Raw genomic sequence first — 144,179 nt, forward strand, 5'->3', positions numbered from 1 at the left:
CATCATATAGATTTGGCCTTTGACAGTGGGTGTTATCAACAAACTTGAATATGGAATCTGGAATTGGAGCTGTGCTTAGCAACACAGTCATACGCGTAAAACAATTAGAGCAGGAAGCTAAGCACACAACCTTGTGGGGCATCTGTGCCAATGAAGATCATGAAGTCAGTCTGAACTGACTGGGATCTGCAAGTGAGAAAATCAATAATCCAATTGTACAAGGAGGGATTAAGGCCAACATCTTGAAGCTTATTGATTAGTTTGAGGTGATGGTAGTATTGAATGTCGAACTGTAGTCAATGAAAAGTATCCTGATGTATGCATCTTTGCTGTCCAGATGAACAGGTGGGAAGAGAAGATGGCGGTGCAACACAACTCGCAGCAGTCACTCCGGTGGTGATGTCTGTTATTTGTCAAGTAGGGTGCCATGCACAATCCTGATTTGATGGAGATGGATGTGAGAGCACGGAGGAACATCTGGTGAAAACTTCTGAAATGACTGCTTCGCTGCTGCTGCTACGGTGTGGTCCAGAATCTCCAGAGGAGAAGGCTCCGTGTCCTCGGCTTTGCTTGTTGCTCGGCGGCTGGGGCAGGGTCGAAGCTCTCGGCAGAGGATGGTGCTCGGAGAGGCTGTGTTGGAGGGATGGTCGGAGGCTCGAAGTTTTCGGACGGACTCGGAGTCCGCTGCGGTCGGGTGCTTCCAATAGTGCTTCCAATAGTGCTGCATCAGAAAGTTGGCGGCGCTTGGAGGTTCATGACGGGGAGAATTCCTCCCTTCTGCCGCCTGAGTGAGCTGATGAGTCTGTTGTGACTTTGAGATTTTTTTTTACCGTGCCCATGGTCTGCTCTTTATCAAATTGTGGTATTGTTTTGCACTGTTGTAACTATACGTTATAATTATGTGGTTTTGTCAGTTTTAGTCTTGATTTGTCCTGTATTTTCTTTTGATATCATTCTGGAGGAATGCTGTATCATTTTTTAATGCATGCATTTCTAAATGACAATAAACGAGGACTGAGTGTCCTCATAATCTAATCTAATCCAGGGTTGAGTGAAGAATCAATGAGGTGATATCTGTGTGGGCCTTTTGCTGCAGTAGACAAATTGGATTAGATCCAAGTCGCTTCTCAGGTAAGAGTTGATATGTTTTAAACCCAACTTCTCAAAACATTTCATCGTCGTGGATGTAAATGCCACTGGACAATAGTCATTGAGGCAGATCACCATGCTCTTCTTAGGCACCGGTATAATTGAAGCCTGCTTGAGCAAGTGGGTACCTCAGACTGTTGAAATGAGATGTTAAGGATCCAATGAACACTCCAGCCAGTTAATCAGCACAAGTCTTTAGTACTTGGCCAGATACCCCAGTTGGACAAGCTGCTTTTCGTGCATTCACTTCTTGAAGGCTGCAGATACACCTCCTGAAGGCTACTCAGAGACTGAAATCACAGGGTCACCAGGTGCTGCGGTCCCTCCACGTTTTATACTTAATACTTTATTGTTGCCAAACAATTGGTACTAGAATGTACAATCATCACAGCGATATTTGATTCTGCGCTTCCCACTCCCTGGAATACAAATCGATAGTAAATATTAAAAATTTAAATTATAAATCATAAATAGAAAATAGAAAATGGAAAGTAAGGCAGTGCAAAAAACTGAGAGGCAGGTCTGGATATTTGGAGGGTACGGCCCAGATCCGGGTCAGGATCCATTCAGCAGTCTTCAGGCTCCTGAGCCTTCTCCCGGAGGGAAGAGGGACAAAAAGTGTGTTGGCTGGGTGGGTCATGTCCTTGATTATCCTGGCAGCACTGCTCCAACAGCGTGCAGTGTAAAGTGAGTCCAAGGACGGAAGATTGGTCTGTGTGATGTGCTGCGCCGTGTTCATGATCTTCTGCAGCTTCTTCCAGTCTTGGACAGGACACTTCCATACCAGGTTGTGATGCACCCTGGAAGAATGCTTTCTACGGTGCATCTATAAAAATTAGTGAGGATCTTAGGGGACAGGACAAATTTCTTTAGTTTTCTCAGGAATTAAAGGCACTGGTGGGCCTTCTTGGCAGTGGACTCTGCTTGGTTGGTCCAAGTCAGATCATATGTGATATTGACCCCGAGGAACTTAAAGCTTTTGACCTGTTCCATTTGCACAATGTAAATTGGGTCGTGCGGTCCACTACTCCTTCTGAAGTCAACAACCAATTCCATTGTCTTGCTGACGTTGAGGGATAGGTTATTGTCTTCGCACCATGCCACCAGGTTCTTAATTTCCTCTCTGTACTCAAATTTATCATTACCCGAAATACGGCCTACATTTGTTGTGTCATCAGCAAACTTATATATTGAGTTCAATGGAAACTTGGCTACACAATTATGGGTGTACAGTGAGTACAGCAGGGAGCTGAGTACACAGCCTCGTGGGGCACCGGTGCTCAGAGTGATTGTAGAGGAGAGCTTGTCCGCTATTTTTACAGCTTGGGTCCTGTCTGTGAGGAAGTTGAAGATCCAGCTGCAGATCTGAGTGCTCAGGCCCAGGTTCCAGAGCTTAGAAATCAGTTTATTTGGCATGATGGTATTAAAGACAGAGCTGTCGTCAATGAAAAGGAGCCTTACGTATGCGTCTTTATTCGACAGGTGTTCTAAGGAGGAATGTAGGGCCAGAGAGATGGCATTTGTCGTTGACCTGTTGCTCCAGTAGGTGAATTGCAAAGCGTCGAGGTTGACTGGTAGGCTGTGGTTGATGTGTGCCATAACCAATCGCTCAAAGCACTTCATAGCAATTGATGTCAGAGCCACAGGTCGATAGTCATTCAGGCATGCCACCTTGCTCTTGCTTTTGATGGTCAAAGAGAGCACAGAAGGCACTGAGCTCATTTGGAAAGCAAAACCCTGTTTTTGCCTATGTCGCTTGATTTAACTTTATAGGAGGTGATAGTATTCAAGTCCTGCCACAACTGTCCAGAATCCTTCATTGATTCAAGTTTAGTCCAGAATTGCAACTTTGCCTGGAACAGTCTGGGTGGAAAAACTAAGAATTTGGGTGATAGCTATAATTCATGTTTTTGAATTTTGAAGGAAAACCTACAACTTTGAACTTAATTGTTTAGAAAGAATGTAGCTTCTAACAGTGGGAACAGTGGCTAAAATTATTGAAGTTGGATGGATCATTTTTTCTCCACGCAGGCACATGCATGATGCATGCATGTTCATACAAGCTTAAAGGCACACACAGCAAATGCATGCAGCACACACATACACACACACACACACACACACACACACACCCATGTACACACATGCATGAACATTTATTGTCATAAGTCCACTCATACAAATACTCACATGCAGACATACAAATATGTATAAAGGTACACATATGCATTCACATATACAAATGCACTCTTAAAAACATTCACACACACTGACACGCACACGCACGTAGTTGACAACAAGGTTCTGCAATGAGAGCAAAACTAATCATTGTCTTAAACTTCAGTAGCATTATAAGTCCAAACATCTCATTTAACGTCTGGAGTACTGTTTTAGTCATATCAATAGCACACCTCAAAAGTGGGGCAGATTCTGGAAATTCTTCATCTACAATGATTCAGTGAGCCGTGGGATGCAGCAAAAGTGCTGGATACATTCTTAACAGCAGAAGCTTCACTCCATCCTGGGAAAAAAGCAATCTTTTGAAATGTACTAGATTTAATATTAATAACGTTATTTATAGAGCATTTTTCATACAGATGGTGCAGTTGAAAGTGCTTTACAATGGGATAAAAGTACAAACATGAAAATAGCATTAAAAATAAAAATGAACATGAAAATAAATGACAAAAAGATGTTAGTTAGAAGCAAGGTTAAATAATATGTCACAAACAAAAAAAAAATCTGCGGATGCCGGAAATCCAAGCAACACACACAAAATGCTGGAGGAACTCAGCAGGCCAGGCAGCATCTATGGAAAAGAGAAAACATTCGATGTTTCAGGTCAACACCATTCATCAGGACTAGAAAAAAAGATGAGAGGTCAGGGAAAGAAGTTGTGGGGAGGGGAGGATAAAATACAAGGTAGTAGGCAATAGGTGAAATTGAGAGAAGGGAAGAGGTCAAAATATGTTTATAAATAGACCTTGAGCTAGTGTTTAAAACTGTCAACAGAGTCTGCATCCCTTATAGTTTTTAGTATTGGATCCCACAGTTTAGGAGTATAGTTCAAAAAAAGTTGAACGATGAATTATCTTTTGAGGGAGATAAATTTAAGAGATTGGTGGAAGAAGACCTGAGAGCTTGAGCAGGATTATAAAATGAAAATGATTCTGTGATGTGCTCTGATCCCAGACCATGAATAGCTTTAAAAATAAATAAGAGAACTTTATAATCAATTCTTAAAAATACAGGAAGCCAATGCAGAATAGCTAGTATAGGAGTGAAATGTTTCCTCATCCCAGGTTTGGTTAAAAGTCTAGTAGCAGCATTCTGATTGAATGCTGTTTTACTGGCTTTGGAAGGCCAGTAAAAAGTGCATTGCAGTAATTTAGTCCATTCAATATAAAGACCTGAATAAGTTTTTCAGCATCATTACGTGACAGATGAGATCTCCAAATTTTGGTTTATTTTTCACGTGTATATTGAAGCGTACAGTGAAATGTGTTGTTTGAGTGAAGGATGTGTTGAGGGCAGCCCACAAGTGTCACCACACACTCCAGTACCGACATAACATGTCCACAAATCTCTAGGACAGGACTCCAGACCCCAGTCCCCGGCCTCCAGTTTTCCAATTTCCAGTTTCCAGTTATTGAGCCACCTTTCAATTGTTTCTTTATTCTTTCATGGGAAACTCTCATCACAGGTTTTACTGCCTACCTTTAACAGAGTGGCTTATCAGGTCATTTCAGAGGGCAAATAAGAGTCAACCACGTTGCAGTGTGCCTGGATTCATGTATTGGTAAGGCGGCAGATGTCCTTTACAGAAGAAAAGTTGTGTTTCTGTGACAACTTCACAGTTACAATATTACTGGTTTTCTAACTCCTGATTTATTTCACGATTTAAAATTAAGTTGCACTGCCATGTTGGTTAGGTTAAAACTCACATCTCTCGGCCCGTGTTCTGGGCTTCTGAGCATATCCAGTAACAAATCAAACATCTAACTTGGAACCACGTTGGCCTGGAATTTGGTGTAATGGAGGTAATAATGGTAAGAACTAAGCTGGAGATTTGAATTCCCTGTTCTTCCATGGAAAATTTACAACATTTGCTGCTTCAAATATGGTAATAATCATAGTCATAGTCATAGTCATACTTTATTGTTCCCGGTGGAAATTGGTTTTCGTTACAGTTGCACCACAAATAATAAATAGTAATAAAACCATAAATAGTTAAATAGTAATATGTAAATTATGCCAGTAAATTATGAAATAAATCCAGGACCAGCCTATTGGTTCAGGGTGTCTGACCCTCCAAGGGAGGAGTTGTAAAGTTTGATGGCCACAGGCAGGAATGACTTCCTATGACGCTCTGTGTTGCATCTTGGTGGAATGAGTCTCTGGCTGAATGTACTCCTGTGCCCACCCAGTACATTATGTAGTGGATGGGAGACATTGTCCAAGATGGCATGCAACTTAGTCAGCATCCTCTTTTCAGACACCACCATGACAGAGTCCAGTTCCATCCCCACAACATCACTGGCCTTACGAATGAGTTTGTTGATTCTGCTGGTGTCTGCTACCCTCAGCCTGCTGCCCCAGCACACAACAGCAAACATGATAGCACTAGCCACCACAGACTCGTAGAACATCCTCAGCATCATCCGGCAGATGATAAAGGACCCCAGTCTCCTCAGGAAATAGAGACGGCTCTGATCCTTCTTGTAGATGAATCAGAAACAATTTAGGTTATATCTGACTTATTTTCAAGAATGGACATTCACAAACAGGGACTGAAGTCATCTCCGGGGGATGGGGAAAGGTAGGAAAGCTGGCAGTCAGAGTTAGTTCAGTGATTTAGTAAACGACCGAGGGTGCATTGGGGTATTACTGGAGAAATGGCTGGCAAACAAGATTTAGCTGGGGAGGCGGGTAATCTAGAATCAGATAATTGGCTGGGGAAGGTTGAGGAGAGCATGTCACCAATCAGATAAATGACTCTGAAGAGGTGGGTATGGCGATAATGACTTCCATTGGATGTTTTAGGGGATTAGTGGTGGAAAGAATACAGGCAAGGCCAATCAGGGCTTTAGAGAGGAAACTGATAGCTTTGGGTTTCAGAGCCTAGAATGATAGGAGGATGGGAGTACTAGGGTGCTGAGTGAGCTGTGCAAGTTTCAATGGGGCTGGGACTGAAGGTTCAAAGGAAGATAGTGTAATCCTAGCCTAGCGTTCATGACAAATATCTGGCTGCTTTGTAAAGCAGAGTCATGATCTATTCTGGGACTTAATTTCCTGCTTGAATTGGACCTTGAACAGAAACATATAACCTCACAATCCTATGCAATCCTCTGCAATCTATTTTTGATAAAAGCCTAACGCACAGCAAAAATTCACCACACTGCACAATGCAATGTCCAGGCCATTATTTCCTTTCAATCTGTTCTCCCAGAGTTTGTGAAAATTTTATCTTTATATTTTGGAATCTCAAATCACAAAATGCAGTTTAGCGGTTCAGGAGGAGTAGGAAATTACAAACGTTACGCCACTCTTCAAGAAGAAGGGAAATTATAGACCAGTCAGTTATTCTGCCTTCAGTGGTTGGGAATATGTCAGAGTCCATTATTAAGGATAGGGTTTTGGGATACTAGGAGGTACCTGACAAAACAGGCCAAAGTCAGCCTGGTTTCCTTAAGGGGAAATCTTGCCTGACAAATCTGTTGGAATACTTTGAGGAAATGACAGGCAAGGATAGGCAAAGGATAGTCAGTGGATGTTGTTTACTTGGATTTTCAGAAGCCCTTTGACAAGGTGCCATTCGGGAGGCTGCTTAACAAGATAAGAGCCCACGGACAGAAGACGACAACAAAGAGGTGGTCGCTGGACTTAACTTGAATCAGTGAAGGACGCTCAACAGCTGTGGCTATTACTTCTTACAAAATGAAACTAAGCAATGTAGGTGACAACAAGGCTTCACTCCCAGATGAGCTCATTGCCTTCTATGCTTGCTTTGACTGTCAAAGCCAGGAGGAAACATCATGAATTCCCACAGCCTCTGGTTACACAGTGATTTCAGTCTCTGAGGCCGACGTGAGTGCATCCTTCAGGCGGGTGAATCCACAGAAAGCATCAGGTCCAGATGGGGTGTCTGGCCAAGAACTAAAAACCTGTGCTGATCAACTATCTAAAGTATTCACTGAGATGTTTAACCTCTCTTTGGCAGTCTAATGAGCCCACTTGTTTCAAGTAGACTTCAATTATACCAGTGACTAAGAACGTGACTATCATCCAGCCTCAATGACTATCATCCAGCAGCACTTACTTCCACTGTGATGAAGTGCCTTGGAAGGCTGGTGATGAAGTATATAAATTCTTGCCTGAGAAGCAACATAGATCCATTCCAATTTGCCCACTAGCACAACATGTCCATGGCAAATGCACTTTCACTGGCTTGTCACTCAACATGGATCATCAGGACAGCAAAGGTGCATACATCAGGATGTTCTTTATCGACTACAGTTCTGAATTCAATACTACCATCCCCTAAAAAATAATTAATAAGCTTCAGTATCTCCCTGTGCAATTGGATCCTCAATTTCTTCGTTTGCAGACTCTAGTGAGCTTGGATTGGCAATAACACCTCCTCCACAATCTTCAGCAGCACAGGTGCCCCACAAGGCTGTATGCTTAGCCCCCTGCTCTACTCGCTTTATACTTAAGTCTGTGAGGCTATGCACAGCTCCAATGCCATTTGTTAGTTTGCTGACAAAACCACTGTCAATGGCCATATCAAAGGCAGTAACAAATCAGCATATAGGAGGGAGATTGAAAGGCTGGCGGAGGGCTGCCACAGCAACAACCTCTCACACAACGTCAGCAAGACCAAGGAGCTGATTATTGACTTCAGGAGGAGGAAGCCAGAGGTCCATGAACAGGTACTCGTCAGAGGAGCAGGGGTGTAGTGGTGCGTTTTAAAATTTCTTAGTGTTATCAATTCAGAGGGTCTGTCCTGGGCCCAGCACGTAAGTGTGATTATGAATAAGGCACAGCAGTACCTTTACTTACTTAGAAGTTTGCGAAGATTCGGTGTGACATTTATTATTTATTCAGCAATACATTATGGAGTAGGCCCTTCCGGCCCATCAAGCCACACCACACTAGCAAACCCACAGTACTGATTTTAATCTAACCTAATACCTGGACAATTTACCATGATCAATTAACCTACTGGATACACAACAATAGCAAACCCACAGGCACTGATTTTAATCTAACCTAATAACGAGACAATTTACAATGATCAATAACCTACTGGGTACACCACACTAGCAAACCCACAGGCACTGATTTTAATCTAACCTAATAACGGGACAATTTACAATGATCAATAACCTACTGGGTACGCCACACTAGCAAACCCACAGCACTGATTTTAATCTACCCTAATACCCGGACAATTTACCATGATCAATTAACCTACTGGGTACGCCACACTAGCAAACCCACAGTACTGATTTTAATCTAATCTAATACCGGGACAATTTACCATGATCAATTAACCTACCAGGTACATCTTTGCACCGTTTGAGGAAACCTGAGCACCCAGGGAAACCCATGCGTTTCAGAGGGAAAATTCACAGAGATTCCTTACAGAACGGTGCCAGAATTGAACTCTGAGCTCTGGAACACACCAAGGTGTAACAATATTCCCATCTTATTTATAGGAGAACCAGGTAGCAGCCTAAGGGGTGATTCACAGGGCACCCTAGTAATATTACAGGATAAGACCAGATCTGATGTGTTAGCAAACACACTTGACAGCATGGGACCCACTCTTTGGAGAACTAAATCCCTGACAAACTTCTATAGATGTGTTATAGAGAGCACGTATATTGATTGGTTGCATCACCAAAGCCCTCGAACAGAAAATCCTACAAAAAGTAGTGGATACAGCCCAGTCCATCATGAGTAAAGTCCTCCCGACTCTTGAGTACCTCTACATGGAGCACTGTCGCAGAAAAGCAGCATCCATCATCAAGGACCTCCCATCACCCTGGCCAAGCTCTCTTCTTCCAGGTGCCATCAGGAAGAAGGTGCAGGACCCTCAGGACCCACACTATCTGGAACAGTTATTACCCCTCAACCATCAGGCTCTTGATTCAGTGTGGATACCTTCACTAGCCCTGTCATCAAACTGTCCACACAAGTTCACTTTCAAGAAACCTTCATCATGTTCTCGATATTTATTTACTAGTTTTTCTTTCGTATCTGCATAGTTTGTCTCTTGCACGTTGGTTGATTGTCTGTCCTGTGGGATGGACAAGACTTTCATTAGTTCTATTATGTTTCTTGAATTTTATAAGTATGGCCACAAAAAAATTAATCTCACGGTTCTACATGGTGACATATATATAATGTCCTGGTTCATATTTTTACTGTTATGCTATATGTATTTCATTTAGCAGTTCTGTAAGAGCAGTCTGTTCTGTTTTCAGTTTGGGTTCTTGTTAAGATAAGAGATGAGGAGAAATGTGTGCCATCTAGTTAGGATGGTCGAATTAAGGGGGTGTTTTTTCTTGTGAAGATCACCAAGATTGGGATTGGAGCTTTTGTTTGAGAGAAGATGAAGAGGGAAGACGCAGGAGAGATCAATTGAGGATCAGAGAATATGGAGAAACTTCGAGCTCCAACTTGTGCACATTTGACTGTTTCATTGAAATGGGCCCTTTTTCTCGTTTTTTTGTTCCTTTCTCTACTGATCCTTTAGTCAAATTAAGATTCATAAATATAATCTTTTAATCGCATGTGATGTACCATCTGTTATTTTGTGGCACTAATTTGTAACGGTAGCAAATTACACAGCATCCACACAAACGGAGGTTTGGGTTGGGAGAGTGCCTCAACCTCATGAGTTTGGCAGGGCTGGAGTTGTCTTCCCTAGACTTACGCAGCCAAGGAAACCGGTGGGGGGGTGGATTTCATATATGAACTTTGATAATAACTTTGAACTTTAGTAAATACAGGAAAGATGCTAACATGAATAAAAGGAGGCAAAAATAGAAATAAAGGGAGGCTTTTCTGGTTAACTGTCTGTGACTAGTGGTGTTCCACAGGGTTCAATGTTGGGACCACTGCTTTTCATGTTATATGTCAATGATTTAGATGACAGAATTGGTGGCTGTGAGGCCAATTTTGTGGCTGATACGCAGATAGTTGGAGGGGCCATTAGTGTTGAGAAAATGGGGAGTCTGCAGATGGACTTAGGTTGAAAGAATGGACAAAGAAGTGACAATGAGTTATAGTGCAGGGAAGTTTATAGTCATGCACTTTTGTAGAAGGAATAAGTGTGTCGACTATTTTCTAAAAAGGGAGAAAAATCAAAAATCAGAAGTGCAAAGGAACTTGGGAGTTGTTGTGTAGGATTCCTTCAAGGATAACTTGCAGTTTGAGTTGCTGGTATGTAAGGGAAATGGAATGTCAGCATTAATTTCAAGAGGACTAGAATATAAGAGCAAGAATATAATGTTGAGGCTTTACAAGGCATTGGTCAGACTATATAGAGTATTGTGAGCAGTTTTGGGTCCCTTATCTAAGAAAATATGTATTGGCATTTGGAGAGGATCCAGAGGAGGTTCACAAGAATGATTCTGGGAATGGAAGGTTAGACTATTGATAAATACATATGTATGAGGAGCATTTGATGGCTCTGGATCTGTACTTGCTGGACTTTAGAACAGTGGTCCCCAACCATTGGGCTGCAGACTGGTACCGGGCTGCCAAGCATGTGCTACTGGGCCGCAAGGAAACGATATGATTTGGTGATATGAGTCAGCTGCACCTTTCCTCATTCACTGTCACGCCCACCATTGAACTTGAACGCATGCGAGGTCATTACGCACGCGAGGTCATCACGCATGCGAGGTCATCAGTGACCCAAGACGCAAATGACCCAAGACATGCAAAGGAATGGGTCCATGACCCATTTGTGGATGTCCCCGGTGAATCATCCATGTCAGCGTGGGAAGAAGATCAACTCCTCGAGCTTGCAAATGACGATGGGCTGAAAAGTATGTTTGTCATAACATCTCTGCCAGCATTCTGGATCAAAGTCAAGGCTGAATATCCTGAGATAGCCATGAAAGCACTTAAAACGTTGCTTCCATTTCCAAAATCATATTTCTGCGAAGCGGAGTTTTCTGCAATGAATGCAACGAAAACTAAATTGTGGAATAGACTGGACATAAGGAACCCCCTTCGAGTATCACTGTCTCCTATCACCCCTTGATGGGGCCGTCTTGTTGCAGGAAAACAAGCCCAGGGCTCCCACTGATTCAGCGATATTGGTGTGTAGCAATGATTTTATATGTTCATACGAGGAAAATATGTGCTGTGTGTTTAATATCCAAATGTTACTTAAAATGTTATGATGCTATTGACTTATAAGTGACTTATAATTCAGTGGGCCCCAACCTCCGGGCCGTGGACCAATACATCACTGCGAAGAACACAGCGGTACAGCGGTGGCTGGAACGCACCCAGCACATCTTTAAGAAAAAAGCTGAAATAAACAAGCTAATTAATTAGGTACCGCCTGGCACATAGTTAATTAGCTTGTTTATTTCAGCTTTAGTCGCCTCTGATCTGGGCCGACATTTACGTGCTGGGCGGCACCTGATTAGTTAGCTTGTTTATTTGGGTTTTTTTGTTAAAGATGTGCTGGGTGCATTCCGACTACCGCTGCACCACTGCATTCTTCATGGCGATGTATCGGTCCGCGGCCCGGAGGTTGGGAACCACTGTTATAATTAACTTATCACTATATTCATGCGAGGAAAATATACGCTGTGTGTTTAGTATTAAATTTGTTAGATAAACCCTTTTAGAAACGAAATTGAGTGTATTAGCCACTTATAAGTGACTTAGAAACATAGAAACATAGCAAATAAGTGTAGGAGAAGGCCTTTCGGCCCTTCGAGCCTGCACCGCCATTCATTACGATCATGGCTGATCATCCAACTCAGAACCCTATACTTGCCTTCTCTCCATACCCCCTGATCCCTTTAGCCACAAGGGCCATATCTAACTCCCTCTTAAATATAGCCAATGAACTGGCCTCAACTGTTTCCCGTGGCAGAGAATTCCACAGATTCACCACTCTCTGTGTGAAGAAGTTTTTCCTCATCTCGGTCCTAAAAGGTTTCCCCTTTATCCTCAAACTGTGACCTCTCGTTATGGACTTCCCCAACATTGGGAACAATCTTTCCGCATCTAGCCTGTCCAATCACTTTAGAATTTTATACGTTTCAATCAGATCCCCCCTCAATCTTCTAAATTCCAACGAGTATAAACCTAGTTCATCCAGTCTTTCATCATATGAAAGTCCTGCCATCCCAGGAATCAATCTGGTGAACCTTCTTTGTACTCCCTCTATGGCAAGGATGTCTTTCCTCAGATTAGGGGACCAAAACTGCACACAATACTCCAGGTGTGGTCTCACCAAGGCCTTGTACAACTGCAGTAGAACCTCCCTGCTTCTGTATTCGAATCCTCTTGCTATGAATGCCAGCATACCATTCGCCTTTTTCACCGCCTGCTGTACCTGCATGCCAACTTTCAATGACTGGTGTACAATGACACCCAGGTCTCGTTGCACCTCCCCTTGTACAAATCGGCCACCATTCAGATAATAATCTGTTTTCCTGTTCTTGCCACCAAAGTGGATAACCTCACATTTATCCACGTTAAATTGCATCTGCCATGAATTTGCCCACTCATCTAACCTATCCAAGTCACTCTGCTTCCTCTTAGCATCCTCCTCAGAGCTAACACTGCCACCCAGCTTCGTGTCATCCGCAAACTTGGGATGCTGCATTTAATTCCCTCGCCTGAGTCATTAATGTATATTGTAAACAACTGAGGTCCCAGCACTGAGCCTTGCGGTACCCCACTAGTCACTGCCTGCCATTCTGAAAAGGTCCCGTTTATTCCCACTCTTTGCCTCCTGTCTGCCAACCAATTCTCTATCCACATCAATACCATACCCCCAATACTGTGTGCTTTAAGTTTGCACACTAATCTCCTGTGTGGGACCTTGTCAAAAGCCTTTTGAAAATCCAAATATACCACATCCACTGGGTCTCCCCTATCCACTCTACTAGTTACATCCTCAAAAAATTCTATGAGATTCGTCAGACATGATTTTCCTTTCACAAATCCATGCTGGCTTTGTCCGATGATTTCACTGCTTTCCAAATGTGCTGTTATCACATCTTTGATAACTGACTCTAGCATTTTCTCCACCACCGATGTTAGGCTAACCGGTCTATAATTCCCCAGTTTCTCTCTCCCTCTTTTTTTAAAAAGCGGGGTTACATTAGCCACCCTCCAATCCTCAGGAACTAGTCCAGAATGTAAAGAGTTTTGAAAAATTATCACTAATGCATCCACTATTTCTTGGGCTACTTCCTTAAGCCCTGGGATGCAGACCATCTGGCCCTGGGGATTTATCTGCCTTCAATCCCTTCAATTTACCTAACGCCACTTCCCTACTAACATGTATTTCCCTCAGTTCCTCCATCTCACTAGACCCTCGGTCCCCTACTATTTCCAGAAGATTATTTATGTCCTCCTTAGTGAAGACAGAACCAAAGTAGTTATTCAATTGGTCACCCATGTCTTTGTTCCCCATGATCAATTCACCTGTTTCTGACTGTAAGGGACTTACATTTGTCTTAACCAAACTTTTTCTTTTCCATATCAATAAAAGCTTTAAAAGTCAATTTATCACCTATATTCCAGTAGTGATTACCACACCCCCCGGTCAGATGGTCTGCAAGAATATTGTCAATATTAAACCGGTCCATGATGCAAAAAAGGTTGGGGACCATTGTTTTAGAAGAATGAGGGGGGATCTCATTGAAACCTATCAAATATTGAAAGGTCTGGATAGAATGAACGTGTGGAGGAGTTTTCCTACACTGGGTGAGTCCAGGACCAGAGGGCACAGCCTAAGTGAAGAGGGTATCCATTTAGAACAGTGATGAGGAGCAATTATTCAGCCAGAGGGGAGTGAATTTGTGGAATTCATCACTACCGGCAACTCAGGGGGCCAAGTCATTGAGGTTGACAGGTTCTTGATTAGTCAGGAATCAAAGGTTACAGTTAGAAGGCAGGAGAATGGTGTTGAGAAGGATAATAAATCAGCCATGACAGAATGGTGGAGCAAACTCAATGGGCTGAATGGCTGAATTCCGCACCTATGTCTTGTGGTTTTAAGGCTATATGATGTAACTTACTAATATTTACTGAATTTAGATGCATACTCAAATTGAAGCATTCAAGCAGGCAGCTTCAAATTTCCAAATTGTCAGATCAATATCGTCCTAAAGACAATGCAAAAGATTTGCAGCTTCTGGCAAAATAAGTACCCTTCCATATGTCATTTTCCACTGTTGCTCACTGAAAATTAAATTGCTTGATCCACTAAAATTAAAGACATTTGTCATCATCCAATATAAGACATCAGCATAATGCAACAGCCACAAGGTTCTTAAATTCACAATCCAATTCTATGGTTTCTGTAAACATCACTAAATCGTGGAGCATCACAAATTAAACTTATGATAGATGAGGTTATTTGGAAATAATTGCATTATTTTCTTATCTCAGTGACCAATTAAAATGTTTTTGAATTGTTTACAGTTTAGTTTTATAGATGTAATTTTTAATACAGTTAGGTGAAACACAGTCCACCTTCTGTCAGTCCATCGTATCTTCCCCCAGTAAACAGAAGACACCAGAACTAATACATCAGTGTAGTGCCAACAATCCATGACAAATTGCAGGGCTTTGTGTTGCAATCTGATTATTAGTCAATGAATACACAAATAAAAGTTCCTTCTCTCTCACAACTCCGTGTATTACACTGTTGAATTGTGAGTTCTGACTTTTACTTAATGTTTGAATATTTTAGTCTGTGCCGGTACAATATTAAGTGAAAAAGGATAATTTTAAATAAACCCAATGGTTTCAAAGTGCAGTTTACCTTTAGTGAGCCCATCAGATTTTTCTCTAGAGCTGTACACTGGTGCAGTGCACTGAGCTAGAGGAACTCAGCAGGTTAGACAGGACTGTAGGAATAAAGAGCCAACATTTCAGGCCGAGACCTTCATCAGGGCTCTGATCAGGTGACCTTTATCAGATCCTGATGAAAGGTCTCAGCCTGAAGTGTCAGCTCTTTTTCCCTTCTCCTTGTATGCTGCCTGACCTGTTGTGTTACTCTGGATTTCCAGCATCTGAAGAATCTCTTGTGTTTGCAATACGCTGAGGCTGAGTTGACTTTCAGTATGTAGTCTTGTGTTTCTATTGTTCAAAACCCCTCAGGCACTGCTTTTGATAGTTCAATAGCTCATAGATTTAATGCATAGAAAGGAGCTCATTTTCACTGAAATTGACAGAGGGATTTTGCTCACATCAGTGGGTGCTAAAATCCCGGCCAGCTCCAGTCAAATGAGGATCTAAGACATTTGGAGAGTTCGAAGGCATGCATGCCCTTTCTCCAGTCCGATAGATCGACAGTAGAAGGTTAACTCAGGCCTCAGCATCCGATGAAGCAGTGGCGGCCTTTGTGGTAGATTGATAAATACAGTGAATATGGCATTTTGGAGACATGGAAACATAGAAACATAGAAAACCTACAGCACAATACAGGCCCTTCGGCCCACAAAACTGTGCCGAACATGTCCCTACCTTAGAACTACCTAGGCTTTACCCATAGCCCTCTACTTTTCTAAGCTCCATGTAGCCATCCAGGAGTCTCTTAAAAGACCCTATCATTTCCACCTCCACTGCTGCTGCTGGCAGCCCATTCCACACACTCACCACTCTCTGCGTAAAAAACTTATCTCTGACATTTCCTCTGTACCTGCTTCCAAGCACCTTAGAACTATGCCCTCTCGTGCTAGCCATTTCACCCCTGGGGAAAAGCCTCTGACTATGCACACGATCAATGCCTCTCATTATCCAGTACACCTGTATCAGGTCACCATTCATCCTCCGTCGCTGCAAGGAAAAAAGGCCAAGTTCACTCAACCTTTTCTCATAAGGCATGCTCCCCAATCCAGGCAACATCCTCGTAAATCTCCTCTGCACCCTTTCTATGGTTTCCACATCATTCCTGTAGTGAGATTAGATTAGATTCAACTTTATTGTCATTGTGCCGAGTACAGATACAAAGCCAATGAAATGCAGTTATCATCTAACCAGAAATGCAAAGAATAGTGTTATTTACAAAATAACTACGAATAAAATGTAAGTGCTACAGCACACAAATATAAAAGTACTGAGACAGTACAATATGGATGAAATATTGCTTAGCACTGTGATGTGAGGTTCAGCAGGGTCACAGCCTCAGGGAAGAAGCTCCTACTCTGCCTGCTGGTGCGGGAACAGAGGCTCCTGTATCACCTACCAGATGGGAGGAGAGTAAAAAGTCCATGGTTAGGGTGAGATGCATCCTTGATAATTCTTTTCACCTGCCCAGGCAGTGTTTATGGTAGATGCTCTCAATGGTGGGCAATTGGGTGCTGTTAATCCGCTGGGCAGTTTTTGCCACACGCTGGAGTGCTTTGCAGTCTGATATGGGACAATTTCCAAACCACACTGAGATGCAGTTGGTATGAGAGGCGACCAGAATTGAGCACAATACTCCAAGTGGGATCTGACCAGGGTCCTATATAGCTGCAATATTACCTCTCGGCTCTTAAACTCAATCCCACAATTGCTGAAGGCCAATGCACCATATGACTTCTTAACCACAGTCAACCTGCGTAGCAGCTTTGAGTGTCCTATGGACTCAGACACCAAGATCCCTCTGATCTTCCACACTGCCAAGAGTCTGACCATTAATGCTATATTCTGCCATTATATTTGACGTACCAAAATGAACCACCTCACACTTATCTGAGTTGAAATCCATCTACTACTTCTCAGCTCAGTTTTGCACCCTATCAATGTCCCATTGTAACCTCTGACAGCCCACCACACTATCCACAACACCCCCAACCTTTGTGTCATCAGCAAATTTACTAACCCATCCCTCCACTTCTTCATCCAGGTCATTTATAAAAATCACAAAGAGTAGGGGTCCCAGAACAGATCCCTGAGGCACAACACTGGTCACCAACCTCCTTGCAGAAAATGACCCGTCTACAACCACTCTTTGCCTTCTGTGGGCAAGCCAGTTCTGGATCCACAAAGCAATGTCCCCTTTGATCCCATGCCTCCTTACTTTCTCAATAAGCCTTGTATGGGGTACCTTGTCAAATACCTTGCTAAAATCCATATACACTACATTTGTGGCTCTAGCTTTGTCAATGTGTTTAGTCACATCCTCAAAAATTTCGATAAGGCTCATAAGGCACTATGTGCCTTTCACAAAGCTATGCCGACTATTCCTAATCATATTATGCTTCTCCAAATGTTCATAAATCCTGCCTCTCAGGATCTTCTCCATCAACTTTCCAACCACTGGAGTAAGACTCACTGGCCTATAATTTCCTGGGCTATCTCTACTCCCTTTCTTAAATCAGGGAAGAACATCTGTAACCCTCCAATCCTCTGGAATCTTTCCTGTCCTCATTGATGATACAAAGATCATCGCCAGAGGCTCAGCAATCTCCTCCCTCGCTTCCCACAGTAGCCTGGGGTACATCTCGTCCAGTCCCGGTGACTTATCTAACTTAATGCTTTCCAAAAGCTCCAGCACATCCTGTTCCTTAATATCTGCATGCTCAAGCTTTTCAGTCCACTGCAAGTTATCCCTACAATCACCAAGGTCCTTTTCCGTAGTGAATACTGAAGCAAAATATTCATTAAGTACCTCCGCTATTTCCATCAGTTCCATACACACTTTTCCACTGTCACACTTAATTGGTCCTGTTCTCTCACGTCTTATCCTCTTGCTCTTCACATACTTGTAGAAGGCCTTGGGGTTTCCTTAATCCTGTCTGCCAAGGCCTTCTCATGGTCCCTTCTGGCTCTCCTAATTTCATTCTTAAGCTCCTTCCTGCTAGCATTATAACCTTCGAGATTCTTATCATTACCTTTTGTGTAATTGCACAGTTTGTGTAATCTAAAATGAATGTCCACAGTCAGTTTGTGTTGACAGAAACATCTCTAACTCCATCACATTGAACACTGGTGACCCACCTTTCCCAGCCTGCGGCTGACACACCGCTCGATCTAATTGAAATGAAATCATCAAGTTAATCGATGACACGACGGTGGTTGACCTCATCAACAGCAATGGCGAGATGGCATGCAGAGAAAAGGTAGAGTGGCTGGTGGAATGGTGCGAGCACAACAACTTGAATCTCAACGTGGACAAGGCCAAAGGGATGATTATGGATTTTAGTAAGGTGCAGGCTGGCAGCTCCTCACTGCATATAAATGGATCTTCCATGGAGAGAGTTAGGAGCACTATTTCTGGGAGTGCATTTAACAGATTATCTCACCTGGCCCATCAACACCACTTCCTTAGTCAAGAGAGCACTGCAGCATCTTGACTTCATGAGGAGACTGAGGCAAGCGACACTCCAACCACCCCCCACTCCCCACCACCCCCCTCCCCTCCTCCCTGGCGACCAACCCCATTCTCACTAACTTTTACAGGAGACCAGCTGCGTCACCGTCTGGTATGGAAATTGCAAGACGTCAGTCCACAGGTCGCTACAAAGGACTGAGCAGACTGCTGAGGGAACCACTGGGGTCTCTCCTCCACCCATCAGAGATATTTATTCAGAGCGCTGCACGTGCAGGGCACTTAGCATTGTTGATGATCCCTCCCATCCATCCATCCAACAACCTCTTTGACCCCCTCCCCCCCCCCACCCCAGCCATCAGGCAAGAGTTACCACAGCATTTAGACAAGAAATGCTCAGATGGGAAACAGCTCCTTTCCCCCAGGCTGTAAGACTACTGAACTCCCTGCCACCACCCAGGTCTCATCACGTAAGAGGTGCCAGTGGTGTTATACCGTTTACTTTATAACTTGTGTTGTAAATGCACCTTTTTATTTGTAATTTGTTAATTTGTTAATTATACATACTGTGTTGTGCACCTTGGTCTGGAGGAATGTTGTTTCTTTTGGTGGTATAACATGTGTATGGTTGAATGACAATAAACTGAAACTGAACTTGTTGTCCTCATATACATTCAGCCTGGTTGTGAGGGTCACATTACAGAAAAAGGAAGCCTAGCATCTGGAATTGTGTGGTACTTTGGTGATTCAAGGCAAAGTAAGTGAAGTAATTCTGAAGCACGTACCTGAAGGACAACCAGATATGTTTCCTATAAAGCTAATTGTCAGAAATATTATCTGGTGGCCTGGAGTAATCAAGAACTTGCAAGACACACTCATGTCATGGAAACAATAACACAACAATCCACCAATAGTTCTTCTCAATTGCTGATCCTGACAAACAATGTTTAGGCCACACATATACTTTTCAGATCCACTTACAGGAAGAATGTTCATGATTGTAGCAGCTACACATTCTAAGTAAATGGCAGTTGTTCAAATTCTGTATTTCACAACTGAGGATGATCTTTGCTACAATTGATTGCTTACAGTGAACAATGAAAAGCAAATTCACCAGCGCTCGCACTTGCCCAGTTTCTCGGAAGAAATGCAGTATCTTCCTGCTCAGCTCCACAACTCTGATGGGCTGCCTACAACAGCGCTGACTGTAAAAGATGGTCTAAAAAGGTACGGGGAGCTGGCACTGCATATTTGTTATTTCATCATTGAAATATGATAGACAACACTGCCAGACAGACATACTTACAGGAAGACGTGTCAGAGCAAACTTGGTTTTGTAAAGCCTGTATTTTTCAGGCACACAAAGTACATAGAACATCATAGCAGCAGAACTTAAGATCATGTTTGGAATTAGATGTGTTTTTTTTATTTAGTCAGTCACAAAATATAAATATCACTGTAAACACTAGCATTTATATGAGTTTTATTGACCTGAATGGAGGAAGCGGTTAGAAACTTGAAAGACTAAGGGGTCGAGGTCTGAGCTGCCTCCTCAGTTCAGAGACAATAAAAGAAGGCAGTTAAGACCTCAGCCCACTCGTATATTGAGGTCATAACTGCCTCCACAGATCAGGAGCAATAAAACCTGGATAAATGCTGGTATTTCCAGTGATAGAACAGAGGCCTAATTTATTCAGTGTCTTCTGATGAAAGGTACACAGCACCCCAACAACTATTCTAGATAATTTTTATCATGGCCTTTGTTGAACGTCTGCCATTATCAATATTCTGTGAATACTGTGCAAGTAATTGTGGCTTCTACATAAATTTTCACATAGCATCACTGAGTCACGAAGCACTACAGCACAGAAACAGATGCTTTTACCCATCCACACTGTGCCAAACCTTTACTCTGCTTGGCCACGTCAACCGCCACCTGGACAATTGCCCTTCCTACCCCTCCCATCCATGTACCTCTGCAAACGTCTCTTAAATTTTACAATCAAAGTGACATCCACCACTTCTGTTGGATACTCATTCCACATTTGTACCACCCTCTGTTACCCAGAAGATCCCCCTCAGGTTCCCCTTAAATATTACACCTTTCACCTTAAACTATAACCTCTTGTTCTAGTTTCACCCAACCTCAGTGGAAAAAGCCTGCTTGCATTTACTCTAACTATACTCCTTACAATTTTGTGTACCTCTATCAAATCTCCCCTCGTTCTCCTACACTCCAGGGAATGAAGTGCCAACCCATTGAAACTTTCTCTATAAGCCGGATCCTCAAGTTCCGATCACATCTTTGTTAATTTTCTTTATACTGCACTCTTTAAACTATTAAAACTAACATATTAAACTACTAAAATATAAGTATTTTACTCACTATTTGAAAACACCATAATAATATATCCAAAGTTGAAGTTCTCTTTCACCTATTGAAACACTAAGAACCAGAATGTTTAATTAGAAGGTCAATAATTTATGTGTGTACAAATATTTCAAATACTTTTCCTCATTTATTCATCAACAGTTCTAAGAGATCATGTGCTACTGTGGTGTCAGAATTGGTATTTCTTGAACATCAAGAAATCTTTTGTTGTCTTGTAGAATAAATTAAACTGAAGTGATATTTGCTAATTAGGGAATAACATTTAGACAATAATGCACTTGTACCAACATTCCCTTTAAATTCCAATTGTCAACTTCTGACCTATATCAATAAGTTGACAAGATTTTTTTAAGCTCGGCAACTGTAAAAGTTAATTTTCATTTACAGAGTTTTCTTTTTTTAAAAGTATCACTTGCATTATTTCATTTTCTAGAGCATTCAGGATGTATAATGACAAGCAAGCACAGAAAGTAAATCTAATTTCATATATTTAATGATGAATATCTCACTGGAATATTATTTTAATGAAGCTTTTGGAGTGGCATATTTCCCAATTGAATTGCACTTGTGTAACTGTCCCACACATGAAAGTTAACCTGGAAATGGGTGTACTTTTTAATTATAAAACTGCTAATTGTGGAAAAAAAATGACAGAATCAAAGTCTTTATTAACCTTACAAAATTGATATAGAGTAACCAGTGGGATTAGGGTTTTAATTTGCAGTCGCTAAATTGCTGACTTTTTTACCACGTGCTTTTTTTTTGCCACACTGAAATTTGTAACGTTTAATAACAACAAACTGCACACTTTAGCAAGGATCCTTATGTTATCCATCAAACTCAAAACATCTGCAAGGATTGCTGCAGTAATTTTCTATTATAGAGAAAAACAAATTTGGCAATGCATTTCCCTGTTTTGCTTCAGGGTATTGTCTTTGCAAGGCATCAGGATGTATAATATTCTGCAAGTGTCAAGTATTAATTAGAATTCATTCTTTTTTGACCAACTTAAACCTACACTATTCACAGTCAAATCTGCTTTGCTTTCCAAGCACGTTAAAGCCATGTCACTTGAGACCTCTAATTACACCACCATCTGTCTGCCTTATTCTACCCTTCAGTTCATAAAAGCAAGCTGCAATGCCAAATGTTTTGATCTGTCTCAAGTCAATTGAAGAACAATCCTTACACACAAACATTATGAATAGGGATAATAAAACAAACTTTACTGTGTTCTGTGATTGTATACATGAATGGAAATGACTGCAAATAGCTTGTGGAAGTAAGACAATGAGGACTAAGAGCAGGAGTAAACTATTCTGTTCAGTCTGCTCCTCCACTTAATAGGATCACAGTTTATAGGATAATCCATCTTGGCCATTTTCTTGCTCTTTTCCTGTAACCTTAATTGTGTTACTGACTGGATATCTGTATCTGCTTTATATATATATAATATAAACACATATACACGGAAATAGACCCCACAGCTCTCACCGGCAATCCTCTGATAGAAGACATCCAAAGTTTAAAGTACATTTATTATCAAAGAATGTATAAATTATACATCTTTGACATTTGATTGCTTACAGGCAGCCACAAAGCAAGAAACCCAAAGAACCCAATTGAAATGAAATAAGGACTAACACCCTATGCACAGTGAAAAGGGCTAAAAACACAAATCATGCAAACAATAGAAGTAAACAAAAACATCCCAAACCAAAGTAAGTCCTTAGGTCCGAACCCCGGAGCAGCCTAAAGTAGGCCCAAGCCTGGGTATCAATCCATCATATTAGCAGGCATGGAGCACATCAGCTGGGGAGCAGTCTTCATCGCCTCAGTGTCCTGGAGAGAGGAGTGAATATCATGGAAGAGTAAGCAAAACTTGGTTCTCAACTATGATCCTGACACCCTATCTTTCCAGTAAATCGTTTAAATTGTCCAAACAGCGTATCATACCTCATACTAGGGCCTGGGCACTGCTGTAGTGAAAGGCTCCGGGCCTGAAACGTGCCGCTCAGGAACTCGCTCCAGCCCAGGTTTTGCTGCTCTTGATTTCTCCAAATAGGCTCAGCACCCAAAGCGATCCAACCTCACACCCAGGCCAGTTGTACAGGCATCCGAACTCCCCTGCCTCAACTTCTCCTCTTTTAATGGCTCACTCCATCTGCGTTGACTGTCCAATGCAGCAGCATGGTTCATCCCTCGAATTCTCTTTGCCTTCTTTATCCTTCTTTATCTTAATCATGAATGGGCACCTTTTATTCCGAAACTACGTTCTCCCTGATGTGGAACTGTAACATCAAGACTCCAAGGTTAGCTGTAATATAATGAACAAAATGTGATTCTCAATGAAGTAGCATTGGAAATCCAAGTAATAAATATGAATTCCATGCAGATTGGAGAATGGGAAATTTAAAAGCATTTTACGGTGCTAATTTAGGTTACATTCATTGACACAAAATGTTGCATGATAAAGATAATACAGCATCTGCCAACATTTTTAAAAATAGGTTTGCAGCAGATTAGCTGCTAAAATCAGCCATGCCATTTGACACAACTATTTCGACACCAAACTGTCAAAGAGTTTACTATTGTGTGTATAAACCTCATTGACATAACTGAAGTTGATGGCTCAATTTTATTGCAGTTATTGAATAGCCCTGAGGTAAAGGAGTAGATTATAGCACATTACTTTGGACACAAGGTACAGGGTGCACATCAAAAATACCTTTATTACTTTCTGTAGGATCTTTCCTTACAACTCAGTGGACAGTGATCCATTGAGCTCCTTTCTGTCACAGATTCTAATCCCTTCATATGAGTTATGCTCCAACAGCATCTTCCAGACCTAGAATCTCAATTATACCGTATATTAAAAATCTTCAGATTTGAAAGGAACTATTTCAGTACAACATCTAAATACATCACTGTATAATTACATCATCTAAACAAAAATAACATTTCTAATGTCTAACCCATTTCTTGGAGTCAAGAAAGATTACACAGTTGTGATTATGCAAACCAATTTCAGCAGAAACTTAAGCCACAACTTATTCCTAAACTTAAAGGGCAAATTTCATTCTGGTTGCCAGTTTCATCTCCCAAGAGGAACTCCCCCTAATGAGATTCAGTTCAAAATGATTTTAGTTCCTAACTTCCATCATAGGTCCAGCACTTTAAGATGTCGAAATAAATAAATCTCCAATAAATTTCAGAACTCCTAATGGGACCATACAGCTGATCAAACTTGTGAAAGTTCACCCTAGAACTTCACCCCACTACACTTTAACTGTACCATTGTACTTTGTGTGCACTTTAATTATTTATCAACTTGTTTTCAAAATTATTACTGAATCACTTTCTATCACCCTTATATGCAACAAACCCCAGATCATAGCCACTTGTTATTCTGAAGTCCTTATCTCACCTCTGGCTCTTTTGAAAATTACTTTATATCTTTCTCCTCTGGATACCATCCCATCTGCCCTTGAAAATTAACTTCTGTTTTCTTTCCAAATAGAAGCATTTAGAATTTTGAATGCCTCAATGTTTTAAGAGTAAATAAAATTAAAAATTTCTCCTAAGTTTGAAGATTTTAAGCAACTTTATTACCAAATAAACTCTTCTCGGGCTTCCAGCTCGGTACAAATATCAATTTTAACCAACGTTTCAATGACAAACTCTGCCATCTTCTTGACTTTGTACAATGGATAAAAATGAACCTATTATGCCAAAAAAAGAGATTATTTTCATTTGAAAACCCTAAGTCTTTTGATGTTATATTATGAGTTAGTGGCATTCCTCTAAGATTGTCACAATAACAACTCCATTGATCAGGCACATTATAACATTGGTAATGTTAAACAGGTAAATTTTACCAGATTATTCGATATTACTTTATACTTTATACAAACGTTTATACTTTATTGTCGCCAAACAATTGATACTAGAACGTACAATCATCACAGCGATATTTGATTCTGCATTTTCTGCTCCCTGGATAACAAATACTAAATATTAAAAATATTAAAACTAGTAAATACTAAATATTTAAATTATTAATCATAAATAGAAAATTGAAAAATGGAAAGTAAAGTAGTGCAAAAAAAACCAAGAGGCAGGTCTGGATATTTGGAGGGTACGGCCCTGATCCGGGTCAGGATCCGTTCAGCAGTCTTATTACAGTTGGAAAGAAGCTGTTCCCAAATCTGGCCATACGAGTCTTCAAGCTCCTGAGCCTTCTCCCGGAGGGAAGAGGGACAAAAAGTGTTTTGGTTGGGTGGGTTGTGTCCTTGATTATCCTGGCAGCACTGCTATTATTATTATAATATTATTATAATTATTATATTATTAAAATAATTATAATTATAATATTATTATACTATTATTTCTCCACTAATACCTTTTAAAGGGAGGGTGTGAACCAGATCCCAGTGAGTTACTGGGAAATGAAGGAATTAGGGCTCAGTAAACCAAATTCTGAATGATTTGGATTTCTGAGCAATCGAATAGTGGTTATTGGAGTTTTACTATATTTCAAATCTCTGCTCCTTTTCCATATCCATATGAGACCTCGAACAGGACAAACATGGCATGACAATTTTTATGGGAAGGGCAGCGTTATTCCCTCATCCTCATGCCCATCACTTTTTAAATTCTTTTGACACTGACTTGCACCAGAAATAATGTACAGGGGTTAGCATGTCCTAAAGACGTAAGAGGAAGCTAGAGCACCCAGGAGAAACGCATGCAATCACAGTGAATACATACAAATTCCATGCAGACTGCACCCAAGACCTAGGACTAAACTGGGGTCACGGGATCTGTGAGGTAAAAGCACCAATTGGCTTAACTTGGCCTTTCATTGCCATCATTGTTGCTTTCTGCTATAGACCCGTTGAGCCAATCCTAACAGCAGAAGGCAATGTGGAGAGGGGTTTCCATCTTGGTGAACAGTCCCTTGGAACTCAGCATAAAGTTCTGTCTCTACATCGTGAAGCAAAAATCCATATGAACCAAATAGCTAATATGTTTATTAATAGGCTTGGGGAATATGGAATATAGTATAGAGAATATAGTATTCTCCAATGGTATTGGAGAAATAATTACTCCAATGACATTAGGGAATATATGTCAAAAATGGCACATAGTTATTTTGCAAACAAAAAGAATCTGCAGATGCTGGAAATCCAAGCAACACACACAAAATGCTGAAGGAGCTCAACAAGCCAGGAAGCAACTAGAAAAAGAGTACAGTCAACATTTTGGGCTGAGACCCTTTGGCATGGCCTTTCAGCGAGTATCCTGCCAAACAGTCTTTTCCATAGATGTTACCTGGCCTGTTGAGCTCCTCCAGCATTTTGTGCTGCATAGTTATTTTGGTTTATCTGTCAATAGATGGAAAAGATATATCCCATTCAACCATATATTTAGCAACAAAAGCACCATTTCCGAGGTATGAGCCTATAACTATACATCTAGTAAACTTATAAATAAGAGTACATTTTACTGAAACACGATTCTCAATTGAAGTAATTTGATATAGAGAATATTGATAAATATGTTGAATTGATGGTAGACAAAATCCTTCATACATGGCTTCCTAATCTGTGGAATGCAACCTGAGCCAAGAAACTTCAGAGCATCCATCACAGCTGAGTGAGGAGGGAGAGAGTGGAAGACTGCCCAGAACGATAGAGACCATAGATGAATGTATGATTGAAGTCAAGGCACGGATTGGGATTGATGGAGAAAAAAATTGCTGGAAATGTTCTGTCAATATTCCACCAGAGGTAGTGACAGTGACGAATACTATTACGACATTTAAAAAACATTCAGATGGGTGCGTGGATAAGAAAAGTTCAGAGAAATATGGGATTAATGCAGGTAAATAGGACTGGCTGACTTGGAAGATTTGGACTGAAGAGCTTGTATTCCTTCCTGTATAACTCAATATCTTTATTTTCACACAGCATAATTGGGACAAATTTAGAGTAGTAGTTTCACTGAACTGAACTCTGGTTCTGGAAGGAGATGGTGTGGTCAACGTGTCACAGAAGATGGAAAGGTCGAAAGCACGAGGAGAGTTAATATCCCATGGTCGGAATGAAAAAGAAAACATTGTGACTTTTTCTCGGATTAATTAGATATTATGTCAGAAACAATATTCTAATGGAGGAGATCCTTGTGGAACTGCAAGAAAGATAGCAATGGCGATAAAAATTAACATTAGATTATGAAGACACACAGTCATCTTTTATTGTCATTTAGTAATGCATGTATTAAGAAATGATACAATATTTCCTCTGGTGTGATATCACAAAACACAGGACAGACCAGGACTGAAAAAAACTTACAAAAGCACATAATTATAACATATAGTTACAACAGTGCAACAATACTATAACTTGATGAAGAAGTCCATGAGCACAGTAAAAGTTCAAAGTCTCTCAAATGTCCCACATCTCACGCAGACGGGAGAAGAAAGAAAAACTCTCCCTGCCATACCCAACCACAGTCCGACTCTGAGTCATCCGAAAACTTCGAGCTCTCTCCGACACCGAGTGCTGAGCGCCATCCCTATCCGAACGATTCGACCTCCATCTCGGTCGCCAACAGCAGGCAAAGCCGGAGATTTTGAGGGCTTCCCTCTGAAAGATTCCCGACCGCGCAGTAATGACAGCAGTGAACGAGCGTTTCAGAAATGTTTCCAGATGTTCCTCTGTGCTTTCACATTCACCTCCATCAATTCGGAATTGTCCACGGCCCCTAATTAATGGATACAATATCATTTTTCACCGGAGGCCCGCGCATGCTTGGCGCTCTGTTTCTCTCTCCTCCCGCCGTGGACAACAAATATCCTTATTTAAAGGATATTTGATGTTTGGCAAGAGGAGGCTTGACTTTTGAAGAGATAGTCAAGTAGTCCATTTTAAAAGGCTTGATTATAGAAACGTAGTATCTGGAAAGTCAATCAGAATAGAAGCTAAGAAAGGGTCAATGGTGTAATGGGAAAGATGTCAAAGAAGCCATAAGCAACCTGCATACAAGTCGTATCGATAACTATATTATTAGAATATAACATCAGTTCATAAAATAAAGAAGCAGGAGTATGACAGTTGGCACTTTGCACCTGTTCCACCATTCATCGTTCATGGCCAAGTTGCTTCATTTCTATCTAGCACTTACATTAGTAAAATCATTGTAGTAAAATTGCTTTTTGAAATCAACTTGGAGACAACAAGATAACCAAAATGTATGTTAAATGAAAATACCAAATTATTATAATATCCTCACCTTTAGTGGTATAGGCTATGCTCACCCAGTAAGACCATTTGTCACTTGGAGAATGGTATTTTCTACATGGAGCTGGATAAATTCATCCATTTTAAAAATTCAGTCTCAGTCAGTTGAGCATTAGATCTTAAGATCACACTAAATAATTACACTTCTGGGTTTTGTACCTGCAAGACACACAGAAATTGATCGGTGCTCCTTGTGATACAATTATAGCTGTATTTCAGAGGACAATCTGCCATTAAATATAAGACTATAAGACCATAAGACATGGGAGCAGAACTAGGCTGTTTGGGCAGTATGAAATGTCCAGTTAAGATGTTGGACTGGAGCAAGACCAGAATCTAAATCCTGGAGACAGAGCTAATTGTAGCATAGAGTTGGAAGGACATACTTCATCCCAGGAACAGAAGGAAGAAATGTACTGGTCTCACCAAGGATGTCTAGTTGGAGGTAGCCAAGAGGGTGAGAGGCAGCAGGGCTATTGTCAGTGATGGAAGCAACAGCTGGATGTATTAACCAGGTCAGGAAAAGTCAGGACGCTTGGTCAGGACCATCAGCCAGGGCCAGATGGTCTGCATCCTAGAGTGCTTAAGGAAGTAGCCCAAGAAATAGTGGATGCATTAGTGATAATTTTTCAAAACTCGTTAGATTCTGGACTAGTTCCTGAGGATTGGAGGGTGGCTAATGTAACCCCACTTTTTAAAAAAGGAGGGAGAGAGAAACCGAGGAATTATAGACCAGTGAGCCTAACGTCGGTGGTGGGGAAACTGCTGGAGTCAGTTATCAAAGATGTGATAACAGCACATTTGGAAAGCGGTGAAATCATCGGACAAAGTCAGCATGGATTTGTGAAAGGAAAATCATGTCTGACGAATCTCATAGAATTTTTTGAGGATGTAACTAGTAGAGTGGATAGGGGACAACCAGTGGATGTGGTATATTTGGATTTTCAAAAGGCTTTTGACAAGGTCCCACACAGGAGATTAGTGTGCAAACTTAAAGCACACGGTATTGGGGGTAAGGTATTGATGTGGATAGAGAATTGGTTAGCAGACAGGAAGCAAAGAGTGGAAATAAACGGGACCTTTTCAGAATGGCAGGCGGTGACTAGTGGGGTACCGCAAGGCTCAGTGCTGGGACCCCAGTTGTTTACAATATATATTAATGACTTGGATGAGGGAATTAAATGCAGCATCTCCAAGTTCGCGGATGACACGAAGCTGGGTGGCAGTGTTAGCTGTGAGGAGGATGCTAAGAGGATGCAGAGTGACTTGGATAGGTTGGGTGAGTGGGCAAATTCATGGCAGACGCAATTTAATTTGGATAAATGTAAGTTATCCACTTTGGTGGCAAAAATAGGAAACCAGATTATTATCTGAATGGTGGCCGATTAGGAAAAGGGGAGGTGCAACGAGACCTGGGTGTCATTATACACCAGTCATTAAAAGTGGGCATGCAGGTACGGCAGGCGGTGAAAAAGGCGAATGGTATGCTGGCACTTATAGCGAGAGGATTCGAGTACAGGAGCAAGGAGGTACTACTGCAGTTGTACAAGGCCTTGGTGAGACCACACCTGGAGTATTGTGTGCAGTTTTGGTCCCCTAATCTGAGGAAAGACATCCTTGCCATAGAGGGAGTACAAAGAAGGTTCACCAGATTGATTCCTGGGATGGCAGGACTTTCATATGAAGAAAGACTGGATGAACTGGGCTTGTACTCGTTGGAATTTAGAAGATTGAGGGGGCATCTGATTAAAACATATAAAATCCTAAAGGGATTGGACAGGCTAGATGCAGGAAGATTGTTCCCGATGTTGGGGAAGTCCAGAACAAGGGGTCACAGTTTGAGGATAAAGGGGAAGCCTTTTAGGACCGAGATTAGGAAAAACTTCTTCACACAGAGAGTGGTGAATCTGTGGAATTCTCTGCCACAGGAAACAGTTGAGGCCAGTTCATTGGCTATATTTAAGAGGGAGTTAGATATGGCCCTTGTGGCTACAGGGATCAGGGGGTATGGAGGGAAGGCTGGGGCGGGGTTCTGAGATGGATGATCAGCCATGATCATAATAAATGGCGGTGCAGGCTCGAAGGGCCAAATGGCCTACTCCTGCACCTATTTTCTATATTTCTGTGATCACGAGCTTTAAAATAGATCATTCTCACATCTTCACCTAATATTACCAAACTCCTCATGCCCTTCCTCATGCAACACGTCACCATCAGGATCTAAGCACAGAAAGATTGCCAGGGAATCTGCTAGCAGTTCATTGCCGGATATAATGGATTCATACTGTTGATCAGATTGCCAGTTGATTGCACCATGTGCCTGAAGTAATTTAACCAAGGAGATGGATCTAATTGTCCCTCTATTCTGTGTTTTGACATCCTGGGCAAATTCACATAATTAGAAACTTTGACAGACAAGCCAAGAGTGACTAGTCTTATGAATTTAAAACTGTTTGGCCTTCAGACAAGGCACAGACTAGTTCTTCCTTTTATGGGCTTCAGGTCTCTGGTACTGACTGACATCACAAACTGTGCTGGGTAGCAGCCTTTGTCTATAAATTGAATGAAGCAGAGATGCTTCCTAAGACAGCCTTTCTCCTCCAACCTGACTCTCTCCCTCCTAAGCACCCTTACCACTACTTGTGCAACTTCTTCTTTATTTCTATTCAAATGCAGCTCTCTCATGCTTACAACTCTCCTGTGCAACTCTAATGCATGAAAATATCTTTGATGCAACTTGTCTTCTGCATTTTTCTTATACATATTGTGAACCCATTACACTGCCATTAGTTCTTTGAACTTGTTCCAATCCAAATTAATCAGAGTTAATACAAACATTTTAATAACATATTTCATAATCCATAAACCATAAGACCATTAGATATACGAGCAGAATTAGGTATTTGGCCCATCCTGGCCTTATAACTCACTGATTGTCGAAGTAGAACAGTAGGGCAGGAACAGGTCCTTCATCCCACAGAATGCTGAATTAAACTGATTCTCTTCTGTCTCTCTGTGATTCATGCCCCTATTCTCTGCATATCCATGTGTTAACAGTCACTTAAATGCCACTACTCTTTCTGCTTCCCCCACTCCTCTCAGCAATCAGGTACCTGCTCCACTGTGTGTAAAAAAATAGCTTGCCCTGCATATCTCCTTTAAACTTTTCCCTTCTCACTTTAAAGGCATGTCAACTGGCTCTTGACATATCTACCCTAAAGATTCTTTAGTCCACCCTATTCTTTAGACCAGCCAGCCTACCCCTACCCTACCTATGTCTCTCATAATCTTATAAGTTTCAAACGGGTCTCCAAACAGCTTCCGATGCTCCAGGAAAAACAACCCAAGTTTGTCCAACTTCCCCTTGTAGCTAATACACTCCAGTCCAGGCAACATCTTGGTAAACCTATTCAATACTCTTTCCAAAGCCTCTGGGTCCCTCCTGGAATGGGCCAACGAGTATTGTGCACATATGGCCCACTATCTTTACACTTTCATGGAGAGTTTGCAAATATCTGTAATCGTATCTGTAATTACTTCAGATACTGCCGATACCACCCAGATCCAGGGAGATCTAGATTCATTCCTGGCCTGAGTTACTATCTGTATGCAATTTGCATATTTCCATTTTGTCCACATGAAATACTCCCTCGTTGAATCTGAAGAATCAATGCACTGGTACTGGTTAATTGGTTATTGTATATTTCCCCTGGTGTAGGTAAGTGGCAGAAAAATCAGGGGAGAGTTGATGGACAGGTGATAAAATAGGTCATAAGGAAATATTGTGGGATGAATGGAATTATTGGAAGTATTCTTTGCTGGCACAGATGGAAAGGGCCAGATCGCCTCCTTCTATGTCATAAGGGAAGTTGGGAGTATAAGGTGCTTCCTCAGTGAATTAACTGCAATTTAAATATTATCCCCTCTTTCTGGCCTGCATTCTACACCATCAAATCTTTTTCACTATTTTAATCATTTTAATCTTTAACCATGAACTTTCTAAATGAAGGAAATCTGAGTCAAGCACATGCACAACTTATCCATTCATGCAATCAATGATTAATTTCCAATCTTTGATGCCGTACTAAAGTTTAGACAAACTAATCTCAGGAAATAAATGAGCACTGCATTTTGTTATGCATAAAATGCAAAATACGCCTGTACTCATTTAGCACCGCTAATGAATCAAACTACAAAAGCATAATAAGTAACTAGATAATAAATAATTATTTGACAGAAGTGACCAGAATCTATTCCATACCATTTGTCTATCTCAATAGAGGTGTTTGTTATTCAGAATGATCGTCCAACAAAGGTAACATTTGTGGAGAGAGAAAACAGAGAAAGCATTTCAACTTAGCAATCGGATATATTAATACTTTTCCTTTCTTCAAAGAAGCTGCATTACCTGTTAGTTTGTCCAACATTTTCTGTTTTGATTTCAGATTTACAGCACCATTTAAATCCCTTTACAACAATCAAGCTTTTGTTTTTTGGTCCAATGACAGACACAAGGATTTATTTAAAACTCCCTGTTACAATGTTAGTGTACAGTATTTTGGTATATTAGAATATTTAACAGAGTTTGCCAAGTGAATGGATATCAAATCAATCTTGAAAAATTGTGGCTATATTTCAGTACCAATTAGAACAATGACGTTGGGAAACCTGAGAGCAAGATGCAGTATTTTTTAACTAAAGTATGAATTGATGATGGAACTACATAGCAACATAAAGTTACAAGTAAAGCAAATCCCTGGATTTCAATGTGCAGTGAGGGGAGGAAGAATGGACGAGAAAGTGAGGAGATGGAAAGAAGAGAGGGAGGGTATCAATAATGTGTACTACATGAAGCATACTGTTTTTTTTAACTTAAACCACAGCTAATGATAAAAGCTGCAATCAGCTTTACCCTATGATGAGGTCAGACACTAATGACTTTGTGTTATTATTACATCAAAGCAAATGTTTGTTGCTAATGTACTTGATACAAAATGACAAGAATACAGAGTAAGAATATTGTTATAATTGTCATAACTTGTTATAATGTGAAATAATTAAAAGTGGTGTTTGATTAAATGGCAGCTCTCAACTAATGTAAAAGTGACTTTGTAGTCTTGAAATCTGTGCATATTAATGAAGAAAAAAAATCATATTGCATACTATTTCATGCTGTAAGAGGTCTGCAGCATGATAACAGCTTGAACCGTGTAGAATCTGACCCATTTTTATAGTAGGTATGCAATCCATGTCAGCACTAGCCAGTTCAGAAAGATTCACCTGCAAACTTCAAGGAAAATATCAACATGAAATTCATAAACTGCAGATTTTGAATCCTGATGAAAAGTCTCAACCTGAAATGCCAGCTGTCCATTTACCTCCATAGATGCTGCCTGGCCCATCAAACTCCTCCAATATTTGATGTATTACTACAGGTTTAATTTTTTGGCTGCTGGATCTTTCCCAACCCTCAGACAAAATTTACTTAATCTGGAAAACAAACATGTGAAAATACAGCTGAACATTCAACTTGCAGGCAATATCTGATCCAAAAATCTCATTGTGTAATGATTCAGAAAAAAAGCATCATTACTCCATTGCACATTGCCAATTTTATAATTACTGCCAAGGTTGATAGAAATGTTTAGAGCAAGAGCCTCGGCCCAATATCCAGAACAATAATTTGTGGACACAATAAATACAAAGGTGGGTGCTGCCAAATTTCTAAACGATTAAATGAGAAAAGCATATCACAAACTATTTATAAAGCCCTGACCATGAAAGTGGAAGATGAACAATCCTTCTTCCAGAATGATGATTTTCAGCAAAGAAATAATTTAAAGATAAACATTCTCTTCTTAATTTAAACTTCATCTTTTACAGAAGGAAAGATATTCTTTCCTTCCATGTCAGAAAAAAGATGAATGAAACTCCAACTTCTGAATCTATTATGTGGCTACTCTAAAAATCAATAGGACTGCCGTAATTACAAAAGAATGTATTATACAATCTGATTTAGAAATATCAATTTGAGAAAAATAATGAAGAATCGTTTATTTGAAATAAGATCAAGGAAATCAATTAAATGGGTAATATAAGATTCAGAGGAAGGAAGATTAAAAGGTTTGTAATTTTTTTTCACTGAGGGCTCCTGTGTCAGAACATTAGGATAGTGCTTTTGTCATTATGACAAAATCCAAACTACTGAACTTATTGTAACTGCACCACCATTGTCTAGCTGTCAGGAATGTTTAATGAAGATCATTTTAGTAATTTTCACATGTATGCATACTTATACTGGAAAATGTGAAAGTGAAGATTTCTCATCACATCACTAGGAGAGTTATTCACAGTACAACTTTTTTTTAATTTATTCACTTATGGGATGTGGGCATCGCCATCTAAGCCAGCATTTATTGCCCATCCCTAGTTGCCCTTGAGAAGGTGGTGATGAGCTGCCTCTTGGACTGCAGCAGTGCCTGAGGTGTAGGTACACCTACAGTGCTGTTAGGAGGGAATTCCACGATATTGACCCAGTGACAATGAAGGAACTGCGATATGCTTCCAAGTCAGGACGGTGAGTGACTTGGAGGGGGATTTCCAAGTGGTGGTGTTCCCAGGCATCTGCTGTTCTGGTCCGTCTAGATGGTAGTGGTCGTGGGTCTGGAAGGTGCTGCCTTTGGAACTTTGGTGAGTTGTTGCAGTGCATCTTGACTACATTCTACAGGTCTCCCACACTAAAGCTGAAAATTTAGCTTGTTGTTCCTTCACTGGATTATAGGGAGAAGAGCAAGAATAAGATAATTAACTTTGGTTTTATTTAACCAAGTGAAATGTATTTAACTGGTTTTAATCTTTTTCTGTTTCTGAATGTTATAACATTATTTTTAAAACATATTTAATTATCTAATAACTGTGTGGCTTCAAGAACAATTTCCAGCTGATCAGCAAAAATGGGAGGACAGCATTAGTGTGAAGTGAAGAGTATATTCTTTAATTTAATTATCAAATGTGAATTTTGCAGATAAGTCAGCATTTACAGGTCAACCCTAAATGCCATGAGAGGTAATGGGAACATATGGAAGCTAGAGAAAGAGAGGTAAGGACTGGTGGTTGGTTACTGCAACGTATTTGTCCGGACAGCCACTGTCTTGTTAATGAAAACAGAGTCTTGTCATCTTCAGAAGGTTTCGGATGACTGTGCCATAGTTGGATGCATCTGCAGGGGAGATGAGGCTGAGTACAGGCCTACGGTAGGAAACTTTTTCACATGGTGTGAGCAGAATTATCTGCAGCTTAATGTGAAAAAGACTAAGGAGCTGGTGGTAGACCTGAGGAGAGCTAAGGTACCGGTGACCCCTGTTTCCATCCAGGGGGGTCAGTGTGGACACGGTGGAGGATTACAAATACCTGGGGATATGAATTGACAATAAACTGGACTGGTCAAAGAGTACTGAGGCTGTCTACAAGAAGGGTCAGAGCCGTCTCTATTTCCTGAGGAGACTAAGGTCCTTTAACATCTGCCAGACAATGCTGAGGATGTTCTACGAGTCTGTGGTGGCTAGTGCTATCATGTTTCCTGTTGTGTGCTGAGGCAGCAGGCTGAGGGTAGCAGACACCAACAGAATCAACAAAATCATTCGTAAGGCCAGCGATGTTGTGGGGATGGAACTGTACTCTCTGATTTGGTGTCTGAAAAGAGGATGCTGTCTAAGTTGCATGCCATTTTGGTCAATGGCTCCCATCCACTACATAATGTACTGGGTGGGCACAGGAGTACATTCAGCCAGAGACTCATTCCTCCGAGATGCAGCACAGAGTGTCATAGGAAGTCATTCCTGCCTGTGGCCATCAAACTTTACAACTCCTCCCTTGGAGGGTCAGACACCCTGAGCCGATAGGCTGGTCCTGGATTTATTTCATAATTTACTGGCATAACTTACATAATACTATTTAACTATTTATGGTTCTATTACTATTTATTATTTATGGTGCAACCGTAACGAAAACCAATTTCCCCCGGGATCAATAAAGTATGACCATGACTATGACTATGACTATTCCCCAAGTACCATGCTACAAGGATTTCTAAAATTTAGATGCATTAACAATCAAAAACTGACAACATACCTCTAAGGTAGAATGTTGTGTGACCCAAATTTATAGTTGGATGTTATTAATTAGTGGGAGAGTTTCGGGTTTGGCAGGTACAATGGAGAATTTGCAGCTGTTTAGTGACTAGACGGTACACATTGCCTCAGTCTTTGGTGACTTGAGCTTTCCTTGCTCCATCAGCTCAAGTGTCAGTATTGTCCAGGCCCTGCTGCATGCAGTCACTGAATATTTCAATGGGTCAGACTCCCTAATCAGGTTGCAAAGCAGTGCCCCCTGAGTAGTTAGGGAGGAGAATCCTCCTAAAAGATCTTTGCTGTTCCTCCTCTTTCTCTTCCTTCACATTGTCTTCCTTCTTCTCCACAGTGGAAAAGGACTGAGACTGCTTAATTCTACATGTGGTGGATGCAGGAAGCGAACATGAACTGGGACACCCTTTCTAGATACTAATTATCTCAGGCAATGGAAGTGCTGCTTAAGCACCCTGATGACTCGTTGCATTGTACTGCATGTGGCAACATGTTAGTTTAAGATAGTGTTCTCTCCTTGTACAAAGAGGCTGACAGGAATCTGGAGACTGGTGATAATAGATAGTCCTTGCTCACTAAGCAAAACACAATAATCCAGCTTGATGGCTGAAAGAGAGAGAGCGGAGTGACTGGCACAGGATTCTGGAGTAGGTGACTTACTGGATGTCAGACATGTTTAACATGTGGTCACACCAGTCAAACAATGAAATGTGTAAACATTTGTAGGTGAGAAATATTTCTGCACGATGATGTAGACCCTTTGTCATTATGAAGAATAGGAAATGACACACTGTGTGATGGAGAATGATGCACTGTTGGTGAAACCTTACCCTAGCTGAATGCTGCCATCTGCTCTCTACTATGGAGGGGTCAATGGCCTCACCTCTCCTTGAGTATTCTCCCTAAAACAAAGGTACACTCCATTCTTATGCACTCAGCTGATGTTGCCAGCACAAGCTGGGAGATCATCCACATGGAAAACACAGAAATGCACATCGTCACACTCTCTCATGGCAGATAATGACTTTGGGAATGGTTGTTTAAGTATACATTGAAGAGGTGGGAGAATTTTATTTCTAAGTTTTTTTTCCCCCAGTCAATCCTATGCCTGAGCAGCCACCAACAAGGCTGCAAGTCACCAACGAATCCTTAAGGCTGAAAGTGTTTTTTTTTCTGCAGGCTTCCCTCGGTGCGTGAATAACACATGGACTGTCACAGCATTGACAGCTCAGACTCCATCTCCACATGCTTGATAAATGCTGACCACTGACCAGTTCACTGATCGCATGTAATTGGAGTAAAGCTGACAAATCACTTCAGAAGTCCCTCGTTCTGAGTACCTTTGTTTACTGCTGGAAAACTGAATGGAAGTCAGTCAGATCCACCATCAACAGCACTGAGCCTAAAATATTCTAAAAAACTGTCTTTGGGATGAGGATATTTATGTCATTAACTCTCTAGCCAACAAAGCTTACCAATATGCAGAAGATTACTATAAATACAACAAAATTGAATCAGACAATATAAGAACCTTCTATGATGCGTTCATGTGTTTAACATCTGCACTAGAGATGAGGCAGGAGAACGTGGAAACCTTATTGTGATTCATCATTGATTTGTGAAAACATTCTATCTAGATTTCCAGTTAATTTCCCAAAAGAGCAAAGGTTTGTCTTATTCATGAGACAATTGTGATGGATTGTGATTGACCCAGAAGATGGTATTTATCGTTGAGTAGGAAAAATTGTAAACAGCAGTGATTTCCATTAGTAGTCATATGCCTGAAAGATGACAAAATGCCAAGTTCTTGATTTACTAAAGTGATAGAACATGCAGACCCACAACATCACTCCGATTTAATATTTGTTTTACATTTTAAATGCAAGTGCATTGTCACTTTCATTACCTCTCTCAGCATTTGTAAGATGTTGGATAGTTCATTAATGTTTATTTTTCTACTTTCATTCTCCGCTCAGTGAAGCAGGTTAAAGAAAGCTGTATAATAACTGTGGAATTATACTTGAGAAAAGAGCTCTGAGGCACTCAAACGCTAAAATGTCACGCAGTCTGTGCAAAGTAAGTTCATATTTGTGCTAGAGCAACAAATCAAAATATCTACTACTAAGATATCAAATTGTTGTTGCTCCTTTCCATATGGAATATCGGATGGCAACCTTGCCAGTTCTTTAGCATTTCAAAGTTCAAACTTCAAAGATCAAATTACATTTTATTATCAACGTATGTATAAATTATACAACTCTATGATTTGTCTGCTTACAGACTAAACAAGAAACCCCAAAAGAACCCAATTTGAAAAAAAAGACCAATACCCAATTTGCAGAGAAAAAAAAAGCAAATCGAATCATGCAAACAATAAAGCAAGCTTTAGGAATCAGAACGAAATTGAGTCCATAAACCCAAAACCGGCTGAAGTAGGTCCATAATCTCAGTTTCAGTCCATCACATAGAGGCAAATCATCAAAAAGCTCGCAGACACTAAGCCCAGACCAGCCAGAGCACGACGCAGCCTCAGCTTCAGTGCTGAGGACAGCGGAGTAAAACAACAAAGGGCAGAACCAACTCGACCCTCATCTCCGGTCCCGACACTTGCCTTTTCCGTCCACCTGGCCCAACATTTAAATTGTCGGCATTTAAATTATCTTGTCTGTTTTCTTTTACAGGACTGCATTGCTAGCTGAATGCTCAGCCCAGCACGGGTAGGAAGAGTGCAAGGAGCTGGCCGGATTCGAACCCAGGATCTCTCATCTTGAAGGCAGGTTTGGATGCCACTACACCACCGGCTGGCTATAAGATACTAAATAAGCACAATCAACTTAATAACGTGCCATTCTGAGAGTCATGGAAAATTATCTATAAATAGCTTTAATCTCCAATGAGTTCTTGTCAGATGTAAATGCTTAATTTAAATTTCAAAGCAACCCACCCAGGTTTAGACTACATGGCAAAGTAACAAGCGATCAACTCATACCTAGGTGATGAATTGATTATTTAAGTGAAGCTTGAGTCCTTCTGTCTATTTCTCTTTGCTGATTCCATGGCCTGATGGGATTAATCAGTTTTAGGGATAACTGACAGCTTAAGGGCAGGGAGGGGTGAGGACAAATTTGAGAAAGGACAGAAGTGTTTATCCCTCTACTCTTGTTTCTATGGCTTGTCACCTCTCCACCACTCTAACCACCCAGAGAACTCCTGACCTGAGCTTGGTCAGCAAATCCTCCCTCTAATAAGAAGGGTTGAAAAGGTGCTTGTTTGGCCCACTCCAGAGTACGTTTTGTCCGTATCGAAGTCAGATATGTCAATCTGGCTGATTTAGAGTCATAGGATCAAAGAGCACAGAAGCCAGCACTTTGGCCAACCATCACCCATTTATAGTAAGCCCATATTATTCTCTCTACATTCTCATCAACTACACAGATTCTACCTCTCACCTACAAATTACAACGGAAGATAGAAATGGCACATCAAAAGAGCAATGTTACAATAGTGATGGGGGATTCCAATATGCAGATAGATTGAGAAAATCAGGTTGGTGCCAGATCCTAAATGAGAGAATTTGTAGAATGCCTACGAGATGGCTTTTTAGAGTAGCTTGTGGTTGACCCCACGAGGAGATCAGCTATTCCCGATTGGGTGTTGTGTAATGAACTGGATTTGATTAGGGAGCTTATGGAAAAGGAACACTTAGGAGACAGTGATCATAGAATTCACCCTGTAATTTGAGAGGTAGAAGCTAAAGGCAGATATATCAGTATTTCATTGGAGTAAAGGGAACTATAAAGGCATAAGAGGGGAGCCGGCCAAAGTTGATTGAAAGGGGACACTAGCAGGGATGACAGAACAACAGCAATGTTCTGGAAGGAATTCAGAAGGCAAAGGATGAATAATTCTCAAAGAAGAATTACTCTAAAGGCAGGATGATGCAGCCGTGACTGACAAGGGAAGTCAAAGCCAACATAAAAGTAAAAGAGACAGCATATAAAAGAGCAAAAAATAGTGGAAAGTTAGAGGATTGGGACACTTTTAAATATCAACAGAAAGCAACTAAAAAAGATCGTAAGGGGGAAAAAGATGAAATATGAAGGTACATTTAAGGCAGAGGTTGATAGGTTCTACATTAGTGAGGGTGTGAAACATTAGGGGGGAAGGCAGAAGAATCAGGTTGCAATTGAAATGCATCAGCTATGATGGAATGGCAGAGCAGGCTCAGTGGGTCGAATGGCCTAATTCTGCTCCTCTCTCATATGGTCTTATGGCCTTACACACTCAGCGCAATGTACAGTAACCAATTAACTTATCAACTGACAAGTCCTTGGGATGTGGTGGAAAACCGGAGACCCAGAGCAAACCTAATAACATTAGACAACATATAAACCCCACCCAGACAACACTGGAGCTCACGGTTGAACCTGCATTGCTGTAAGTATGAAGCAGCAGCATTATTAGTTATGCTGCTATGCAGCCACTTACGATTGGGTTTCATATAAAAAATATGCACTAGTCTTCTTCGAAAACAATCTCAAACAATATCAGGATCCAATGGCCTTGGAATTACATAATATACTCTCCCAATGTCATCAATTAGGCCTGCCACTACAAATTAACTAAAAAAGCACTGAATAACTTTTAATAAAATCCACATTACAAATGCATGCTCCAAAAGTTCAAGCAGTTGGAAAAGATTTCTTTATGGAATTAGAAATAAATTTCCAGGGGAATACAATCTCAGAGACTTTCTGGCTTGATAAAAATTGAACTTTGATAGCATAATTAAAATTTTGTAAAGTATTAATGACATTAAAAGCAATGGGCAGACTGAAGAATGATCAATGATCTCATGTATTCCATTTAAAATGTCTGAGCTTTGGTGTTTGAACATTATTTGGCAACTAGCCCAGAACAGCATTGTTTGATAAATCTGCTGTATTAGCATATTCATTAATCCTTTGGTGTCAGTGTTGTTAGGCAGTAAAGAAATTGAGTGAGCTGATGCTTGGGAGCCAACAGACAAAATTAGAATTACCATCACCACACAAAATTCAAAGGATGGTTTATATTTAGACCATGTCTGAATATCTGACAATATTTGTTCCAAGTTTATTAAGTTTGTATCTTGATTAGGAGTTTCAAAATAAGTTACTCACCAAAATTTACAATTTGGTAGCAATGTTCTTAATAAATAGTCACAAAATATCTCTCAAATTCAGTTAATAAATATTGAGGCACTCTGGGGTCCTGGGGGGGAGGGGCTGTGGTTGACAGCCCGCCCCAGCATTCCTAATGACCAGCACTATTTATTGTTCTTGTGTTGAAAGGCTTTCGTGGGATTAAGGTGGGATGTATAAATTCACTTACTTGGGTTATACAGTTATTTGCATGTGTGTTTGTGGGTTACGCTGCTATAAATGGGGTGTGTAATAATCACCTCTCCTGTCTGTATGTGACTGAATGGGTTCCCTCTCCAGCTCACGGCACCTGGTCTGTTATTGTCCTCGTCGCAATAAAACCGGAAGCTGAGCTAAACAACCTTCTTTCGTCTGGCATCTCGGACCAAATACTCGCCACATTGGTGTCAGAAGTGGGATTAGAAATTGACGGTGAGATTGAAGAGCTACGACATTGGATGAGGTGCCTTAAAACCCGGGGAATAAGTCAAGGGACAGAGCAGTATGCCTCCCTGGGCTTAGCTCTCCAAGTCAGGATGCTGACCCGAAGGGAAGGCCTGGGAACCAAGTATTGTGTGTTCCCAGGGAACTCCGATGGTGTGATCATTCCCTGGATGGGGAACATGGCAGAGAGCATCACCCGCCTCCCTTGCAGCCCGCACTGGAGAACCCAAGACACTGCAGCCATGGAAGGACGGGCAACATGGTAGATACCACCGAAGCCACCGGAGCAAGAGGAAGACCAACCTGCCTCAGCAATTCACACCACAAAGTCCAGCCTGAAGCCCCCCAAATACAATGATGCCAGCTGCCTAGAGCCTTACCTGGCACAAGTCAAACGCAGCATGGCACAATGGCTGGAGCTTCTTGCCCTGGCACTGGAGGGGGATGCCCTGCAGGCCCTCCTCGACTTAAACCCAGCTAAGCAGTGTGACTACAGGGCTCTCGTAGCAGTGCTGGAGAGGTATTTCGAGCAGAGTTAATTGGAGAAAGCAATGAGGGAAGAACTGGGCAGCAGATGGTGCCATGTAGGAGAAAGCCTGGGGCATTTGTGGCAGAACTCAGCCACTGTGCTTGGCATGGCCAACCCCACTTCCCTCCCGCAGCCCAGGCAGAGCTTGCCCTCCACAGCGTTGTAAAGGCACTGACGTTGGAGCACCTTTGGCAGTATGTTCTCCTGACATCGCTGGCAGAGGAGGAGAAGGCAGAAGCAATTTTAGGCCCCCCAAGGCATTCCAGCGTTGCCCCGCACACCACGAGCCCAGGTTTGTGTCACCGAGGCAGAGGAGGAAACTGTCGAGGAGGAGCCCATGAGGAAGGTCCAACCAGAGTCGTACTGGCCCCGCCAATGCCATAGTACGATCACTGCTGCCGGTGGGGCGAGGCAGGCCATGTGGGCCAGGTGTGCCCTGCAGTACCAGCAAGGCACTGCCCAGTGCTGTCATTGGGAAACGCCAAGTGGGCGACGTTGCCCAAGATCTCCAGCAGAATCCCTCAATAGTTGCATCTCTAGATGGGCCGTTTGGGTGAAATACAAAGCTTACACGTGAACTGCATGGTGGAAGGCATCAGTCACTGTCCATTGGTAGACACGGGGTCAACCATCACCATCATATGTCCGGGCATCCTCCCCAACATGGGCCAGCCATTCCCACCTGGGTGGACAATGACAGCGGTCCAGCTGGCGATGGTTACTGGTGACTGCGTGGCAAAACGAGGGAAGCGGGAGCTGCACATCACAGTGGGGAAAAACACAGTGGAGCACGAGATGTGGCTGCCCGACATCTGGGAGTCCTGTATCATTGGGCTGTACTTGCTGTCCCATTGGAGGGGCGGGGGGAGTCCAGTGTGGATGTGCCAGGGGAAACGCTGTACCTCGGCGCTGAAGCCACGGCTCTCTGGCAAGGTAGCTCCAGGAAGTGGGCCGAGCTGGCGCATCAACAACCACCACTGGTCTCACAGTGGCCTGTGGCAGTGCAGCACACCCTGCAGCTGCCCGATACGACACAGTGGAAGCAGAGGCAAGTGGCGGTGACAGCTGAGCAGCATGTAGATGAGGGATCTTGCACTGGCCCAGGTAAGGGGATGACTGAGCGATATCTGCACTCTGGATCCAGAGACCAAGACCCTATGTTGTCAAAGAGGATCATTGGAGGTGTGTGATTGGTGCTGTTCCAACATTGGCTATTTTCTGATGACGGCAGTCATCTCCTCCAGCTGGTGATCCCCCAGGTGCTGCAGTCAGTGCTTGGGCTGGAGGGGGTTGGCCATTTTGGGGCCACAAAGACATTGGGCAAGCTGCAGCAAAGCTTCTGTTGGGCTAGGTACTGGCAGGACGTGGAGCTGTTCATGCACTGCTGCGACACTTGCAGGTCCCAGAAGGGGCCGGGCTGCCAGTCTAAGGTGCCAATGCAGCAGTAGCTGGTGGGGGCACCAGTATGGGTATACTGCCCGACCCAGAAGAAGGGACTAATCCCCAAGCTGGGATGCCACTGGAATGGGCTGGGAGAGGTGCTCAACCGCATCACTGATGTGCGATTGCCTGAGCGGCGGAAGGCAGTCGTGCTGCATTGGGACCAGCTGGTACCGTATCAGCCATTTGCCACCACCAACCCAGCGAAGCTGAAGGAAGGAAGCCCTACCTCTTGCCTCACCAAACAAGGTATCTCCTGGTGGACTCCAGAAACCAACCCCCACCCCCACAGTGCCCCAGGTGGCAGCATAGAACACCAGCAGGTCTTTTAGACTTTGTTGTGGACTCTGGTGTTGCCGGGGATGGCTGACTCCTTGGGTGGGGGCAGTATGGCACTCTCTGGGGGCGGGGTACGTGGTTGACTCCAACATTCCTAATGACCAGAACTATTTATTGTTCTTACGTTAAAACGTTTTTGTGGGATTATGGTGGAATGTTCAAGTTCAGTTAATGTTGCATTTTAGCTTGGGTTATACAGTTGTTCACGTGTGTTTGTGGGTCACCCTTGTGTGCAATAATTAGGTTTGCCAACTTCCTCACTCCCAAATAAGGGAGAAAAGTAGCAGTCAAATACAGGACGCTTGTGTTTACCCCGAGAAAGACTACCATGACCATGAAGCCTTGTGCGGGCACCTGTGTGTGCATGCGTGTACGTGCCGATTTTTTTTCTACAAATTGGTTTTGGCTTAATCTTCCGGATTCTGTCTGAGTGAAACTACACTGTACATACATTATTTCTACTATATATAGGCTGTGTATTTATCATATCATTCCTGCTTTTACTATATGTTAGTGTTATTTTAGGTTTTACGTGTTATTTGGTATGATTTGGCAGCTTATTTTTTGGGTCTAGGAACGCTCAAAAATTTTTCCCATGTAAGTTAATGGTAATTGCTTCTTCGCTTTATGCCACTTAGGCTTACGAATGATTTCATAGGAACGCTCTACCTTAGCTGGGGAAATACGGGACAAGGGCGGTCCCATATGGGACAAACCTATTTAGCCCAATATACGGGATGTCCCGGCTAATACAGGACAGTTGGCAACCCTAGTAATAATCACCTCCACCGACTGTATGTGACTGAGTGGGTTCTCTCCCAGGGTCACATCGACCAGTCTGTTTTTGTGCTTGTCATGATAAAACCAGCAAATGAGCTAAGCGAACTCCTCTTGTCTGTCAACAAAACTATTGATACATTTTTGACTGAAGTTAGCTGATTTTATCGAGAAGTCATGTTACGTGTTTTGCTCTATTACAAGTCAAATGCTCTTCCGCTAGTTGCCACTGAGCTTCTAAAATTAGATTTTTAGTTAGTTCAACCCAGACAGAATTATAGAAAGGTGACTCCGCAGGGGAGTTCATCCGTGCTAGACGCTTGGGCTCGTGTAGCTCAGCTGCACAGGAGGGGAGGGGGAGCGGCAGAACAAGAGTGATCAGGGATTTAACAGTTAACAAGTTTTTTTCCCCGTGGTTTTAGTTGTGACTTCAGCAAGTTATAGAGCGTCCATGGTGCCAGGTTCAGAATGCTACTGAACAGTTACAGAGCATACAATAGTCAAGGAGGAAGATGTCAATCATAAGGTGTGAACCTATTACAATAATAATGACATAGGTAGAAAAGAGGTCTTGCGAGCAGATTCTGGGGAAGTAAGAAAAATATTAAAAAATCAGGGACTCCATCGAATCAATCTCAGGATTACCCCCGGTACTGCATGCTAACAAGTATTGAAGTAGGAGGAGAGAATGGAACAGTAATGTAGAGTTAGTGCAATCATTTTACAGCAGCAGTGATCGCTGATCACGGTTCAGATTGCCCCCCACCCCCACTACGTGTACAGAGTTTGTGCATTCTCCCTGTGACCGAGTGGGTTTCCTCCCACATTCTAGAGACATGTGGTTAAGGTTAGTAAGCTAGGGGCATGCTATGTTGGTGCTGAAACCATGGTGACACTTGATAGCTGCCCCCAGCACAATCCTCATTGACTTGACACATTTCACTATGTGTTTCGATGTTTCAATGTATATGTGACAAATAGAGCTAATCTGAATGGCTACAGAGTTAGTACAGAAGAGTGGACTTTCAATTTTGGAGGCAGTTAGTCTGTTTCTGGGGCACATGAAATATGAACAAATCAAAGGAAAATTCTGCTCAGCAAGACTGGGGTGATATACTCATTGGGATTGCAAACATGAGAAAATCTGCAGATGCTGCAAGTCCAAAGCAACACACACACAAAATGCTGGAGGAACTCAGCAGGCCAGGTAGCATCTTTGGAAAGGAATAAACAGTCGATGTTTCAGGCCGAGTCCTGACGAAGGATCTCGGCCCGCAACACCGACTGTTTATTCTTTTCCATAGATTCTACCTGGCCTGCTGTGTTCCTCCAATATTTAGATTAGATTATGAAGACATGTAGTCCCCTTTTATTGTCATTTAGTAATGCATGCATTAGGAAATGATACATTATTTTCTCCGGTGTGAGATCACAAAACACAGGACAAACCAAGACTGAAAAAACTGACAAAACCACATAATTATACATATAGTTACAAACAGTGTAATAATACCATAACTTGATGAAGAAAGTGTGATACTCGCTAGGATGTTTGCTGGGTGTTTTGGAGAGTGGCAAACCTAGATTGCTGCGGAGACACTGAGGAAAAGGGAGTTTTCAGCAAGAAGAGAAACAAGATGGAGTGAAGATTGACGAAGCAAATAACCAGCAGAAACAAGACAAGCAGCAAATGGGGTTAAAATACAGGGAAATGTTAAAAGGGCAAAATGAAAAGTCCAAAATGTAAATCCATGCAGCATTCACAACATGAGAGATGAATAAGTGACATAACTAAAGTAAATGCATATGATCTCATTGTCAGTATAGACATTTGATGATCAGAGCTGGGGAGGGAGTGTTTAAAAGTGTTCAACATTTAGAAAGGATAGACAAAAAAAGAATAAAAGGAGGTGGTGCAGAGTGATTAATAATGGATGAGATCCGTGAAAGAGTGAGACATTATCTCGGCTCAACAGGCCATCTTGTTGAATTAGAATCAATTTGGCTGGAGCTAAGATGTAGCAAAGGGCAGTTATTTTTAGGCCAACAAAATAATTATCATATTATTGGGGTTGGCTTTAATCAAAGTAACACAGTAATTACAGCAAATCTTAATTCACATAAATCCATGGAATGCAGAATGAGCCAGCTTTCCACATAAAGATGTTGAAGAACCAACTTGCGTAAAGGTCATTGTAAGCCTCATAATGTGTAAGGAGAAAGGATTCACTGATAATCTTGTGGTTAAAGGGACTTTCAGGGAAGAGTGATCATGATACGATAGAATTTCACACTGAGATTGAAAGTGATGAAAGATGGAAAAGGGTGGCTGTAGGGATTTATTTTCCTGGGATGAAGGGTCTAGACACAGTCTGAGACGAGGAGAAATTTATTCACCCAGAGGATCTATGGAATTCTCTGTCACAGACTGCTGCGGAGGCATGAACATTGAGTTCATTCAAAATTGACCTTGGTCATTTTCTGGACATTAATGGAATCAAAGGATATATCTATAAAGCCTAGATAGAAGATAAGCCACAATGTTGACGAGAACCTGCTGACCCTCTACTATGCCTGATTCTGATGTTCTGATAAACAGCTCTTACACATTTTCCCACCAGCTGCAATGTGGTTGTAGAAAGCTGCTGAGTTTGATACTGACTGCTGAAAGTGGATTAGAACACATCTCATGTGAGGAGGAGTTGAAAAGGCTGGAGCTTTACTCTTTAGAGCGAAGGAGGATGAGAGGTGACTTGATGGAGGTGCATTAGGCATAGATAGAGTGGACAGCCAGCACTTTTTTCCCAGGGCAGCTGGCACCGGCTAATATGAGAGAGCATACTTCTGAGGTGAGTGGAGGCAGGTTTTGGGGAGATGTCAGTGGTAGTTTGTTTATTTTTTACACACAGAATGGTGGGTACCTGGGGGTGGAGGTACAGCAAGATAGATTAGGGACTAATAAAGACTCTTAGATAGGCACATGGATGATAGAAAAATGGAGAGCTATGTGGGAGGGAAGGGTTAGTTCAATCTTAGCGTAGGTTAAAAGGTCGGCACAACATTGTGGACTGAAGACCCTGCTCTGTGCTGTAACGTTCTATGTTCTATGAGTTATAGTGGAGGTGAGTGCAGGTGGCTTTCCCGTCATCCATCAGAAACCATGGTCCACGAACCCCAAAAAGAAACAGCAGGAGCCTAGGCTGGCTGACAGGAATTAAGAGTACTGGAGCAGTGGCAATAGTGAAATCACCTTAAGAGGACAGCTAACAAGTCACATTCACCTGGCTACCAGCTTCTTAAGGCAACAGACGAGTCATGGCTCTGGAGTGAGAATGGAGCTAAAGTTCCCACTCTCATTCACTTTGGCTTTCAATTTTTGAGCAACATATGGCTCACTGCAGAGCTCTATGGCTTTGAATATCCATTCCCTTCTACAGATGCTGCCAGGCTCATTAATTTCTTCCAGTACCTTGATGCAAAACAAATGAACTGCTGACGGAACTGCACACACGATGCTAGGAAAAAGTCAATGAGTCAGGAAGCATCTGTGGAGGGAAATGGATATTCAACATTTAAGGTTGAAACACTTCATCTGGACTCAGCTATGGAGAGCTATGGTCTTTCAGGTCGAGACCTTTATCTGGATGACCATTTGATGCTGCACTACCCATTTGGTTCCTCCAGCATGACTTTCTCATGCTGTCATTGTACCTGTGTCCGCCACTTCCACTGGCAGCTCAATCCCTACACTCACCATCCTCTGTGTGAAAAATTTGCCTTTCAGGTCCCCTTCAGGCCTATTCACTCTCACCTTAAATCTATGTGCTGTAGTTTTAGGCTCCCCTACCCTGGGGACAAATTGTGGCTATTTACCTTATGTATGTCCTTCATGAATTTATATACCCCTTTATAAGGTCGGCCCTCAGCCTCCAACATTCCAAGGGAAAAAACATCAAAGTTTTCCAGTCTCACCTTATAAATCAAACCCTCCAGTACCAATAGCATCCCTATGAAATGTTCTGCACCCTTTCTAGCTTAATGACATTGTTCCTAGAGCTGGGTATCCAGTACTCCAATTATGGTCACTCCAGGTTTAATGATATTGTCACTGAAGTTGGTCATGCACTTGGGTCTATGAAACTTCCTGCAGTGCTTATAATAAGAGATCCACTCCTGCCACTCGTTGCATGTGATGTCCAACATCTACCACTTAGCAAAAGCTTTGACGATCTCTTTGCTTGCAGTGGGAAGCCAACTATTTGCCTTTTCATCACCTCATTTAACCAAGTCTGCCATCCCTGTTTTCTATTTTGGTGAGGAAGACCTATCCACTCTTGCATTGTCCAGTCATAACTTCTACCATCCTCCTAAAGCAATGAAATGACCTCCACTACAGATAGCAGACAATGAGTATTTTTTTATTTAGAAAAGCTCTCCAAAAATCTGATTAGTGCTAATTGTCCATAGAATTGATCATCATGAGATGCAGGCACAGATTCTGAGTGTGGCCTGCATCATTTCAAAGGCACATCACAACCCTGGCACAAGTTATCTGAAGCAACACAAACAAGATGCTGGAGGAACATAACAGGTCAGTTCAGGCAGCATCCATGGAAATGAATAAACAGTCAACGTTTTGGGCTGAGACCCTTCTTCAGGACTGGAAATGAAAGGGGAAGACTCCAGAATGAAAAGGTAGCGGTGGGGGAGGTTAGCTAGAAGATGATAGGTGAAGCCAGGTGGGTAGGAAAGGTAAAGGGCTGGAGAGGAAAGAATCTGATAGGAGAGCAGAGTGGACCATAGGAGAAAGGAAAGGAGAAGGGGCTGCAGGGGGAGGTGACAGGTGAGTGAGAAGATGTTAGAGACCAGAGTAGGGAATAGAGGCAGAAGGGAGGGGAAGGGAATTTTTTTACCTGAAGGAGAAATTGATATTCATGCCATCAGGTTGGAGGCTTTCCAGATGGATCATAAGATGTTGCTCCTCCACCCTGAGGGTGACCTCATCTAGGCACACATGACCATGGCCTGACATATCGGAATGGGAACGGGAGTCAGGATTAAAATGTTTGGCCACCGGGAACCACTTTTGGTGGAAGGAGTGGAGGCGCTCAATGAAGCAGGCCCCCAATTTACGACGCATCTCACCAATGTAGAGGAGTACACAATAGAAGATCCCTGCAGACTCCTCGCGGTGAAACGTTAACTAACCCGGAATGACTTGTTTGGGCCCCAGTGGAGGTGAGGGAGAAGGTGAATGGGAAGGAGTAGCACACTGGCCACTTGCAGGGAAGGAGGTTAGTGGGGAGGGATGAACAGACCAGAGAATCCTGGAGGGAGTGATCCCTGTAGAAAACAGAGAGGGGTGGGTAGGTTTGGTGGTAGGATCCCTTTAGAGATAGCAGAAGTTGCGGCGAATGACGTGTGGGATGGTAGGTAAGGACAAGAGAAACTCTATCACTGTTAAGGCGGTGGGACGATGAGGTGAGCACGGATGTTTGGCTAATGGAGGAGATGCAGGTGAGAGCAGCATCAATGCAGGAGGAAGGGAATCCCTGTCCTTCCAAGAAGGAGGACATCAAGAAAAATCTCATCATGAGAACAGATGCAGTGGGGACAAACGAACTGAGAAAAGGGAATAGTATTTTTATAGGAGACAGGGTGGGAAGAGGTGTAGTCAATATAACCATGGGAATCGGTAGGTTTATAAAAGATATCAGTCGACAGTTTGTCTCAAGGAATGGAGACACAGAGATCAAGAAAGGGGAGGATGGTGTCAGAAATGGCCAAGTTCTCTGAGTTATCTTATTTATTTTGCAGGATTTTTTTAACCTCAAGCATTACTTGAAACTTATTATCTACTTCTCAGGTTAATTTAAAAATATTCAGCAGTGAGACCATCTAATTCCTAGTTTGTGCGATTTGCTGCTTTCAATGGTCTTAAAGAGCTGAATTAACATGATTTGATAATATCACGGACACAATCCTTTGGCTTCATCTGAACACACAAAATTGCACTTCTCTTGTAGTGCAATCAGAACTCATTAATCCTTCCAAGCCATTTGCAATGATTTCTGCACTGGTATTACTTTAGCTAAAATTAACAATAGAATCCAGTGGCAAGAAAAAAAGATTACTAAAGTTTATTAAGATTCATTCTAGCTGTTGAGAAAATTAATTCCATCCAATGGACCATTACAGTAGGAGATGACTCTCGTGAAGCTCAGTTTAAATGCAGCATTTCACAATGCCATTTTTTCTTAGTTTTTGATGATTTACAAATTAAGTACAGTTTTGTTTCTTAATGGATAACTACACTCACAACAACTCTGAAGTGATTCTATAACATGCAGACATATTTTCAAGGACTCTTTACAACTCATGTTCTTAGTATTTTTTTTGTATTTATTGGCACCAATTATCATCTTTTGTACATTGGTTGTTTGTCAGTCTTCGTTTAGTTTTTTTTGTAAATTCTATTGTATTTCTTTATTTCCTGGAACTGCCTGCAAGAGAATTAATTTCACCGAGAAGTATTTGTAATGTGTGTGTGCTTTGAAAATATTTATAATTTACTTTGAATTTGGCTTTAAAAGGGACAGTAAGATAAAATCATCCCCGGTTAAGAGACACCTCAAGACAAAGTGGCATAGAGGCTAAAAATGTGTAAACACAAAACGAAAATAGTGTTTTAAGAACTTACTGCAAAATTCTGAAACAAAATATTACTACATTAAAGAAATAATTAATTGATATACCTGTAGTGGGCATAACATAAAAGTGAAACTTAGAAAGAGGACTGTAACTATCTAAGATGCCGAAATACCTATAACAATGCAATGGATAAATGTAGTATTAATATTTGCTCAAAATTTAAAATTTATTTATGTTTTAAATTTATAAATACAGCATGGTAACAGGCCCTTCTAGCTCAACAAACTCGTACCACACAAATACATCCATGTGACTGATTAACCTACTAACCAGCATGTCTTTGGAATGTGAGAGGAAACCAGAGGACCCGGAGGAAACCCACATGATCACGGGGAGAATGTACAAACTCCTTACAGTGAGTGGTGGAATTTAACCTGGGTTGCTGGCACTGTAGTAGCATTATGCTAGCTGCTACACTACTGCACCGCTCCAATTAAACATTCATATCTAGATAAAGATTACAAAGCAATAATGAAAACCTTGCTTCATTGATTTTGATAGTAAAAACACCATCTGATTGATAGATCACTGCATATGAAGACACTTGAGAAAGCTTGCAGAAAAATTGAGTAGAAGATCAACAGCAGGGCAATAATATTAACACCAGTATAAAAATAGAGCACTTCTTATGGGAGAAATGCAGTTAACTTTCCCTCAGTTCTAAGATGCAGAGCATGCTGGGGGTATACAGAACAGTACATATGTCTGTAGTAGGTTGGAGACCAAGACTGTGCAGTTAACATAACCATCCTTGGTTATATCTAATCATCTGATCACAGACAGTTAGTGAGGGAAAAGCAAATATCATGCTAGAATTATGAAATGCAGGGTATTACACAGTAGTTTCTGAAAATCAGAAACAAAAGAGAATGCTGAAAATACTCAGTGAATCAGATAACATCTGTGGAGAAAGAAAAATCAAATCAATGCCACACATGAATGAGCTGACATCAGAACTGGCCAACTTTCGCACAAACAAGACATTGGGATCCCTGGAATTGTGGAATTCAATATTGACTACAATGTACTCTGAATTGAAATAACAAATGGTGCTGTCTCTTGAGCTCACATTGGGCAACACTGTAACAGTGCAGGAGACTAAAGGCAGAAAGATTAGAGTGGGAAAAGACTGGAGAATTAGAATGACAGTTTTGAACTCCAGTGAACTTTCTGAGCTCAAAGATAGCAGTTCAAGTAAATAGGCATAATGCTCCTGTTACATACAATTAGAATATAGTGAAGAACTCTAGCAAACACACTTTAGGAAAATATATCATCTATTGAAGGAATGTTTTTTTCTACAACTTTTCTTCAAAATCATACTCCAATTCCAGGAGTTAAAATGCTAAACGTGCTGCACTTCTCTAGAATTTACAGGAAGGTAGGTTAAAGTGACATATTTGAAATTTTCAGGATATCACGGGTAACTATTAATAGGCTCAGGGAGAAACTATTGCTACCGTTTGAGAATTCTAGTACTGTGAGGAATGAACCAAATATCAAGCATACCAGGAGTGAAGATAACAAAACCTACAGTATATATATAGGATGGTAGAAATGTAGAATTTTCTTCTTAAAGAATAAAACACACTAAGATAATTCAAAATGATAAACTGGAATTTCATAGATTTAACCAAAATTATTTAATAAAAGTGAGCGAACATCATGCTCTCCTGGAGAATAGCCACAGATCCACCATGATCTCATTGAAAGCTGGAAGAAACCTGAGGTACAAAGTTCAAATTTATTATCAAAGTACATATATGTCACCATATACTACCCTGAGGTTCATTTTCTTTTGGGCATTCTCAATAAATACAAAGAAATACAATAAAAACTATGGAAAAACTGCATACAAAGACAAACAAACAGCCTATACGCAAAAGACAACAAATAAGTACAAATACAAAAAGAAAGTGAAAATCATAATAATAGATAAATAAGTAATAAGTGAAATTGAGAACAGGATTGTAGTCCTTCAAAGTGGGATCAGTCCTGGAAAGCATCATAGATTGTGGTATCAGGGTGAGTGAGCTTATCCACTTTTGTTCAGGAGCCTTATGGTTGAGGGATACATAACTGAAACTGGTGTTATGGGGTGTGAGGCTCCTGTACCTCCTTCCTGAGGTCAACAGTGAGAAGCGAGCATAGCCTGGATGGTGGGCATCATTAATGATGGATGCCACCATCTTGCGGCAGCGTCCATTGTAAATGTGGTCAATGGTGGGGAGGGCTGGGCCTGTGAAAGACTGGGCTGAGTTCACTACCTTTTCCATCCAAAGGTATTGGAGTTTCCGTACCAGGCTGTGACGCAGCCAGTTAGTATACTGTCAATTGTGCAACTATACAAGTCCATCAAAGATTTAGTTGACATGCCAAAACTTCACAATCTTTCAAGATGTACAATTGAAGCCTGCTTGAGACAGGTGGGTACCTCAGACTAGCGAAGGCCTCCATGTTAGGTCAATCAAAGCGAGCATAAAGACATAGAGCTCATCTGGGAGTGAAACCTTTCGCCACATATGGTCCTTGATATTACTCCATAGGAGGTAATAGCTTCAATCCCTGTCACACCTGTAAAACAAATTCCAAATTTGGTCCAGAATTGGCAACTCACAAGTGAGGTGGCTTTCTGGAGGTCATACCTGGACTTCTTGTACTTTCCTTGGTGGCTAGACCCGAATGCTGCCAATCTCACCCTCAGCAGATTGCAAATCTCTTGCTTGATCCAAGGCTTCTGGTTGGGGAAGACTCTGAATTTTTTTGTGGGGACACGGTCGTCCATGAGTGTCTTTATAAAGTCTGTGACAGATCATCTGATGAGTCCTTAAACAAGGCATAGTCCACTGACCTGAAGCAATCCCATAGCCACTCTTCTGTCCCTTGCAACCACCTCTTTGTTGCCCTTACCTCTGATGCCTTTCTCTTTAGCCTCTACCTGCATGCCAGTAGAAGAACAGCCAGATGATTAGACTTCCTGAAATGAAGTCTAGGGATGGAACGGTAGGCATTTCTTATGGTAGAATAGCAGAGGCCAAGTGTATTGATGCCCCTAGTCCTACAGATGATATGATGATAATCGGGCAGAGAATTCTTCAAGCAAGCCTAATTGAAGTCCCCACCAATTTTGTGAAAAGTGTTGGGATAGGCTGTTTTTTGTTTTCTAACTGCGGCATTCATACATCAAGTGCTTGCTTAACATCTACCTTTGGTGGTGTGTAAACTGTGGTTGGAATCACGACGGAGAACTCTCCCTGTAAATAGAATGGACAACCCTTAATCATCAAATATCCAGGTCGAGAGAACAGAGTGTGACAAGAACTCTATAAAAAAGCACCATGAAAATTTTATCATTAAATACAAACCCCCAACTTTTGCCCTCCCCAAATGTTCTGCAGATTGATCCATCTGGTAGATCAAGAACCCCTTGGGCATGACTATTGTAACTGGCGTGCTTTGAATGAGCCATGTCTCAGTGAAACAGAGAATGCAGCAATCCCTCATTTCCCTCCAATACAGCAATCTTTCCCTTAAGTCCTCTATCCTGTTCTCCAAGATACTGGATAGAGGAAATTTTCCAGTCTGACATTTTAGTTTGGTTTGAACTCCTCCTGCTGACCTCTCTTCCAGCTGAACTTTGTTCATTTAAAGGTGCCACAAAAATCTCTATGTCCTTCAGGGGATCTTAAAATTGCTATTTTATTTAGACAGTTCAAAAGTATGTTCCCTCTGTTCAACTCAATGGGAATAGAGGTATCCATCGGAAGAAGTGTCTTGGCCTGAAACATCAGCTGTTTGAGCAATATTTAGATGATCATTTTGTACTTATTCGAACATGAAATATTATTGATATTTTCAAAAGGTTTGAAGGGATAACCAGCAGCATACTTCAATAAAACTAATTCTCCTCAACCTATAATCTGACCACAACCAAATACCATATTTACAGTTTAACAGGCTCACTGATGGAGAAATTTCTGGGAGGATGATATTGGAATATTTCACCAAGAATAATTCACAGAACTGGTAAATTATCAATTTAAATAATATGCATAAATGATGCATTCAGACTGGAATCACACACAAAATGCAGGAGGAACTCAACAGGCCAGGCAGGATCTACAGAAAAGAGTACAGTCAATGTTTTGGGCTGAGACACTTCAGCAGAAATGTGTTCCTGTAAAATTCCTCAAATTTTCAGTTGGAGCTGCTGAATAAGTTGTGATACATGTTAGTAAAAGAAGCAATTGGAAGCACAAAATACACAGCATATAAAACATCAGTATAATAGCATACAGAATATTACATAAATGTTCAAAATTTGTCCTTAGATAAAAACACTAAACTGTGTATTCCATTCCAAAATTCAGTTCCAATACAACTGAAAGAGAGGATATCAATCTCCCACTCCACATTGTATGTTTACCACAAAGCACTGCGGAGAAATGTCTCCCTTAGCTGAGAACTGTGGGATATCTGGCCATGTAAGTTGTTTGAACAATTGCAGTTAATTAAAATGTTGCCAAAGTATAGTCTTAAGAGTCATTTTCAAGAATCTCGATTTAAAATTTCTGTCTGCTTTTGTGGCAAAGACAGCTGCTTCCTAAATTGCTGTCAGTGAAATAATAAGAATAAATAGAGTCCATTTGGATAAACATCATTTTAAGCATTGGTGCCATCCTGTAGATTTTGACATATGTTCATTCCATCTGTCAGTTGCTGCTTTAATGAAGATTTTTTAAATTATTTAAGGTATTTTATTGCCTTTGCCAGCAGCTATGATTTTGATGACAATAGTGATTACATTATTTTGAGCAGAAAGAGGATAGCTCATTGATTTCATATGACTATTTTCTAAAAGGAAAGAAAATCCAGGAATCGGAGATGCAGATGGACCTGAGAGTCTTTGTGCAGTACATCCTGAAGGCTAACTTGCATGTTGAATCGGTGGTGAGGAAGGTAAATGCCATGTTAGCATCCATTTTAAGAAGTCTAAAATACAAGAGGAAGGATGTGATGCTGAGGCTTTATAAGGCACTGGTGAGGCCTCACCTTGAGCATTATTAACAGTTTTGGGCCGCTCATCTTAGAAAAGATGTGCTGGCATTGGAGAGAGTCCAGAGGAGGTTCACGAGGATGATTCCAGGAATGAAAGGGTTACCATACAAGGAACATTTGATGGCTCTGGGTCTATACTCATTGGAATTCATGGGGGGAATCTCATTGAAACCTTTTGAATGTTGAAAGACATAGACAGAGTAGATGTGGAAAGCATGTTTCCCATGGTGGGAGAGTCTAGCACAAGAGGGCACAGCCTCAATAGAGGGGCACCCTTTCAAAACAGAGATGCCGAGAAATTTCTTTAGCCAAAAGGTGGTGAATTTGTAGAATTTGTTGCCATATGCAGCTGTGGAGATCAGGTCATTGGGTGCATTTAAGGCAAAGATTGATAGTTTCTTGATTGGACATGACATCAAAGGTTACGGGGGAAGGCCAGGAACTGGAGTTGAGGAGGAGATTTTAAAAAAGGATCAGCCATGATTGAATGGCGGAGCAGACTCAATGGGCCAGATGCTGCTATGTCTAATTCTGCTCCTGTCTTATAGACTTATGGACTTGAGCATCAATCATAGATCTATCACAAACATGAGGAAATCTGCAGATGCTGGAATTTCAAGCAGCACACATAAAAGTTGCTGGTGAGCGCAGCAGGCTTTACAAAGGGTCTCGGCCCAAAACGTCGACTGTACCTCTTCCTAGAGATGCTGCCTGGCCTGCTGCGTTCACCAACAACTCTTATGTGTGTTGATAGATCTATCACAACTGTGCCATTGCTCACACCATCACTTTTGGCCAATCTGAACTGCTAAAACTGTAATGCTTTCAAACTACAGCAACATAACACCTTTGTAAGTTGCATTATATTATTGCAACATGACCAATAAATGCATGCATATGAAAGCATGTTACCATTGTAATGAAGATTTATTTTTAAAAAGAAAAAAACCTCCATTGGAATGTTATAGGACACTGAGCGTTACAGCACAGCACAGGCATCTTGGCCTACCATGCTGTGCCGAACTTTTAACCTAGATCTATCTAATGTAGGTGATCTAAAATACTGTGTCTGGACATAAATCTAATACTTGTTTGTGCAGACATATTAGAAATGTGTGCAGCTCTCTCAAAATGCTGGAGGAGTTCAGCAGGCCAGGCAGCATCTATGGAAAAGAGATGCCTTGCAGGCCGAGACCCTTCATCGGGACTGGTATCCTCCTTTTTCTCTGTTTTCTTTGCTGCAGATTCAGACTGTAGCTCCGCAAATCCTTGCACAACACAATGCAGAATGAGGTCATGGGCCTATCAGGCCCACAGAACAATGCCTTCAACAGCCCAGTAACTCAATTCTTCTTACCTGCCAATCAACTTCCCTTTCAATTGACTGTTTACTCTTTTCCATAGATGCTGCCTGGCCTGTTGAGTTCCTCCAGCATTTTGTGTGTGTTGTTTGGGATTCCAGCATCTGCAGATTTTCCCTTGTTTGTGAAATGGGTTATCGGGTGAATCACTGATTTCATTGCTTATATAAATAACCAGTGCAGCAAATCAATTTCCTTAATCCATAGTATACATACAATATTCTTTGTTTCAACTGAGATTTGTACGTGAAAGTTCAAGGCCCATAGTGCATCATAGTGAAGGCAAACTCAAAGGTTAAGAACAGGAGTGAAGGCAAGATAAATTATTAAGATGGTGTAGGACCTGAAAGATTATTTGACAGGTGACAAACTATTTCTGAGTTTATGAATAAATTATTCGATCACATCTCTTCAAGTCTGTGAATTCACTAAAGCACCTGTCAAAGCCATTTTTTCCACACTTCCCAAATTTCAATTCAGCTGGTCGACATAGAAATACAAAAGGCAAGTTTAAATCATCCACTTCTAACGCAAGTACTGAAAAGTCCAGCTCATTTTTTGCATTCCCCTCTCAATAAGTTCTCAAGAACCATTTTCCACATCTTAACATCCTTACTAATAAATGCTCTGACATGGCCCATAAATATTTCAGTCATGTTTGTAGACTATCAAATTAAACTTCCATGTTGTTAAGTAACAATTATATGTGTAACACGCTGTAAGGTTTCACAGCTAATGTAGTGGCCTCTCTGTAATGTTTCACTGCTAAGGCTAAGGTAATGGTTTCTCTGTAGCAGTAATGTTGGGGTTATGACTAGAGATAATGGGGTATGTTAGCCAATGAGCGGGATGTTGTTCTTTCTTGTGTGTCTGGGAGCAGGGATATCGCGGTCTTTTGTTGGGGAGCGATGAAGAGGGAGGACGCGAATGGAGAGAGTTGGTATACCGTCGGACAGAGTGGACTGAAGAACAAAGGTCGGCTATGCTTGGAGGAGGTTGACAGGAACAAATGGACGACACTGTGAGCTCCAACATTTGCGCAATAGACTGTTTCATGAGAATGGGCCCTTTTGTTTTTTTTGTTCCTTTACTAACCATGTAGTCAAATTAAGAATTATAAAGCTCAATCGTTTAATCGCATATTGTGTACTGTTTGTAATTTCATGGTACTGAGATTTCTTAAGCTTGGCTGGGCCGGGGGCTATTGTCCCGTAGATTAAGCCGCTAGCTGAACTGAGGGTTACAATTGTGGGGGCAACGTTCCGGGATTGATTTTGTTGGATGCTGTGTGATTACCCTGAGCATTGAACCAGTGGGGTAGATACTCGTACTCCGGATGAATTGTTAATTCACCTATTAAGTACTGTTAAAGTTGCGATTGTGGGTGGAGGTTTGATAGAATGGCTGGCGAGAGCTTTCTAGGAACATTGTCCATGCACCCAGTACTTCAAGCTGCTTTTGAGGAAGTGTGTGGTTGCATTGGGCCAGATACCGAATTTAGACGAGGGACTGTGTGGTTCACCCGGTCGAAACCAATGATGGTCCTGCCCAGGGAAGTAACAAGAGTGATGGGGACCCCCAAATTTCCCGAAGTGCCTGAGGGTGAGGCCATCTTAGTGGACTCTCTGGAAGACCACGAGGGGGAGTCAGGATTTCCTGCTGGGGTACTGGTGAGGCCCAAGCTGCAGAAGCCCTCAGTGGTACAGGTGAGCAGGATGGCAGTGATTGTGAGGAAAACTACGAAGAGGGAGGTCACCTTCAAGCGGGGGATGACCCTGGCGTATTTGTTCCTGGTGACACTAATGTCCAGTGTCCCTGTGAGACAAGCCAGGGAGAAACTATTGGAAAAAGGGGGGAAGTTGACCGCTGAGTCATTCAACTTTGGGGACTCCCCGGTTCCTGCGGGTTGGAAGAGGAAATTGGTAGAGAAGGTTTTGAAGCTGGAAGATGTCTTTTCCACTGACAAGTTTGATGTGGGTTCTTCCAAGAGCACACATCACACTATCTGGGTGACTGAGGATACCCCGCTCAGAGAACGGTCACAGCAACTGGGCCCTGCAGAGGTGGAGGACGTTGGGCAGCATTTGTGTAAGTTGAAGGAAGCTAGGATCATCACCGAGTCCTGAAGCCCCTATTCGTCCCCAGTAGTAGTGGCCCGAAAGAAGAATGGGAAGGTACGGATGTGTGTGGATTATAGGACTCTGAACAGGTGCACTGTTCCTGACCAGTATAGGTCCCAAGGATTGAAGACATGCTGGCCTGCCTGAGTCGTGCAAAGTGGTTCAGTGTGCTGGACTTGAAGAGTGGATATTACCAGAACCCCATGAGTGAGGCTGACAAAGAGAAGACGGCATTTATATGTCCCTTGGGATTTTTCCAGTTCAAAAGGATGTCCCAGGGCATCTGGGAGCCCTTGCAACCTTCCAGCAGGTCATAGAGAAGACGATGGGGGATATCAACTTGCTTGAGGTATTGGTGTATCTGGATGACTTCATAGTGTTTGGATCCACCTTGGAAGAACATGAAGCGAGGCTCATGAAGATGCAGAGCCACCTGAAAGCTGAAGGGTTAAAACATTCCCTGGACAAGTGCCAGTTCTGCCAAACGTCTGTTAGCTATGTTGGGCACATAGTCTGATGGGATGGAGTAGCTATAGATCCAGCTAAGACAGAGGCGGTAACCACTTGGCCAAGACCCCAGACTGTGAGCGCTCTGCACTTGTTCCTTGTGTTCTGTGGTTACTATCGGAGGTTCGTGAAAGGCTACGCAAAAGTGAGTCACCCCTTTCAGTCGCTGAAGGAGTTGATGACCCCCGATTGCCCTACGTACTGCACACGGATGCCAGCTGAGAGGGGTTAGTGGGTGTCCTGTATCAGAATCAGGGCACCAGGTTGAGGTCCATTGCGTTTGTCAGCCGTAGTCTGTCGCCCTCCAAGAAAAACTATACCACGCACAAATTGGAATTTCCGGCATTGAAAAGGGTGGTGGTGGATAAGTTGAGTGACTACCTCTATGGGGCCAAGTTTGAGGTGAGGACGGACAACAACCCCCTAATGTAATATAATGACCTTGGTGAAACTGGATGCCACAGGCCATCGGTGGTTGGCGGCGTTGTCTGCCTATGATTTCAGCCTGAAGTACCAGCCGGGAAGCCGGAACATTGATGCTGATGCTTTGTCCCAAGGGGTGCATGAGTGACTGATCAGGGATGAGGAATGGGAGAACATTCCCGCCCTGGGGGAGAAAGCTATGTGTCAGTTTGCCATCACCATGAAGGCAGAGGGAAAGGAGGGGCAGGATTGAGCGGTGGATCAATTGGGAGCTTCTGATGATGCCCTTCCCCCAGTTTACTGTAACCTGACTGTTCTGAAGACAAATCAGCTGCCGGAATTGAGTTCTGGGGAAGAAGCAGCTGCTCAGTGAGATAACCCGGCTATCAGTATCTCTTAGTCAGCAGTCGCAAAGGGAGACATGGCCCAGGCAGAGAAGACAAAACACACGGCGGTGCCTCCATTACTGAGAGAATGGCCTCAGTTGGAGTTGCAGAACCAGATCCTATACCAGGTCACATCACCCCCGGACTCACCTCAGTGTTGCCAGCTAATTCTGCCAGAGAAGTATCAGAGGATTGTGTTGAAGTCAGTTCATGATGATTCTGGAGATTTAGGGGTTGAAAAGACCTATGGATTGCTCAGAGACCGGTTTTACTGGCCCTGAATGAAGTCAGAGGTCGAAGAATACTGCAAGTCATGCAATCTATGCTTACAGTGGAAGACACTGCCTACGCGGGCAGCTCCCTTGTTCCACTTGCGGAGTGCAGGACCCCTGGACCTGGTGTATATGGTTTTCCTATCAATAGAACCCGAAGCCAGCAACACGGCGAATATCTTAGTCATCACTCACCACTACACCAGATATGCATAGCCTATCCCTTCCAAGGACTGGAGGGTGCCTATGGTTGCAAAAGTGTTATGGGAGAAGTATTTCATTTATTATGGCCTTCTCAGGAAGATACATAGTGATCCGGGACAGAATTTCAAGAGCAGACTCATTCATGAGTTACTGGGCATGCTTGGAGTTGAGAAGTCGAGGACCATGCCCTATCATCTGCAGAGTGATCGCCAACCCGAGAGGTTTAATCGGTTCTTACCAGAGATGCTAGGGACCTTGGAGATCAGCAAGAAGAGCAGGTGGAGTCAACATATTGGGCATCTGGTCCACAGTTACTACTGTACCTGAAATGAAGCTACCAGGTACTCGTCATACCATCCGATGTTTGGGCGCGAGGCGAGGTTGCCCATTGACCTTTGTTTTGGGACTGACGAGGGTGACTTACCACTGAAAACTTATCTGAAGTATGTGTCTGAAATGAGAAGTGAGCTGAGAAGGGCTTATGAATTAGCTGCAGTCGTGGCTGCCAAGTAGAATCAAAGAAATAGGAGGTATGATCAAAAGGTGAGGTTCTCCCAGCTCCTGCAGGGAGACCGGGTCCTCTTAAGGAATTTGGGGCTACCTGGGAAACATAATTTGGCTGACCACTGGGTGACTAAGCCCTATATGGTGGGGAGTCAGATGCCACACCTACCAGTTTTGCGGGTGAAACCAGAGGATGGGAATGGACCTGTCAAGATTCTCCATCGGAACCATCTGTTGCCCTTGGGACAAGAGGTGCAGGTAGACCCAGATCCTGACTTGAAGCCGACACCTAGTAAGAGGACTCTGCAGAAGTGGGGGGGGGGGGGAATGCAGGGCCCACAGCAAGAAAGGTTAGGCCAACCCCCACTCCTGAGGGGGATACTCATTCAGAGGATGAGGACCCGGATGTGTGGTATATGCTGCCTTTTGCTAACTCCCCAATGATTGAGGAAGAGACTTCAAGCCCTTCTCCCACTGAGAGTCAGGTGAAGTTGGGGGGGGGGGGTGGCTATTTGTGTACAGCCTGCGTTGCAGTGGGACCCTGCAAGGGATGGAGCGGGGCTTGGTCACGGGACAGAGGGCTCCGAGATGCAGGTGGGCACAAGTGATAGGTTGGGGGAGGCCTCGCCAGGTAGACCAGAAGTATCTCCAGCAGTATCTGAACCTGAAGAGTTAGGTGAGGGGGTACAGAGGTCTCAGAGAATTAGGCGACCACCGGATAGGCTGGCCTACGTAGCTCCAGGGGAACAGAGTGTGACAACTACTGCTTTGGGGAGCTATGTCACTACCTTGTACACTTGGATTGGACTTGTGTTTTGCAGGAAGGTTTGGCGAATTATCTCAACGTCATGAGGACATGACTAAATTTGGTGGGGGGAGAGTGTAACGCACTGTAAGGTTTCATTGCTAATATAATGGCCTCAGTAATGTTTCACTGCTAACTCTAAGGTAATGGTCTCTCTGTAGCAGCAATGTTTGGGTTATGACTAGAGATAACAGGGCATGTTAGCCAATGAGCAGGATGTTGTTCTTTCTTGTGTGTCTGGGAGAGGAATTTTACAGTCTTTTGTCGGGCAGCAATGAAGAGAGAGGACGCGAATGGAGAGAGTTGGTATACTGCCGGACGGAGTGGACTGAGGAGAGAGGGTCCAAGGGTCCAAGGGTCCAAGGGTTGGCTACGCTCAGAGGAGGTCAATGGGAATGAATGGACGACACTGTGAGCTCCAACGTTTGCACATTAGACTGTTTCATGAAAATGGGCCTTTTTTTTGTTTCTTTACTAACCTTATAGACAAATGAAGAATTATAAAGTTCAATCATTTAATCGCATATTGTGTACTGTTTGTTATTTCATGGTACTGATTTGTAACAGGGGACACATCGCGCAGCATCCACCCAAACGAGATTTCCTAAGTTTGGCCAGGCCGGGGGCTATTATCCCCTGGATTAAGCCGCTAGCCGAACCGAGGGTTACGTACTGATAAATGATAAATAGATTAAATTCCATAGAAGAAATATATAATAGTTACCCTGAAGGACTGACACTACCTTTCATTGCAGATGGAAAAGATTGGAAGTGGTGAAGATGAGAGTATGAAGGAAACAATAGGAAGTCATATCCAAGTGTTGACACCCAGATTTTCAAACATATTTGGAGGCTTTAGTCAAGGAGAAACATGCCCTTTCCAGAAGGGGTCAGGATATCCTCCAGGATCGTAATTAGTGAGTGAGGGGAGGTTGAAAATAAATTCAAAGCCAGGAAAGATGAGGCATAAATGTAGATGCAATACTGCAAGATCCCTAATTGATGATCATAGTCAATAGGTTGGAGGGTCTCTCTAGAACACATAGGCCTACTGTCCTTTCTCAGCATGACAGCAAATATGATCACCTCACCAGTACCTCTGGCTCAAACTGGATATTTCCAGCATCACTCACAAAATGCTGGAGGAACTCAGCAGGTCGGGCAGCATCCGTGGAAAAGATCGGTCGACGTTTCGGGCCGGAACCCTTCGTCAGGACTGTAGAGGGAAGGGACAGAGGCCCTATAAAGAAGGTGGGGGGAGGGTGGAAAGGAGAAGGCTGGTAGGTTCCAGGTGAAAAACTAGTAAGGGGAAAGATAAAGGGGTGGGGAAGGGGAAGCAGGGAGGTAATAGGCAGGAAAGGTGAAGAAAGAATACGGGAAAACACAATGGGTAGTAGAAGGAGGCGGAACCAAGAGGGTGGTGGTAGGCAGCTGGGGGAGGGGGTAGAGTGACATAGGGATAGGGGAAGGGAGGAGGAGGGAATTACCAGAAGTTGGAGAATTCTATGCTCACACCAAGGGGCTGGAGACTACCTGGACGGTATATGAGGTGTTGCTCCTCCAACCTGAGTTTAGCCTCATCATGGCAGTAGAGGAGGCCATGTATGGACATATCTGAATGGGAGTGGGAAGCAGAGTTGATGTGGGTGTCTACTGGGAGATCCTTTCTGTTGTGGCGGACGGAGCGGAGGTGATCGACAGAGTGGAGGTGCTCGACAAAGCGGTCCCCTGATCTGCGTCGGGTTTCACCGATGTAGAGGAGGCTGCACCGGGAGCACCGGATGCAATAGATGACCCCAACAGACTCACAAGTGAAGTGTTGCCTCACCTGGAAGGACTGTTTGGGGCTCTGAATGGTGGCAAGAGAGGAGGATTTTGCATGGCAATTTATTGTCCAGAAATATTAACATCTTGTTCTCGCAACGTGTTTTCAAACCTGCTATTTACGGCATTTTCTGTTTTTATTTCAGATTTCCGGTATTTTGTTTTTGAAATACAGAAGATACCTGAGTAAAAATAAAACTCACTGGAATCAACAACACAATTGTGATTGGAACTGAGCCTATTGTGTGCTGAAACACATTCTTTTAAAACTGATAAATTTAGTAAAATATGTAAATAGAGTACAACACATTGAAGCCCACATTCCATTTCAATAAAACTGGTTTCTATGCCATGTCTGTTATTGTGTGGCAGGCAGGTAAGATTAAAAGTCAAGAGGTACTGGTGCAAAACAAATGGGAAATGGTAAATAAATAATGGATTGGTTTAAAGAAGTTGCAAATGAGAAAAAGCAGAAGCATTATCAGAATGTATTGAACTTTACTGCTAAGTCAGGAGGGCTCTAAAAGTACTTAGCTGAAGGACAGGTAACATTCTTCAAGCTAAAATTGATATCAAATCATTTGTATTTCTACTCACCTCTCATTCCTCAGGGAGCTTAAAAATAGAAACTGATCCTAGTGTCCATAAACAGAAGGCCAACATTCACCTTCCAATCAATTCCTAAAAGACCGAAGGCACTGCACCATGTGAAGATTACACAGATCTGGAATAAAAAGCTTGTGGCAACAATGAAATGACTAGATCATTGTAAAAGCCTACCTAGTTCACTTATGTCCAACTGGTTATGGAATCTGTCACCCTTACTCATTCTAATTTTTCCACATGTGCCTCCAGACCCAGCAATGTTATTCTAAATAACTCTTCTGATGAGGCTGAGCAGGCAAGGACAACAAATATTGGTATTGGCAATGATGCCAAAAACCATGGAAACAGAATAATGGTCAAAGGGCACCTTCTGCACAGATCAGCACCATGAGAATTAATAGACACTACAATGTAAGTCACACATAGTGGGACCTTTCTGCTCCAGTGCTTCAATGGAATGGGAATTGGATTTGGTGTATTATTGTCACATATACTGAGATTCAGAGAAAAACTCTCCTTGCATACTGTTCAGATAAGTCAAATCATTGCACAGTGCATTGAAGTAGAACAAGGTAAACAATAACAATGCAGAATAAAGTGTAACAGCAAATGAGGAAGTGCAGTGCAGGTTAACAGAAAGGTACAAGATCCTGACAAAGGGCCTCGGCCGGAAACGTTGACTGTTCGTTTCCACGGATGTTGCCCGACCTGCTGAGTTCCTCCAGCGTGTTGTGTGCGTTGTGTGTGAAGGTACAAGATCATAATGTAGACTGTGAGGTCAAGTGTCCAATTCATCTACTAAAGTGTCTAACCTAATCTACTAGAGTCAACAGACCAAATTTCTGATAAGAAACTGTAGATGCTAGAAGCTGGAGCAAAAAAATGAACTGAGGTCAAACAAAGTAACCATAGAAACTACATCACAGAAACAGGCTTTTTGGCCCTTCTTGGCTGTGCCGAACCATTTTCTGCCTAGTCCCACTGACCTGCAGACGGACCATATCCCTCCATACACCTTCCATCCATGTATCTGTCCAATTTATTCTTAAATATTAAAAAAGAACCCGCATATACCACCTCGTCTGGCAGCTCATTCCATACTCCCACCACTCTCTGTGTGAAGAAGCCCCCCCTAATGTTCCCTTTAAACTTTTCCCCTCTCACCCTTAACCCATGTCCTCTGGTTTTTTTCTCCCCTTGCCTCAGTGGAAAAAGCCTGCTTGCATTCACTCTATCTATACCCATCATAATTTTATATACCTCTATCAAATCTCCCCTCATTCTTCTACGCTCCAGGGAATAAAGTCCTAACCTATTCAACCCTTCTCTGTAACTGAGTTTCTCAAGTCCCGGCAACATCTTTGTAAACCTTCTCTGCACTCTTTCAACCTTATTTATATCCTTCCTGTAATTTGATGACCAAAACTGAACACAATACTCCAGATTCGGCCTCACCAATGCCTTATACAACCTCATCATAACATTCCAGCTCTTATACTCAATACTTTGATTAATAAAGGCCAATGTATCAAAAGCTCTCTTTACCACCCTATCTACCTGTGACGCTAATTTTAGGGAATTTTGTATCTGTATTCCCAGATCCCTCTGTTCCACTGCACTCCTCAGTGCCTTAACATTAACCCTGTATGTTCTACCATGGTTTGTCCTTCCAACGTGCAATACCTCACACTTGTCTGTATTAAACTCCATCTGCCATTTTTCAGCCCATTTTTCCAGCTGGTCCAAGTCCCTCTGCAGGCTCTGAAAACCTTCCTTACGGTCTACTACACCTCCAATCTTTGTAAATTTGCAAATTTGCTGATCCAATTTACCACATTATCATCCAGATCATTGATATAGATGACAAATAACAATGGACCCAGCACTGATCCCTGTGGCACACCACTAGTCACAGGCCTCCACTCGGAGTAGCAATTCTCTACCACCACTCTTTGGGTTCGTCCATCGAGCCAATGTCTAATCTAATTTACCACCTCTCCAGGTATACCTAGCGACTGAATTTTCCTAACTAACCTCCCATGTGGGACCTTGTCAAAGGCCTTACTGAAGTCCATGTAGACAATATCCACTGCCTTCCCTTCATCCACTTTCCTGGTAACCTCCTCAAAAAACGCCAATGTATTGGTCAAACATGACCTAACACGCACAAAGCCATGTTGACTCTCCCTAATAAGTCCCTGTCTATCCAAATGCTTGTAGATTCTGTCTCTTAGTACTCCCTCCAATAACTTACCTATTACTGACGTTAAACTTACTGGCCTATAATTTCCCGGATTACTTTTCGATCCTTTTTTAAACAACGGAACAACATGAGCCACTCTCCAATCCTCCGGCACCTCACCTGTAGACAGCGAAATTTTAAATATTTCTGCCAGGGCCCCTGCAATTTCAACACTAGTCTCCTTCAAGGTCCGATGGAACACCCTGTCAGGTCCCGGGGATTTATCCACTTTAATTTTAACTGCTCGAGGAACAAAGTAGGGCAGGCAGCATCTATACGGGGAAATGGTCAGTTGATGTTTCAGAACAAGACTCTTCATCTAGACTGTCACAAAAGACTCATGTTGCTGGAATATAAGCAAAACACAAGCTGCTGGTGGAACCCAGTGTGTCAGGCAGCAATTTGTTTTTCCGAGTGCACAGAGCTGCTCAGTGAGGAGCAGAGTAAAGGACAGGAAACCTGGAACAACAACACCCACCACTGTAACAGTTGTCCTTTACAGCAAGAACAATTTCACACTTATCAAACTCTGCACCCCAACAACTCTTCAAACATTTTGCTGAACTTTATTTTGAGGGACACTTGCTTATTTCCCTGAGGAAATAAGGCTGAGAAACCAAGTTTCAGGAAAATCAGCCTTATGTTTTCTAGAGACATACAAGACTGCATATCCTGGAAAATGGAGCAAAAACATAGACTGTTGAAGGAATACATCATGTCAAGCAGCACCTATAGAAGTAAAGGAGTGGACAATGTTTCAGGTTGTGACTAATTCTTGCAATTGTGACATCAGTCCAATAATGTAAAAGTAAGACTATTAAAAATCCCTTAACTTTTGCCTAGGAGCCAAAAGGATTTCTGGTTTGTAAATTCAAGGTAGTCCCACTAAGCATACATTGATGGAGGTATTGCTGGAATGGGAGCTTCATCTCCACTGACTCATTTTCTTGGCCTGTTTAATGAATGAATCATTCTGCACAGATTTACAATATAATTATGCTTTCCCAAGTTTTAGATGGACTCACTACAAATTCCGGTGGCAAAACAAGACCCTAAGATGTAGGAGCAGAATTAGGCCATTAAGCCTATCAAGTCTGCTCTGCTATTCCATCATGGCTGACTTATTATTCCTCACAACCCCATTCTCCTGCCTTATGTTCTAAATAAATGAATTGATTAGTATAGATTATATATCTAACACTTCATAAAGAGAGCTATTTTATTTCATGGTGTCTCTGTCATTATGATTTTATAATTACATTAGAATAGCAATTTATCATGTGTAATCTGAGTGTGAATTTTTGGAACAGCAATCCTCTGTTGTCAAACACATTATCATAGCACCTCAATGCAACATAATCTAATAGTGCCATCTGCTGGGCTCACAAGCACATTATAGCTCTAACATTAAAATATTTATTTCCAATCCCACAGCATTCCTAGTTTAATAAACTCAAAATAAGCATAGTAACCTAAAGCTGAGAGGAGATTTGCTGAAACTGAGCACCTTTAACTTTTAATCTTTCACCCTTACTTAAAAAGCCAAACCTTGATGGTGAGCTACAAGCTAATTACAGGTCTATATTAAATCTTGCCTTGCTGGGCAAGATTCCGGAGAAAGTCATTTTCAACCAACTCACCAATTTTCCAAATGAAAACAATAATATAGGAAAGGTTAAGTCAGGTTTTTGAACAATCTACAGCATGGAGATGACTCTTACCAAAATTGACAATGACTTGAGTCTCAGCACTGATGCCAACAGGATCTTCGTTCTAATTCTTCTAGATCTAATTCTTCTAGAAGTGCTGCCTTCTGCAAAATTGGTCATATGATTCTCCTAGATTGCCTTGAGAAGGGAGTTGGCCTCTCTGATAGTACCCCTGAATTGGTTTCGCTCATATATCTTAGAGAAAAAATGTTATGTCTTTCTGGGACACCAATGTTCTAAGAGATATCATATACATTTGGTGTTTCTTAAGGAAGCTGTCTTTGTCCCCTGCTGTTCTCTTTATAAATGCTCCCCTTAGCAGAAATCATTAGAAAGCATAAAATTGATTTCTACAGTTATGCAGATGACACACAATTGTCTACCACAGTTGATCCTGATGGTGATAACATCCTGTCTTCTCTGGCTTCTGGTATGGCTGCAATAAACAAAAGGATGAGCAATAATTTTCTGAAAGTAAATGAATATAAAATGGAAATGCTTTTGGTTGGTCTTAAGGCCAAAAAGGATAAACTTCTTGACAAAATTGGGAACTTGGTTTTCCTTGTAAATTCAGAAGTAACGAGCTTGAGTGTTACCCTTGATTCAGATTTGAATTTTAAATCCCACATAAAGAAAGTGACTAGAGCAGCATTTCTACACTTAGGAAAATTTGCAAAGGTACATTTGTTTCTGTCATGTACTGTCTGATGGGGGATCTCATTGAAAATTATTGAAAGCTGAAAGGCCTAGATAAAGTGGATATGTATAAGATGTTTACTTTGGTGTGGGAGTCTAGACCAGAGAGGACAGCCTCAAAACGCAGGGACATCCATTTAGAACAGAGATGAGGAGGAATTTATTTAGCCATAAGGTGGTGAGCCTGTGGAATTCATTGCCACGGACAGCTGTGGTGTCCAGGTGACTGGGTGCATATAAGGCAGAGGTTGATAGGTTCTTGATTAGTCAGGATATGAACGGTTGAGGGGAGAAACCAGGAGAATGGGAATGAGAGGAAAATGGATCAGCCATGATGAAATGGTGGAGTAGACCTCATTATGTCCCTATGTCTTATGGCAATGATACAGAGGAGTGAGTCCCCCTACACCCAGCATATTGCAAGCAAATGTGCAGTCACTGGAGAACAACATGGAGTACCTGAGGGCAAGATTGCCGTATCAAAGTGAAATGAGAGATTATTGTGTTCTATGTTTAACTGAAACATGGCTTCCTCCCAGCATTCCAGATAAGGTGATCAGACCTAAAGGCTCTTGATTCAAAGGATGCGCTGAGCTGCTGATTTTTAGAAAAGGCAAAGGATGAGCTGCATTGCTGATTCAGAAAAGGTAAAAGTTAAAGATGCTGTATGTGCTTCATGATAAACTCTAAGTGATGCTCCTATATGGCAGTTTTGTTAAACCCATGTTCCCAGACCTTGAACATCTAACAATCAAATGCCATCCATTCTATTTCCTTAGTAAGTTCTCATCCGTGAACCTCAACGGAGTTTACATACCACCAGTGGTCAACTATAATCAAGCACTTGAGATTCTGCAGGATGCCGTCAACAAACAAGAAAGAGTCCATCCATCCTGCTGCATTTTAAATCATATTCAGGGACTTCAACTAGAGTTATCTGAAGAAATCCCTGCCCAATTACCATCTGCATATAACCTGTAGCACCAAAGGTCCCAGCACGCTAGACCACTGTTAAACGAAGATAAGGAATGCTTGCTGTTCCATGCCCAGGCTGCATTTTGGGAAATCTGACTACTTGGTTGTCCTTCTCCCACCTTATACAGGTAGAGAAGCTGAAGAGCAAGGCTCAAGAAATAAGAACAACAAATAGATGGTCGAGGGAGGCAGAGGAGTGGCTATGCGATTGTTTCAAGTCAGTGGACTGGGCCGTGTTCAAGGACTCATTTGTAGTTCAGAATTAATCCACCATGGGTGTCATGGACTTTATAAAAAACAGTTATTAATTCTTTAGTGAAAGTTGAGGCAATAAAAGTCCTTTTTTGTACAGATTGAAAAGTCTAAATTTCGACAAGCTCATTGTCCCTTGTCAGAGGTTTCCAATTGTACACTAGTGTGTCCCCACAAAATTATCCAGTGTCTTCCCCAACCAGAAGCCATGATCTGCTGAGGGCTAGATCAAAGGCATTCAAGTCTGGTGACCAAGAAGGTTACAAGAAGTCCAGTATGATCTCCAGAAAGCCATCTCATAAGCAAAGTGACAATCCCAAATTAAACTTGAATCACAAAGGATGCTCGACAGTTGTGGCAATACTTGAATGCTATCACCTTCTATAAAGTAAAATCAAGAAATATAGATGACGCCAGGGTCTTGCTTCCTGATGAGCTCAATGCCTTCTATGCTAGCTTGACCATTTAAACATGGAGGAGCCATTGTAAACTCCCACATCCCCGATGATCCTGTGATTTCAGTCTCTGAGGCTAATGTATAAGCAGCCTTCAGGTAGGTGAACCCTTGAAAAGCTTATTTCCCAGGCAGGATAGCTGGCCAAGTACTAAAGTGCTGTGCTAATCAACTGGTTGCAATGTTCACGAAGATCTTTAAGCTCTCACTATGGCAGTGAGGTACCAACCAGCTTCAAGCAGGCTCCACTTATATGGATGCCTAAGAACATGGTAACCAGCCTCAATGACTATCATCCAGTAGCGCTTACTTCACAGTGATGAATTGTATTGATAAGTTTGTAATGAAGCATATCAACTCTTGTCAGAGAAGCGACTTGGATCTGCTCTAATTTGCCTACTGCTCAAGGTATCTACTACAGATGCCATCTCTTTGGCTTTTCACTCTACCATGGGAAATCTGAACAGCAAAGATACATACTTCAGGAGGCTCTTTATTGACTACACCTTGATATTCAATATCATCATCCCCTCAAAAGTAATCAATAAGCTTCAAGACCTTGCCCTCAATTCCTCCTTCTGCAATTAGATCCTCAATTTCCTCACTTGCAGAGCTGATTATTAACTTCAGGAGGAGAAAACCAGAGGTCCATGACCCAGTCTTCATTAGAGTATCAGAGGTGGGGAGGATCAGCAACTTCAAATTCTTCAGTGTTATCATTCCAGAGGACCTGTCCTGGACTCAACTCAGCAAATACGAAGAAAACACGGTAGCGCCTCTACCTGCTTAAAAGGTTGTGAAGATTCTGAATGACATCTCAAACATTGACAAAGTTCTACAGATGTGTAGTGGAGAGTATATTGACTGGCTATCTCACAGCCTGCATAGAAACACTATGCCCTTGAATGGAAAATCCTACAAAAAGTGGTAGACACTGCCCATCACAGGTAAAACCCTCCCAACCATTTGAGTACATCTACACAGAGCATCCATCTTCAGGGATTTCCACTACCCAAAGCATGCCCTCTTGTCGCTGCTGCCATCAGTCAGAAGGGTCAGAAGCCTCAGGAGTCACACCACCAGGTTTAGGATCAATTACTACCCCTCAACTATCAGGTACTTGAACCAAAAAGGATAACTTCACTGAATTTCACATGTCAATTACTAAAATATTCCCACAACCTATGGACTCACTTTCAAGGATTCTTCATATTGTGTTTTTGATATTTATTGTCTATTTATTTATTTATTATTATTTCCTGCTTTTTGTATTTGCACACGTTGTTGTCTTTTGCACACTAATTGAACACTCAGTTGGTGCAGATTTTCATTGATTCAATTATTATTCTATTGTGGATTTATTGAATATGTTCAGAAGAAAATGAATCTCAGGGTTGCATATGGTGACATGAATGTACTTTGGTAATAAATTTTCTTTGAACGTTAATGATGCTGAAAAACGAATTCACACCTTTATATTGAATAGACGAGATTACTGCAATACACTTTTTAATGGTCTTCCAAAGCAATTTATTGTCAAAGTTCAACTCATTCAAAATGTTGGTGTTAGACTTTTAACTAACAGGATGAGGGAGCATATCACCCCTGTACTTGCTGCTCTGCATTGGTTTCCTGTATCTTTTAAAATTATTGTTAAAATCTTTCACTTTTTGTTTATGCTTTCAATGTCCTGGGAGCAGAGAATATCACAGAATTGCTTTCGTTTTGTAATCCTGCTCAAGCTCTCAGGTCTTCTTCCACCGGGCTCTTAAATTTAAACAATCTCCTCAAAAAATAATTGGCAGGTCAGTTTTTCATCACCTACACTCCGAAACTGTGGAACTCAATTTCTAAAACCATGAAAGGTGCAGACTCAGCTAACACTTTTAAATGCTTGCTCAAAACTTATTTATTTATCCTTGCTATTAACTAATATCTTTTTGTCTTTTATTTTTATGCTTGCACTTTATCCCATTGTAAGCACTTTGAACTGCTTCATTTTTGTGAAAAGTGCTTTATAGGTACAGTAAGTTATTATTAACATTATTTTTAAACTCTGTGAAGACTTGTTATGTACTTCATTTTATGGTAGTGACTTTCTTTTATTTCACTTAGATTGTACCAGTACTAAAAATAATCTAGATGTAATCCTTTTGGAGCATATTGAGCTTTAATTTTGCCAAATAAGTGATTTATCGCCAGTAAAATAAAGGGAAGTGATCTAAAAGCAATAACCGTACTGTTTGCCAAGTTGCTTCTAAGAAGGTCTTTTCTCAAGAAAAGGATTTGCTCTCCAATTTTACTTTCAATGCTCATCTGTTCCCCTTATAACCATTGCACCAGCTTCCCACCAGAATTCTCCATTATAATTATTCTTAATCTGGAAATAAAAATGCGGTTGTAGAATCATCTCGAATTTCCCTTCAAGCCACCTCCTTACTTAGACATGCATCGCTGCCTTTTCATAGAACATAGGACACAGAAATCTATAGCACATTACAGACCTTTTGGCCCACGATATTGTGCCGACCATGTAACCTTCTCTAGAACTGCCTAGAATTTCCCTAGTACATAGCCTTCTATTTTTCTAACCTCCATGTACCTATCTAAGAGGCTCTTAAAAGCCCCTATTGTATCCGCTTCCACCACCGCCGCAGGCAGTGCGTGTTATTTCTAACATCCAGTAATTTGTCTCCCTCCTCCTCCCCTTTCCTTTGTGGTCCACTGTCCTCTTCTATCAAATTCTTCCCTGATCAACACCCTTGGCCACTGCACAGGACAGTGTCCAGAACCTTGGGATGATTTCCTTCAATAAACATTTAGCTACTGTAACTGCATCATTCTTTCGACAAGAAAATGCTTTCATGAAAATACATCAATAACGACCAATACCTATTTATATCCTTCACATGGACGTAATTCCATAAAATCCATCTGCAAATTAATGGACTGTCCATCAGAGGGTGTTGTATGAAATCTTCCTATCTTCACTAGTTTCCCTGGATTTTGTAAAATACATATCATACATTGTTCACAAACTTGATATATACCTTGCGATAAACCAGGGCATAGCATGTTTGATTTATAGAATTTATCAATTCCCTTCGCCAGTCTCCAGGGAAAGAGGCTACTGTACCCTGTGGGACAATGGAGCATTTGGGATGATGGTCACTTTATGCTACTCAGCTGTGAGCATCTTACCTGTTTCATTTGGCTGGAGGGCCCAAAGTTGCAGTGGGACTTTGGAGAGTAAAGGTTCCACATCAGCACTGAACAACTGCCCTGCGACAACTTCCTGTTCAAAGGTTGCCTCGCTCCCCAGGTACTAAAAGAAAGCCCTTACCTCCTTCCAATCACCACAGACTCCACCCAGTTGTTACCATGAACTTCTGCCATGGCAGTCCTCGCAGACCCTTGACCATTGGTCCAAGGTCCTTTGCCACTTTACCACTGGAAATTGCTAGAGTTTGCAGAGGTTTCCTGTTCTCCTGATCTTGTATCATCCGCTGAACCTTATGGGGAAGTCTTACAGCCATTGCAATACCAGAATCACCCATGATATTTTTTAAGTGTCTAGAGCAATTTATTTACTAATATACAGGTCCAATTTCTGATGCATCATCATAATCATCATTTTGTGCCATGTTGTATGACATAGGTGATCATGGCCTTTGACCATGATTGTTCTTGGCAATTTTTTCTACAGAAGTAGTTTGCCATTGCCTTCTTCTGGGCAGTGTCTTTACAAGATGGGTGACCCCAGCCATTATCAATACTTTAAAGAGGTTGGCTAGCTTTAGTGCTCACATAACCAAGGCATGTGATATGCACCAGCTGCTCATATGATTTTTCCATTGTATATGTGGGATTAGCATTTCTACCTAAACAATGTGAGAAATTCTACCACCTGAAGAACAATGGGGGATGAGCTACAAATCCTAGACTTGCCAGTAACACCAATATTGCATAATTGTTTTTAGAAGAAACTAAAATGTGAATAAAGCTTTTTTCAAATAGCTGTAAAGCTCTTTTCCATGTTAACTCCTAAACTCATGCAGAAAAGGCTAAGCAAGAAACCATGCTGATAAGAATGCTAATCTGTCATCAGATTGTATTAGTACTACAGCATGTGAAAATTGTTTCATATCATAATTCTATGAGTAAGTTCTGAGAGGCTCTCTAACTTATATGGCCAGTGCATTTCAGATGACATACCCTGAAAACAACATCCATTCATTCCCACCTATGGATAATCATGTGCTTTCTGAGCTTCCCAAACCAGCAGCTATGGAGTTAGTCTCATATTGCTCAAGCAGTTAATGCCCATCAACAGAATAAGATTATTTACAATGATATTGGGTCACAGCTTACCGCTCCAAGTTTCCATTTCAACTTGGAATCCCACATGAAATTCTCACAACATTCTGGAGCCCAGTAATATGAGATGTGCAGCCACAAAGCATCAGGCAGAGCAATGAGGAGGTCTCATTCCTAACACACCTGAAAGCTTCTGACAGCTGGCAAAGATGGAGAGGATCTTCATTACTTGTATAACCGGTTTGGGAAGTTGCCATTATTTTCATCAAGAATAACATGTATTATTCCATGTACATACTGTAATATAGCTGTGTACATATGCACATATGGAAATGCAGTTAAATATTATATGCATTAGTTCAGTAATTATTCCAGACTATCTTCTAACTGGAGTTTATGTAATGTACATCTAGAAGTAAATTACTTCATATTTCATTGATGCATTTATCCATAAATTGAATTGTTCCACTAAAGATGAGATAGAAATTAAGTGTGGGATGGAACAAACATTTTTTAATAAGCATCTTCAACTAAAAAATGTGCAAGGTCTAGATTAGTATCAAATACTCAACAGACCCTATCCTCCAAAAGGCCTTTCACTTCTCTACCACTAAATACACAGAACAATTAAGAAAGGCCACTTCTCGTTGCCTGAGTTTGGGGATGTTATGTGTTGGGAGAATGGAGTGGAAGTTGAAACAGCATTGGAAGGCTGAGGATTAGAAGATGCTGGGGGTTGAGAGTGGCAGGAGTGAGGAGGAATTGAAGGGGAAAGGGAAGTATAGCAGAGAATCTCATCATGGATCTGGCTGTGTCCAGTTGGGGTCTGTAGGAGTGCAGCTGAGAAGGAAGCTGCTGTCAGTGGCAGGTGGTAGCTGGTTGGTCATTGGTTAATATGATATGAGTCAACTCATGTTGGAAAACAAGGAGGGAGGAAAGAGCTGGAGATGTGGACGTAGACACTGGTAAAGGGGAAATGACATCCAAAGGAGATCTGGGAAATTATTTAACAAAGATCTACCTGAACTGGTAACAAATAAACTCTGTACGGAATCCAGGAGAAATTTCAGCTCCTCACACCTGTTAGAATGTGGAGGTTATTATCTAAAAGGGGAATTGATATAAAGAGAAGAAGCAGAATCAAGATCAAGTTAGGTTGGTTTGTGAGAGAGAAGGCAGAAAGGTGTCTTGGTGAGGTTAGGTAGATTGGAAAAAGCTTGCATTACCATGACTTGGTGATTTAGTACAGTTGATTTATTTTTTAATTTTTTTGTTTTGGATTTTCTCATTAAGAATGAAACCGTTCCCCTGCTGCCTTTCTCCTTCCATAAGTCACCAATTCAACACAACATTCCTCACTCTTCAACAGCTTTCCCTTTCCTGTCTCGCACCTCCCTTTCATCCCCATCCTCATCACAGCTGAACCCACTTTTCATTCACCTACTGCTGCAAAATGTAAACTGGTCATTCCTAAGATGCAGTGTCTATGTTCTGTATTAAATGTATTGTAGTTTAACAGAGATATAGATTTAAAATGGAAACATATATAACCATGATGCATGGGTTCTTAAGAAATTGTTAACAATGCCTATTTAAAACTGTATTTATATCATTCCTAACTGAATGCCTTAAACTTCAATTGGAAGCTACTTAGAGCGAGTCCCTTTGTGAAGTCTCGATTCCCACCAGCAGGCGGCAATTAAACCTTCTCCTTTATATTCGCCAATGATGGGATCGAGAATAATAAGGTTTGGGAGAGAGTTGACGTTTGGGACGATTACTTTGCAATAAATTGCTCAGATTTGAGAGGCAGAGTCTCGATGTAGTAACTGAGGGGTATTCTTCTAGCAAGCAGCGAGCGGCGGAAGATTTTGCAAGAAAATAAAAGCTGCAAAGCAGCCAGTGGGTGGCTTTTTCGAAAGGGTGGGAGTGATCCTGTCGTGTAGAGTCAGTAGTTAATCTGGTGACGCTGGTGAGAAAGTCGGGGAAATGTCTCTCTCTCTCGCTGTTTTATTTGTGCTCCAGGTTTTTGTCTTCGGATCAACAGCCTCTGGCATCTCTGAAGGGCTGCCTGACCTGAGGATGGATATCAGGGAAGAGATGGGGGACTTAAGGCTGGAAGATAAAGAGAATGGCGCTCAGCTTCTACTTGAAGGCAAGATGGAAGGAACAGGTGCACCAAATCTTAACTGGGGTTCAGAAAAGTTGAGAAAAGTGAGTTCTGGAGAAATGTTACGAAATATAACTGTCTTTACCCTGAAGCCCGAGATGAGAGTACAGCGGGGGACGGGTGAGAATGGCAAAGTTGTCTCCGAGGAGTCAACAGCCGCTTCTCTGCAAAACAACTCAATGGAGTCTCGCCACTTCTCGCCAACCCACTTCCAAATCACTTCGAGGATCCCTCTTTCTTCGCTCATAGATGAAGGGACGCAAACACAAGATGAAGGTACGGGTCGAATTCCCAGTGAACAGCGGAATGAAGTGGAGACGACGGCGGAGAGGCTTCAACTGGAGAGCAATCTGTACTCGGTCACTGACACCACTTACAGTGCGTACGCGGTGGTTCTTCTCTCTCTGATACTTTTCATCGTCGGTAACATTGGAAACCTGGCCGTGATGTGCATTGTTTGCCACAACTATTACATGAAGAGCGCCTGGAACAATATTCTGGCTGGCATGGCTTGTTGGGACTTCTTCGTCATCTTCTTCTGTCTGCCTGTGGTTGTCTTCAATGAGATCACAAAGAAACGGTTGCTTGGAGACATCGGCTGTAAGGTCGTGCCTTACTTGGAGGTAAGATCACTCGAGCCTTGTGCCAAGGGAAAGTTGCTCTGTTGGTCAGGTTAACGCGGTTAACTGTTGCTTTCCGAATACAATATTTACCAAGAGCCGCGTAAACTTAGTGTAACCTCACAAAATCTGCCTGGTGGCTGCATCTCCAAGGGTTTCATGAACACTACATTGGGTAGGTACATCATCAGAAAACTCAAGCTGTTTCTAAGATAACTCTTAGGGTTTCAAATTCGTCAAAGAAGACCAAAATAAAAACGAAAGTCTCTTTAAAACAGAATAAAGCAATTTTATACAATTTTCTTAGCACCAGTCTCCATTTTGTGTGCACCTTTTTGGGTAAATATTTGATTTTCTCTAGTGTTTCCATTTTCTGGGTCAAACCTGCCTGATGACATAATCTTTAATTTTTTTTCAAAAGCAACCACTGTTCACTTAAAGAACCTGCTTTCACTAAGGCTGAAAAGTGGAGCACAACTTTATTTAAAGGACCAAACATTCCAAACTTCTGTTTGCTGGAATAGTGCTGCACCACCTTTCCCCCAACATGACACATAATGACGATGTTGACTATCTCCTAGCATTGATCACATTAACATTGCCCTTCCTCTTACACATCACTGCAACAGAAAGGAACTCCCATTGCCCATTTGTCACTTCAGAAGTTGCTCTCATGTTTGACAAGACTATGCAAAGGGTATCTTGGGGAACCAGAGGAACCTCATCTCCTCAGTGATAGAAGGGTTCAGCAAGGCCTAACACTACTGTACATTGATATGAATCCATGCTCTTATACTGGAATAATGTCCATCTAGACTGTGCTTCCACATCCTAATTCTCAGTCCCACCCTTAACTTCATGAAAACTAAAGTACAAGCTCACAAATGTGCCTGCACATTGTTGCAGTGGCCTGAAATATTACTCTTAATCTCAATTTACTAATCATTGCAGCCTGCAGTTGCTAATATACACCACATATCGCTGTTCTGTTCAGGAGGTTGTTGACACTCTGTACTCCACAAGGCCAGGCATCACCTGCTTGTGCACAAGCTCACTGGAAAAGACAGACCAGCCATGGGGATTTGTTGCTGAAGTACAGCTATTTGTAGGTTTTGTAGCTGAGGAGTGTTGCTGGTGAAGTGTTTGCCTTTAGGGACTACCTGAGACATGCTCCATTGTACATCTAAGCATTGGCATCTTGAGAAAACCAGAGAGAGTTTCTGAATTAGCATGCTACAGTATTAAGTGATGGACCTTAACACTATCATTGTTAAACAGTAATTTTGAATTTTTTTCACTTAGAGCTTTTTTTGGAATAATGTTAAGATGACGTCCTCATTTCTCAAAACATTGAGGGAGGCTATCGGCCAATCAGAATCCTCCCATCCGTCCCGTTCTGCATTTCCCTGTAACCTATCTGACTCATACTGCACCCTGATTGTTTCGTCACCTGCCTATACTGGGAGTAGTTCACTTCAACTATTTAGCCTACCAGTCATCGTTGTCCTTGGGACGAGTGAGGAAGGCGGAACACCAAATAAGATGTGCGATCTCCACAAAAGTAGCACCAGAGGTCAGGTCAGGTCACTGATGGTATAGGAGAGCAGCACTAGTGTTGTGCAGCTGTGCAGCTTTATAAGCAATATAGTTAATTGCAAATAAAAAAGGCCATTATATTTCCAGGTGTTGATTCCTTGAATATAAATGTGTTATGGTGATTGACACCTACGTGGTACACCAATGAAAGAGCTCATCAACAATGCTTTAAGTGATACAGTGTCAAATTTTGAGATTCATTTAGAAGTTCTTTAAGCTGTCTTTAAGATCTGTGGAGGCAAGTGTATCACATTACCTGCAGAGGTATTGCCTTCGGTTCAAGTTTGCCTCAGATACCCTCAAAGACCACAGACAGGTGCTCTTGTTGAGAAGTACCCAGGAAAGTCCCTGTAAAGATATGGATGCAAATGGCTGTACTTTGGGCAAGCCTGTAATGGTAGCATGTGCCTATGCTTGGCCCGCCTTCTCTCGTGCAATAAGTGAAATCTGGCCTTGCGGAGTAGAGAGTGTCAGTGACCTCCCTGATGAAGAAGAACTGTGATGTGTAGGGACATAGGAGTAGGAGAGCACCTTGCTCTTCAAGCATGCCCCACTATTCAACATTATCATGTCTGATCTGCCCTAGGCCTTGCCTCTCTTTTTATGTTGGTTTCCCTCGTGGCTTTCAAAAATAGTAGCTTTCAAAAATGTATCTACCTCCTCTTTACATATCCCTCATGATCCAACCTCCACAGCTCTCCAGGGCAGAGAATTCCTGAGATTCACCAGCATCCATGTCATATATCAGCAGAGAAAGCTGTAAGTGAGCAGCTGTTTTCGTCTCTGAATGCAGGTTTACTGTGATTGTTCATTTTTGATAACATTGCCCTGAGCCTTCAGATTGAGGGAAGGCTAGCTCAGCTCTGAGTAAAACCAGCTTTACTCTGACCAGTCAAAGAAATGACAATGTGTTTCAATATCTCACTGGCTTGTTTTTGGTATTGCCCTATCATTGATGTTACTTTGATATCACAAAAACAACACCAGTAAATAATGAAAATCTTGATCCTAAATTAATATGTGATGATTCAGAATGGCACGAAATCATCCAGAAATGTGTATAAAATTGCTTCTCTCTGCACTTACATGATTTTCAACTGCACAACACAGTCTTCTTTAACCTTGCACAAATGAATTTCCAGGGCATTACCATTGCATAACTGCTGACTGTCTAATAGTGGGGACTTGGCAGGTCTTGTTACAAGGTGACCCCCTTCTCTTTTAAATTAAACTAAATAGAAGCATTTCCCTTAAAGATCAGCTGCAGGAAGTTCGAAGAAGCAAAGCAGTACAATATCAAAGGATCTTTCAGAAGTTCATTTTGTTTGAAAGTTTTGGCATTCTGCTTTGATTATACAAATAAGAAAGATGTAACTGTTCTTTGTGACCATGACAGCGGTGCATTGTACATTACATAATGTCAAATACACGTGGGAGGGAATTATTAAGGATTGGATGAAGCAATGTAGAGAGGTTGCTGTTTATTTAAAGAGATTTTTTAAATATTTCACTGTTTGAATTCAGTCTCAACTTTAATGTTTTGAAGTTAAACTGAAGGGCAAATACTGTTTTTGGAAATGTGTTGAAACCAAGTAGTGAGATTGATATTATTCTCATCACTAATTGGATTCTGCAGTCCAAGAATAAATAGTTTTCAAATGCATGTGTGCAATTTTTAACATAATTAAGTACACTGCTTGGCCACACTATGTGCCAAATATTTGTGTCAGTTGCACAAAATGAGTATATTCAAAAATGGAATGGTATGTCCATTCTTGAAATTAAAGTTGTTATAATGCTGTGTTTTGACAATAAATTCCAATATATTAAATTTATAATCATAATTCAGGATCATGCACATGCCATAGTAGAAATAATTAATAAATGTTCTATTATTGTAGGTTTTTTTATTAATATGATTTAGTGGTTCTGCTAAATGCATTGTTATATTTGGCTGGACATTTTACGTTCAATTGAAATAATCTCATTTAGTCTTAATTAAATAAAATATGAAACACCATTGTGCAATTCTTACAAGGGTTTTAACTATTGTATAATTATTTTGAGTGGAAGTTTTAGGCATTGCTGGTGCAGAATGATTGCAGTACTTGTGCACAAAACAAAGATCAATAAACCTTACGAGTGTCTCTGAGATAGTTATCATGTAGGCAATAATACAGTATCCTTTCACATTAATTTGTTTTAATTTCCAGGTCTCTTGTCTTGGGGTCACCACCTTTAGTTTGTGCGCACTAAGTATTGACAGGTTTCGTTCTGCAACAACTGTACAGTCACAAATTAGGCTGATAGAAAGTTGTCTGTCTATCGTGGCTAAGATGGCAGTCATCTGGATAGGATCCATGTTACTGGCACTCCCTGAAGTTCTTCTCTGGCAATTGGACCAAAAGACTTCCATTATCTCTGGAGTGGTCACCGATTATTGTATCATTCAAACATCCTCAAACCTTCCTGAGCATATCTACGGACTTGCGCTAACCTATGAGAATTCCAGGATGTGGTGGTATTTTGGCTGCTACTTTTGCTTGCCTATCATTTTTTCTGTTACCTGCCAATTAGTGACAAGAAGGGTAAAAAGCACAGAAAACAAATCTGACGTCAAAACTACATCTAAGTTTGCCCATTATGAAAGTCAGAGGAACTATACATTGATTGGTCTCACCATCCTCTACGGCTGCTGTATCATACCAGAAAATATCTGTAACATTGTGGTGGCCTATACCATCCCTGAAATCTCCAAGGAGACCATTGATTTACTCAACATCATTAATCAGTTCTTTCTGTTTTTTAAGTCATCTGTCACACCAGTGTTGGTCCTCTGCCTCTGGAAGCCTTTGGGCCATGCCTTTATGAATTGTTGTTGTTGTTGCTGTGATGAATGTTCCCCAGAGCCCTCAGGAACTGATGCTCACGACAGCAAGATGAAGATGGAAATGGCATCCATATTCTGTGATAATCCCAAGGAAAACTCTGCAATGATGACTCTCGGTACCCAGTGTTGATGCGACAATCTCTTGGAATTTGAATGATTCTTTAAAGCTGAACAGTGAAGATACCTAGCATCAGCCCTTCGTAGACAGCCAATTGTTTTACTGATCTGTGCACAGCAGTAGGTATTTTAACTGCCTGTTGAACTTCTACACTAGCAGATGTTTAGTTTGCTCTGTAAGTTCTTGCTTTGATAGCAATCCAAGACTGTATGTGAATAACTATATTTTTGTGTTTCAGCTCTACTTTAGATAATAAAATATTTTTTCATGATTTAATAAAACACTGTTACAAAGTATTAAAAGGACATGTTATAGCAGAATATCAGTAATATGCCCAAGTGTTTCAATAGTAGGTCTCCAATTGTATAAAATAAAGTATGTCTAACATTCTAACAATCTTTTAATTTAATTTTATGATATGTTTGCTCAGACACATTTAATCATGATGTATTATTGTTACATTGGGTTACTATTTACACAAAGAACATTGTCCATCATGGTCAAAAGTAACATATCTATTGTATATTAAGTAACATCTATAATTATGTTTTTTTGGATATTGTTTTATATCACTTTTATTCTAGAGCCCCAGAACACACAAAAAAATGCTGTTAGGAAACTGTAGATTTTATAAACTGTTAGGTTAATAGATGTGTATTGCATTCACAGTATGATATGTTGAAAACGCAGAACCTGGCATATAACTGTAGGACAGGGATAAACAGTACTTTGTTAGGTCTGCTGTGTCAAATAAAAAGGTGACCAGATCATTTTGGTTTTCAGTGCATGGAGCTTTTGCCTTTGTCTTATTTTGCGAACTTTCAATAATTAAATGTTAGGTCCATGCCATTTAATTTCCTATTCTTGCGTGCATCAAAAGTATACATTGACTGATATTAAAAGGTACTACTCACTACATACTGCCAATATAATGCTAGAAAGCAAAGTATTTACAACGATGTAAGATTATCAGCGTAAGATCATCTCAAATGACTATGTTTCACACTGACTGCAGAAGAAATCCGATGTGCTAAGTAGGTTTAAAATAGAAATGTGAAAAATCTGTAGTATTAGTACAATAGATTTAAGCAAGTGAAAATGTATTGACTATTGTTGATCACTAATAATCAATGCATTTTATATTATTTGCACCAAAACTGTTCTATCTGGACCTGCGATTGCATTGATGGGGCAGCATTTTTTCTCAATACCTGAGCACACAGATGTATACATTTCTAGTCCACATTAAATAGGTGTTGGCAGAAGAACTTTAAATGCCCTTGGTACTCTGGAATGGCAAAAGCTGAACAAAAATAGGAGGGCTTATATAGCTCACACTTGCGTGTCAGAACAAAACTGTTCAACTCAAATCTGTATATTACATATGGACTGGACAAGATTCAAATTTAAGTATAGGTAGAGGTCGGGAATAAATTCAGCTATAAGATGTGGGTAAGATTCTGCCCTATGATGAACTTAATCAGCTGAGAAATTTATAACGTTAAGGTAATGAAGCACATAACAACTAACTTCAGTAGAGCTTTCAACTTTTTCCTTAAAGGATTGCAACATACTGTACATCTCTAGAAGCTCAATGATTAAGTTAAATCAAACTTTATATATTTTGTAACTATGCTCCCCTTGGTGTAATGCTTCAGTAGACTACAATATTGCTACTACAATACAGTACCAATAAATAGGCATTTCTATGGTCACATGGCAACAGCCATTGAAAATGTCTGACTTAATGTGTCAGGAGCAGTCATGGGTAACTAATTTACAAACTGGAACTGCCGTGTTCTGCAGAGTTGAAGCTTAGATCAGACTTGTACTGACATCTAATTTACCAAGAAAGGTCTACTTCTGGTAAATGTCTTACTGCCCTTCCTACTGGTCTTCTATTTAGATCTGTCAGTCAATTGTTGATTTGAGGGGAATGCTAATAAGCACCACTTGTCATCCATCAATTGTAGTAAGGCTGTGGAGGTTTGCTTGGAACTGTCAGAACCACTGATGTTATTATTTGTCTGAATGTATTTCTAATAACTGGAAAAGTAAAAAAAGATTATTTTAAAAACTGCAACACAAACTAAATTATTTCCAAATCATGCCTCTGTTATCAAGCTTCAATTTTTCTATAAGATCATGAACAACGATGATATATTTCTTAGTTTTACGTATAAACATCACTTGTCACTGGTGAATCAATTGAGAGAATGACATATTCCACCTTGGAGTGCAGTACAGGCTGTACGGGCTGAAAAGCCCCATATTGTGTCGTGAACACCTGTGGCGATCTGGCAATGGCGAAAGGAGAGATAAAGGTTCATATTAGTGGCAGAAATGGGAATCTGATCAGGTTGAGGGGGATATCTGCACAATCTAGTGGTGGTTGAAATAAGATTAATGTAGACCCTTCACCAGGACTGGACAGGAAGAGGATAGAATGCAGAATATAGGGGGAAGGGAGGTAATATGTCACTCCAGATGATGGGGGAAGCTGGGAAAGGGGAGAAGTAAGAAAGATTTGAGAAGCTGGGAGGCGATTGGTGGAAGAGGTGAAAGGTTGAAGAAGGAATCTGATATAAGAGGACTGTGGATCATGGGATAAAAGGAATGAGGTGGGGAACCAGTGGAAGGAAAATAGAATGATGGGCAAATCATAAGGGTGGGAGATGTACAGGAGGGCACAGAGATAAGGGAAAATGGCGACGGGGTGGAATAGACAGGAGTGCTTACTGGAAGGTAGATAAATCAATCTTGATGCCATCAGGTTGGCAACTACCAAGATAAAGTATGAGTTGTTGCCACTCCAATCTGCATCTGGCTTCAACATAGCAGTTTGAGGAGGACAGAAAGAGACATCGTGGGAATGGAAGTGAAAGTAAAATGGCTAACTCCAGGGAGATCCTGGATGAAACGAGGGTGCTTGAAAAAGTGATCCCCGATCTACATCAGATCTTGCCAGCGTAGAAGAAGCCACACCACTAGCACTGGATGCATAAAATTACACCGGTAGATTCACAGGTGAAATACTGCCTCACCTGGAAGAACTTTTTGGGGAACCTAATATTGGTGAAGGAGGAGATGTAGGGGCAGGTGTAACACCTACTACAGTTGTTGCATTAAGTGCCTGAGGGAGATCGGTGGGAATGAAAAGCAGACAAGGGAGTCAGAGAAGGGCTGAATCCTGCTGAGAGTGGAGAGGAGAGGGTGGTGGAAGATCCTATTGGTGATGGTGGAAATGAGAGTGATATGTTGGATGTGGAGGCTTGTGGCTTGGTAAGTGAGGACAAGGGGAACCCTAAGCCTGTTATGTTGATAGGGTGTGAGGATACATGCAGGAATTGGAGAAGGTGCAGATGAGAGATGCATTGATAGCAGTGGAGGGGAAACCACATTTTCTGGGGAAAAAAAGGATATCTCAGCTGTCTTGGAAAGGAAAATCTCATCGTGAGAACAATAGTTCCTTCTGTCTTTTTGCCTCTGTCACAGATAATTGGAGGGATAGTTAAATAAACTTACAATAATAGACCAAAATTTAGACCATGGAAGAAAATTCAAGCTATTCAAAATCAATATTAGAAAAATTCTTGTCACATATTAATGTTAGCTTTTTCTTAATGATGAAGGGATTTGTTTGACTAAATAAAGAACCATTTTTTTCCAATCTATGGAATCAGTGGCAAAGATCATCAGTTTAGAGGAGTCACTGAGAGGGAGTTCAGAAAAATATTCTTTATACAGTAGGTTGTTGGTACATGATTTTTTTTGCTACAGAGAGTAATCTTTTAAGAGAACTTAGAATATCTTAGGCAGAAAATTGGTGAATGAACCAAGATTTTGTCAGCAGTTGGACTAATTGTAGACCATAAGTCCATAAGAGGTAGAAGCAGAATTAGGCTATACAACTGATCGAGGCCACTCCACCATTTGATCATGGTTGATTTATTATCCCTCTTAATACCATTCTCCTATCTTCTCCCCATAACCTTTCATCCCCTGACCAATCAAGAACCTAACAATCTTCACTTTAGATATACCTGATGCTTAGCCTCCACAGCCATGTGTGGCAATGAATTTCACAGATTCACCACCCTCTGACTAAAGAAATCCCTCCTCAACTCTGTTCTAAAGGGAACTCCTTGTACTCTGAGGATCTACCCCCGGTTCTAGACTTCCTCAATATTGGAAAAGTCCCTGCCAAGTCCACTCTATCTTGGCCTTTCAGTAGTCAATAGGTTTCAATGAGATCTGCCCTCATTCTCATAAATTCCAGAAAATATAGCCCAAAGCCATCAAACGATTCTCATACGTTCACCTTTTTATTCCTGGGGTTATCCTCTGGACCCTCTTCAATGCCAACACATCTTTTCCAGATAAGAGACCTAAAATTGCTCATAATACACCAAATGCAGTGTGAGTAATGTCTTACAAAGCCTCAGTATAACTTTGCTAATCCTATATTTTACATTACTCTTGCGAAGAGCTTGCATTGCTACAATGGCCTGAATATGCCCATTCCATGCTTACGTACATATAGATGGGATTTGGGTGTACTGATAAGGTTTGGTGTGATTGCCTTGATGGTGAGCTGTCTTCCTGGCCTGTTGCAGACCTTCTAGTGAAAGCACACCTATTAAAGTATGAAATCCAGAATTTACACCCAATAACATATTTCCAAGTCAGGATTTTTTGGGACTTGGCGTGGAACTAGCAAGTGACAGTGTTCCCAAATCTTTTGGTAATGTCCTAGTGATAGGTGTCATCAATGTGGAAGGTGCTGTAGCCTCAGAGAATTCCTGCTATACATTTTGAAGATAGTGAAAACTACTGATGAGGCACTGATAGTGTAGGAAGTGAATGTTTCTTAGTGGTAAATATCCTATTAGTCCTATTGGACAATTTATCCTGGATTATATCAATTATCTTAAATGTTGTTGAAACTTCACCCATACAAGCACAAAAATACCACTTTACCGCACTCCAAGATGTGCCCAATTGAAGGTGGAAAGATGAGGTTATTCACAGCTTATCCAGCCCATGATCTCTAGCTTTAGTAATATGTATTTAATTTATCTAATGTTGTTGACGAAGGACACAGTTATGGTAATGCCTTTAAATCTCAAGGTTATATGCTGAGGATGCTTTTTGCCTTAAATTTCTGTACACTCTGATAACATTCAGGCGATGCCCTGTGGCGTATTTGAGAAGCAAACATGAGTGAGCATCATGCGATAATCAGCAAGCATCCTCACTCAGAAGCATGGTGAGAGGAAGGTCACTGGTGAAACAGCTGGAGACAACTGAGCTTAGAACACTGCTCTGAATAACTCCCACATCCATTGTCCGAAAGGCAATGATGATGGAATTCCTACAAGCACAATCACCTTTCCTTATGTGATATTTGGTTCCAGCTAGTGGAGGGTCTTCCCCCTGGACTGCAAGCAAAATTACCTGGATTGCATAAGTCAGGCAAATGCTGCCTTGACGATGAGAGCCAGTGCCTTCTGCCCACCACTCAGATTGGAGTGGAATCCAGAGCTGTGTTCTCCTGGCAAAACCTCAACTCAGTATTAATGTGTAGGGAGTAAGTCGACCTGACAATATTACGAAAGATATCTCCACAATTTTGCATTTCTCTCCTAACTCCCGAATCACTTGCATCCACTGTCATGAAGTACATTGACAGGCTGGTGATGAAACATATCACTGCCTGCTTGGGAAGCAAATTGGATCTGCTCTACTTTGCTACCAGGTCCACAGCAGTTCATTGACTCTTCAATCAACCCTGGAACATCTGGACAGCGAAGATGCATACATCAGGATGCTCTTCATCGACTACAGCATGGCATTTAATAATATCATCCCCTCAAAACTAATCAATAAGCTTCAAGACCTCGGCCTCAATACCTTCTTGTGCAACTGGATCCTTGATTTCCTCACTTGCAGACCCCAGTCAGTTCGGATTGGCAAAAACATCTCCACAATCTCCATCAGTACAGGGGCACCACAAGATTGTGTGCTTAGCCCCTCTGCTCTACTTGCACACCTCCAGTGTCATATTTAAGTTTTTTGATGATGCCACCGTCATTGGCCAAATCAAAGATGGTGACAAATCAACATAAAGGAGTGAAATTGAAAATCCGGCTGAGTGGTGTCACAACTACAACCTCTCACTCAATGTCAGCAAGAACAAGGAATGGGTTATTGGTTTCGGGAGTAGGAAACCAGAGGTCCAATCGCCAGTCCTCATTGGAGGATAAGAGCTGGAAAGGATTCAGCAACTTGAAATTCCTCAATGTTATAATTTCTAAGGATCTGTCCTGAGTCCAGCATGTAAGTGTTATTACAAAAAAAGCACGGCACCGTCTCTACTTCCTTCGAAGTTTGTGAAGATTTGGTATGACATCCAAAACTTTGATGCACTTCCATAGACGTGTGGTGAAGACTATATTGACTGGTTGTGTCACAGCCTGTTATGGAAACATCAATGCCCTTGAATGGATGAGCCTACAAAAAGTAGTGGATGTGGCCTAGTCCGTCACGGGTAAAGCCCTCCTGACCATTGAGCACATTCACATGGGAACACTGTTGCAGGAAAGCAGTATTCATCATCAAGGACCCCATTATTCAGGCATGCTCTCTTCTTGCTGCTGCCATCAGGAAGGAGGTACAGGAGCCTCAGGCCCCATACCACCAGGTTCAGGAACAGTTATTACCCCTCAACCATCAGGGCATAACTTCACTCACCCCATCACTGGACTGTTCCCACTACCCATAGACTCACTTTCAAGGACTCTTCATCTTATGTTCTTGATATTCATTGGTCTTTTTAAACTTGTATTTGCACAATTTGTCATTTTTTGCATATTAGATGTCTGTTTGTCCTGTAGGGTGCAGGCTTTCATTAATTCTAATATGCTTCTTGGATTTACGCTGTATGTCCACAAGAAAATGAATCTCAGGGTTTTATATGGTGACATAAATAAGTTTACACTGAGCTTTGAAATTTGAACATTGAACTCCTCTCATTCCTCTCTGTACGGCACCGAGGCTGTGAGCTGCTGTGGTGGCTGACATCTCTGCGGGTTTTGTGCTGTTTTTGTCCTGCTAGTATGATGAACTGAGATCGAGGTTTGGGTTTACTCCAGCTGCTCCACAGAGCAGATCTAAGGTCTCAGTCTGGTTCAGAATGCTGTCATTTGCTATTGAGTGGCATTAGCATGGCTCATAATGAAATAGGGTGAGGCGTATAAACACATTATGTAATATACTTTGTTTAAAGATGGATAGGAAAGGTTGAGGAATATGGGCCAAATGCTTTTAAATGAGATTAGGTAGGTGTCTTGGTTGGCATGGATGTTTTGGGCCAAAAGGCCTGTTCCTGTGCCATATTACTCTATGACTAATGCCATGCTAAATGGTGTGGATACCTACCAATTTACATGTAAATTATTAGCAGGTTTCAGAATGTACTTGAATCTCAGTCAAGTCTCCCTGAGAGATGTTGAAAGGGAATCAGATGCCCTCCATTGTTAAAAGGAAAATGTCAGAGTGAAGCTGGCTTGCTTTTGTGTGCCCCCTATTGTCTAATTCAGGATAGTGAAAGCAAAAACTTAAAAATGAACCTCCTTTGTTTTTAGCTTCAGATGATAAATAGCCTGATAGAAGAGAGAATTTTCATTTGCCAAACTACGAGATGCCTGTCTGTAAGTAAACATCTTTAATATATGCCATTTTGATTTAACAGCAATCATTCTCTACATAAATATTCTCTGGTACATTCAGAACTCACTTACAGTATTGTTGCTTTCAACACTAGAAATAACACATTTATCTCTAGGATCAAAAACTATCTCAAAATCTTCATAAAATTATTCCATAATAACATTGTTACAAATTCCATCTCTGTTTTTGACATTAGTGCTTACCACTCCATTTGACATGGAACTTTCTTTGTGCAGAATATTTTTAAGTGCCCTGCAGGATCAAAATTAATAGCTTAATGGGAGGCTTTTGATACAGTGATATTCAATGTAATAATTCCTGTTGTAAACTTAGCAGATTTTCTTTTGATCAACTAAAGATCTTATCAAATAGATGAAGACTATCATCATGACCATATTTACTGGATATTGCCTCAAAGACCATAAAAGGGCCTTAGCCCAAAATGTCAAACTTTTATTCCCCTCCATAGATGCTGCCTGAATTGCTGAGTTTCTCCAGTATTTCGGGTGTGATATCAGAACATTTGAGGTTTGTTCCAAAATGAAGTGATACATTTCACATTTATACTAAATTGAGCAATATTTATCTCAATATAAAATACAATTTGTTAATTTTTACAGGACATTTTGATGCTGTCTACTCTTCAAAACAAAGATCTATTTATAAGTTCCAAGGAAAACAAAATCATACTGGTTCAACCAATCAATGAATAAACTACATTATATGCACAACTGTCTGTGAAGGACACATTGAAACCCTTTATCAATAAATGATTGTTCTGAACACAACATGTATGTGTGATAAGAATGTATTAAGAGAGTATCATCATTCTTGGCTCAGGAACCAGCTCAAGGAAGTAGAATGCAGTCCGCTCCCCTACACTTTTGCCAGTGCCGGACAATGTTTGTCTTATTCAAAGTTGAGCTGAGTGGAGCTGAGAAAGTCAAACTATCAATTCTGAGCACTACAAATTGTTTAGCAGCCAAGAATATAGCCAAGGAGTTCAGTTTAATTTGCTGAAGTATGCAAACATCTTTGAAAGGGAATTGTACAGTTTGCAGCAAATAGAATAAACACAGGAACTACATTTTCTAACATTTTCTGCTCTATTTAGATCTTGAGGAAGTTGAAATATGAAAAGCAAATTCACCAGAAAGAAATCTTTAGCTGCTAGAAGGAAGGAAGCTACACATGGAGCAATAAATATTTAAGATGTTGCCTGAGCTCAGGCAAGATTTGCTATGTTGTTGGTGGTTACCAGGAGCAACGGCACCAAATGACCTTTTTGCAGAAGACATATGCCTTAGTACATTCCTGCATGTTTCTAAGAGAGACATAATTCATGTAACAAAAATCTTACCTTTTAAAAATTATATTAAAGGGATTGTCTCTGTTTTACTTTACAAATTTGATCAATTAGCAATCACACTTAGATTCAGAATACAGCTGTTATGAAATCCAATGTTTGTAAAAAGTAATATGTGAAGATGCTGGAATCAATTATAAAAGATGTAATAGCGGCATATTTGAATACCAGTGGCAGGATAGGTCCGAGTCAGCATGGATTTACGAAGGGAAAATCATGCTTGACTAGTCTTCTGGAATTTTTTGAGAATGTAACTATGAAAATGGACATGGGAAAGCCAGTGGATGTAGTGTACCAGGACTTCCAGAAAGCCTTTGATAAGGTCCCACATAGTGGGCAAAATTAGAGCAAATGGTATTGGGGGTAGGGTACTGACATGGATAGAAAATTGGTTAGCAGACAGGAAACAAAGAGTAGGGATTAATGGGTCCTTTTCAGAACGGCAGGCAGTGACTAGTGGGGTACCACAAGGCTCGGTGCTGGGACCATAGCTATTTACAATATACATTAATGATTTAGATGAAGGGATTAAAAGTAACATTAGCAAATTTGCAGATGACACAAAGCTGGGTGGCAGTGTGAAATGTGAGGAGGATGTTATGAGAATGCAGGGTGACTTGGACAGGTTGGGTGAGTGGGCAGATGCATGGCAGATGCAGTTTAATGTGGATAAATGTGAGGTTATCCACTTTGGTAGCAAGAACAGGAAGGCAGATTACTATCTGAATGTTGTCAAGTTAGGAAAAGGGGAAGTACAACGAGATCTAGGTATCCTTGTTCATCAGGTCACTGAAAGGAAGCATGTAGGTACAGCAGGCAGTGAAGAAAGCTAATGGTATGCTGGCCTTCGTAACAAGGGGAATTGAGTATAGGACCAAAGAGGTCCTTCTGCAGTTGTACAGGGTCCTGGTGAGACCACACCTGGGATATTGTGTACAGTTTTGGTCTCCAAATTTGAGGAAGGACATTCTAGCTACTGAGGGAGTACAGCGTAGGTTCACAAGGTTAATTCCCGGGATGGAGGGACTGTCATATGTTGAAAGATTGGAGCAACTGGGGTTGTGTACACTGGAATTTAGAAGGATGCGAGGGGATCTGATTGAAACATATAAGATTAATAAGGGACTGGACACACTAGAAGCAGGAAACATGTTCCCGATGTTGAGGGAGTCCAGAACCAGAGGCCACAGTTTAAGGATAAGGGGTAGACAATTTAGAACGGAGTTGAGGAAAAACTTTTTCACACAGAGGCTTGTGGTTCTGTGGAATGCTCTGCCTCAGAAGGCAGTGGAGGCCAATTCTCTGGATTCTTTCAAAAAAGAGTTAGATAGAGCTCTTAAAGATAGTGGAGTGAAGAGATATGGGGAGAAGGCAGGAAAAGGGTACTGATTGTGGATGAACAGCCATGATCACAGTGAATGGTGGTGCTAGCTCGAAGGGCTGAATGGCTTATCCTGCACCTATTGTCTATTGTCTATTGTCCATTGTGATTTCCTCAATGTACCAACTGACTGGATAATAATCCCAAGGATTTGAGCAGTTGTCCAAATGTCTGTTCAATGGGAAATCTTTCATGTGCTAATTTAGATGGTGATTACTGAACTATGTAACTGCAATGTAATAGGCCTAATACTGTTAACGCTCAATGACTTTTTCCAGAAAGGGTCATCAAATAGTAAAAAAGAATGAAAACTTCAAACCCACACAATAATGTGGCAACCCTGTGAGGTCAAATTGTTTTCCTTGATTAATGGCTACCAATGGACAAAATATGGGATTCCCAATCTATATGAGTTTGTACTGAGCAATTCCTTTATTCAAAGATTCAAAGGTCCAATTTAATGCCAGAGAAATGTATACAATATACATCCTGAAATGCTTTTTCTTCGCAAACATCCACGAAAACAGAGAACTGCCCCAAAGAACGAACGACAGTTAAACGTGAGAACCCCAAAGTACCCTCCAAGCTCCCCCCTCCTGTGCGTAAGCGGTAGCAAGCAACAATCTTCCCCTCCCCCCACCAGCAAAAAAAGGTGCATTGGTACCATCACCAAGTCTATGCTAAGCAACAGCAAAGACCCAGACTAAAGTTACCCCAAAGGTTTCGCATTTCATCCGACATTTGACAAACCACAAGTTCTCTCTCACCCTAATAAGGGAGAGGGAGGTGTCTCCCATTTTCACAGCGAGCGGGAGACATAACAACAACTCCCTGGCTTACGACCAATGAAAGAAAAACAGCCTTGGGTTGTCTTCAAAATGCATGCCTCATGGTCAGCTACATAGAACAGTCCATGTTCGAAGCCTTCCCCAGTTGTACTGTCTCTGCTACATTGACGACCGCATTGGCGCTGCTTCATGCACCCACGCTCATCAATTTTATCAACTTTGCCTCTAACTTCCATCCTGCCCTTGTAAGAATGCTATTTCCTTTTCTCAGTTTCTTCGCCTTCACCGCATCTGTTCCCAGGAGGCAGCTTTCCATTCCAGGACATCAGAGATGTTCTCCTTCTTTAAAGAACAGGGTTTCCCTTCCTCCTCTATTGATGCTGCTGTCACACACATCTCCTCCTCCATTTTGCATACATCTGCGCTCACCTCAATCTTCCCACTGCCATAATGGTGATAGAGTCCCTATTGTCCTTACCTACCACCCCATCAGCCTCCGCATACAACATATTATCCTCCGCAGATTCTGCCATCTCCAAGGGGATCCTACCATCAAATGTATCTTTACCTCCACCCTCTGCCCCTCTACTTTCTGCAGGGATCACTCCCTCCACGATTCCCTCGTCCCTTTGTCCCTCCCCACTAATCTTCGTCCAGGCACTTAACCCTGAATGTACTACCCCTGGCCATACACCTCCTCCCTTACCTCCATTCAGGACCCCAAACTGTCCTTCCAGGTGAGACAACACCTCACCTGCAAATTTTCTGGGGTTGTCTTTTATGGCCAGTGCTCCTCATGCGGCCTTCTCTACATTGGTGACACCCGTCGTAAATTGGGAGACTCTTTCACTGAGCACCTCTCCACCATCCACCACAAGCGGGTCTTCCCAGTGGCCTAAAATTTTAGTTCCGATTCTCATTCCAACTCCAACATGTCCATGGTCTCCTCTTGTGCCAAGATGAAACCACCCTCAGGATGAAGGAACAACATCTTATATTCCATCTGGGTACCCTCCAACCTCCTGGCATGAATATCAGTCTCTCTTTCCAGTGAACATATTTTACTTCCCCGCCTTCCTCTCTCCCCCACCCTAACCTTTCACTTCTCACCTTTCACTCACTCTGGGACTCCTCCTCCTTCTCTTTCTACTATTGTCCACTCTTCTCTCCTATCAGATTCTTTCTTCTCCGGCCCTTGACCCTTCCCACCCATCTGGCTTCGCCTATCACCTTTCAGTCAACCTCTTCCCCCCCCCCCCACCCCCCACAGCTTTTTGTTCTGGAATCTTCTCCTTTTCTTCTCAGTCCTGAAGAAAATTCTTGGCCTGAAATGTCAACTGTTCATTCTTGTCCATAGATGCTGCCTAACCTGCATATTTATCTCTTTAAGCAGAAAGAGCACAAGATTACATTTTGCCAAAAATACATCTATGCTAATTATATTGATCCAAATTATTTAGATAGTTATTTCGTAACATTTGCAACATTAAGATCTACCAATAGATTTTCACTATTTCTTTCCTGCAATAAGAATATAAGAAGTTAAGTGATGGAAGCAACTATATCTATGAGCGTAGTCTTTAATTCAATGAGATCATGCTACCTAGAGGCTCAAGTCCAGCTTCCCACTGCATCTCATTGTATTCCTTCATTCATAAAATGTGGACAACACTGGTATTGCTATTGAGGGAGTGCAGCATAGGTTCACGAGGTTAATTCCGGGGATGGCGGGACTGTCATATGTTGAAAGATTGGAGCGACTGGGCTTGTATACACTGGAATTTAGAAGGATGGGAGGGGATCTGATTGAAACATATAAGATTATTACGGGATTGGACACGCTAGAGGCGGGAAACATGTTTCCGATGTTGGGGGAGTTCAGAACCAGAGGCCACAGTTTGATAATAAGGGGTAGGTCATGTAGAATGGAGTTGAGGAAAAACTTCTTCACCCAGAGAGTTGTGGATCTGTGGAATACTCTGCCTCAGAAGGTAGTGGAGGCCAATTCTCTGGATGCTTTCAAGAAAGAGTTAGATAGAGCGCTTAAAGATAGTGGAGTCAAGGGATATGGGGAGAAGGCAGGATCGGGGTACTGATTGTGGATGATCAGCCATGATCACAGTGAATGGCAGATCTGGCTCGAAGGGCTGAATGGCCTACTCCTGCACCTATTGTCTATTGTCTAAAGCATTGTTTGGCCATCCTTACATGTGCTAGAATTTACTAAGTTGCAAATTCACTTCATTGGGCAATCAAGAGCCAACTACATTGTTCGGCCTGGAGTCACATACAAACCAATGGGCATTAGTGAAGCAGATGGGGATTTAAGATAGTCTGTTAGTTTCAGACTACCATTACTGACAACAGCTTTATGTTAAATTTTCCACTCTGTTTAAGTTATCCCACATTGTGTTGGAATTGTCCTGCCAATTTCATTTTGAGAGATACAGTATGGAGCAGGCCTTTCTGGCCCTTCGAGCTGTGTCACCAGCAACCCCCGAGTTAATTCTAGCCTAATCACAGGACAATTTACAATGACCAATTAACCTACCAACCAGTATGTCTTTGGATTGTAGGAGGAAACTGCAGCACTTGGAGGAAACCCATGCAACCACAGAGAGAATGTACAAATTCCTTACAGAGGACACCAAGATTGAACTCTAACTTCAACATCCCAAACTATAATAGTGTCACGCTAATCCCTACGCCAATCGTCCCGTAATTTAACTACAATCCTATTGAATCCTATATATTATGCTTTAAGCATCTAGAAGTTGCTATTGTTGCTATCTGTTTAGTATCCACATTCTCTGAAGTAAAAAAATTCTGAAGATTTACAACATGTTCTGGAAAGGAATGTTTCTTCGCCTGGATCCTAAATGAGCTGTTACTTATCTCGAGTCCGTATTCCTGAGTTCTAGACCTTCCTTCCATCTTTACCATCTAGCCTCCTGATTCATTTCAAAATCTTGACACAATAAGCTCACCTCTCAGTCCTCTAAATATTGGTGTGTATAGACCAGTAATATCTAATACTTTTATTAACCCTCAAAACTCAAGGAAGTTAGTATCGATGCTGCAATTACTTGAAGCCAAGTATTTTTCTTGAGGTATAGAAAGCAAGACTGCATAGAGAACTCTTAGCTGGTCTGACCAAACACTGACTAATTCCAACTAATTCCTTATTCTTACAAAGGTAGCTGTCTTGAAATAAAGGTTAATATAACATATGCCTTCACCTTCACATTTGCTTGTTACAGCTGTCTTTGTTTCCTCTCTGCATCTGCAGTATCTCAACATTCAGATTAGAAAGATTCCACTTCTCAGCGTTTCCTGACGTAGCGGTTTGCACAATTACTTCACAGTGCCGGTGGTCACTGAGTGGAGTTCGATTCCTGCTGCTGTCTGAGAGGAGTTTCTACATTCTCCCGGGACTGCGAAGGTTTCTGCTCTGTGCTTCGGTTTCTTGCCACGTCCCAAAGGCGTGTGGTTCGGATTAGGATTGGTGAGTTGTGGGCCTGCTGTACTGGTGCCGGACATGTGCGGCCTGCCCCCAGCACAATCCTTAGGTTGTTGACGCAAAATGAAGAATTTCACTGTACACTTCAATGTTTGATGCACATGTGACAAATAAAGCTACTTACATTTTCGCACATTATGTTGTATCTGCCATCTTTTTGCTCACCTGCATAACCTGTCTATTTTCATTGCAGAATTCTTGTATTACATTCGCTTTCCAACAAGGTTTTGTACTATTATCGGACCTGGAAATGTTACATCCTGTGTCAGTCAGCACAGGTACATTTCAGGAATACAAGCTTAGCCTGCTGCTCTATTCCTTTTACACTCATGACTCTGTGGCTAAACACAGCTCAAAAGGCATTCATAAATTCACCAATGACATTGCTGTTCATGGGAGAATCTCAGATGACAACGAGGAGGCAAAGAAATCAGAGTCAAAATCAGAATCAGGTTTATTATCACTGGCATGTGCCGTGAAAATTATTAACTTAGCAGCAGCAGTTCAATGCAATACATAATATAGAAGAAAAAAACTAAATAATATAATAATAATAATAAATAAGTACATCAATTACAGTATACTGTACCTATATTGAATAGATTAAATTCATGCAAAAAACAGAAATAATATATATTAAAAAACTGAGGTAGTGTCCAAGGGTTCAATATCCATTTAAGAATCGGATGGCAGAGGGGAAAAAGCTGTTCCTGAATTGTTGAGTGTGTGCCTTCCGGCTTCTGTACCTCCTACATGATGGTAACAGTGAGAAAAGGGCATGCCCTGGGTGCTGGAGGTCGATAATGATGGACACCGCTCCCTGAAGATGTTCTGGGTACTTTGTAGGCTCGTACCCAAGATGGAGCCAACTAAATTTACAACCCTCTGCAGCTTCTTTCAGTCCTGTGCAGTAGCCTCCCCCCTTCCCCCTCCCCCCACCGCCCCATACCAGACAGTGATGCAGCCTGTCAGATTGCTCTCCATGGTACATCTATAGAAGTTTTTGAGTGTACTTGTTGGCATACTAAATCTCCTCAAACTCCTAATGAAGTATAGCCACTGTCTTGCTTTCTTTATAACTGCATTGATATGTTGGGACCAGATTAGATCCTCAGAGATCGTGACGCCCAGGAACTTGAAGGAGATAGATCAACTGGCTAGGTGAGTGGTGTCACAACAACTTGCACTCAATTTCAGCAAGACCAAGGAATTAATTGTGGACTTCAGGGAGGATAAATTGGGGGAACACACACCAGTCCTTATTGAGGGGTTAGAGGTGGAAAGTGTGAGCAGCTTTGAGTTCCTGGGCATCAACATCCCAGAGAAGCTTTTCTAGTTCCAACACATTGACGTAATCATGAAGAAGGCATACCAGTGGCTCTACTTCATTAGCAGTTCGAAGAGATTGGGTTTGTCACCAAAGTCAACATTTCTACAGATGTATGGCAGAGAGTATTCTGACTGGTTGCAATGTAGGTTCCAAAGCACAGGGCTGCAAGAGGCTGCAGAAGCTGGCAGACACAGTCAGCTGCATCACTATCTGGTATGTGGAGTTGGGGGGGTGGGGTGCTAATGCACCTGACCAAAGTAAGCTGCAGAGCGTGGTAAAATTAGTCAGCTCCATTATGGGTACTCACCTCTGTGGTATCCAAGACATCTTCAAGGAGTGATGCCTCAGAGAGGTGACTTCCATTATTAAGGACCTCCAACTCCTAGGACATGCCCTCCACACATTGTTACCATCAGGAAGGAGATACAGAAACCTAATGGCACACATTCAATGATTCAAGAACAGCTTTGTTCCATCTGCCATCTGACTTCTGAATGGACATTGAAACCATGAACACTCTCTCACTACTTTCTTTTAATTTATGTTTTTGCACTATTTATTTAATTTAACTATTTGATATACATGCATACATATACTGTCCTTACTATAATTCACAGTTTTTTCCCTCTATTATTATGTATTGCAACATACTGTTGCCGCGAAGTTTACAAACTTCACGACATATGCCGGTGATATTAAACCTGACTCTGATGGGCACAAACAACCACTCTCCCACCCCTGCCACCTCCAAACGGCCTTCCAAACGGCTCATGAACCCATAAACACAACCTTGCTATTCCTTTCTTTTGCACTCTTTGATTGGAGTTGTACAAAACAACAAATTTCACGTCATATAGGTCAGTGATATTAAATCTGATTCAGACTCTGAATACAGCCATATCATTATTCTAAGTGGTGATTAGTTGAACTCACTGGTAAGACTGGACAATTTGATAAGATGTTGATTCCTACTCTTTGATCTCTATCTTTTAAAGAATAATTTAATTATAACCATATAACCATATAACAATTACAGCACGGAAACAGGCCATCTCGGCCCTTCTAGTCTGTGCCAACCTCTTACTCTCACCTAGTCCCACTGACCTGCATTCAGCCCATAACCCTCCATTCCTTTCCTGTCCATATATCTATCCAATTTAACTTTAAACGACAACATTGAACCTGCCTCAACCACTTCTGCTGGAAGCTCATTCCACACAGCTACCACTCTCTGAGTAAAGAAGTTCCCCCTCATGTTACCCCTAAACTTTTGCCCTTTAACTCTCAACTCACGTCCTCTTTTGGCGCAGGCGTGACCTGTACAAAAAGGACAGGTTACACTTGAATCCTAGGGGGACCAATATCCTGGCAGGGAGATTAGTGAGGGCTACTGAGGTGACTTTAAACTGGAATGGTTGGGGGGTGGGAATCAAATTAAAGAGGCTAGGTGAGAGGAGGTTAGTTCACAACAGGGGGATGGGAACCAGTGCAGAGAGACAGAGGGGTGTAAAATAAGGGTAGAAGCAAAAAGTAGGAAGGTGAAAAGTAAAAGTGGCAGGCCGGCAAATCCAGGGAAAGCATCAGAAAGGGCCACTTTTCAACATAATTATATAAGGGCTAAGAGAGTTGTAAAAGCGCGCCTGAAGGCTTTGTGTGTCAGTGCAAGGAGCATTCGTAGCAAGGTGGATGAATTAAAAGTGCAGATTGTTATTAATGAATATGATATAGTTGGGATCACAGAGACATGGCTCCAGGGTGACCAAGGATAGGAGTTCAACATTCAGGGATATTCAATATTCAGGAGGGATAGACATGAAAGAAAAGGAGGTGGGGTGGCATTGCTGGTTAGAGAGGAGATTAACGCAATAGAAAGGAAGGACATAAGCCGGGAGGATGTGGAATCAATATGGGTAGAGCTGCATAACACTAAGGGGCAGAAAACGCTGGTGGGAGTTGTGTACAGGCCACCTAACAGTAGTAGTGAGGTTGGGGATGGTATTAAACAGGAACTTAGAAATGTGTGCAATAAAGGAACAGCAGTTATAATGGGTGACTTCAATGTACGTGTAGATTGGGTGAACCAAATTGGTAAGGGAGCTGAGGAAGAGGATTTCTTGGAATGTAAGCGGGATGGTTTTTTGAACCAACATGTCGAGGAACCAACTAGAGAACATGTTATTCTAGACTGGGTATTGAGCAATGAGGAAGGTTTAATTAGCAATCTTGTCGTGAGAGGCCCCTTGGGTAAGAGTGACCATGATATGGTGGAATTCTTCATTAAGATGGAGAGTGACATCGTTAATTCAGAAACAAAAGTTCTGAACTTAAAGAAGGGTAACTTTGAAGGTATGAGACGTGAATTAGCTAAGATAGACTGGCAAATGACACTTAAAGGGTTGAAAGGTGGATATGCAATGGCAAGCATTTAAAGATCGCATGGATGAACTCCAACCAGTTCATCCCAGTTTGGCAAAAAAATAAATCAAGGAAGGTAGTGCACCCATGGCTGACGAGAGAAATTAGGGATAGTATCAATTCCAAAGAAGAAGCATACAAATTAGCCAGAAAAAGTGGCTCACCTGAGGACTGGGAGAAATTCAGATTTCAGCAGAGGAGGACAAAGGGCTTAATTAGGAAGGGGAAGAAAGATTATGAGAGAAAACTGGCAGGGAACATAAAAACTGACTGTAAAAGCTTTTATAGATATGTGAAAAGAAAAAAAGATTAGTTAAGACAAATGTAGGTCCCCTACAGACAGAAACAGGTGAATTGATTGTGGGGAGCAAGGACATGGCAGACCAATTGAATAATTACCTTGGTTCTGTCTTCACTAAGGAGGACATAAATAATCTTTCGGAAATAGTAGGGGACAGAGGGTCCAGTGAGATGGAGGAACTGAGGGAAATACATGTTAGTAGGGAAGTGGTGTTAGGTAAATTGAAGGGATTAAAGACGGATAAATCCCCACGGCCAGATGGTCTGCATCCCAGAGTGCTTAAGGAAGTAGCCCAAGAAATAGTGGATGCATTAGTGATAATTTTTCAAAACTTTTTAGATTCTGGACTAGTTCCTGAGGATTGGAGGGTGGCTAATGTAACCCCACTTTTAAAAAAGGAGGGAGAGAGAAACCGGGGAATTATAGACTGGTTAGCCTAACATCGGTGGTGGGGAAACTGCTAGAGTCAGTTATCAAAGATGTGATAACAGCACATTTGGAAAGCGGTGAAATCATCGGACAAAGTCAGCATGGATTTGTGAAAGGAAAATCATGTCTGACGAATCTCATAGAATTTTTTGAGGATGTAACTAGTAGAGTGGATAGGGGAGAACCAGTGGATGTGGTATATTTGGATTTTCAAAAGGCTTTTGACAAGGTCCCACACAGGAGATTAGTGTGCAAACTTAAAGCACATGGTATTGGGGGTAAGGTATTGATGTGGATAGAGAATTGGTTGGCAGACTGGAAGCAAAGAGTGGGAATAAACGGAACCTTTTCAGAATGGCAGGCAGTGACTAGTGGGGTACCGCAAGGCTCAGTGCTGGGACCCCAGTTGTTAACAATATATATTAATGACTTGGATGAGGGAATTAAATGCAGCATCTCCAAGTTTGCGGATAACACGAAGCTGGGCAGCAGTGTTAGCTGTGAGGAGGATGCTAAGAGGATGCAGGGTGACTTGGATAGGTTAGGTGAATGGGCAAATTCATGGCAGATGCAATTTAATGTGGATAAATGTGAAGTTATCCACTTTGGTGGCAAAAACAGGAAAACAGATTATTATCTGAATGGTGACCGATTAGGAAAAGGGAAGGTGCAACGAGACCTGGGTGTCATTATACACCAGTCATTGAAAGTGGGCATGCAGGTACAGCAGGCAGTGAAAAAGGCGAATGGTATGCTGGCATTCATAGCAAGAGGATTCGAGTACAGGAGCAGGGAGGTACTACTGCAGTTGTACAAGGCCTTGGTGAGACCACGCCTGGAGTATTGTGTGCAGTTTTGGTCCCCTAATCTGAGGAAAGACATCCTTGCCATAGAGGGAGTACAAAGAAGGTTCACCAGATTGATTCCTGGGATGGCAGGACTTTCATATGATGAAAGACTGGATGAACTAGGCTTATACTCGTTGGAATTTAGAAGATTGAGGGGGGATCTGATTGAAACATATAAAATCCTAAAGGGATTGGACAGGCTAGATGCAGCAAGATTGTTCCCTATGTTGCGGAAGTCCAGAACGAGGGGTCACAGTTTGAGGATAAAGGGGAAGCCTTTTAGGACCGAGATTAGGAAAAACTCCTTCACACAGAGAGTGGTGAATCTGTGGAATTCTCTGCCACAGCAAACTGTTGAGGCCAGTTCATTGGCTATATTTAAGAGGGAGTTAGATATGGCCCTTGTGGCTAAAGGGATCAGGGGGTATGGAGGGAAGGCTGGTACAGGGTTCTGAGTTGGATGATCAGCCATGATCATACTGAATGGCGGTGCAGGCTCGAAGGGCCAAATGGCCTACTCCTGCACCTATTTTCTATGTTTCTATGTTTCTATGTTTGAATCTCCCCCACTCTCAATGGAAAAAACCTCTCCATGTCAACTCTATCTATCCCCTTCATAATTTTAATTACCTCTATCAAGTCCCCCCCAATGTTCCACACTCCAAAGAATAAAGACCCAACTTGTTCAACATTTCTCTGTAACTTAGGAGATGAAACCCAGGTAACACTCTAGTAAATCTTCTCTGTACTCTCTCAATTTTGTTGACATCTTTCCTATAATTCGGTGACCAGAACTGCACACAATACTCCAAATTTGGCCTTACCAATGCCTTGAACAATTTCAACATTACATCCCAACTCCTATACTCAATGCTCTGATTTATAAAGGCCAGCATACCGAAAGCTTTCTTCACCACCCTATCCACATGAGATTCCACCTTCAGGGAATTATGCACCATTATTCCTAGATCCCTCTGTTCTACTACATTCTTCAATGCCCTACCATTTACCATGTATGTCCTATTTTGATTAGTCCTACCAAAATGTAGCACCTCACATTTATCAGCATTAAACGCCATCTGCCGTCTTTCAGCCCACTCTTCTAACTGTCCTGAATCTCTCTGCAAGCTTTGAAAACCTACTTCATTATCCACAACGCCACCTATCTTAGTATCATCTGCATACTTACTAATCCAATTTACCACCCATCATCCGGATCATTAATATACATGACAAACAACATTGGACCCAGTACAGATCCCTAAGGCACACCACTACACACCATCCTCCAATCTGACAAACAGTTATCCACCACTACTCTCCGGCATCTCCCATCCAGCCACTGCTGAATCCGTTTTACTATAATAGGTTACTGTCAATCTCGTCATAGATGAATATTTATCAAATAACTTTTGAAATTCCAGATTTCCTACACTGGCTGGTTCCACTTCATCCATCCTATCAGTTGTATTTTCAAAACATGTAATTGAATTTTCCAAACATGAGTTTTCTTTATAGAGAATTTTGACTTTGCCTGATCACAGTATGATTGTGTAATTGCAACAGTGGTGTTGATGTGTGGTTGACAGGTTTTCAATTATTCAGTTTGTAACTATGGTTATTTACCTGAACTCATCTCCCCTGATCCTCCCTGCAGTTACCTCAGTTGATTAGCTGTGCATGCTAGTAGATTTCATCTGGATGCAGAAAAATCAGAGCACTGAGTGGGTCTCAAGTAATGTTTACGAGAACAATCCCAGGAAAGAAAAGGTTAACGTATGAGGAGCATTTGATGGCTCGGGGACTGTACTCACTGGAGTTTAGAAGAATGAGGGGGGAATCTCATTGAAACCTATTGAATGATAATAGGCCTAGATAGAGTGGGTGGGGAGAGGATGTTTCCCATAGTGGGAGAGTCTAGGACCAGAGGATACAGCCTCAGAAAAGAGGGATGTCCAGTTAGAACAGAGATGAGGAGGAATTTCTTTAGCCAGAGGACAGTGAGTCTGTGGAATTCATTGACACCGATGGCTGTGGAGGCCAAGCCATTGAGTATATTTAAAACGGAGGGTGATAGTTTCTTGATTGGTCAAGACATCAAAGGTTGCATGGAGAAGGCAAGAGAATGGGGTTGAGAAGAATAATACATTAAATATGATGGCATGGAGGAGTAGACATGATGGGTTGAATGGCCTAATTTTGCTCCCATGTCTTCTGGTCTCCCATCCATTACTACCCAGACCATCCGACAGGCTTTGGCAGGAAGCAGAGCAGCAAGCAAACCTTTGATCCCTATTCTGTTTTCCGCAAGTCATAGTCATAGTCATACTTTATTGATCCCGAGGGAAATTGGTTTTCGTTACAGTTGCACCATAAATAAGTAAATAGTAATAAAACCATAAATAGTTAAATAGTAATATGTAAATTATGCCAGGAAATAAATCCAGGACCAGCCTATTGGCTCAGGGTATCTGACCCTCCAAGGGAGGAGTTGTAAAGTTTGATGGCCACAGGCAGGAATGACTTCCTATGACGCTCTGTGTTGCATCTCGGTGGAATGAGTCTCTGGCTGAATGTATTCCTGTGCCCACCCAGTACATTATGTAGTGGATGGGAGACATTGTCCAAGATGGCATGCAACTTGGACAGCATCCTGGCATGTCTGCCTCTTTTATTTTGCTATATAATTTCTAAATGTCTCCAATGTTCAGAGATCTTCACAAATTATAAAGATTTAATAATTTTTAAAAAGGATAAAGAATAAAAATGTTAACTTAAAAAGTGTAAACATCTACAATTTTTTTTAAAGTTTAAGTAATTGCTAAAAGACTTACATTCCACATTCTGCAAAATGTAAGTCATAATTTAAATAAATAGTGTTTATGATCCCAACCCAAACTGACTGGAGCCTCATGAAGAAGGAAAGTAGCAGGTGCAGCAGCATCTGTCACTCTGTAAGCCCTGAATGAAGAGCAGTTGGGGACTTACCTGCTTACCAGCCTTTGAACTGTTACAGCTTTCAAAGTCCAAAGCATACTTATTACCAAAGCATATATAATATACACAACATTGAGATTTGCTTTTTTGCAGGCAGCCACAAAAGAAAAAAACTCAATAGAACCCACTAAAAAAAAACGCATAACAAAGACCGTCAAACACACAATGTGTGGAAAAAAAGAACAAATTGTGCAAACAGTAAACAAGTAAACAATTAAACATGAACTGCAGGGTCCCCAAAAGTGAGTCCACAGCCACAGAGCCAGTTCAAAGTTGCAGCCGGTCCAGAAGCCTGGTGGCTGCAGGCCGTAATGAGTGTCAGTGTAAAATTCTTTGTAAAATTTCTCAGTGCTCTTTCAATATTATTGTTATCTTTCCTGTAGGTAGGTGACTAGAACTCGAATATTCCAAATTAGGCCTCATCAACATCAACTTCAACAGAACATCCAACCTCCAACAATGCATTCACTACTTTGATTTATGAAGACCAAAGTGCCAAAAGGTCGTTTTACAGCCCTTTTTACCTGGGCTGGAATACAAAAAAATGTAAATCAGAATGTTTAGATACACTTCCTTTCTAAAATACAAATGTACATGTGAAGCTGCTGGCAATTTTTTAAATAAAACACATGTGATGCTGTTGGTAATCAAAAGACATGATTAATTCAGGGTTTCGATTGATATTCTGATTCTTTGCAAAACAAATTCACTTAGCCTTTTCAATGACTTGTAATCATACAATGGTAATTTACTTGTAAATAAAACGACAAAGAATAAAGTTCTTTGTGATCTTTTAAATATTCACTGTTAGAATCAAAGGGTTTTGAAGTCCAAAGTTCAAATTTCTAAGAAAATTTATCATCAAAGTACGTATGTCACCATATACAACCGCGACATTAGTTACCTTGCGGGAATACTCAATAAATGCATAATGGAATAATAACCTCAATAGGATCAATGAAAGACTGCGCCAAACTGGGTGTTCAACCAGAGTGCAAAAGACAACAAATTGTACAAATACAAAAAGAAAGAAATAATGATTTTAAATAAATAACAACCAATAAACATCGGGAACATAAGAGGAAGTGTACTTGAAAGTACATCTGCTTTACTGCTTGAGAAATGTTGTGAAAAACAATAGGTTGCTTAATTTGGGTTCCTTCAAACAGCAAGCTGACTCTTCAGTTGTTTAGTTCAAGAAACCTTAGAGAACAGATAGATATTATTATTTCACATATCAATAACTGATGTGTTTATAGTTGAATGTTTATGTACTCAGAGAGGTTAGCTTTACAGCATTAATTGTGAACTATGAACATTAAGCTGTGGTCTGTGTCTCCAAAAAATTCTTCTGGACCATTTGTGTTAAATAGGATATCTGAGGAAATATCATATATACATGTAAAGTCACCAAACAGGAAAAAAGGGTCTAAGTGTAGAGAGTGGTTCAGGCTTATTAGAAATAGAGAAAGGAACATTAAAAAAACATTGAAGAAACACAGGGTGAACTAGAATCTATTCCTCCCTCTTAGGTTTCTGTGACAGACAACATTTTTGTTTGCATTCTGGTATGTCCTTTTTGATTATAGGTATTGCACCTGGGTTTAGGAAATCCTTTGAGTTTAGGAAATAAACTATGCTTTATGCTTTATCCTTTGTGTTTACAAAATACCTAATGTTTAAGAAATGCTTTTGTAGGGTAATTTAATGGGTGACAGTTGACCCATATTGTTCATAATAGAAACTGTACAGCATAATTCACAAACAAAGTCATTGAGTTGTGTACACATGTCAGACGTAGTGATATCAGTGTAAGGAGACTTTGGTTTGTTTGGAATGGAAGTAAAGTGTTGCGGCTTTTGTCAACCACATAGAATGACACTTGTATGTTTTATTCACAATATCCCTGGTGTTCTAACCTAAACTCATCTATTACAGATTTTTGAACTGTCTCAGTCTGAGCATGAAGCAAGTCCTTCAGAACTAATAAACAACATGATATCTCTCCTGGGCAAACACTGTCCTTGTTTTATTTTTCAAGAACTCTTCATGCCACAATGTCTAATCGAGATTGCACTGCCCTCACTAATACACACATGAAGGACTATAGGGAGCTTCCCAACATGGCCAATAGTCTTCACTCAGCCAGGCAAAGGTGTATCATTCTTCCTCCTCTCCGTGTCTCAATAAGCCCTGTCAGCAGACTCACATCCATGGCGCTGGACCAGATAACAACGGGTCTATGTTTTCACCATGCATATTCCAGCCCGAACGCCAAGAGGTGCCGACCACATACAGCTTCGACAGTGCTGCCACATCTGGACATTGGAAGTGTGTTCCAGCTGCCAGGGGCATCTATTGTTCATCGTGGACATGCTTTCACAGGCGCTCAACTGAGTGGGCTGCCAGCATCGCCCATTGATTATAAGGCAGAGTGACAGACCCTCGCTAGAGGCTGCCAAGAGCAGCAGGATCTAAGTTTATGGGGCATGACACATGATACTTTGCTTTAGTGGATGACACTACACATGGAAATTTGCCTTGGCTAAAATTGCTCGACCCTCGCTCAGAGCAGATTTCTGGTGCACTCAAGGATATACTTGTTGGCAGCACATGCAAACCAGACACTGACCACATCTCCACACACTTTTCAAGCACTTGATGGGCCAATTCGGGTTGTCTACTATTGACTTTCCCAGCCTCCACATCTCCGCAGAAGGGGCAGTAACCAAAAGTTACCATCAAAAGTTACCGCTATTATGGGCTTTCCACTATCCCGCATTACCAAAGCACTGAAAGAGTTTTTAGGTATGATGAATTTTTATTACTTTTTCATTTGACAAGCTGCTGAAATTAGACTCCCCTTGTATGGTGCCCTTAAAGGCAATGCCCCTAATCAAATGCTTCAGCAGTCAGCGGACATGACCAGAGCACTGGGTGACACCAAATGAGCTCTTTCTATTGCGACCTTACTGGTTCACCCACTCCCCAACACACCCATATCCATCACTACTAACACCTCAGACTATGCACAAACAGTTGATTGGAGGTGTGTGGCAGCCACTTGCCTTCTTCAGCCAGCAACTCTGCCCTCTCCCCGAGTGGAGGTATGGCACGTTTAACCGCGAGCTTCTTGGTCTCTATCTGGCCATCTGCCATTTTTGTTTTCTACTGGAGGGTCAACATTTCACGCTGTTCATTGCCACAAATCCCTCGTGCATGCGATGGCCAAACCTTCACACCCATGGTCTGCATGGCAGCAACATCACTTCGCCTATATTGCATGTATTCATGACTGACATGCAGCATAGAGAAGGGAAAAATAATGATGTGGCTGATTACCTCTCACGGTCCGCTGTCAATGCCATACCCATCGAGTTGACGATGCTGGCATGGTAGCCAAGCAAGCCACTGACCCAGAGGTCCAGACTTACAGGACAGTAGTCATGGGCCTGAAATTGGCTGTCGTCAGGTTTGGCGATGCAGGAGTTTCTCTCCTGTGTGCTGTCTCAACTAGTTGCCCTTGCCCCATAGTGCCTCCAAACTGGAGGTGTACTGTTCTTAACTCTAATCATGCCCTCTCACATCCAGACAGGAAGGTTTCACAGAGACTGGTTGCTTTAAAGTTTGTGTGACACAGCCTTAGGAAAGACATGTGAGACTGGAGTGCAGCCTGGGTTGTGTGCCAGCAGGTGAAAATTAACCATCACTTTTGGGCACATTCAGCATCTTTTGTGATCCCTGAGTGATGGTTTGACCACATCAATGTGGACCTGGCTGATTCTCTCATGCCCTTTTCCCACGGTTTCACACATCTCCTTATCAGGGTGGACTGTACCATAACGTGGCCAGAGGTTGTCCCTTTAGCGTTGACAACGGCTGCAGACATGGTTTGGGTGTTCAACACCTAGGTCGTATATCTCAGCACCCCATCTAATATTTCTTCGCCCAACTCATGTCAGAGCCCTGGGCCACAATGGCCCAGAACCTCAGTGTTAAATGTCATCACATCATGGCGTATCACCCACAATCCTGTGTGAACGGCTTCATCATTCCTTAAAGGCTGCCCTGAGGGCCGTACTGACGGATGAGTTTTGGCACGATCATCTCCCATGAGTCCTGGGGCTCAGGACAAGTCCAAAAGAGAACCTGCAGTCATCCACGGCCGAGTTGGTATACGGGTAGCTATTATGGGACTGGGTGATTTATTCCTGATGCCACAACTGTCTGGCTAGCATCTCAACAGTGTTCCACCCCCATCAGTAAAATGAATTATTTTACACCTGTTCCTACCTCCCATCATGATATACACAACTCGTGGGTTCCAGTTCACCTACGTTCTACCTCGTTCATTTTTGTCTGCTATGACACACATCAACAACCCCTTAAGCCCCCCTACAGTGGCCTTTTCAGCATTTTGGAGTGGGGCAAAAAGACTGTTATTGTAGATAGGAAGGGTAAATCTGAATGTATTTCTGTTGATTTCCTTAAACTAGCCTAGCAAGACCTGGATGGTTCCACTACCATACCTCCTGCATCATGACAGGATCATGTGCCTGTCAGGAGACTCCTGGATGAGCCAGAGGCACCTGCTGTTACTTCAAGCAAGGCCTAAGCCAGGCGGATCGCATGAGCTCCAGACAAATTTACAATGCCGGTTTTGGTGAAGTCTTGGGGGGAGGGCCTAAGTGGGGTAATGTAATGGGTGACAGATGACACATATTGTTCATAATAGAAACTGTTCTACATAATTCACAAACACTTTAAGAGATGGTGTCTGACGTAATGACATCAGTGTAAGGTGACTGCTTTTGGTTTGTTCAGAAAGGGAGTAAAAGGCTGCATCCTTTGTTAACCAGTTAAAACAACTCTCAGATGTTTTATTCACAAACTACACTTAATGTTTAGGAGCAAACAACAGGAATTCTGCAGATGCTGGAAATTCAAGCAACACACATCAAAGTTGCAGGTGAACGCAGCAGGCCAGGCAGCATCTGTAGGAAGAGGTACAGTCGATGATTCAGGCCAAGACCCTTCGTCAGGACTAACTGAAGGAAGAGTGAGTAAGGGATTTGAAAGTGGGAGGGGGAGGGGGAGATCCAAAATGATACGAGAAGACGGTGGGGGGAGGAATGGAGCCAAGAGCTGGACAGGTGATAGGCAAAAGGGATACGAGAGGATCATGGGACAGGAGGTCCGGGAAGAAAGACAAGGAGGGGGGGACCCAGAGGATGGGCAAGAGATATATTCAGAGGGACAGAGGGAGAAAAAGGAGAGTGAGAGAAAGAATGTGTGCATAAAAATAAGTAACAGATGGGGTACAAGGGGGAGGTGGGGCCTAGCAGAAGTTAGAGAAGTCGATGTTCATGCCATCAGGTTGGAGGCTACCCAGACGGAATATAAGGTGTTGTTCCTCCAACCTGAGTGTGGCTTCATCTTTACAGTAGAGGAGGCCATGGATAGACATGTCAGAATGGGAATGGGATGTGGAATTAAAATGTGTGGCCACTGGGAGATCCTGCTTTCTCTGGTGGACAGAGCGTAGATGTTCAGCAAAGTGGTTCCCCCCCCCCCCCCGTCTTTCTTCCCGGACCTCCTGTCCCATGATCCTCTCGTATCCCCTTTTGCCTATCACCTGTCCAGCTCTTGGCTCTATCCCTCCCCCTCCTGTCTTCTCCTATCATTTTGGATCTCCCCCTCCCCCTCCAACTTTCAAATCCCTTACTCACTCTTCCTTCAGTTAGTCCTGACGAAGGGTCTTGGCCTGAAACGTCGACTGTACCTCTTCCTACAGATGCTGCCTGGCCTGCTGCGTTCACCAGCAAGTTTGATGTGTGTTGCTTAATGTTTAGGAAATGGTTTGTGCTTTAGAAATGGTTTGTAATTTGGAAATATTTAAGAAAGAAATCCTCTTGTGTGTTTTCAGTGTGTTGTTTGTGATTAAACGTGTGTCGCTGAAAATAAATGAACTGTATTTTAAACTAATTTGTTAGCTGGAAGTACCTATTCCCTGGTAGGAGTGGGGTCCTACCTCTCGAATAGTGGGTATTGGCCACTAAAATTGCTGTGAAGAACAAACAAGAAACTCTTTGAAGATCAGGTAGCTACTGTATAATTTCTCTTTAGCAAGAATTTGAGAAATCAATGTTCAATGTTCAATGTTCATTCAGAAAATTTATGATTTTCTCATGGCTGTTAATATACAATAGCGCTTAAGGTCTTTGTTTGGGTTTAGAACTTTGCAGTCAGCAAACCCAATACCATTATAGTGGTGTGTGACATGGTCATTCTATATTAAAAGTATTATTTTAGAAATAATTATTATTTAGCAGTATCCCAGCTCAGAGATCTCTTGACAAGTGCTAAGGCACCCCGCCTAGAACTATAAAATGGTTGACTTCCTGGTTTCCAGTAGTTGCACAGGCAAATGCTGGTTGACATATTGAAAGTGTGAATAAAATAGTGGAAATATGGGATAATGCTCAAAATGCTCCTCAAATTGAGTATGTTGACTATGTTATTCTTCAAGTTGGAAACTGGAATGATGAAGGGATAGGACAAAGAGTAGGATACAGATTAGACAGACCAAACCCCACTATATGACCATCTCAGACCATCACCATTAGTACCTGATCCCAACAAGGTAGCAATAATTTGTGCCTGGAAACAACAAATTGCCCCCTTTTTTAGATAGAAACCAAGCAACCGGGTGGGGACCACATGCTTATGTGATCGAACCTGCTGACCCATATCTTACTCCGGATGCATGGGGATATGGTGTATTCCTATCAGGCACACATGAGGTAGCACCCACATCAGTACACCCCAGAACAGAAGCTTGGCAACATGCACCAGATTTACTAAAAGGATTGACCATAGCCAGTAAAAGAAGAATACAGGGGTAGGTTTCTGTACAGGGAGCCACTGCAATTTCACCAGTACAAACATCCCATCAGATTTTTGGACCTTTGACTACTCAGAGTTTGCAGGCAGAATGTGCCATGCTTCCAGCTGATGCTGAAGGAATTCTGAAGTAGCTAGATTGGGAGACCATTTCACCAAGCACCATAAGCTCCATCCACGCAAAAAAGTGAGATCTTCCAGCAGCCACCCATTTCGAGTCTACTTCACATTCCCATTCCGATATGTCAATCCATGGCCTCCTCTACTGTTGTAGTGAGGCCACTCTCAGGTTGAAGGAACAACGCCTTACATTCCATCTGGGTAGCCTCCAACCTGATGACATGAGCATTGATTTCTCAAACTTCTGATAATTATCCCTCATTTCACCATTTTCCATTCCTGTCTGCCTCTCTCACCTTTTTCCTTACCTGCCCATCACCCCCTTCTGGTACTCCTTCTCCTTCTCCTTCTTAAATGGTCTTCTATCCTTTCCTATTAGATTTTCCATCCTCCAGCCCTTTATCTCTTTCACCAATCAACTTCTCAGCTCTTTACTTCACCCCCTCCCCTTCTCCTGGTTTGAACTATCACCTACCATTTTGTTTGTCTTTCTCCCCACCCCCCCCACCTTCTTATGCTGACTTAACATCTTTTTTCCAGTCCTGATGAAGGGTCTCAGCCTGAAACATTGACTGTTTATTCCTTTCCATAGTTGCTGCCTGACCTGCTGAGTTCCTCCAACATTTTGTGTGTCTTACCAACAAACCAAATAAGCTCCCTGGAGACCAATTGCCTTCGGAAGAGATACTCACTCACAACCTAGATGGCTAGACATGAGGTCAGCAGATCGAGCATCATCAGTCAGAAACGATGAATCGACGTTTCGGGCCGGAACCCTTCGTCAGGACTGAAGAATGAAAGATGGAGAAGGATTTGAAGAATGCTTGTAGCGTCAGTTGAAAGACCAGTAATTTGAAAGGCAAAGGCATGAGAGAGGGGAAGCATTGATGTCATAGCCCTGAAAACTATGGGTGGTAGAAGAAGGAGGCGGAACCATGAGGGAGCTGGGGGGGGGGGGTTAGAGTGAAATAGGGATAGGGGAAGGGAGGGGGAGGGAATTACCAGAAGTTGGAGAATTCTATGTTCATATCAAGGGGCTGGAGACTACCTAGACAGTATATGAGGTGTTGCTCCTCCAACCTGAGTTTAGCCTCATCATGGCAGTAGAGGAGGCCATGTATGCACATATCTGAATGGGAATGGGAAGCAGAGTAGAAGTGGGTGGCTACAGGGAGATCCTGTCTGTTGTTCTATCAATGATTCCCTTCCCCCACCCCTTTGTCTTTCAAATTACTGGTCTATCAACTGACGCTACAAGCATTCTTCAAATCCTTCCCCATCTTTCATTCTTCAGTCCTGATGAAGGGTTCTGGCCCGAAACGTCGACTCATTGTTTCTGATTGATACTGCCCGACCTGCTGAGTTCATCCAGCGTACTAAAAGTGTTGCTTTGATCTTTTACAGCATCTGCAGATTATTTTGTGTGGACATGAGGTATAGGCCATGACCTTTAGCTCCACCCACTTCCTTGCAGAAGAAAGTCTTAAACCAAAATACTCCTTCCAGGTCAGAAGGAAGATTTAGGGTTCCCATCAATGTTATGGAGAAAAGTATGAAACTAAGCACAGAGACCCTCCTCATTCTATAGTCTCTAAATATACAAAGCAACCGGGCCCATCTGAAATGTCCACTCCTTCCCGTACAGCTCACAAAAAGCAAAATATAAAGGAGAAGGCCAACATTAATGTAATACAAAATACACAGGAGACTTTTAGCAACAACTTTAATCCAAACGCTTTGACGAATATGATACAGGTATACCTAGTCTTGTTCTTCTAGTCATAGTCATAGTCATAGTCATAGCCATACTTTATTGATCCCCAGGGAAATTGGTTTTCGTTACAGTTGCACCATAAATAATTAAATAGTAATAAAGCCATAAATAATTAAATAGCAATACGTAAATTATGCCAGGAAATAAGTCCAGGACCAGCCTATTGGCTCAGGGTGTCTGACCATATACCAATATATACCAAATTCTTCTATATACCAAAGCTCATATTTTTAGGAAAATTCGACCCTGCTGTTTTGATGCAGCAACAGACATTGCAACAAATGCTGCAAGGATCGACTTGTAAAACTATAAACCTTGCATAGTTCTGGCTAATGACATCTGGCCACACCCACTTTTTGAAAGTGACAAGACAGAGGCTCTGTAATTAACATTATAAAATCTCAAATCCGCCATACAAAAGTCAATTTCCTAGGTATGACAATTACCAGTTAGGTTTAACTCCTGAATTCAGACAAAAAGTTGCTCAAGTAGGAAATCTAAAGACCATAAATGCCTTCCAGTCAACCACAGACCTATTGAATTATGCAAGACCTTTCATATCTATGTCCAATTGTTAAAATCATTATGTAAGCCGGAAAAATGCAACACCTTTTGTTTTTACCCCAGTAGATTATGAGGCACCAGTGAACTTGATGTATCCATCTGCTATAATGAGAGAGAGAAGCACAAGCCCCCATACATTATGTTTCATATACGGTAATTTCACCCCAACAGAATGGAAATTTACTGCCTTAGAATGGCGTCTTACTATGGTATTCTATACACTTACTGAGGTAAGAGCCCTACAAGGGAACAAACCAATTATTATACAATCTAGGTTTGCGTTTTTAAAAATGATTGTAAATTACCAACAAATGAACGGAGAGCAACCATAACTAGATATGGGGGGACAGCAAATACTTCTACAAGATGACTCCTTAATGTGGGAATATGTTCCTGAGAGTCATGACTTACAATCCTTACCTATCATGGAAGCTGCAGAACTATCTTCTCCATGACCTAATACAGCACAACATGCTTTACAGCATGATTCTTAAATATGGCAGCATGGTGGGTCAGTAATGAAAATCCAGAAAGATGGATCCACTCCATCATAATCCCTGCTCTTGGTTATAAAACGAACACTTTATCAGAAACTGAATTTGAACCGCATGAGTTGCCAGAGGGTCCTTTAGGGAATCATACAGTTCAGTTTACAGAGGATAAAGCTGTAGGATCATGTCTAAAGCAAGTGACTATAACAGAACCGGTCCTGATAGGCACTGTTTCTAACTATGTTAGGAATGCAGTAGAAAGAAATCGTCCCACCTTCCAGATGGAGAACATAACAGAGGTAAACTGCTTCCACATTTGTCCATGTGGAAGAATATTTATGAATGATTACTGACCAGACCATTAGTACAGGTGATACATGACCCAGGACATACTGCAAGCCTCTTATACAGCTATGGTAAAATATTAAGTAAGAAATAAGTAAAACAAGCTGTCAGGGTTTTGGTAGTAATTAAGTAGCAAGTAAAAAATAACCAGGATGATGCTTTAAGAATTCTCCTTGATACTACTAAACCCAATTCCAAAGGATTTCCAACACGGCGCAAATATGAAGCTGATGGTGAGGGTAAGGTTTGGGTATGACGCCCCAAGAAAAGATAAGAAGCAAACACCTTCTGGCCACGTGGACCTGATTCAAGAAGTCCACCAAGGATTCGGATACAATCATGGTGGTGGACAAACCACTCATACAAAATTAGTCATGTGATACTGGTGGCCTGACATGTTGATTGTAAGTGGTTTGTTGAAAATTGTAAAGAATGCCTGGCCTATAATAAAGGAGTGGTCACAAGAAAATCTCCCATAGGACAAGCAAAGCCAACTGCACCAAAGTGGGTGAGGGAATTGATTATATAGGCCTATTTCTGTCATCGGAAATCTAATAAATATATTCTTATGATAATTGATCTTTGCATGGGATATGTGTGGTTAGTCACCATGACTGCTACTGGTGAGACCTTAACTGCCAGAGCCCTTGAAAACTCCATATTCCCACATGCTGGCACTTCTACCTGCAATAATGTCAACTCAGGGTTTTCCTTCAGTGGTAAAGACTTTCAAGCCATGTGTGAATGAACAAGCATACAAGTGGAGTACAACATTCCATTCCAGCCACAATTGAGTAGTGGTGATATCATGTGTCACGTGTAAGAACGTGATTGGACAGAGTTCGGAGCATGCACAGAAATGACAGAATGATCTAGAAACTGTATGGTGAAAACGTGGTTGCTGTTTGCTGTTGTAAATAAAAGTTTGAGTTTTAATTCTTCCAGAATATGGTTTGGTCGTAGTAACCCACCGTACATATAAAGAACACAACATGGCGTCAACTGCCTGTGAGAGACTGAATTTGGTGAAAAGGTTCTTAGTCCTGGACAGTGACACAGAGTCAGAATACAGTGACTTGATGAAGGAGTATAAGGACTTGTTCAAAGGGCTTGGTTGTCTTCCAGGAGAGCACACGATTAAAATTGACAATACAGTGCCACCCGTAGTACATCCATGTAGAAAAGTACCTTTTGCATTATGTGATCAACTGAAAACAGAGCTTGACAGAATGGAACGGTTAGGAGTCATACAGAAAATTGATGAACCGACTGAATGGGTCAATTCGCTTGTTATTGTTGATAAGAAAAATGGAAAACTGAAGATTTGCTTAGATCCAAGGGACTTGAATCGAGCCATTAAAAGAGAGCATTTCAAATTGCCTACTCGTGAAGAAATTATGTCACAGTTTGCTAACGCAAAGTACTTTAATAAATTAGATGCATCCTCTGGATTCTGGCAATTTAAATTAGCTGAACCAAGTTCAAAGTTGTGTACCTTTAATACCTCTTTTGCCGGATACCGCTTTCTTAGGCTTCCGTTTGGAGTTGCATCAGCTCCTGAAGTGTACCATAAAACCATTCACATGCTATATGAGCACACTGAGGGCGTGTATACATCCATGGACGATATTATTGTTTGGGGATCAACTAAACAAGAGCATGAAGCCAGACTTAGACTAGCCTTAGAGGCAACAAGCAAGGCAAACCTGAAGTTGGATAAAAACAAATGTCAGCTAGGAGTGACTGAACTTATCTTTGTGGGTGATATCATCAGCAACGAGGGTGTGCGTCCTGATCCATTGAAGGTTTCTGCTATTGAGAACATGCCAAGACCGCAATGTAAAAAAGATATTCAAAGTTTTATGGGAATGGTCAACTACATGGGAAAGTTCATACCCAATCTTTCGGAACAGCTTGCTCCATTGAGGCAGCAAACAGAAAAGAGAAACAAATGGAGCTGGAATCATGAACAGGAGAAGGAATGGCAAAATCTGAAGAAAGTGCTCACCAAAGAACCTGTGTTGAAATTCTATGATGCTGAGAGACCCATCAAAATCTCATGCATTATCTGATCCAGAAACAAGGTATGCCCAAATTGAAAAAGAATTGCTCAGCATTATGTTTGCTTGTGAGAGATTTCATCAGTCTGTGTCAGGGCAATCTATTGATGTTGGAACCAATCATAAGCCACTGATTGTATTGTTTCGCAAACCTTTAAGCGACTGTTCTTTGCAAATTCAGCAAATAATGATCAAATTGCAAAGATATGTGTTGAATGTATCATACACACCTGGAAAATTCATGTACACAGCTGACACACTTTCCAGAGCTCTGGATCCAACAACAAAAGACAGTCACGGGGACGCTGTTGATGTTCAGGCATTTATTGATATGATCATAGAGACTGTACCTGTTGCTCCTGAAAAATTGGAACTGCTGCGTCTTGAGACAGAGAAGGACAAAATTCTCAGTCAGTTAATACAAGTGGTGATGGATGGATGGCCAGATAATAGGCATGACTGTACCTCAGTAGTACAAGATTATTGGAACCACAGATCAGAACTGTCTGTTGTGGATGGGATATTGTACAAAGGTAGTAGAATTGTGATACCTAAAAGTCTCCAAAAAGAAACGCTTGGGAAAAATCATGAAGGCCACCTAGATATTGAAAAGTGTAAGAGAAGGGCGCGGGAAGTGATGTGGTAGCCCAGGATGAATCAAGAAATTGCAGAGTTGGTGTCTTCCTGTCAAATTTGCTTTAAATACCAACCTAGCAACCCTAAGGAGCCACTGCATCCACATCCTAGTCCTCAGAGACTTTCTCAGAAGGCAGGCGTTGATCTTTTTATAACTGGCAACAAAGATTATCTATTAATAACAGATTAACTCATTGTATCCTGAAGTGTGTGGTTTGAGGAGAACAACAGCAAAGAGTGTAATTACATGCATGAAATCAGTTTTTTTCCAGACATGGTGTACCTGATGAAGTTTTCACACACAATGGTCCACAATTCAATGGTAAATGTATGAAACATTTTGCTCATGAATGGGACTTTGTTCATACAACATCTAGTCCATTTTTCCCTCAGTCCAATGCATTAATTGAGAAGTCGGTAGGAATTATCAAGAAACTGATGCACAAAGCAAAAGATAGCGGAGGTGATTTTTATAAAGCTTTGTTAGCCTATCGCAGTACTCCACCTGAATGTGGACTTTCACCTGCTCAGCTCTTGATGGGATGCTGTTTGAGATCCAATCTGCCAATAAATGAGAGCCTTCTGAGAACAGAAGGAGGTGAACAAGTGAAAAGATGGAAAGATGAACACAAAACAAAGCAGAAAGCATGATTTAACAGATGTTTCATCCATTACCTGAACTGCACCAAGGAGATGAAGTGAAGATACAAGACTAAATAAACACATGGATACAGAAAGCTACAGTACTTGAAGAAGTACAACCCAGATCATGGTCCAAACAGAAGAAGGAGCAGTGTTAAGAAGAAATCACAAAGACCTCAAGGAAGAGCCAACTTCAGAATTCCAGTTAACTGATGCAGACCAGACAACACATGAAAATAACAACAAAACACAAGAACTGTGTGAACCACTTAGAAGGTCTACTAATGTTTGTAAACCCCCAGGGAGACTGATAGAGGCATGGTAAATTATGCATTTGTTTTGATTAATGTTGCTACTTGCTTTTCTTTTTAAGGAAAGGGAGCTGTAGTGATATCACGTGTCACATGTACGAACGTGATTGGACAGAGTTCGGAGCATGCGCAGAAATGACAGAATGATTTAGAAACTCTATAGTGAAAACGTGGTTGCCGTTGTACATAGAAGTTCTAGTTTTAATTCTTCCAGAATATGGTTTGTTCTTAGTAACCCACGGTACATATAAAGAACACAACACGAGTGACATTGTAGAGCTAAGGAATCGAGAGATTATGCAAGACCTGGCAAAACTGGTCTGCTCTGGAGGCAAAGTAGGCTACACTTGTTCCTGAAGTTTAAACTGTCTGAAAACAATATCCCAATTGTGAAAATATAAGTACACAAGAATGTTACACCTTATTTCTTCATGTACATTCTCCACCTACATACACCCCTGAAAGAGTTCATGCAAATTCAAGGGAAAGAAAAAGAATCTGACAAGACAGTTTGGAGACCACAAAAGGGAGACTTGGTCCAAGAAAAGAAATTCATAAAAATAATTCTGACCCTGGTTTCCATCCTAAATGGAAAATCCGTGTCGCGTTACCCGGTAGGACTGTAGTGATCGAGACCGAGAGGAGAAATAAGACTGTAAGTAAAGCTGTCTCCATAGATAACATCAGACCTGCCCCAGCAGGATTTATCTCCCCAGAATGAGTGGAACCCTTATATTAGACGTGTACATGGGTCCACTGCGGAATCCCTACACCCCAAAAGGAAGTGAGATGTATTGAAAAGATAAAAAACTTGTTTAGTTCTGCAAAACAAGAAATTCCTTTTCACTTGAGAAAGATCTCATAGGTACATTGCCCAAGGATAGTAACCCAGAATCCATTGATTTCAGAGTAAAACAGACTCAGGTTCCAGGAAGAACTGTTGCTTTTCTTGTATTTTAATTTTACTGTATGTGTTTAAGATAATGTTGTTTAGTGTTGCCTTACTTACCAATTTGCTTTTTCATAGATGAAGTCACATTTACTATGGAAGAGAATATTATTTAAGAGAATCTGCAAGCAATGATGATTCTAATTTAATTATCACTAATTTGTCCTTACCTCTTGGTCATATGTGAACTAATACACTGGAACCATTAATGCCTGCTTGTGGCAAAGTGATTGCTCTTGTCTACTTCACTCTGACCACTTTGCGGATGAAATGAGCATGCAGTACTGTGCAAAAGTCTTAGGCACATATAAATAACTATGTACTGTATGCATTTATATTTTGCACTGTACTGATGCTGCAAAAAAAAACAAATTTTATGACATATGTGAGTGATGATAAACCTGATTCTGATATGGGTCTCTGTTGTGGACTGAGAGTGGGAAGGGGCCAGCGAGAGGGGAATCATGGTTGGGAAAAGGGGAAGGGAGAGGAGAGGGAGTGGGAAGCACCAGAGAGACACATTGTAATGATAAGTAAACCAATTGCTTGGAATCAACTGGCCTTGTCTGGTCTCCACACACATGCCACCCCGCCACCCCAACACCCCTCCTTTGCCACCTGCCTCACGGTGCTCCACACTTGCCAATCCCAACATCCTTTGCTCCTGTTAAATTTACAAACTCGTTTACCACTCCATATTGACAAATACAGTACTGTGCAAAAGTCTTCAGCGCCCTGGATATATACATGCGCTAAGACTTTTGGGCAATTCTATAGACACAAGTGAAAGCAAAGAACATGTGCAGAAATGATTAATAACATATTAACAAAAGTGAAAGTTCCAGCCAAGTTATTGAAGGTAAACTAATAGAGGAATCCCTTGACATGGATCCCTCTACATTTGAAGAAATGTATAGACACTGTTACGTCATGGAATGATCCCACTCATGGGAACATGACATTGAAACATTTATGGCCTACAAGTATACTTACTACTAAGATTTTAGGCATTTCCATTTCTCCAATTTTGGTCACTATTCCATTCCATTGTTAAATGTCAAGATAACATGACAATTTCTGCATTTCTGGGTTATGTTCTAATTGACTCAATAGTGCCTTGATCTGTTTTTTTTTTGCATGGAAGATAAGATGAAAAGATGCAATGAAACAGAAGGTGTGATGAAACAAAAATGTTTTCCTCCCTGGTCAACTGAAATTGTTAAGTCCAATAAGCTTTTTAGACATTTTAGTCCCATAGACTATTATACATATCTAATTACCCTTAATCAAACAATTATGAAAAGTTTGTGCTGTGGCATGAATAATACCTTACAATGAAAATTAGTTCAGAAATATTGATGTCCTTACAAATTCAATTATATTTCAGAAAACTTCAACTACAAGTTGACAAATGGGGAAACAAGCCTATGACAAATTTTACTGTTGGAGACCAACTGATAATGCTAAATTTTGGGGTTACACAGGTAACATTTCTTCATGAATAGACAATGTTACGTATACAGACAAGCCTTCAATTATTTCTGTGTCTTCAGCCACATGGTGCTATCTTCAAAAGGCAAAAAAAAATTGGCCCTAAATAATTTTCATGATTTTTATAATATATATATTTGAATATACTTGACAGTGCTCACTCTCCACATAGCACTGATGTGATCCTTTGTTTCACTTGGAAAGTGGAAATTTCTGATGACAACGGTTGTTCAGCCACATTGCCATCAGAGAATCACTGACTTTGGAGCTTTATAAAGGAAATGACTCTAAATCTATGTTGCATATCTCAAAACAAAAACACAGGTCCAATTTAAGGATGGATCAAGAATGTTCCAGAAGGACCTGATATTCAGCAACAATATGACTAGAAGAAACTCAGCCTAATTAAAAGAATATTTCTCTATACACTAAGAGAGTAACTGAGACAACATAATCAGACAAGTGAAGCATCTTCTTTCACAAGTTTCCTTTACAGACTCATACTGAATCCCTGACTGGCTTAATGCTGTAACTGAAGCTAGAGCTAAGACCTTTCTAGTTGTTGCAAGTTTAGCTTCCGCAGCAGCGAATACGTTTCCAGGTAGCTTGGCACAACTGTAAATTGGTCTACAGATATTTTTATTTTGCAGTTGTCCAATGCACAATTCCCCTGGCCATTGGGTTTATTATTTTGATAGTGCACTTTTTGTTGAAATGTTGAAGCCTGCAAGGATGGAAGCTTAGGGAGTTCTGCATCTTGTATAACAGCTTCACTCCTGAGACACTCACAACGCGCTGGAAGAACTCAGCAGGTCGGGCAGCATCTGTGGAAAAGATCGGTCAACGTTTTGGGCCGGAACCCTTCATCAGGACTGTGCCCGGTCCGATTTTTTCCACGGATGCTGCCCGACCTGCTGAGTTCCTCCAGCGTGTTGTGAGTGTTGCTTTGACCCCAGCATCTGCAGATTATTTTGTGTTTATGATTCACTCCTGAGACTCTGTTAAATCCCATATGTAGCCAGCACTACTATGGGTTACTTCTTGTATGTTTGCTTTGCTTACACTGCCTCATGCTCGCCGCCTTACCTATACCTCTGGTTTATCCTCAACACTGGAAGCAGGGACTACCCTGATGTTGCTATCCTTGATCATCTCCTTTTCCAAGTCCTGATCACTAACGTTGTGTACAGGTATGCATGCTTTTCACCTCATCTTGAAGAAGGTTGGAATGTATCTCTCGCAAATAATTAGGCTAATTACACAACTCTGCAGAAAGATGAGTCAACAAGCATTAGCTTTAACTTACCTATTTGGTCTTTAATATGGGTAACTTTATACATATATGGGTCTTAAAATTTACATAACGTACTTTGTAAATGTGTTGTTCATTTGTAGTGATGGGTTTATACTATCATGGTTTATGTCTTTGACTTTTAAAACCATCTATCCTGCTATCACTCATACTGCTGCCTTAACAGTGACATCCACACTCACCCCATCTTCCTGCCACCTCAATTGTAGAGGGATCCATGTCAAAGGATTCCTCTATTAGTTTACCTTCAATATTTTGGCTGGAATCTTTCACTTCTGTTAATGTGTTATTAATCATTTCTGCACATGTTCTGGGAAAACACAGAAATTTGGAAGATGTGTCAATCCTTCTCAGTCAAGTCTAATCTATTATACAGCTAGTTCAGACTCATGAAAATGGGAAGAAAACTATGCAGTTGGTATGGTTGATGTCCAAATGTTGTTACAACATCCCAGTGGGTGTTCACTCTCATGGAAGGGGCATAGCCAACCCTTATTAAAACTATTAGACAGAATTCTCAACAGAAGAACTGTATTCTTCCTTACTTCCATTATGTGGGCACCACTATAGCATGGTGGTTAGCGCAACACTATTACAGCTCAGGACATCAGAATTTGGAATCAATCCCGGAATATGCTGTAAGGAGACCCTGTATGTCCTCCCACGGGAATTCATGGGTTTTCCCCGGGTCCTCTGGTTGCCTCCCACAGTCCAAAGGTATGCTGGGTAGATTAATTAGTCATTGTAAAATGTCCTGCTGTGATTAGGTTAGGGTTAAATTAGGGTTGTTGGGGGTTGATGGGCAGTGCAGATCAAAGGGCTGGAAGGGCTTATTCTGTGCTGTATCCCTAAATAAAACAAAGTTTAAAAAAACTTTGTAAATGTATCATTTTTTATGTACATTATATTGTGAAATCATGTAGCTGATGAATATAATTTTCTGTAATTACAATGTGAAATTACTAATCCTAAGGCAAAAGAAGAGAGCAACATGTGATCAGTAATTTGTGTTGAGAACTTGTTTTCAGGAAACCTGAGCGAAGTCGAAAGCAATGCAAACACCCTTGTGAAGGAAATGAACCATCTTTAGTTTACCGAAAGACATTTCTAGCTGACCTGATGAATTATTAGCAACAGTGGTAGTGATTTGAACTTGCATAAAAGAACTGTTTGTGGGGAAGAAGATCTTAAAAATGGACTAATATGGACATTGATGCATCATTGTCACATGTTTGTGGAAAGTTATTATGATGACATTCCTTTGAGGTTTGCAAAATGTGTGCAGCTGCGATTGAGGAAGTGAATACTCTAAAAAGAAAATTACACAGAAACCCTACATTGGGAAGTGATCACTGAGTTCCTTGAACATCAGAGCAAAGAGAGCCTTTTCTAGCACCAGCAATCTACTGGAACAATTGATTCCTACTGGAATGATAGTCAGTTCCCAAGAGGAGTTTTGGGAGAGGTCTTGATCTCAAAGCTGATATCAATAAAAATAAACTGAGTTAGATATTTGTGCTTAGCAAGATTGGGGATGTCGTGGATATTCACTATCCTGGGACAGGAGATCTCATATTTCCTAAGCTTGTTTTCTAAACACAATTGTCACTTGTAAAATTAAAAAAAGTTAATTTCTAACTAACACTTTGTTTAGTTTCTGGTCATAAAAGGAAGTCAGTCTTCAGTTCTTAAAATGTAAATGGAAAGAAGAATCAGCTTGAAGTTAAAAGAAACACTCTATAGAACAGCTTTGAAAATAGAACTCTATATAGAAACAACATACATCAAAGTTGCTGGTGAACGCAGCAGGCCAAGCAGCATCTATAGGAAGAGGCGCAGTCGACATTTCAGGCCGAGACCCTTTGTCAGGACTAGGTATATAGAAGATGCTTTGTCTGTGAGAGAGCAGATGCTAGTCACTGCACTTGCTTTATTGCTTGAGAGATGCAATATAAGATAAGGTGTTGCTTAATTTGGTTTGTTTCAAACAGACATGCTGACTCTTAAGTTGCTTAGTTCAAGGAAGCTTGCAAAACAGATAATATTATTTATCATATCAATAACTGACATGTTTATAGTTGAATATTATGTGCTCAGAGAAGTTAATTTTAGAACATTAAGCGGAGGTCCATGTCATCAAAAAGAAGGCTTTTGGACCATTTGTGTGTAATGCCCTGGCTAAGATTTCTACTGCTATATTGTGAGGTATTTTTATTTTAGCAGTTTTCTCAAAGACAGTGTGTCCTGTTAGTAAGCTTCATAGACAAATGTTTTGGCTTTGGCTAAAGATAAGGAGCCATTTTGTCCAATTTAGGAATGTTGTGTCGGCCATTTGGGTTTGTTTGGTAATAGGTTGTAACTTTTTGCCCAGTGAGATGCTATAGAAGATTTGGGAAAGCTGCGCTGGATCAGATTTCTGAAGGACAGTGGTCTGGTTTGGAGTTATTTGGCAGGAGGTTCAGAGAAGAGCACAAGGGAAAATGCTTGGAAAATCCTATCCAGATGGGAGTGCCTATTGTAAGAAGTGCTCAGTGCATACAAATGGTTCAAAGAGGAAGTGCCATACTCCTGAGTTAGCCCGTTCATTCAAAATGGTCTTCAAGGGTAATTCGAACTGTGGCTGGTGTCCTTCACGCAGAAAGTGGGTTCAGTGCATAAGTAATGAAAGCGAAGCATCCCAACTACTTCAGAAATAAGCCCCAATGTTTATGTGCACATTTGGACTGGTTTAACTGCAATGGGACCTTTTATTTTTTCTTTTCTTTTTCTGTTAACTGTTCATTAAAGTTGAAAATTGGTAAATATATTTCCTTTGTAATTTTATGCCAGTGTACGATCTGTCATTTTTCTGGCAAATGATAACTGTGTATGGGGCAGTATTTACACAGCGTTCACTATAATCAATGTTCCTTAAATGGAACATCCCAACTTTGCTGTTTGGTTGAACGCAAATCATCCCGACCTTAGGCAATTGTTGCTTATGGAAGGTGGCCTTCTCACTGCTGAGTCATGTGGCTGTTAGCAGAGCTAGCTAACCAGTCAAGTTTGTATATGAGCCCCAGTGAGAGAGTTTCATGTGCTGAAGGATGTCTGAGGAAATATCATATGCGTGTGAGTCACCGAAATAGGAGAAAAGGGTGTAAATGCAGAGAGCAGTTCAGGCTTTTTAGGAATGGGGTAAGGAACATTAAGAAGAAACGTGGAAGAAACACAAGGTGAACGAGAATCTATTCCTCCAACTTCGGTTTCTGCGAAAGACAACTTGCTTATCTGCATCATGGTATATCCTTTTCATATATAGAAGTTTAAGCAGTGCTTTATGCTTTGTGCTTTATCTTTCATATTTAAAAGATACTTTAAGAAATGCTTTATGTTTAGAAAATGGTTGTGCTTTAGACATGGTTTATAATTTGTAAATGTATGAGATTGAATTTCTCTGGGACTTTTAAATGGGTTTTGCTTGGATTCAAACATGTATCACTGAAACTAATGAACTGTGTTTTAAACTACAAACGGTACTTGTTTGCTGAAAGTATCTTCTCATTGGAAGGGAGACTGGACCCACTGTTGAAAAATGTAGGTATTGGCAGCTAAACACAGTAGAGAACAAGTGGGGATATAAACTCGTTTTAGAGCAGGGGTTCCCAGCCTGGGGTTCAGGAACCCCTCAGTTAATAGTAGTGGTCCACGGCATATGAAAGTTTGGGAACCCCTACTTTAGAGAGAGCACTCTTGGCTATTTATATCCGATAGGGCTTAAGGCCTTTGTTTAGGTTTAGAACTTAGCAGTCAGCAAACCCAATACTATCACAATTGCAGTTCTACATTAATAGGGAAGTATACATTCAATAGAATGCACCTAAGCAAGTTCCCATAAAGACAACATTTGACCACAAATGGCAATACTTTACTAGTTATCAAAGACAGAAGGGTGGCAAGCTTTAAAGGTGATCTCATCATAGCAAGCAGACAGAGGCAACACCCAATTGCAACTGTGAAGAGAAAGAGGGACAGAGGGGGAGAACAATTCTTGGAAGGATCTTTTTGATGGTAAGGAAACAAAATCTAGAGAATTGTGACCCACTAAATTGAAAGTTTAAGACAGGATGAACTGATAAGGACAAATCAAGAATTAATATGAACAAGTACTTTTAAGCAGGTCAAAATATACTAACAGTAAATAAATAATAGATGCTTCAATTGGTTCACATAGTCTTTTAGAACTTACACAAGAAAATTGCTACAGTGATCTTCCACATTTTTATGATGTGATTTAATCATTTAACTCAAGCTCACTCTAAAGCTCAGACATTTGCAGACATGATAATTATGTGCTAACAGTTGATTGCTGAAGAGTTTTCTTACTGATTTGGAGTGTTACTATTTACAGTCTGTGAACCGAATATTTGACTACCCACTGGTAAGAGAACGTCCTCTAAAGTACCAGTCACTCATTACATTGCAAAGTATGGAGTCTTCAGAACCCTTGCAGTTTGACAGCAAATTTGTATTTGCCTCCTGTAAAGACATTAAGCAGAAAGACTGATAGGTCCTGTGTTATACATTTGCAAAGAACAAGACAATCACAATGGAGGAGTGTAATGGCTAATCAACCTGTCAGACTTCTCAATTCACACAAGGGCGAGCAGTTTGTTGCTCTTTTGCAAAAGTGAAATCACTCACCTCTATAAATGATGCACATAGTCCTCCCAGATGAACTTTTGGTCATTTGGCTATTTCTAAGACAAACTTAAAATTTTTACGATGCAAACTTCAGAAGTCAAATAATCTCCAAAATCATTACTTTTGTGGCTGACATAAAAAAAAATGACATTCAAAACTCAGTTTAGTTTTCTCTGCTTAGGCTCTAAGTGGATTAGTACCTCTTACACCATTGCCTTAAAGTCCAGATGAGAAAACATACTCTCTACTGAAATGTCCTATGGCAATTTCAATGTCAGAATTCACCGAGAGGTTTGCAAAGAACTCCTATGAACCTTGCTACTGTAATTCATTAGCAGCAGTAAAGCTTAAGTTAACAGCACCTTGCAACTTCTCAGATCTAATCATGAACATTTTAAGTTTCTGCTAAATTATTATTTTATATTGTTGATTTTAATCTGAAAACTAAAAACATTTTGAAGGGGAATATCCTGGTGCTCAGCTGACATCCATTTCTGGCAAAACTTAGGTGGAGTCCCTAGAAGTAAAATAATTTAAATGGTCAGTTTTTCTACTTCCCCAGATTTTACACTTTTCATGCCAATATTCAAAAGCATGAATACGTAATTGATTAGGCCTCATCTGTGGGAAAAGAAACAGAGTTAATCTTTCAGGCTGAAGTTTGTGTTCTGGTGAAGAGTCTTTAAACTAAAACTACAATGGATTCTGGTTAATTGGGCCTTCAGTTAATCTGGGCAGCTACTTATTTGGGACAACTCTTAAAGAACAAAAACTAATTAAGAAAATAGCCAGGATTCCCTTTGTTTATTTGGGACACTATGTTGCTTAACTGGAACGGGAGCCCATTGCCAAACAGTTTCTTACTAGCGTCAGTCACATTGCTATTAGACACTCCATTGTGCTTACAGCGAACAGTTTTTAAATAGTATTAGTTGCATGTGCTCATGTCACTGATAGTTGGCAAGAAATAAGCAGGAGGACAATTCAGTACTGTTTTGCTCACTGCGGTTTCAAGCATTGAGGCTTGGAAATGCCAGATACGGCAGGGAGTGAAAATGAATTGATTTTTCCGCTTCAACAAATTAGGACCTATGGGGAATTTGAAGGTATTGGCAATCAGCTTGAATGTTACAATGAAGTGAAGAATTGAAGGATGCATTCATCGAAAGCATTCTGTGAAGGCAGTCCATTGTTTACATTAATATCTGCACTGATTTTGTTCATTTACTGTCATTCAAAAGAACACAGCAGCATTCTCTGGATGAATTCCTCCGTCAATATCTATTAGGAAATAATACTGTTTTATATTACTCTACTGATAGTGTTCTAATTTGTTCTATGTTTTATTTCAATACATAATTTGTTACTCACTTAAACAGTCTTTTTATATCTTTTGAACTATTTCCATGAAACCAGCTAATTATGGCAGCCACCCAGTCGAAAATGTGGTCGTCCTGATGTGTCTCAGTTAACCAGAATTCATTGTATTCTCATAGATGCAGTCTGAGATGCTGATTATTACCAGAATTTCCTGATTTTAGTTTAATTTTTTAGCATCTGTAGCATTACATTATCTTTTTTATCTTATACCAATGATGTGGTAGGAAATCAGGTAAACTCCCAGGCACGCTTGGTGTTTATTTTGAATACCATGCAATAAGCATAATAAACTAGAACAGCTGAGTTACAGTTATGACTGTCATTTTATTGAATTCCACCCCCTCCACCTCTGTGAAAAGTAAAAGACTCCACAACTAGGCTTTTGTGAATCATCGTTTTCCAGTGGTCCAATATCCATTGTGGTCTTTCTTTTACTCCTTACACAGTATATCTGAAAAATCTTTTTGTATCCTCTTTTATATTATTGGCTAGTTTATCTTCATATTTCATCCTTTCTCTATATTTATGGCTTTTTAGTTGCCTTCTGTTGGTCTTTAAAAGCTTCCTGGTCCTCTAAATTCCCACTAATTTTTGCAATACTATATGTCCCCTCTTTTGCTTTTATGCTGTCTTTGACTTCCCTTGTCAACCACGGTTGCCTCATCCTTCCTTTAGAATACTTCTTCATCTTTGGGATGTATCTTTCCTACACCTTCTGTATTTTCCACAGAAACAACAGCCATTGCTGTTGTGCTGTCATCCCTGCTAGTGGATTAACTTTGCCCAGCTCCTCTCTCTCATATATCTGTAATTCCCTTTACTCCACTGAGGCATTTCTCTGTCCATCGACCTCCCATCACATCCTCACTCAACCCTCCAGTTGTGCTACACAAGGTCTGTGAAACATTACTTCCTGCCCTACAACTTGTCCCGCTGAGAAATCTCCCAGATATTCCAATTGTCATTTGGAGGCAGGATGTTTGCCAAGTGTACTATGAACAGGTAATGGAAATAGACTCCTGCAGTGCAACCCTGTGATTAAAAACATAATTTGGGAACTATTAATTCTTGGCAATCACCTGCAATTGAGTTAAAAAGCGAGCAGATTGAGAAGGGTCGTTCATTTCTTCGGCAGTTGAACGGGACACAACTGCACAAGCGCGTGAAAGTCGGACTGTGAAGCAGCAGGAGAGTTAAAAAGTGAGCAGATTGATGGAGCAGGCGACGGAGTAGAGGGAGACAGAGTAGGAAGGCTTTGGCTCGAGGGGCTTTGGTGAGCAGAGGCTGAGAATGAGCTTCACTCCAATAGAGGTAAGGCTGGGTAAGTTCCTTTAATTAATCTAATTACCTTAGGAGTAGGTAATGGAGGCAGCAGTTAGGGCAGTTGAGTGCTCCGTTTGCAGTGTGTGGGAAGTCAAGGGCGAGCACAATTGTCCCTGACGACTACACCTGTAATAGGTGCATCCAGCTGCAGCTCCTGACAAACTGAGTTAGGGAACTGGAGCTGGAGCTGGATGAACTTCGGATCATTCGTGAGGCAGAGGCAGGAATAAACAGGAGGTACAGGGAGATAGTCCTAAGTGTCAGGAGACAGGTAGCTGAGTGACTGTCAGGAGAGGGAAGGGGAATAGACAGAATGAACAGAGCACCCCTGTGGCCATTCCCACCAATAATAAGTATATCATTTTGAATACTGTTGATGGGGACGACCTACCAGGGACAAGTTGCAGTGGTTGCGTCTATGGCACCGAGACGGGACCCTCAGCTTAGAAGGGAAAGAGGGAAAAGAGGAGAACAGTAGTGATAGGGGATTCAATAGTTAGGGGGACAGATAAGAGGTTCTGGGAAGAGATGGAGAATCCTGGATGGTCTGTTACCTCCCTAGTGCCAAGGTCCCTGATATCTCGGATCTAGTTAGCAGTATTCTCAAGAGGGAGGGTGAGCAGCCAGATGCCATGGTCCACGTAGGGACCAATGACATGGGTATGAAGAGTGAGGAGGTCCTGAAAGGTGACTTCAGGGAATTAGGCGCCAAGTTAAAGGACAGGACCTCCAGGATAGAAATCTCAGGATTGCTACTAGTGCCACATGCAGGCGGGTTTAGAAATAGTAAGATAGCACAGATCAACACGTCGCTGAAGACATGGTGCAGGAGGGAGGGCTTCAGATTTATAGATAATTGGGCAGTTTTCCAGGGAAGGTGGGACCTGTTCCGGCAGGATGGTTTACATCCAAACTGGAGGGGGACAAATATTCTTGCAGGTAGGTTTGCTAGAGAGGCTCCAGTGGATTTAAACTAGATACAAGGGGGGAGGGGAACCAGAGTGTAGGAACAGATGTAAGGGAGAAGGAAGAAAAAGAAGATAGTAAAGTTGTTTGCACCGGTAGTGATAAACAGAGAGTAAGAGGTGGAAAATTTCTTAAATGAATTTATTTTAATGCCAGGAGCATTATAGGAAAGATGGATGAGCTCTAAGCATGGATTGACACCTGGAAGTATGATGTTGCAGCTACTAGTGAAACATGGGTGAAACATGGTTGCAGGAGGGGTGTGATTGGCAACTGAATATTCCTGGATTTCATTGCTTCAGGTGTGATAGAATCAGAGTGACAAGAGGGAGAGGTGGTGCATTGCTTGTCAGAGAAAATATTACAGCGGTGCTCTGGCAGGACAGATTAGCGGGCTTGTCTAGAGAGACTATTTGGGTGGAATTGAGGAATGGGAAGGGTGTAGTAACACTTATAGGGATGTATTATAGACCACCTAATGGGGAGCGAGAATTGGAGGAGCAAATTTGTAAGGAGATAGCAGATATTTGTAGTAAGCACAAGGTTGTGATTGTGGGAGATTTTAATTTTCCACACATAGACTGGGAAGCCCATACTGTAATAGGGCTGGATGGTTTGGAGATTTTCATAAAATGTGTGCAGGATAGTTTTTTGCAGCAATACATAGAGGTACCAACCAGAGAAAGGGAATGTGTTGGATCTCCTGTTAGGGAATGAGATAGGTCAAGTGATGGAGGTAAGTGTTGGGGAGTACTTCGGGTCCAATGATCACAATACCATTAGTTTCAATATAATTATGGAGAAGGATAGGTCTGGACCCAGGGTTGAGATTTTTGATTGGAGAAAGGCTAACTTTGAGGAGATGTGAAAGGATTTAGAAGGAGTGGATTGGGACAATTTGTTTTATGGGAAGGGTGTAATAGAGAAATGGAGGTCATTTAAAGGTGAAATTTTGAGGGTACAGAATCTTTATTTTCCTGTTAGGTTGCAAGGAAAGGTTAAAAGTTTGAGACAGCCATGGTTCTCAAGGGATATTGGAAACTTGGTTCGGAAAAAGAGAGATATCTATGATAAATATACGCAGCATGAATAAATGAGGTGCTCAAGGAATATAAAGTATGTAAAAAGAATCTTAAGAAAGAAATTAGAAAAGCTAAAAGAAGATATGAGGTTGCTTTGGCAAGTAAGGTGAAAATAAATCCAAAGGGTTTCTACAGTTATATTAAAAGCAAAAGGATAGCGAGGGACAAAATTGGTCCCTTAGAGAATCAGAGTGGACAGCTACATGTGGAGCCAAAAGAGATGGGGGAGATTTTGAACAATTTCTTTTCTTCGGTATTCACTAGGGAGAAGGATACTGAATTGTGTAAGGTAAGGGAAACAAGTAGGGAAGTTATGGAAACTATGATGATTAAAGAAGAGGAAGTACTGGCGCTTTTAAGGAATATAAAAGTGGATAAGTCTCTGGGTCCTGACAGGATATTCCCTAGGACCTTGAGGGAAGTTAGTGTAGAAATAGCAGGGGCTCTGACAGTAATATTTCAAATGTCATTAGAAATGGGGATAGTGCTGGAGGATTGGTGTATTGCTTATGTTGTTCCATTGTTTAAAAAGGTTTCTAAGAGTAAACCTAGCAATTATTGGCCTGTAAGTTTGACGGCAGTGGTGGGTAAATTAATGGAAAGTATTCTAAGAGATGGTATATATAATTATCTGGATAAACAGGGGCTGATTTGGAACAGTCAACATGGATTTGTGTGTGGAAGGTCATGTTTGACAAATCTTATTGAATTTTTTGAAGAGGTTACTAGGAAAGCTGACGAGAGTAAAGCAGTAGATGTTATCTATATGGACTTCAGTAAGGCTTTTGACAAGGTTCCACACAGAAGGTTAGTTGGGAAGGTTCAATCGTCAGGCATTAATATGGAAGTAGTAAAATGGCTGGATGGGAGATGCCAGAGAGTGGTGGTGGATAACTGTTTGTCAGGTTGGAGGCCGGTGACTAGTGGTGTGCCTCAGGGATCTGTACTGGCTCCAATGTTGTTTGTCATTTACATTAATGATCTAGATGATGAGGAGGTAAATTGGATTAGTAAGTATGCAGATGATACTAAGATAGGTGGCGTTGTGGATAATGAAGCAGGTTTGCAAAGCTTGCAGAGAGATTTAGGCCAGTTAGAAGAGTGGGCTGAAAGATGGCAGATGGAGTTTAATGCTGATAAGTATAAGGTGCTACATTTTGGTAGGACTAATCAAAATAAGACATACATGGTAAATGGTAGGGCATTGAAGAATGCAGTAGAACAGAGTGATCTAGGAATAATGGTGCATAGTTCCCTGAAGGTGGAATCTCATGTGGATAGGGTGGTAAAGAAAGCTTTTGGTATGCTGGTGTTTGTAAATCAAAGCATTGAGTATAGGAGTTGGGATGTAATGTTAAAATAGTACAGGGCATTGGTAAGGCCAAATTTGGAGTATTGTGTACATTTCTGGTCACCAATTTATAGGAAAGATGTCAACAAAATAGAGAGAGTACAGAGAAGATTTACTAGAATGGTACCTGGGTCTCAGCACTTGAGGTACAGAGAAAGGTTGAACAAGTTAGGTCTTCATTCTTTGGAGCATAGAAGGTTGAAGGGGAACTTGACAGAGGTATTTAAAATTATGAGGGGGATAGATAGAGCTGACATGGATAGGCTTTTTCCATTGAGAGTGGGGGAGATTCCAACAAGAGGACATGAGTTGAGAGTTAGGGAGCAAAAGTTTAGGGGTAACATGACGGGGAACTTCTTTACTCAGAGAGTGGTGGCTGTGTGGAATGAGCTCCAGTAGAACTGGTAGAGGCAGGTTCCATATTGTCATTTTAAGAAAAATTGGGTAGGTATATGGACAGGAAAGGAATGGAGGGTAATGGGCTGAGTGCAGGTCGGTGGGACTAGGTGAGGGAAAGCGTTTGGCACAGACTAGAAGGGCCGAGATGGCCTGTTTCCGTGCTGTAATTGTTATATGGTTATATGGTTATAATATATGTACATGCAATGGCCACACAATTGGGTTTCTCTTGTATCTAATAGAATGGCCACTACCACTATGTCGACTCAGGCCTAGGGGGCCAGCGTCGGACAATAGAATGGCCACTGGGTGTACAATGGTGGTTGTCTGCTGCTGTAACCCATCCACTTCAAGTTTGGACAGGTTGTGCACTTAGAAATGCTCTTCTGCACACCACTGTTGTAAAGTGTGGTTATGTGACTTACTGTCACCTCTTGCCAGCTTGAACCAGTCTGGTCATTCTCCTCTGACCTCTCTCATTAACAAGGTGTTTTCACCCACAGAACTGCTGCTCACTGATTGTTTTTGTTTTTCGCACGTGTCTCTATAAACTCTGGAAAGTATCATGCATGAAAATCCCAGGTTCCGAGGCACTCAAACTACGCCAATTCAAAAACCTTTTAAAGAATTGAAAGAAATACTTTGAATCCTAAATTATTCGAATAAAGTTGCAAAGTTACTAATTATTTAACCATAAAAACTCTTGATAAAATGAATGTTGTATTTCAGAAAATGTCAGAAATGCATGAGTAACAAGGGGCTGAAGTCTTTTTGCTATTACTAAGGAGAAGGTATCTGGAAGCTGAAAAGTCTGAAGGTAGCGAAGTCACCCAGACCAGATGGTTCTGAAAGAGTGGCTGAAGAGATCGTGGAGGCATTAGTAATGACCGTTCATGAATCACGAGATTCTGGAACAGTTCTTGAGGTCCAGAATATTACAAAAATGTCACTACACTCTTTAAGGAAGGAAGGAAGACAGAAAAATGGAAACTATTGGCCGGTTGGCTCCAATAATTAACGACAGAGATATATATACAATATACATCCTGAAAATCTTCTTGACATCAGCCTGAGTTGCTGAGTTCCAACCACTTGACTTCAGTGGTTGGAAAGCTGTTCGAGTCTATTATTAAGGATGAGGTTTTGGGGCAGTTGGAGGCACATGATACAATAGGCCAAAGTCAACATGGTTTTCTAAAGGGGAATTCTGGCCTTTCAAATCTGTTGGAATTCTTTAAGGAAATAACAAGCAGGAGAGACAAAGGAGTGTCGGCGAATGTTGTTTATTTGGATTTTCAGAAGGTCTTTGACAATGAACCTGATCAGGTGTCAGAGCATTTTGGAGATAGTGTTCACAATTATATCTCCTTTACCATAGCATTGGAGAGGGATAGGAACAGATAAACTAGGAAAGGGTTTAATTGGAGTAAAGGGAAATATGAGGCTATCAGGCAGAAACTTGGAAGCATAAATTGGAAACAAATGTTCTTAGGGAAATGTATGGCGGAAATGTGGCAAATGTTCAGGGGTATTTGCATGGAGTTCTACATAGGTACATTCCAGGGAGACAGGGAAAGGATGATAGGGTACAGGAACCATGGCGTACAAAGGCTTTTGAAAATCTAGTCAAGAAGAAAAGAAAAGCTTATGAAAGGTTCCAAAAACTAGGTAATGATACAGATCTAGAACATTATAAGGCTAGCAGGGAGGGGTTTAAGAATGAAATTAGGCGAGCCAGAAGGGGCCATGAGAAGGATTTGGTGGGCAGGATTAAGGAAAACCCCAAGGCATTCTATGAGTGTGTGAAGAGCAAGAGGATAAGATGTGAGAGAATAGGACCAATCAAGTGTAACAGTGGAAAAGTGTGTATGGAACCAGAGGAGATAGCAGAGATACTTAATGAATACTTTGCTTCAGTATTCACTACAGAAAAGGACCTTGGTGATTGTAGAGATGACTTACAGTGGACTGAAAAGCTTGAGCATGTAGATATTAAGAAAGAGGATGTGCTGGAGCTTTTGGAAAGCATCAAGTTGGATAAATCTCTGGGACCAGATGAGATGTACCCCAGGTTACTGTGGGAGGTGAGGGAGGAGATTGCTGAGCCTCTGGCAATGATCTTTACAACATCAATGGGGATGGGAGAGGTTCTGGTAGATTGGAGGGTTGTGGATGTTGTTCCCTTATTCAAGAGAGGGAGTAGGGATAGCTCAGGAAATTATAGACCAGTGAGTCTTACTTGAATGGTTGGTAAGTTGATGGAAAAGATCCTGATAGGCAGGAGTTATGAACATTTGAAAGGCTTAATATGATTAGGAATAGTCAGCATGGCTTTGTCAAGGGCAGGTCGTGCCTTACAAGCCTGATTGAATTTTTTGAGGATGTGACTAAACACATTACTGAAGGTAGAGCAGTAGATGTAGTGTATATGGATTTCATCAAGGCATTTGATAAGGTACCTCATGCAAGGCTTATTGAGAAAGTAAGGAGGCATGGGATCCAAGGGGACATTGCTTTGTGGATCCCGAACTGGCTTGCCCACGGAAATCAAAGGGTGGTTGCAGATAGGTCATATTCTGCATGGAGGTCGGTGACCAGTGGTGTGCCTCAGGGATCTGTTCTGGGACCCCTTCTCTTCGTGATTTTTATAAATGACCTGGGTCAGGAAGTGGAGGGATGGGTTAGTTATTTTTCTGATGACACAAAGGTTGGGGGTGTTGTGGATAGTGTGGAGGCTGTCAGTGATTACAGCGGGACATCGACAGGATGCAAAACTGGGCTGAGAAGTGGCAGATGGAGTTCAACACAGATAAGTATGAGGTGATTCATTAGCACCTACAGAACAATACAGGCCCTTCAGCCCACAAAGCTGTCCTTTCTATGGTTTCCACATCCTTCTTGCAGAGAGGCGACCAGAACTGAGCACAGTACTCCAAGTGGGGTCTGACCAGGGTCCTATATAGCTGCAACATTACCTCTTGGCTCCTAAACTCAATCCCACGATTGATGAAGACCAATGCACCATATGCTTTCTTAACCACAGATTCAACTTGCACGGCAGTTTTGAGTGTCCTATCGACTCGGACCCCAAGATCCCTCTGATTCTCCACACTGCCAGGAGTCTTACCATTAATACTATATTCTGCCATCATAATTGACCTCCCAAGATGAACCATTGACAGCCCTCCACACTGTCCACAAGGTCCTATTCTCTTGCATTTTCTCCTCTTGCTCTTCCCTTACTTGTTTTCCTTAATCTGTCTGCCAAGGCCTTCTCATGGCCCCTTCTGGCTCTCCTAATTTCTTTCTTAAGCTCCTTCCTGCTAGCCTTAAGGTCTTCTCAATCTCTATCATGACCTAGTTTTTTGAATGTTTCATAAGCTCTTCTTTTCTTCTTGACTAGATTTACAACAGCCTTTGTACACTACGTTTCCTGTACCTTACCATCCTTTCCCTGTCTCATTGGAATATGCCTATGCAGAACTCCACACTAATATCCCCTGAACATTTGCCACATCTCTGCTGTACATTTCCCTGAGAACATCTGTTCCCAATTTATGCTTCCAAGTTCCTGCCTGATAGCCTCATATTTCCCCTTACTCCAATTAAACACTTTTCTAACTAGTCTGTTCTTATCCTTCTCCAATCCTCTGGTAAAGGAGATAGAATTGTGATCTCTCTCTCCAAAATGCTCTCTCACTGAGAGATCTGACACCTGACCAGGTTCATTTCCCAGTACCAGATCAAGTACAGCCTCTCCTCTTGTAGGCTTATCTATGCATTGTGTCAAGAAACCTTCCTGAACAAACCTAACAAAGTCCACCCCATCTAAACCCCTCGCTCTAGGGACATGCCAATCGATATTTGGGAAATTAAAATCTCCTACTGAAGGTAGTGTTGAGGAAGCAGAGTATCTGCAGAAGGACTTGGTCAGATTGGAGGAATGGGTAAAGACGTGGTAGATGGAATATAATGTAGGGAAGTGCATGGTCATGTACTTTGGCAGAAGTGATAAAGGCATGGACTATTTTGTAAATGGGGAGAAAATTCAAAAATTAGAGGTGACGGACATGGGAGTCGTCGTGCAGGATTCCGTAAAAGGTAACTTGCAAGTTGAGTCAGTGGTAAGGAAGGCAAATGCAATCCTAGCATGCATTTCGAGAGGAATAGAATACTAAAGCAAGGATGTAATGCTGAGACTTGGGCCTCTTACCTAAGAAAGGATGTGCTGGCATTGGAGAGTCCAGAAGAGGTTCCTGAGAATGATTCCAGGAATGAAAGGGTTAACACATGAGGAGCATTTGATAGCTCAGGGCCTGTAACCATTGGAGTTCAGAAGGATGAGGATGACTTCAATGAAAACTATTATTGAAAGGTCCAGATAAAATAGATGTGGAGAGAATGTTTCATGTAGTAGGGGAGTCCAGGACCAGAGGGCACAGCCTCAGATTTGAGAGATATCTGTTGAGAACAAAGATGAGGAATAATTTATGTCAGAGGGTGGTGAATCTGTGGAATTCATTGCCACAGACAGTTGTGTAGGCATTTAAGGCGTAAGTTGATAGGTTCTTGATTAATCAGTGCATCAAAGGTTATGGGGAGAAGGCAGGAGAATGGGTTGAGAGGAATAAAAAATCAGGCATGATGGAATGGCAGAGCAGACTCAATGGGTCAAAGGGCCCAATTTTGCTCCTATGTCTCATGATCTTTATCTTTCACCCTTTTTCAAATGAGAGACAGATCTTGGGAGAGAAGCCAGTGACTGATTTTGGGTTCTGACACAGAAAAGTTTAAGAGCCCATGACTGAAATTGTTCAATTTGAATATGCAGTTACTTTTGTTTTATACTGTCTTCAATCCTCTGGTGCTTCGATATTTACGTTATCAGCCTCTTCCTTTAGCACATCTCCATCTAAAATATCTTAAAATTGAAGATATTAATTTTTCATAGTCATGACATTCTGTTAAATATTTCTCTGCCTTTAGATGCGCTACATTAATTAATGCATTTCTTTCAATGAAATTGAGGAGAAGTTAATTTTAATTTTAAAGTAATCAAAAATAATTCCATTTTGTTTGGGATAAAATCATTAAAATGATGTAACCAAGAAGCCAATTATATCTCAGGTTGTTGCTAAGTACTACAGCTGAGAAGGCCAAAGAGCCCACTGAGTCAGAGCTGGTTCGTTTGAAAAGAACCTATCACAACTCCATGTCCTTCCTCTATCTGCTTCAAGCGATAGTTAGCTTCTAATCATTGTTCTTTAATGTAAGCAGGAATTTACGTTTGACATATTTTAGAGGGAGTAGTTTAAGCAGATATGACGCACACACTACACAAGTCTGCTTCACACTTAATAATTTATGGGATGGGGGAGCACTCTCCCTTCCACTGCAACTTGTACCTGCCACCAAATGGAAGGAGTTAGAAAGGTTTTAAAACTAAATTAGGAATATTTATAACTGGCAGATTTGCTTTCTAACAACAGAAAATGAAGAAGGACATTTTATTATTTTCAGTGATCTGTGTGAAGAGGTGGGTGGAAAGATGTCTATGCCAACCCAGAAGTCATTAATGAGGTCTGTACTTTCCTTTTTTCATACTTGAGCTTCACAAAGATTGTTAAGGCAATTTGCCAGCATTTAATGAAAGCTGATACGCAGTCACCACTCGAGGATGGTGGTGGTGGGGGGGGGGGGGGGAAGGGGGGGTGGTGTTGGTGGTGAGGCCAGGAATACTGATAGCTCTCTGCAGAAACAAAAGCAAAAGTAGGCTCTTGAATGAATAGGAACTACTGTAGAAGAATGGCTAGAGTGGGACTGGCAGTGGCTGGGAAGAAATTTGTAACACACCATGGAACATTTATGCTCTTGTTTTGCTCCAGGATACCTTTAAGGATGTTTGGATCAGACTGCACCAGTCGTTTAAGATTCACTGGGTCAACCTCTTCATAGTTTCCATGGATATAGATTCCACCTGAGATTATTCCAGAATTGCCCTTATCTTCTGGATCTTCTGGATTTCACCTAAAACAGGATCTTCCCTGTTTTAGGTGAAATGCTGCTACCGAAATCTACAATAGACAGTATCGTTGGGAAGGGTCCAGAAATTCCTGTCCTGTCAACATCTCCTTTCCACTTATAACAATTCAGAATTATGTACCTCCAAAAAAAATTATTGCTTAAGATTCAAGGTATGTAGTTTTGAATTGACAACCTCCATGATGGAATGGTAGAACACACTCGATAGGCCAAAGGGCCTAATTTTGCTGCCATGTCTTATGGTCTTTATCTTTTACCCTATTTCAAATGTGAGATTGATTTTAGGAGGGAAGCCAGTGACCGATTTTGGGTTCTGACACAGAACGACATGGCTAAATAAACATATTCCACTTTTGTTAACTCTTTGAATAAAAAAAATATAATTTTCCTTAAGATCAGACTTGTTATATTGCCTGCAATCAATGGTTACCTACATCAAAGTAGCATAAGACTCTTTTGTTCTGGGTACCAGAAGGGAACAATAATCACAATGTTCAAGCACATAAAAAAGGAAAAAAATGAAAGCTGCAGTCCGAATTAATAAACCTACCAGCCAACACGCTTGTTAATGACAAGGTCAAGAAAAATCTGTGAGCAGCTTGAAATATTTTACTTCCTAATTTTCTAAAATCTGTTGAGTATCTGAACATGGACGTGCAGCAAGTTTTCATGGAAAACACCAAGCCAATCAAAAAAATATATTATTGTCCTGCAGTGCAAGTGCTAAGCAACATTGAAATCTAAAGGAAACTTACAAACACATATTTCAGAAGTAGCACTTGACATGAATCAAGATTGCCACATCTTAAGTCTTAAATCCATCGTAGCATTTTTAAACATTTTCCTGAATGTTACAATATCTAGTTGTTTTATTTCGTTAATTGATGCATGCACACAAATCGCTCAGCTTCTTTTTTTAAATAGAAGTCATCCTTAAATGATTTGTCTCAGTATTTTAGAAACCTGTACATAATAGTTTGCATTAACCTCAGAATTAAAAAAATGTTTTTTTGTATGAATTTTCATGATATAAAGGCTTGCAGTGAATTGTATTCAGTGACATCTTTCTTCTCCAAGTGGTTCCTGAAAAAATGTGCAGTATTTCATAACTTGCAGGATGTCTTCATGAATCTTTACTGACAGAGGGCAATATCACTCAGCCGGGGTTAAGTTAACAGCTTCTGCTCTTCAGACATTGAATATAATGTCCTTACTCTTGTGCTCAGATTCCAGGCATACAAATTTTATCTGTATACTGCAGCTCAATCATCAAATTTGGATGACCTTGGTTCAAGAATATAGTCTCCACAGGGTGAACAGCTTCCCATTTGTTCTTAAGATTAGCTCTACTTCCACAGGAAGTTTGTTGGAAGAAAGGTGCAGCAATATGGCAAAACAAATTGAAAGTAGTGCAGGACAATAATGCAACTGGCCAGTTGGTTAGGATCATGATTTATATGCCATCACAAGATGGAATGAATATCTTTTAATTAGTCAAATTAAAACAAAGCCCATCCTCACTTCTGAATGATGGACTCAATGGATTTCATGAAATTGACTGGTTCTGCACTTGCAATACTTGTGATTGTGAACTGAATTTTATGTTCCTGATGGTTGGGATCCACACTGTAATTTTGGAAGCAGCAATTTTCTGCCAGCATTGACTGTTGTTGTGACAGACAGCAGGAAGAGCCATCTGTAAATCTCTTTGCCTGCAAAATGGTCACAATGACATTGCATGAGTTTCTCTGGTGCATCCTCAAATCCAGCCCCATTTCCAGACTTCAGCCACATCTATACAGTATATCCAAGTTCCCAACCCCAACTGTGACCACAGATCAGAATTTCGCTTTTCTGCATCCCTCTCTCCCCACCATGCCATCCCTAAATCTACAGTATGAACAGGGTCAATAAAGCTGTGCACAAAATGCATGTTTTTGATAATTGATCTTTCACTTCTGTCAATTTTTCTTCAATAAATCATCATTAAAACAACCCTAAAAAGTTTAACGTTAAACATTTCTAAATTTTGATAACAACTGGTTTCATTCATTGGAGTACATGCCAGCTTTTTGCAAGAGTAGGAACCTCATGGCTTTCCACTGTTCTTTACCCACATCAATGAGTTTTTTTTTAAATGGAGAGTTAAATTTCTTTTGAAAGTTTACAAATTGGCTTCCATCACATCTCTCCAC

The 144,179-nt window shown here is 41.4% G+C and overlaps 1 protein-coding gene and 1 long non-coding RNA gene across 4 annotated transcripts; one reads left to right on the plus strand and one right to left on the minus strand.

The window, feature by feature from the left end:
* Window positions 1–21,766: 21,766 nt before the first annotated feature.
* On the minus strand, window positions 21,767–66,258 carry LOC134355541 (uncharacterized). Of its 3 annotated transcripts, XR_010020117.1 has the most exons (5): window positions 28,374–28,688; window positions 24,690–24,799; window positions 23,806–23,925; window positions 23,034–23,394; window positions 21,767–22,919 (listed from the first exon to the last, which is right to left on the minus strand). It is a non-coding gene; the product is annotated as an uncharacterized LOC134355541 (long non-coding RNA). The 3 variants fall into 3 exon arrangements; XR_010020115.1 differs by lacking the exons at window positions 23,806–23,925; window positions 24,690–24,799; window positions 28,374–28,688 and adding exons at window positions 54,591–55,199; window positions 66,007–66,258; XR_010020116.1 differs by lacking the exons at window positions 23,806–23,925; window positions 24,690–24,799; window positions 28,374–28,688 and adding an exon at window positions 66,007–66,258.
* A 12,127-nt stretch (window positions 66,259–78,385) lies between these two features.
* On the plus strand, window positions 78,386–85,951 carry LOC134355540 (G-protein coupled receptor 37-like 1). Its single transcript, XM_063065553.1, has 2 exons — window positions 78,386–79,453; window positions 83,260–85,951. The coding sequence occupies exons 1-2, from the start codon at window positions 78,650–78,652 to the stop codon at window positions 84,064–84,066; spliced, it is 1,611 nt and encodes a 536-aa protein (XP_062921623.1). The 5' UTR covers window positions 78,386–78,649; the 3' UTR covers window positions 84,067–85,951.
* Window positions 85,952–144,179: the final 58,228 nt, after the last annotated feature.

The sequence above is a fragment of the Mobula hypostoma genome, chromosome 13 (assembly GCF_963921235.1).
Source record: "Mobula hypostoma chromosome 13, sMobHyp1.1, whole genome shotgun sequence".
In the NCBI taxonomy this organism is placed as follows: domain Eukaryota; kingdom Metazoa; phylum Chordata; class Chondrichthyes; order Myliobatiformes; family Myliobatidae; genus Mobula; species Mobula hypostoma.

Coding starts and splice junctions, on each gene's coding strand:
- LOC134355540 (XM_063065553.1), top strand. CDS start 78,650: ATGTCTCTCTCTCTCGCTGTTTTATTTGTGCTCCAGGTTTTTGTCTTC. Junction 79,454..83,259: donor AGGTCGTGCCTTACTTGGAG/GTAAGATCACTC, acceptor TTTAATTTCCAG/GTCTCTTGTCTTGGGGTCAC.